Below are 142,217 nucleotides of genomic sequence, written 5' to 3'. Positions count from 1 at the left end.
GTTGAGGCTAAAAAGTCAAAAAGATTTGCTCTGTGATATGAAGTAGAGTTAAGCACTGCAGGGTTTATCGCAGGGCTACAGAGGTTTCCGCTGTAATGACTCCTCTTAATTTTTCATTGGGCTTATTAAACACCTTTTTTCTCTTCTGGACTGTCGCATGTGTGAGTGAGAGGGGAGACAGAAAGGGTCAACAGGCGACCCCAGGGCACTGCTGCACATCAGTTCTGGAAGGAGAAGGCACCTGGATATCTCCTCAGGTAAATCGCATCCACTGTTGGAGTTTGACTTGAGTTAGAGATTTTTCTTTTCAAACCAATTAGATCAATCTGACTCGGTAGAAGCAAATCAATAACAACGTGAAGAGAAGGAAGAAAACAAATATACCAATACCCCTGATGTTGGGCAATAAAGCCCATCTGCCTTCCAGTTCATCCCAATGGAGTTGGATGAGGTTGAGTTCAGGTCTGAGTTTGGTGTGGAACATCTTGACTGAACTGCTTCAGTCAAGATGTTCCACACCAAACTGGGCAAACAGTGGATCCCAACCTGGGGGAGATAAATCTGAGGGGTCACAAGGAGTTTAAAGGGATTTAAAACCTTCAAATGATCAATCCAAGAAGGAAAAAAACTGTCTTTGGTAGAACAGCTGTGAATTCATGTCCTTACCGAGGCCATAACTCGTTATTAGGGGTCATGAGTATGCAACACTTAATTTCATGGTGTCACAAGCCAAACAGTTGTACGCTGTAGCATTAACATTTTCTAAACAAGCCCCAACAATGACAATCAGCCCCCAGCCAAAAGAACTTGAAGTCAACATATGTTCAAGTAACTAGAGTAAGAAATCAAAGGACATCACATACAGTCTAACCATACTGTATAGAATATGATTTTAAATGCTCTGTCCACTGCTTCACACTCAGGGTTGAACAAATAACAGGAGCACCTGACACATGTGCATAAAGTAATCCAATCGCCCTGAAGTAAATGATTCCTGCACTCCCGGGGGGGGGGGAGAGGCTGCAATGAGAAGCACAAAGAGTAGATAATGAAGTGACGAGGATGGAGGTACTTCATATTCACACCTCATTCATTGCCAGACAGCGACAGTGTCCAATGGAAGTCTGAAGGTAAAGAAGACATCAGGAAAATAAAACTGATTGTTCTTCTGATGTGTTTTTCTTCGTACACCTGGGAAACTACTCTGAGTGGATCACCATCTGGTTCCTGGTGGATTCTGACCGGATCTGTCACCTCCTCTCAGTCTTTCTCATACATCCTGTACACACCATAAATTGTGTGTGTTTTTTTAGCACAGCCATGCAGGTGGCTGTCTTTAACGTCTGTCTGGAAGCCTACTAATATTCTTTCACGTCCATTACTCTGTTTCAAGGCTTACCTCCTCGCCTCCATGCAGACAGCAACTTGGACACTACAGCAACTAATTAGAGATCTCTCAGGAATAAAATGAAGGTTGAGATAAATGGAACATGTTCCTCAAAAATAATTGGACTGAGAGTAAGAAAAAAAACCCCTTCATGCCAGTTGGTCTTATATTTTATGATTTGTCAAGGATCCATCTTATTTGGTCACAAGAGAGAGATATAGTCGATGTAAAACTGCCTCCTATTCGAATTGTTAAGCATTACTTTCATTTCCCCAGCAGCAATATGGTTAGCTATATACTGTACTACAAAGGAAGAGAGCAGTATAGGAGCCGTACAATTGAGAACAAACTATGTAATTCCTTTATTTATGCCTTTAAGCCAATGATTTTATCACAAAAATCATTGCCATTGAACCTGAATACTGCTTTAACGTGCAGAAAATGTACTCTGCTTTGGCATAGTATGCAAAGGGATTGCAACATCCACTAACAAGATGTGTGTTCTTTCACATTTTTGTCCATTTGTTCGCATAAAAAACAACTTTATTATGATTTACAGCCTATAGTTTTTCACATTCAGCCTCTATGTCCCTCCCTCCAGCCACTTTCCGAAACTGAAGCTTCCAGCAAGCTTCCAGCAAGCTTCCAGCAAGCTTCCAGCAGGCTTCCAGCAGGCTTCCAGCAAGCTTCCAGCAGGCTTCCAGCAAGCTTCCAGCAAGCTTCCAGCAAGCTTCCAGCAAGCTTCCAGCAGGCTTCCAGCAAGCTTCCAGCAAGCTTCCAGCAGGCTTCCAGCAAGCTTCCAGCAAGCTTCCAGCAAGCTTCCAGCAAGCTTCCAGCAGGCTTCCAGCAGGCTTCCAGCAAGCTTCCAGCAAGCTTCCAGCAAGCTTCCAGCAGGCTTCCAGCAGGCTTCCAGCAAGCTTCCAGCAGACTTCCAGCAAGCTTCCAGCAGGCTTCCAGCAGGCTTCCAGCAGGCTTCCAGCAGGCTTCCAGCAAGCTTCCAGCAAGCTTCCAGCAAGCTTCCAGCAAGCTTCCAGCAGATCTGAACTGAACAAACTTCTACTTTATCAATGATCTGTCCTAACACAGTAATATTAACAACATAGATCATTTAGAGTACTTAAAAATACTATTCTCTATTCTCTTCTCAATGTGGTACAGTCTGAGCTACCTATAACTATATAGCTACTATAAAGCCCTCACTTCCTGTTTGGCTGCTTGGACACATGACCAACAGGTAACATGCACCAAACATGGATGATTGAAGTTGCATACAACCAAACAATGACTTTGAATGGGAAATATTAATTGGTGAATTTAGTTACTTTATATATAGCCTACTGAAATGACCAGGAATTAACATGCTCCCAACATGTGCTTACTATGCTAATATAACTTAGCCACAGAGGCCTCGGCTACACAAATTTAGCAACACAACCTACTGTAGGACTGATGATCTGTTGTGCCAACAGGATGAAATAGGCTAAATAAGAGGAGTGTAAAAATGTGAACATGTTTTGCAAGTGTGAAACCTACTCTATAGGCCTACTGTAGGGCATGGGCTAGCAGTGACAACATGGTTTTGGCTCCATTTTGTAGTTAAATGGTATAGATATAGATCATAATAAGATAGAAATGGCCAATCTTTTCGTTCACTTATGTAGGTAATATAGAGGCATCAGTTTCACATTGAGACAGGTTTCATAACCTGTCAAAAGTTCCTCATAGTAACTTTAACTATACGGTAAAGTAAGTTAGAGTCCAGCTCAATTTTTTACCAAATAAGTTGTTACTGTGTTTTGGCTTCAGGGCACTAGAGTGTGCACTTTTCCTTGATGCTGGAAGCAAAGACAGTTCTTCCTACACTCGAACACTCTGTGATCCTTTATTCTGCCGCCTGGAGAGCTGCCTTGTTGCATCATCGTGCGCACCCACAGCACAGAAGGTAACGCTCAGCTAACACCGTTGGCATTTTCCTTTTTTATTTTCAGCAGTTTCTTTTGTGACAAAAGCAGCAGGAGGACTCTGGGTAGAAGATGCATGCCCACACACATGCAGTGGGTCATTTAGTCCTTGATGGATCATCTCATAACAGCATCAAACTTCAATGTCAAAAAAGCTGTTTATATAAATATATAATTTAGGTAAAAGTGTTATTTTTCTTCCCTCTTTAGCTCTTTATTAACTCTGCAAAACCCTTTGAATAGCGGTTGATAATTCTGCTCCAAACATTGCACTAATTGTGAAATCACTTTAAAGCTCCCCAAAGAGGATTCTGCTTTTTGCTGTTGTTTGAATCAGTTATCCTCCATTAATTTTCTCAAGAGGTTGAAGAGGTTAATTAATTAATCTAAAGAGAGCAGGCAGGGAGTCTGCATGGGTGAAGGGGGTGGAGAGGAAAAAGTTGTTGTGCTGCAGTGTTTGAAAAAAGCAGATTTTGCACCCAGAAGCCCACTGTTGTTATCTTCCACTGTGAGTCATGTTGGTTCATGTTCAGTGTAAAATGTCTTTTTTTGATTCTAATTGCAGAAATGGGCTTTTTATTTCTTGAGGCAGGAATTCACTCTGTTGGGTGCAGAGATACATGTAATCTAAGATATCTGTTGTTGTTTACGGTTAATTATTATTTTAATCTAAAGATTTTTATGTACTGAATAATTCCAATTGTGAAGAGAAAGTTTCTGTTAATGACCACGTGAAATGGCTATGTCTTCTCCAGAGATGAGGAGATGATTCACTTAGTTGGTGAAGCTTTATTCATTCAGGAAGTATCGTATACGTCGAGCCCCTGTAGGAAGCTACCTATCTATTATTTGAGGTGTTAAGTAAAGAAGACACTTACACACTTTTGCTATTAGACGAGATGTTCTTTTCATGTAATTCAAACACAAAGCTGTGAACATTGTTCAAACAAGTTTAAAGATATTTTTGCTGCATGACACACAACACAATGTTTATTAGCAGGAGATATACGCTGAAATAACAAAGGAGATGTATAAATGAAAAATAAGCTCATTGTGAAATAGAGGAGGTGGAAACGGCCATCATTTCTGCCCACAGAGGCGAAGTGTTTTCTCGTGATGACAGTTGGCACAGTGTGACTAAAGATCAGACATTTTGCCCAAAGAAATGTCACAATCCTGACCAAATAGTAATATAATGTAAAAATGGCTCGACGGCTCAAAACAACTGGTCGTTGACTTGAACGGCTGTGTAAAAAGACCGGACTATCAGTACACACCCAAATCTATGCTGATTACATTACAGGTCATTTAGCAGATGCTCTTATCCAGAGCGACTTACATTGAACTAAGTACAGGGACAGTCTCCCAGGAGCAGCTCAGGGTGAAGTACCTTGCTCAGGGGCTCTGGCAGCCTGGTATTGAACTCCCGACCTTCTAGTGTTTTGTTTGGAAGGCATAACTCTAGACCACTAGGCAATCACCACCCTCACCTGATCACCTACATCACTACAAGAACGCCCTCTCCACTGCCAAATCCACCTACTACTCCAACCTCATCAGCACTGGCACCGGTAACACGAAAGCCCTTTTTTCAACAGTCAGCCACCTACTTCAGAACCCTCCCTCCTAATATCTCCCCTGAACGCTGCACTGACTTTCTGCAATTTTTCAGCTCCAAAGTAAGCAACATCCACCTACAGCTGGCCTCAACAGGCGCCCCCCTCGACGGACCCACTCTGGATGGCCACCACGGTCCACCCACCCACCAGCACCCTCTCCAACTTCACTCCAGCATCAGAAGCCACTATCTCCAAGATCTCCTCGACCTCACCGCTGCCTTCGACACAATCTCCCACCCACTACTCCTGGACCGCTTGGCTGACATTGGGATCACTGGTGTTGCACTCTCCTGGTTCTCCTCCTACCTTACCAACCGACAACAGTTTGTCCAGCTGGGGAACCACAGGTCAGGGTGTTCTCCTGTTTCACTGGGTGTCCCCCAGGGGTCAGTATTGGGCACAATCCTCTGTCACCATGGCATCCACTTTCACTGCTACGCTGACGACACGCTAAGTCTACATCTCAACCAATTCTCTGCCTCCACACATCAAACAGTCTGACTCCATTACGACTTTCAAATCCCACCTCAAAACCCAGCTGTTTAAACTGTCCTACTCACTCTAAAACACAACCAACTTGTTATCACAGATCCTCCATTCACTCCTCCACACTCTGTCTTGCCTGTTTTTTCTATGTCGGTTTGACTAATTTGTTTTCTGTCTTTTTCTAACTGTTTGATTGTGTTTCTTTTAAATGCACTGTAAGGCGACCTTGGGTGTCCTGAAAGGCGCCTCTAAATAAAATGTATTATTATTGTTATTTGTAACAAATATGAGTGTTCAGCCAAATCCAACCTGTAATTAATTCAGCACAACTGGGAAAGTCTGAGAAGCTGTCAGAGCACATCTGATGGGATGACTGACACATGTGTTTTATTGTACATCTGTTTGGACCGAGTGCACACTGTCAAATAATACTGCAGCAGCCTGGGGGATGTTAGTGTTGGACTGTTGAAATTATTATATCCACTCTTTTACTGCTCTTGTATTAGTGTTAGCTATATAAAAAAAAGACATTTTCACAGCTACAGCTGGTTTTATACATAATATACAATATATATAAATTGTATGGCCATTATTAAATCTGCTTGTATGTGTGTATTGTCTTCAAACTTGATGAGAGGTTGGAATCATCAAGTGAAAAATAATTGAGTTGCGGTTTTCCTCGATCATTCATGAAAATTAATTGGAAAAAGGCGGAAGAGGAAAAGACAAAGCAGCATAATATAGTAACATGCCATTTATCATTCACATTGAGAACGTGTCAATCAAAAGTCTCAGTGAAGATAGCAGAGCAGAGCAGAAATAATATTTTATTAGGCAAAATCCCATTAACCTCTTACATTGTGAGCGAATTTACCCGAAAATACCTACAAACGACATACCTAAAGTAAATTAAAAGCTGCTCTTCAACCATTTGCACCAGATGCATGGTTTTGGCATTTAAAAGATAACTCTCTCATTGTTCTTGCAAAACAGTGAAGAATCACTCCACAGTAATAGTGGTCTGAATATACTGAATGTGAAGAAAATACACTCCGCCTGAATTCTTTTGTTGAAAAAGATGTCTGAAGATGGGTACAGCTGGTAGTCCCGAGCTGAAATACACAATAGAAACATAGAACCAAGTGTTATCAAGTTCAGGTTACAATTTCAGATAAAAGGGACAAAAACTTAACATATTCAACAGGTTTTTCTAAGAGTAACACCAAGCGTTCACAAGCTGTGCATTTGGAGATATTATAATATTTATTAATAAAATATTATTTGTATTACTCATAAATAACTAGTATATACCCATGCGCAGCGCAGGGAAACACTGCACTTTATCGGTACTTTGACCTACACACTTATTTCACAATATAGAAACAACAGGTCTTATATGCTTTGGCCTAAATATAAATAAAACAATCATTTAAAAAAAAGAAATCTGTCAAAGCGAACCTGTTTTAGCCATTTGTGCATGGTGGGAAATATTAGAGTGTGACACATCAAGGCTCTCTGCTAGTGTGATGGAGAATAGCTAGTTTACAAGGACTAAATAAATGTTCACAGAGTGATAACAGTGATACTATGTGTTATAGAGGGGATATATATATATATGAACACAGGTGTGCCTTGAGATTTTGGCTTGGTCTTTGGTGTGCCTTGGCCACAGAAGGTTTGGGAACGCATGGAAGCTCCGATTGGCTCAAATGAGGTGTCAATCGAACGCCTAATGTTCGCGCTACATGTGGCAAGCAGACGTTCGGCTGTAGAGGCAGTGTGAGTAACGTTATTGCCGTGTATTAACAAAATACCTCACACATCGATCAGCTGATTTCAAAGATTGCAACAGCTGTTCATGGGCTTTTATGGACGTGACGATGTTGGTGATCAATATCTTTTAGCCAGAATGGCGCTCATTGTACTTGCTGTTGAGATTGTGGTCTCAAAATCTAATTATATGAGATACTAAGCTTTCTAAAAAGATGTGACATGGGTACCACATCCAGCATGATGGACTGTACACAACACACGGCAAAATAAAACTCCTGCTGGCCGTCCACACGGTAAGAGGTTTAGACATGTTCTACTGAATATTACATGAGAGTCTACAATATGAAGTTATCCATCTCAACAAGTCGAACAGAAGAACAAAGACAAAATGTAAAATAAACATAACAGAGAAGCTGAGTTTGTTCCAGGTTGAATCTAATGAGTGTTTTGAAGATTGTTTGTACGGTGCATTTAATATCTCTAATGGCACTAATTCTGATCTTTTATATCTTAAATCTGCAATCAGACAGGGTGTGTTTGATCTTCTCTTGTCTTTTTGATTCGGAGTCCTTCCTGTCTGCTGAATCTATTTGATGAGCTTCGCTTTGAACTATATCAGGCATCTCTCTTGACTGTGATGGGTTATGTTTTGTCCCGCATCAATTCCAGGCGAAAACTCCAGGATGATCAATCGCATCAATATTATCCTTCAATCTCTACCTATGCATGCTCTGTTCTGTCATTTTAATCCTGTTTACTGCCTTTCAATCAAGTCGAACATGCAGGCAGGCACCTCTTGGACAATTTGCATGGAAATAGAAACATAATTGCAAGATATTAGGAGTATAAAACACCATATCACCGTTGCTTTATGAACCTTGTGAGGGGAGAACTGTCTAAAATATTTGCCGCCTTGAAAGAAACAGTCACCCAATGTATGTAGCCTGTAGTCTTTTCTTAAATGTGATTAATCAGTTCACAAAGTTGGTGTTCATTTTATAGAGCTGGATGACCAGTTCTTTCCTGTTTCCTGAAGCAAGTTTAAAATGAAACTGCTGATCAAATGTCTGGTTATCAACTGTGTCACTGAGTTTCACTGATTTATTGAACTCTGGATGAGAAATCCAAACTTTCTGGGCCATTAACTCCAATGATAGCTTCTTACCCAGTGCACACAGCAAACACATTTTGACGCTTCCCTGTTTGCTCTCTGTTTGATGGACCTGTAATACATGGACATTCAGAGACTTCTTCAACTGCTGACACACACAAATGTTACTGAAAATAGTTGCTTTATTTAATTATTTAAAGAGTAATTTTACTTTAAAGTGGCACATGGTTGTTTTCAGCAAAACAACTTTGGACGGCTGTGGCTCAGAAGGTAGAGTGGTCGTCCACCAATCGGAGGGTTGGTGGGTCAATCCCCTGCGGTCAACATGCCCCAAATTGCTCATGAGAGCACTCACAGTGTGTGAATGTTTATCTCTCTTGATGAGCAGGTGGCACCTTGTATGGTAGCCTCTGACTGTGTGATTGGGGGGGATGCTGGCATGTGTTGTAAAGTGCTTTGAGTATGCAACCCATTTATTTTCTGTACACGCTTTGGTTAATTTGAAATAAGCCCATCATTTTCTTGGCTCCCATCAAAGGACGCAGGATTATATGATTAATTATCATCAAAGCATCATCTCTTTTACATCAATAAAGACAAATAAAGCTTCTAATGAACCTTTCAATCACTCCTGAGGTCTTATGGGATATAAGTTATTGGGTGGACCTCAGCTGGCTCACTAATAAGAGCAGTTACCTGGTCAGTTTAATATCTTTCTCTTTCCTCCTGCACTCCAGCAGCCATTTGTTTTGCTTTCCGCTGTGCGAGGGAAAGGGCAATTGGTCCAGAACACATAGGATGTCAGCTTCAATCACTTCCAAATGAGCTGATATGACATAACTGACAGCAGCTGACTGCATGGAGCCCAAGGGAGGGCAGGATAGAGATGATATAATTAAAACGGAGTGGAAGCCAGAACACAGTTTATTGATCTGATATAAACCATCTTCGCTGTTTGTGCTGTGGAACAAATGATTTTACTTTGCAAAGGGATTTCCCAGGTAGATTCTGGATGGTTGTCTGCTCGTTGTGTCCTGAAAGAGTAAGTACCCAGTGAAGATGTTGTTCCAGAGCACACACTGGCCTTCAGGGATATCATGGTTCAGCAGGAAGAGGTAAACTGTATGCTGGGATGCAGATAAAAGCACAGTGTAGAGGAAAAAGCAGTATTACAGTAAATCAGCATTGACTTTCTCCTCACAAATCAATAAATAATGCACTGTTGATTGAGATATGTGTCTAGTGAGTCCATTTACAATCAGTGAGCAAATCAGCCAGGCTTTGAATAATTCAGATTTCTGTATATTTGAATAATTAAGCTTTCCTGATTTTGCACTGGTCATACTTCAAAGACTGAAAATCCGTCTGACATTAATGGCTTGATTTGGGGTGCAGCCCTCTGAGGAAAACTCTGTAGCCTGCATAAGTTCAGTTTCACTGGTGGAATATTATACTTCTTTGAGAGTTTACGGTCTAGACACAGAGACACGTGCATTGTTTTTAAATATATTTTGACAACACAAATCTACAATTATCATCTGTATCTAAGCACTTGGACAATCATAGGAAGTGTTTTTACTGATTCACGCTATAATAAATGGAACCATGTTGCAAGACAGGGAATGAGCCATTACCCCAAGGGAAGGAGTTCAAGTACCTCGGGGTCTTGTTCGCGAGTGAGGGGACTGATGGAGTGAGAGATTGGCCGTAGAATCGGAGCAGCGGGGGCAGTACTGCAGTCGCTTTACCGCATCGTTGTGAGGAAGAGAGAGCTGAGCCAGAAGGCAAAGCTCTCAATCTACCGGTCGATCTTCGTTCCTACCCTCACCTATGGTCATGAAGGCTGGGTCATGACCGAAAGAACGAGATCACGGGTACAAGCGGCCGAAATGTGTTTTCTCAGACGGGTGGCGTCTCCCTTAGAGATAGGGTGAGAAGTTCAGCCACCCGTGAGAGACTCGGAGTAGAGCCGCTGCTCCTTTACGTTGAAAGGAGCCAGTTGAGGTGGTTCGGGCATCTAGTAAGGATGCCACCTGGCGCCTCCCTAGGGAGGTGTTCCATGCACGTCCAGCTGGGAGGAGACCCCGGGGAAGACCCAGGACTCGGTGGAGAGATTATATCTCCTCACTGGCCTGGGAACGCCTCGGGAGCCCCCAGTCAGAGCTGGAGGATGTGGCCCGGAGAAGGGAAGATTGGGGTTCCTTACTGGAGCTGCTGCCCCCGCGACCCGACCCCGGATAAGCGGTAGACGATGGATGGATGGATGTTGCAAGACAGAAACTTGTATATATGAATTGCTACTAAATATTGTTACCCAGTTACTATTCAATTCATTTCCATTAATAAAACAGCAAAGAAAGATCATTCTTTAGATTACGACCCGCAGCGTAATGCTTCCCAATCGACGGAAATAATATATATAATGTAAACTCTTCTTCCCTTGTACCTTTACTGTACTGGTGCACAGGTGGGACAGAAACTACACTGAATTACGTTGAAGGTTGCGGCTCCTCATTTGTTACCAAAAGAAATGTGGGATCACAAACCATCCAGCACAACCTGCAACCCAAAATCACTATCTTTCCAAAATGTGATGTCACGGCAACTTAAAAACACAATATTCTTCATTTCTCTTACATATCTTTAATGTGTGTGTGCATGGCGTCCCTCCACCCTACATTACATTAAGAGAACATGCACATAAACCTTTTAATACCACAATTTCCATGAGACAAATGAAACAATAAGAAAAGACAGTAACAGGAACCCAACTTGAGTTGGTACTCACAATGTATGACAGCTTTAACACTCAGCGTTTGACACTTTAGCTGCAGACTGTGGCATATTTGTTGGGTGACACATTAACGGCATTAGAGGAGGATAAAAACATGTAAATGCCTTTTAGCTGCCTCTCAAAAACTGAAATTGAGTTTACGCAACTGCCCCAGGGATTTAATATTTGCTTTGCACAGGTTATTGTACATGTTTATATTCTGAGGTCACTTGTTTTGCCCTCCACTGGATTACAGCATTATGTCTGAGCACAGAGCAGCCATCACACCACCACTTACAGTAGATGTTCTAGGTGGAGATAAATTAGAAACAAATCCTCCTCTGCACTGCAGGCAGACACCAGCGAAACCACCAATGAAAATTCAGGTGTTTTTGAGCAGCAGTCATTATTGCCGTGAAATGGGGCAGGCAGGAGCCACTGTGGAAATACATTTAGTGTTTTTATACCGTGTCAATTGTTTACATTGGACTGAATTTGTGTGTGTGTTCGAGCTGATCCAACAGGTTAATATAGATCAGGGAGATGCAGGCGCTTCAATCACACAGAGCTGGCTTCCTCTGATCCCAGAGGGGCTGCTCGCCGCCTGAAAATATATAATTGTGACTGACCCAGCTTTCTGAAACACATCAGCACAATAAAGTTTATTAAAGGAATCATGTTGCTGTCATGAACTTCTTTACCTTTTTGGCAATTAGATTAAAGGAGATGATCACTCGCGCTGATCTAAACCCTTATGTGACCATAATGTCCTGAGGCGCTGACATGTATTTCTGGCGGGTAAATGTTTCCCAGATACTTTGGATGAAATAACAGTCCTATAATTGCCTCAGGCGGGTAGTTCAGAGCATGTAACAGTCAGTCAGGTATCTTGGACGAGAGATACAGCGCCCATTAGCAGGCTGCCTCTATATATATATAGAGTTACCTCTATACGCCTAAAGAGCAGTCTGGGGTGCTTCTGGCCACAAAACGTCTTAAGCAATTTGGTTGATGCTGAATCATAGCTCTGAAATTATTCTTACCTTGAGCGACTGCATTGTATTTAAGAATCTCCATGAAAAAGTATTAAAATTATATTGCGAAACAATACAATAAACAACCGGTGGTGTGGGGATGCATTTATACATCCAATCGCTGAAGCATGCGTGAAAAAGAAGGATATAAGCATCATTAATGACGAGACAAGACGATCAGAGTCTGAAACTGATATTAACAAGTCAATATCTTTCAAAATGTCAGCCAGCCACATCATGAATGCTGCAGGTTTTCTTTGAGGATCATCCTTGATGCTCAATATAGTATAAAGAGGATTGGGATTACCACATAAATGTTTTTCTGTGCTTTTTTTATAACTCTTGGGCGATGAAATTTGCATAATTCACTTGTGTATGGACAAAGTTGTCCCAGTCTGCTCCAGTACTTTCCTACCTCAGCCCGGTGCTTTTCCACACCCCGCCTCCTTCTCACCTCACCAGCCAGCCACTCCCACCTCGTCACTTCACCGTGGGCTCAGGCTGCTGCCAATTAACAATCAAGCTCTTATTTAAGCCTCTCCCAGTCACTCACTCAGAGCCAGATTGTTCATATCATAATCATATGACTTCCTGGGTTTCGAACACATATAATAAAGGACATGCAGTCAATTGCTGATTATTACACATGGCCAAGTGACGAGTCTGCAGCGGAGGAGTCAGAGGAGGACAGCCCGGATGAAACTCTTCATACAGCCACCCACCCCTGGTCTGACATCACACTGCCTGACATGTTTTCTTTCATGGCTCTGATCATCTACGTGGGTGTGCTGAAGTGCTGTGGCTTCACAGATTACTGGCGAGAGGATGGTTGCCTCCAAAGCCCGTATTGGCTTGAAGCAATACATGAAGAACAAACCAGTGAAGTGGGGGTACAAGCTCTTTGTTTTGGCAGATTCAAAGAACGGCTACACATGGAACTTCTTTGTGTATGAGGGGAGGTCCCACGGAAACTCCGGCATGGGACTTCAGTTATGAGTCGGTGATGGAGCTTTGTTTTTTTTCTCCTGCCCATCCAGGTGCATGGGTGGAGTGGACCGATCAGATGCCCTGATATATTACAAGGTCCTCCACAAGACCCAGAAGTGGTGTAAGACCTTCTTCCACTTTATGGACATTGCTATTGTAAATGCCTTCCTCTTACAAAAAGCCATCGCCACTGGTAAAGGGGAGAGGCCAATGAGCCAGAAGGCTTTTAGGGAGACCCTTGCCGAGCAGCTGGCACAGGCGGGCTCTGCTTTCACAGCCAGACCCGTACCGCCTCCTCCACCCAGTCAACATCACAGGCTAGTGCACATCACTTGGAACAGCACGGCTGGATGGCTGAAGTGCAGGCTGTGTTTTGCAAAAACACCAGCGAAGTGCACCTCCTGTGATGTGGCTTTGTAGTGGGGCGGGACTGCTACAATGCCTGGCATGACAACCAATGAGGAGTGGTTGTCACACTACACACTACACACACTAGGAATGTTCACTTTGTAAATAGTTTTTGTTAATTATTCACATTTGCTGTGTTTTTATACTCAATAAAACACAAAATATTTGTTCATACTTCACTTTCTGTGTCATTACTACTTACAGTTAATATGGTAGGATAGCCCTGAGTGTCACCTTTCAGTAGAGCCCAAAATTATGCCTGTACGTTGAAGTGTTCAAAAGCTATGGACTTTTTATCCAAGGTATGTGACCGTGGTTACCAAAGGTCCTTTTTGGGTCTCCAAATAGTACAGTTTGGGAGAATTTGATAACTTTGTAAATATTTGTTTTCATTTTGTCTTGTCACTGTATTTTCTGTCTTATTCAACAAAGAAATGGTCCAAGGGTTTTAGGTTTTATATCGACTGCACCATATTAAATATTTTCCATCACAGAATGTGGGACAGTGTTATTTCCTCTGAATGGATTATGTCATCTTATTGAGACTATTTTTTTGTCCACCTTTTACGAAATACAAGTCACTTTTGAGCATTTGTAGTGTCATCATGTAAGAATCAACATGGAATGTTCCTGAACGCACCGTTCTAATGAACTTGAGTATAAAACCTTTAGAAAATTGCAGGTAACCATTCGAAATCAGCCGCCTTTCGCAGTTTTAGACAGTTTTGTTATCGGCTGATGGATGTGTGGTGTTTCCACTTTCAGTTATTAGTGAGCGTAATGCCTGCTGTCTGTGAGCAACCTCTGTCCTTCATCTAATCACGTGTTTCTGTGTGGGATGTGATGTTTGGGTTGGTTCGTCATAGTTAAGAATAGTGGCGAGCGTGTCACGCCTGCTGGTAGATGTGGGAACACCTCAGTGACATATCAGAGTAGCATCTTGGCTGAAGTACATGTTAAATTACAAGGAGACAACGGAAAGAAAATACAACTTTAGGCTTTATTTAATCTCAATAAATTGCATGCTAACTGCTGTACTTTGTCTTAACTGTAGAGCTAATTTGCAAATGTTAGCATGCAAACACCCTGAACTAACCTGTTGCTTATTAACCGAAAGACATAGGTAGCAATTTATTGGAATTAATTAATTGGAAGTAATAAAATGTACTTCACTCAAAACTAATTCAAGGCCAATGTTGACACTGTAAAGCCCAAGCAATAATTAACTTGGGAAGTCATGTGATTCCATTTTAAGTTTAAGATGTATTGCCAGTAAAGCTTTTTGACTGAAATCAACCTTTAAACCGGGAAATTGTGAACATTTGGTTTTTGGTATTTGGTTTGCACCTGTGGCTCTTTACACAACACAAACAAACTAATAACAAACCGATATTAAATCTGCGCTGTCAGTGCAACAGTTTAGTCGACTCTGTGGCCGCATTTGATGCTTTCAGGTGTGATTATGTCTTCCTGCCATCAGTGCTCCGGCTCCTCCACCAACAAATATACAAAGAGCTTGATTGACTCGGCATCCTCTTGGGCTGCACCTGGCACTCTGCTCAGTTTCCACTCACATTCCCATCTGAGTTAGTGAGAGCTTGCAGAGATGTGTTCTGAATGTGCTATGAAACATGTCTGCAATGCAATCCAGTGGTGTACAATATTCATAGCTCAATGTATGATTGATGATAGTGGCACTATCTGACATTCCACACTGTATATAGGTGCATGTTTTATATATCTCTCCTCCTCATGGCTGTAAGTGTCTCATTTTAAGCCCAGTGGAATAGATTCCACATGGAATTGATGAAATATGATTAATTTGAATGTTCTGCTTTTAATAAAATATTTGAAGACACATGTTTGGTTGTGTGCATATATACGTATATATATATTTTTTTCTTTTTTTCTTTATATTTATATTATATATATTTCTGTTATATATATTATTTATATATTATATACATATATATATTATTTATATAAATTGTATATATAATTTATATATATATATATATATATATATTATTTATATATATATCCATCCATCCGTCCATCGTCTACCACTTATCCGGGGTCGGGTCGCGGGGCAGCAGCTCCAGTAAGGAACCCCAATCTTCCCTTCTCCGGGACACATCCTCCAGCTCCGACTGGGGGATCCCGAGGCGTTCCCAGTCCTGGGTCTTCCCCGGGGTCTCCTCCCAGCTGGACGTGCCTGGAACACTTTCCTAGGGAGGCGCCCAGGTGGCATCCTTACTAGATGCCCGAACCACCTCAACTGGCTCCTTTCAACATAAAGGAGCAGCGGCTCTACTCCGAGTCTCTCACGGATGGCTGAGCTTCTAACCCTATCTCTAAGGGAGATGCCAGCCACCCGTCTGAGAAAACCCATTTCGGCCGCTTGTACCCGTGATCTCGTTCTTTCGGTCATGACCCAGCCTTCATGACCATAGGTGAGGGTAGGCTCCTCAGGCCACCGAACTGCAACCCCTCTCGTCCACGACTACGCCTCGATATCCTGTCCATGAAAATCACAAGCAGGATTGGTGATAAAGCGCAGCACTGGCGGAGGCCAACATTCACTGGGAACTGAGTCCGACTTACTGCCGAGTATCCGGACACAACTCTCGCTTTGGGTGTACAGGGATTGGATGGCCCTCAGAAGTGACCCCCCTCACCCCATACTCCCGCAGCACCTTCCACAGTATCACCCGGGGGACCCGGTCATACGCCTTCTCCAGATCCACAAAACACATGTAGACCGGATGGGCGAGAGTGAAGAGTTGTTCCACGACCAGGACGGAATCCACATTGTTCCTCTTCAATCAGAGGTTCGACTACCGGCCGAACCCTCCTTTCCAGTACCTTGGTGTAGACTTTACCACGGAGGCTGAGAAGTGTGATACCCCTGTAGTTGGCACACACTCTCTGGTCCCCCTTTTTAAAAAGGGGAACCACCACCCCGGTCTGCCACCCCCTAGGCACTGTCCCAGACTTCCGCGCAATGTTGACAAGACGTGTCAACCAAGACAGCCCCTCAACACCCAAAGCCTTCAGCATTTCTGGACAGATCTCATCAACCCCTGCGACTTTGCCACTGTGGAGTTGTTTGACTGCCTCAGTGACTTCCGTCAGGGAAATTGACGATGATCCCCCATCAGCTTCCAGCTCTGCCTCCACCGCCCGATAACCTTCTCAGTCAAAGTCAGCAGGGTCCCACCCTTGCTTTACACAGCTTGCATGGTTCCCGCTTCCCCCTCCTGAGGTGCTGGATGGTTTTCCAGAAGCACCTTGGTGTCGATCGAAAGTCCTTCTCCATAGCCTCAGATCAGATGATACGATTACAAAATCAATCATTGACCTTTGGCCTAGGGTGCTCTGGTACCACGTACACTTATGAGCATCCTTATGTTCGAACATGGTGTTTGTTATGGCCATTCCATGACTAGCACAGAAGTCCAATAACAAACGATCGTTCGGGTTTAGATCAGGGAAGCCAGCAAGTCTCCCAGCAAGTCTACGGAGTCCCCTACTGGAGCCCCCTGCAGGGAGGCGTAGGGAGGCGACCCTCTTGTCCACCGGGGTGAACTCCAACGTAGCGGCGCTTAGCCGTGGACTTGTGAGTCAGCCTCTGCTGCCCGGGTCTGGTCCGTCGAGGTCCCTGACCATCACTGCCACCCGTGTGACAGCGCACCCGACCCCAGCGGTTTTTCCCATGAGTGGTGGACCCACAAGATAGATGGATGTGAGGCACCACGTAGCCTCTTCGGGCTGTGCCCGATCGGGCTCCGTGGCAAATCCGGCCACCAGGCGCTCGCCCATCGGGTCCTCCCTCTGTGCCTGGCCCTCCCTCTGTGCCTGGCCCTCCCTCTGTGCCTGGCTCCAGACAGCGGCCCCGGGCTTTCTCCGGGCAGGGTCTCTCCTTTCCTTTCACTTTTTTTTTCATGAAGTCGTTTTGAACCATTCTTAGTCTGGCCCCTCACCTGAGGCTCCAGACAACACAGCTCTCAGGTTCATAGGGACACACAAACCTCTCCACCATGATAAGGTGATGGTTCCCAGAGAGAATTTTTTATACATATATATTATTTATATATTTATATTATTATTATTAATATTATTATAATTTTTATATATAGTATTTATATATATATATATATATATATATGTATGTATGTATGTATTATATATATATATATGTATGTATGTGTGTATGTATGATATATATATATATATATATATATATATATTTTTTTTTTTATATCTGAAATTTTATGTTTTTTACCTATAGTGACTTAACATAACTTCATAACATTCACTTAAGCAAATATGCACTATAGGCAGCAACGTACGAGAGATATAGAGATACATTTAGTCGACTCCTCACATATACAGAATCAGACCAACATCATCAATTGTATCTTAATGCATAAGTTTCCAATGTCCTTCATTAATTCACTGGATTCACACACATGCATTCAGTTTCTTTTGTCCACAGTGGCACGCCATGCTATCATTATTCTCCCAGAAGCACTCTCCGGTCATTTACAGCTCGCAGCACCACTGCAGATGAGAGCCAGGACTATTGGAACTAAACTCTTCACTGATCAGTAGCAGATGCAGCTGATGTGTTGAATCCATGTTTAGACGCAATTGTCAGAGCAGCTGGGTTTTTATGAAGGAACATTGTGCAGAATATTACACTTCAAAGCCTCCAAACAAGCTGCCATGCCAGGAAGTTTTATCTGTGGCAACAGAAGGAAATGACCCTTCGTCTGTTGGCTTTCAAAATCTGATTTACCACATCGTGACTGTCCATGATGACCCAATTTAATGTTTCCTGTCAGGAGCAAAAATATTAATCCCACTTGAAAACCAAGAGGACAATTACAGAATGAGCAGGATATCATGTGGGAAAAAAGGTCAGGGACTCGCCCTCACCCTCTCTGTATTCTCAGATAAAAGGTAAAATAAATGAATATGTAGGACTGTGTGGGGATTCCCGGCAGGCCTTTGCTTCATCCTTTTGTTGTCACATCAAAGAATATTGCACAGGGGAAGGATCTTTTCTTCTCCCCTGCTGAGATCAGTTCTTTGTGGGACTGCTGTGCGCTGCTTTTATTCTCTGGAGCAACCAGAAGCAGTCACATTGTTGCTGCTGCTGCTTTCTTAGATTAACATGGATTGTAGATAATGAGCGTGATTAGTTATAGTACATTGATAGATTACTTACTGATGGTTTAAATTACATGATGAACATACGGTATATTTTACATTTTGCAGTAGAAAGCTAGTAAATATAGATTAAAGTATTTCTACACATAAAATGAGTTTGGCTCTACTGAGCACAATATTAATAAAAATAAAACACAAACATTTAAAATACTCGTTCCTGTTCTCAAAGCTGTGGCGTTGTTTGAGAAAAAAAGATCCCAACTCAAGGTCCACTTACTCACTGATGTGAGTAGTGTTGAATATGTTTTGATGAAATGAAAATGAAATGAAATCTCGTCTATCTTCTTTGTAATGCATGAATTGAATATCCATGGCAGGTAAATATTGGATCTCTCCATTCGGACATATCCATCATTCTTTCCTTGTCAGATTGAGCATACATGTGCGGTATGCAGTACGTGGCAGGAATAATTTAACAGGACAACGCTGCTTTTGTTGTTGCTACAAGATGCAAGATTACCTCAAAACTATCATCTCCCATGAAATCCATTCAAAACAAAAACATTTCTATTCTATGCCCAATACCTGTTGTGTAATCTCATGCTGATTCAAATGCTTCCATCATCTAGCAGTTTGCTCACAACACACCTTCGACATCACATGCTGCACCACGCACAACAGAGGGAACAATGAAAATAGGGATATATATCTTTTTAGTACTGCTCAAAGGTTGGCAAATCTGGCTCAGCTGGACAGACGAACCGTGAAGCCGGGAGAGTCTCATTGTCGGTGTACATTTTCACAATATCTTCGACTTAGTATGTCCCGCTGTGGCTAAAGCAGGTCAGTCTTATTTATCACTGTCATATACAGGAGCTTGAATAGAGGATTATGAGGATGTAGGAGGGTTACAAATGACAGAAATGGGGGCTCAAATTGGGTTTTAGTCCGACAGCCCTGCGGGGATCGTTTTAAAGGACAGCAGGTTGTACAGCCCCGGTTCGAACCCTGCTGATGTGTCACATCCTATACCAAAGCTAATGAGCTAAGGAGAGATTTCCCTTCAGGGATCATTTGAGGGGGAAAAAGCCTCACTGTAAAAACATTTTTAGTTGTATTTATCGATTGATTACAGAAATCTAATACAAGCGGAACACACCAACACACTTACAGCGTTGTGCTTCGTTAAAAATGTTGACTGGAGAACATACGGACTGAAGCCCACGAGCCTGTAACTCCTGGTTGTTTTTTATTTTTACGTATTGTTCCTGCTGAGCAGCTGCGTACATGTATTGCAAGTGTGTTTAATGAGCCTTCCATTTGCAGCGCTTTGAGGATTGTGCAGGCTGTTTGTACTGCACCAATGTACTTCATTAAGCTGTAGCTGGAGGTACGAGCTCTCTTTGACTTAAACATTTCTGTTTGCTGTTACCAGTTTCAGATTTTCATACGCAATGCTCTATGTAGACCAAATATAGTGCACACTCTCAATCCATATGGCAATCAATGAACTATGAATCCATAGCTGCAGTCCAAACCACAGCTCTCTTTATATTCTGTGTATACAGCTGCTGCTGACCAGACTTAATAGAAATGCACTTGCCTTTAACATCCCTCTCTGGCTGATATGTGTATTAATATTTTCCCGACCAGTTTCCCAGAAGCAGCTAACTAATGAACTGAAGCCGCACTCGGAAACATCAGTGTCTGGAGAATGTATGTTTCTGGATTCAAACTTAAATGGTCTATATGAAAAGGATCATTAGGTTTGCTTCATTATGTGCTTTTAACTTGCAGCACTGATGGTAGAACATTTTATTTTGCATCTGAAAAACATCCTGTAGCTTTTTAGTACGGCCAGTGGTGGAAGAAGTAATCTTTTAGTAAAACACTCAAAAAAAGTACTCATTGTGGAGAATTATATTATTCAAATATCATTATTATTAATGTTAATTGATTTAAACTGCGGATTGCATTATCATTGTTTTTCAATGAGATCTTTAGCCTCTTCATGCCGTTAATTGCGTACATAACAACATTTATCATAGCACTAGTTCACTTCTCACCCAAAGTTTGTGTACCTTTTGGTATTTTCTAAATCTTTTTGTACTGATGATTTAACGAGGAGAGTTTCAGGTCCATCCAAGCCACAGGAGAACCCGAAACAGCTCTTCCCACTTTGCAATTGTATTGCACAGTTCAATATTATGCCTGTGACACTAAAATAAATGTCAGGTGATCACCGCAGTCATTAGGATTCATCCTCTGGGCACCATGGATATCTGTAACAAGTGTCCTGGCAATCTATCCAACAGCTGTTCAGACATTCAACAACAAATAAATGTAAACCTCATGGCAGTGACGTCCTGGGCCTTTAAGGATCATGAATGTCTGTAAATAGTCTGAGGACATTTGGGGACAAATATTATTCCTTTTCTCGCAGGTAACTAATGTAATGAGACAAGGCCATAACATCAGCTGCAGCACAATGTCACAGGCTCTTATTAATTATTCCTGATGATGCCCGCACAGCTTCAGTGCATAAGCAGGGGTGTTAATGAAACCATATAAATAATGTGGCAACACAAAAGCTTTTCAGGCTGATAGCTTATTCTCTTGGCCTAATGCACAGCAGCATTAGCCTCAGTGCCTTTATAATAAAATGTAAAGTCAAATCAGATTCACTGCAGCCAGTTTTTATTAAGTGCAGATTGAAAGAAAGAGCCTGCAGCCTCATAGTTTAGCATCAGGGGGATTTATCTCCTTAATTCGTCTGACGGGGGGGGGGATTCATTTTGTGACGAACTATACGAACCGCCGCCAACAAACACACGCTTACTCCTAAAGCATGTGTAATAAAGCATTAATCATTAAGCAGCCACATTATAAAGCAATGCTTATGTTGCAGCCATATTAAACCGTGCTAATCTCGTTTTCATATTTGAGTTTGTTTCTGATTTATGAGGCTTGTTTAGCTCAGAGACGCTGCTGCTGCTAGTGGATTATTATTTATTTGTATTTCATACTATCCTCATGAGCTCCCCAGAAAGATATTTTTAGTTAATCTAAGTATTATATAAATGTTTTCGAAAGGTCACCACTCATTCTGGTGTGACTGCTGCCTGTGGATGTCATGGAAACGGGGACACTAATGAGCAAGTGCTTTACTACACACCCAACAGACCACATACCTCCATCTGTCTGGTGTGTCAATGCTTGTTTGCAACCCTTCTGTAGACGAGGTAGGCAGCTGCTCTGATGCAAACGTGCATTCTAAAAATATAAAACTGAGCTGCATGCATGTCTGAGCTCTAAATGATGCGTCTGGGATCAGGCGAGGCGGCAAAGGTGTGCAGAAGTACGGAATTCAGTCTTTCCCCAAAGGTGTTTATGAAGTTGCACTTTGTCTGAAGAATGCTGATCCCTATTTATATAGAACAATATCACAAATTACACATTTGTCTCAGGGGGCTGCACAGACTCGGCGTACAACATCCTCTGTCCTTGGACAATTGCAGGGCACAAGGAAAAACTCTCCAAAGAAGGGAGGGAGAAAATGGAAGAAACGTCAGGGAGAGCAAAAGAGGAGGGATCCTCTCCCAGGACGGACAGACGTGCAATAGATGGAACAGAATAAACAACATAGACAGTATGCCAAAAATAAAAGTTAGGGACATAATATCTGCAGAGTGTCAGCGTGGATCTGCTGTGGTTCAACGCTTTGGAAAGCATACGGACAGTTCCTCCTCATCATTAAGAAAATACTAAAGTTTCAGTGTAGTTTTCAACCAACAACTGTACTTTAGAGTTATGATTAACCTGCAGAAATGTCGCCATTGTTTCATATTGTCCGCCCTTGCATGCATAAGTATGAGCATTAACTGTGCCAGGGCCAATAATAACAATGACCTCAACCTTATCAATATGTGGCTGCAGGATGCTCTGAATCTGGGCCTTCCAACATTTGAGGTCAAGGATGCAGTTGTTGAGCGTATTCATTTGATAAAAGTCAAAGATACAATTGAGTGTCATGAAGAGCAGCTACAATAAATGGTCGTCTTACTCACTATTTATTTATTTTACAATACATATCATAAAAGCCCATGCAGAGACTTGTTCTGTTGTTCTTTCCATTATTTCATTCAGTCATCTGAGCATCATCTTTATGTGGAACAAGTTTAATACAGAGGGCAGTATCGTGTCTTTTGAGGGAGTAATAAAACACATTTTAATGAAATGTTAAGATTGGATCTGTTTATACATAGAAATAAAATAGCTTATAATATAAGATTTGTTTTGCACATAAATTTAAAAAAGATGTGATATTGCGGGAAGGAGCCATCCATTCACTATATTAACTTGTAAATAAGAGAAGCACATTTGTTTTTATTATAATCATTTCATTTCCTCTAAGAGACAACACAATGGTGCAGAGCTATCCTTTTAGATTTATGTTTTTTTAATTAATAATTGTTTGTCCTTCAGATTGTCAAGTCTTATTGTGAGTATAGATGATGCGTGTTAATAAACCAAATAATAATACAAACAAAATATTTATTAAATCATTAAATTCAATGAAAATAAATACACGATAAACTTAAAAACAAATAAAAAATGTGAGTCTTAGCTGTGTCTTTGATTGTTACATGTGAGCAGGCCATTGCACAGGTTTATTCTATAACAAATGTCTGCCTCTTCATGCTTCTTTTTCTAAATGTACACAATAATAATAATAATAATAATAATAATAATAATAATAATAATAATAATAATAATAATAATAATAATAATAATAATAATAATAATTGTTGTATGAAAGGGGAAGCAGTCAGCTGAGGGTGCTAAACCATTGACAGCCTCATAAATAGGTAATAAAAAAAATCTACAAGTCACAGAGAACCTGTTGTAATTAGTGTCTTCATGCTTGGAGGAAAATGCTCCCCTGTATATGTCTGTGTCTGGAAATTGGAAATCATAATCATGTTCCGCTTTGTTTTAAAGAAACGGTTATTTCTCTGTAGTGTGGAGGAGGCATCGGTACATATAAGAGGTGACCGTTGTTTTAACCATCTGTTCCTATCCCTGACATCATCATCATCATCATCATCAAAGAGCAGATACACACAGACGTGTATATAGCGAGATGTCTATGTTGTCAACATATTCCCAACTACTCATCAGCTGTTCAAATAACATGCATACAAAGAAGAGTCTGTTGGGAACTGATGCTTACAACACGTAAGTTTCCACTTTTCCAGTGGGATACAGTGAATTAAATATTGTGAACAGATGTGAACAATGTAGCCATGTGACTTTTAGTGATATTTAAGTGTAGGTTCTATAAACTTTCGCACATAATACAGGTGAGACACAATTCAAATGTGATGATACATTCATTTATAGGGGAATGTGGTTTCATGACATTTCAAATGTCTTCATATTTACTCCTTTAATTATGGTGCTGCTGTTTATTTCTTTGGAGCCAGAAGTGACCATATTTGGCTTGATTGTGGAGCTGGAGAGGAGGGAGCATATAGTTAGCAGCTAACGATAGAGCTAACTAGCTAGCTTGGTTAGCAGATGCATCCTTAAAAGAACATGCAAAAAAACAAAACTACTTCCCCGAATAGAGGAACAGCCGACTTCTTAGTGTCTTTTAGTCCAAGCCCTGCTTTATCATCTATTGTATTCTAAATGATACCATACTTTACTAAATGAACATCATGTTGTATTGAAGAAGAACTGAAACTAACAACTCATTAATTCATGTTTACGATGTTTACTGAGGTCACAAATCAAGTGAGGAGTCAAGTAATTTTCTCATAGACTTCCATGCAATCCGATTTCTTTTTACAAACAGTGGAGTTGCCCCCTGCTGGCCATGCAGGTTTAGGGCATTTCTGTTACTACAGTACTGTAGGTAGTAAGTTAGTTAGCCAGATATGCTTAAGATTATACCTTAGGATATAGCAGATAAACTCACTGTTTACGCAAACATGAGTTTGCAAAAGCTAAAAAATATATACCACCTCGTCAAATCCAAATACAGGCCTGCTGTGCCAAGTAACAACTGCTAGGCTATGACTGTACAAAATAATTTCTTGAGGGAGGGGTTAGATCAAAGTGCGGTAAAGCAATATGTTGCGTTTTGAGTGCGACTCTCACTTTTGTGCCATATCTCGAACCTGCTGCAAGTGCAGGCACATTCTCTGAGGGATGTTGGACATCTTTGAAAGAATGGGATATCAATTAACGAAAAATGCATGTTGAAGTGCAACAATAACACCAAGTCTGCTGCTTCTATGAATGCATGTGTGCATTGGGGTGAGCACTGCATGGCTTTTAATCAAGGATGAAAATGCACTGCTGAGAAAAATGCCAATTGATCCTGTCTATTGACAGCTCTCACTTCTCATTAAGGTTCTGGCATCCATCAACAAATGTGCCAGTTCCCCTGCTGACTGTTGGTGGAAACTCACAGAGAGAAACTTTAATGTACCGTGGCCCACATGCAGAGGGGGGCACCAGGACACCTTGCACTGAAACACACTGTCCTCCCTGTAAAACAGATCAGGATAACACCTGAGAGAAGGCATAAAGATTGTGTGTGTGTGTGTGATTTATGAAACGCATAGTAAACATAGCTGTGTCTGCACTGCAGGGATCTTCCACACTGGCCGCTGATGCTAAACAAGTTTTAAGACCGAGGGGTAAATCATTCAGAACAGAGCACGTCCGACGCTGTGAGAAGGAAGATTTCCACAGTGTGTTGGTGTTTTCTCTGTAATATCAGGCTCCAGTGGGTTTGTGATCCGTTTCTTGATTTTCATTTTTTTTTTATATTGAGTTGTATTATATTGGCATGAAGACTGATTTACAACTTTAAGCAAACAAACGGACAAAATAGGATTTTTTTTCACAAGAAAGTAAAAAAATCTGGACTGCATGTTAACATGGGATATAATAGCATTTATAAATAATAAAATCTTTATTTATATTGTACCTTTCAACAAAGTTACAAAGAGCTTTCCAATAAAAACACAACACTTTTTTTCCAAAGTGATTTAAAAGCCCTGTAATGTTACACTATATAAAATGATACACTGAAATAGTGATGCTTTTCAGAAACTTTTATGCGATAAATAAAAAAGGAAACGATTAGTTCACAGTTTACATCTGGACACATAGATTATGAGTAATGACTTTTCTTTTTCTCTGTCTGTAAAAGTCTCTCGTCTTCACTTTCTTCATCATTTCTGGCCTTCTTCCACACTTTCCATCACTCCTGCCTCTTTCTTCAACTTTTCTCTACATCAACCTCTAAATTCTCCAACTTTCCCCTTCCTCTCTCTTTGATGTAGAGGACCCTCTGTGTGCGGTCCAATCACTCGGCCATTGATTCTAAATGTCCCGTCAGCACAGTCAGCATTTTTAGAGATGATCGGCTGCTCCTCCGGGTCGTAGATCAGCTCCGCTGGCTCCACACCTCAAGGTGCATCTCATATATAACTACAGTATGGATGTGCTTTGGGGGACTTTTGTTGAATTCATACCTGTATAGAGAAAATAATCTATAATATTATAACGTCACATCAATTATATTTATATAGTCCAATATCACAAATTTGCCCCAGGAGCTTTTTCACACTACTGATGTCTTGACAGTAAAAACTTCCACTGTCTTACGCTAAACGTATAAATCTTATTCTAATGTTTATATACAATATTAGAACCAATTTGTTCTTATTCTTCCTTTGACAGAGGCCACATTGATCATACCTGGCTGTGAGTGTCTAGTCTAGTCTAGCCACTTAGCGAAATACTGTCTGGTGATGCGTATTTATGTCTAGGGCTTTTATTGTGAAAGGTAAGAACGGACGATTCTGTTGTTTTTGTTTTTTGTTAGATTTTCTTTAGGCAGGTCAAACATTTCTTATCTTCTAAAATCGTGCCGTCAGGTAGGATTTTAGAAGATAAGAAATGTTTGACTGTGTTTGGAAATGGTAAAGCAAGTAAGAAGAAGGCATGTATTCAAATACTAAAACAAAAACAAGGTTGGGAGAAACGCATTACTTTTCAGCCCACTCAATAACACTTTGGTCACAGCCTCTGAATGAAGCTTGCAAGATACAATTTATAACACCAGGGTTCCTCCTCGGTGAGTTTATTTCAGTATTTCTTTCCCAATAACACAAAAATACTTTACTACCTGTTCCATGTTTGGAGGAACTAAAGAACAGCAGAACAACACGCTCAATTTCCCACATACATACTGTGTGAATCCTGCAGGGAAAACCTCCAGCCTGAAATAACTCTCCTCTGAACCTACACATTTTCCATCTCTGCCTCTCGTTATCAAGTGAAGCGTGGTAGATGCTTACTCATACCACCCAATACACACACGCACAAGTGATACCCATGGAGTTAAGAACAATGAGTCACATGCAATACATAACATCCACTTATTTCTTAATGTTTTAAGTTGTCCTGCTTTAAATAATAAGCAATATGTAGATTATGTTTATTAAAAAAGGCCGGGGGAAGTGTTTATTCAACCAAAATGAAGACGTTTGTGGCTGTTAGCGCACAGTAATTGCATATATCTTGCTTTTATTTCATTACATCCAAGATCCAAGATTCCTCTTTGACCCACTCGCATCTCTGCGTGGGCGGACAAAACACCAACATGTTATGGTATCCATCTGTCCTTTCATGCCTGAGAGTTCAGACAAAAGCTGTGAGAGATACTCCACCGGCCTCCTACACATATTCACAAAACCTGCGAATTACGAGCAAACTGTGAATGTCATCATCAGCGTTGCATGTAAGTAAGCAGCTAGCTCAATCATTCCTCCTGTCAGAACTTAATGTCATTTCACACAATGGAGGCTTTGTACTCAGGTTATAAATACCCAGAAGTTGAAGATGTCCTGCTGCAGAGTAGCTATTAGGGTAGAGAAGGCTGCACGTGTTTTTGGAGCTCTTCCTGGTGACTAACAGAACAGAGACGCTTCTCCTTGTCTCGCATGGAAAACCTTAAAAGCATTAATTAAAGGCAAAAGTAAATTAGAAAGCACTAGAAGGTTCTATTGCCAATCTTCACCCTTGAAATTGAACTAATCACTCGGCCGTTCTTTACAAGATTGAAGCACATTATTAATGTCCGTACATGTCGTCTGTTTATTCTCTTTATTGTAGAAACCAAAGTCACATGGGGATAGTTTAAACTACCAATAATACATGAGTGTGTTATAAACCGGATTCATTGAGCCATCATCATCTTTCCTGTTCATACCAAGCAACATGTGGAGATTGCACTCCATAGTACCAACACCAAAGGGTTCATTAAATTCTCTTCTTTTTTGTTTGCTGTCACCGACCATTTGTAAAAGGAGGAGCTACAAATCCCAGGTTGCTGTATTTGCTCTGAACATAGCACAAAGCATGGGTCACATCTGATGCTGTTTGTTGGTGATGGTGACGCAGACTATGAAAGTAATCTTCTGTAGATATTTAATCCCTCACTGTGAATATACAGTTGAAATACTTACACTGACAGAATTGTGTCTGCACAAGTTTTTTCCTTAAGCCCGACAGTATTAGTGTGTGTGGAGCAACAGGATGGGATTTAGTTAGAATACTAATGAGATGTTGTATTGATTCCTGAGTTGAAATTCTCTCTGCAGTGGGGGTCAGAGGTCAGGGGGGTGGTACAGATCCTGCAGGATGTTTGCTATCACAGAGCTTGAGCTGGATTTGTTTGGATGAATACAGCAGATGCAGGATGAAGAAAAGATGTAATTCTACAGCTACATTCTACACAAGATTTAAAATTCACATGTTTACCTGTTCAGCCGTCACCAATGCCATGAAATGATATTTAGCGATGCTAGTAGCGCGGCTCTAGGGACGGCAAATGTGTTGATCTATTGTTGATCTTGAAGGCCTCAGGGCCTGAACATCAGCTGAATAAAAAAGAAATGCATATGGAGCCATAGTGTGCAACACTTATATCCTACTTACATGAATACAACAGATGGACAATCACACGCACAGCTTACTAATTTACCACCAGACTGAATGTTATGTAATGACAGAAGCTGTTTTCCTCTGACTTCTTTGTCGTGTCTTCTTGCATTCCTTCAGTTTTTATACCATCTTATTTCTATTCAGGGCTGTAGGCTTTCCCCGCATGCACACGGTGAGAAGAAGATTTCCCAGATGAATTCTCCTCTCCTCAAAGGGACACTGGGGAATGTAACACTATACTTTGTTGGTGGGGATGCTTTCTCCTTTTTTCTTCAGAGCCCCAAGACAGTTCAGTCAGTGTCTGTGAACTTGAAGCAGTATTACAAAGCTAGCTGTCGGTGAACTTTCGACCAGTGGGGATATAAAATCAGCCAGTTATTGGATTAAAATCAAGCAATGACTTTGTGCAGCTCATTTTGAGCTGTCACACCAAAATGAAGTTGTCTAATGATCATTCAACACTTTCAAAGATCAGTTCTCAGTTTCTAGCTTTAGGAAGAAGAAACTTGCTGCGTGTTAAGTGGCTGAGTTTTGCCTCCACGCATGAAAAACTCAACACTCACAAGCTATACAAAAAATTAAATGTTCGTAAACTTAACAGTTACATTAAAGGTTGTAATGTTTCCTGGTCATCAAATAAAAAAAGACATTTCACAAAGTGTGGAAAGAAAATATATATTACATTTCCTTAATATAAATAACTCCAACTAACTGATCTTATTGCGGCACAGAGACATTTTCTGACTATGAAGAAATGTAATGGAAGAAGATACCCGGAGAGGAAATGAGCTCATTCATTACTTAGTTTGAGTCAGCAGTGAAACTGTTTAAATGATCATTTTCTTTCTGCAATAATGACTTTTGACTCTTCAGTGGTTTTTCTTCTAATATCCACCATAATTACTGAGAGAAGCTCACAGATCAAAAGAGCGCCTTGTGGATTCAGCAATGTTCAGACATTAGCTTCACTGTGGTAGATTGGTTACTTTGCCTGGCAATGACATGCTGAGGATGACTCACATTATAATCCACTGTTGCATAATATTTACATAAAGCATCTAATGCATCGAATGTGTACATTTCTTATTTTGAGTCTTATAACCCCTGCAGCCTTAACGTTTGATACAACTGAAGACAATTATCTAATGTAAATATAATATAGGCTTATAAAAGAGAACACATGAACAATCCTGAATTTCAGTGAATATTGATTAAAGTGATAGTAAACTATTTAACGCTTGTGTTTTGTTGACATTTGAGATACTTCCTCATTGTTTGGGTCCTAAGGACTCACTGCTGTATTTCTAAAATATATATATATATATTAAATTCTTCTGACCATAGCCCAGAGTATCTCTTCCTTTTGACACAAACTGGACTTGCACATGTGACAAAATAAAGAAATTACCATAAAACACATTCATGCATGAATAAATACATATTCATTTGTTTGTTTGCCAGAAAGTAATTTACACACATATAAATCTACAATGTGTTTATCATATAGAGTTCTTATCTACTTTCTTTGTTATTGTCTTTTACAGTATCTATTTGATTGTTTTTTTTAAATATTATTTTATTTCTCTTCAATAATGTGTAGTTATTAGGTGCATTAGGGCATCAGTTAGTTAGTTTGTGCATTCGTTGTTTAACTGTGTTATTTTAGCGTGTGAAAATCCTTCTATTTATTAAATATATGTATATCTGGAGCCTGTGAGACTCTAAGCAGATGTATGTTATTTTCTGTAGTGGACTTCAAGCTAATCAAACTGTATGTTTTTTTAGGTGTTATAGACACATTACCGTCAGACAGCTGCACCTCACACATTTGTGCAATCTTCCATCTCAACACTTCAGTGACTATCATAGTACTACCTACTAACACCCTGTGGTGCCAGTATTACAGGATACAGAAGAGCAGCCATACTGCAGGGGAGCCTTTAGAAAGGAGCTCAATAAATCAGCCTGCGGGGCTTCATAGTTTAAAGCAACATTGTTCATTAGGTACATAAAGCTTTATTTCTATGCACACTTGATCAAAACGTATATGTTGCTTGCATGTTTGAACATGGACACATTGTTAAAATAATACAATTAACTGTTTGCTATGTAAGAACCAAGAGACTTGATGTTGACAAAGCAGCAACATTCTGAGATATGTTTCAACTTCCTGTGTGCATGTTGGGTGGTTTGAGCTGAATACAAACATATTACTGTAATTTCTCCTGCACCCCCCCCCCCCCCCCCTCCTCCTGCAGCAGAAAAACACAAAACTTCAACATGACAACTGACTATATGTATGTATGTATGTATGTATGTATGTATGTATGTATGTATGTATGTATGTATGCTTGTATGTATGTATATATATGTATATGTGTATATGTGTATATGTATGTGTATATGTGTATATGTGTATATGTATGTGTATATGTATGTGTATATGTATAGATGTTGGGCATCATTAGAGGAAACATGCATAACAAATGCTATTTTACTGTCCGTTTTCCAATACGCAAATCAGGGAAGTCTTTGATATAAGATTGAAGGAGGCTTTGTGTGCCAGCCTGCAGGTTATTGTCATCTCTTATTTTGGGTGAAGGTTGGTTGTTGTGCACGTGTGCGTGTGTGCGTGTGTGTGTGTGTGTGTGTGTGTGTGTCTAGCCTTACTGCGTTCCGCCTCTCCATCAGTGCGTGTGCACGAGTGTCTGCAAAGCCGCTGCTGTTCCTCTCCAGGCGCGCAGTAGCATACCATCCACAAACTTTGATGAGCTGTAACCTTCACCGAGGAAACAAAACAACGCAGACTGAATACATTTTTGAAAGACATATTTTACAGCGTGCGTCCGCTAATACGGGACGATCAAGGTGAGTAACCTGCGAGCTTCAAATTACAGCGATGTGTTGACGTTTTTCCTGGAAGGCTGAGCGTCTGTGTGTTTATTTCCGACTATGTTTTGCATGATCTACAAGTAGCAGAAGTGAAGTTTGTAAGGCTGTCATGCTTTTGCATTAACGTGATGATTTGTTCCTTTTGAATCAGGATTTTAGTGGTTGTTTGTGTTTTTCTGGCTCAATCATATGCATTTTATTTGCCCACTATATTATTATGCACCATTTAAGCTTCTTCTATTTTTCATTCAAAGTCCTATTTTAAAGCATTTTTGTCGAACAGGTGACAAAATGGAAAGCACTCCTGTTGAAATCATCAAAGAAGACAATAAGTGCCTGTCCACGCTGCTGGACGATTGTCCAGTGAATTCTTCAGCCTGGGTGTCTGGATACTCTGAGAGCCGCAATGTGACCCACGATGATAGCTGGGAGCAGGAAGGCATGTCTCCCATCATCCCCATCATCACTGCAGTCTACTCCGTGGTGTTTGTGGTTGGCTTGTTGGGCAACTGCCTCGTCATGTATGTGATCATCAGGTAAGGTCATGTTAAACTAAAATACAAGATCCATACAATAAGTGTATGGGGTGATCACAATGCTATTTAGGATATTTTCAGGAACTTTATAAAATATATAATTAGAGTAATCTCTTTTGGAACATGCATGGAAGCCTAATTATGCCATGTGTTTATGAAAAAACACAGAAAACAGAGGTCCATGCAAAAGAATGTGTTCCTCCACAGTCTCTGTAAATGTTATTACTTGTGCAGAAGGCACTGGCACCAACCCTTGGGCTTTCACCGTGACCTCAAGGCCATCTGTTCTATGTCAAAGTACCTGGAGGTCCTCTGTTTAAAAAGCCCAGTTATACAGCTCATCCAGACAGCCAGCATGTAATGTGCATGTTAAATGACTTTATATATGATATATATATATATATATATAAATATATGAATCCTGTAGCTAGTGTGGCAAAGACAGGAGTTGCATTTTGTCAAAGAAAGGGTTAAGATTATTGCTGTCATCCTTCAAAGTGACCCATTTTATGAATCTAATAAGCTCCAAAATATAATAACAATATTCTGTACATTTCTCCCAGTCTGGTGGACATGATACTAATCATAGTTGAAACCAGTGGTGCTTTATCAACCCTGCTTGCACCTCTTTGGTCGTTATTTATGGCGTATGAGAGCCAACAAATCTCCTTCGATGTAATGTGAAATGCAGCAGTGGCATCCAGAATGCTCTGACGGTAGACAACAATTACCTCAAATCAGATTGATTGCGACGCCTGTCGGTTGAATCCAATTTCATCCCTTCAGTTACAGAAAAGACTGTACGTTTTACGGTTTAGTTGCTCCGTGGAGGACGATGAAGCTGCAGTAAATAGGTTTTATGTTGATTTAGTGTAAACAATATCTGAAATTACCATCATCCAAATACTACAAAGTCAACATAGGCCGAATGTTACGTAAACGTTGAGCTATAGTAGTAGTAGTAGTACTTTTTAAATGGTAACGTTAAAGCATCTAATCAATATTTTTACATTAACAATGAACCAAATGAGTAGTGTAAGTGTCGTGTTTTAACGTCTTTCAGCTCATTGTTTTGTTTTATGTTTTGATTCACTACCACGACTCTCATCAGTGTCGTTTTCAGTCGCTGGAGGCAGATATAGCTGAGATCAACAAAACAACAGTCGGACGGAGTTAACAAAGTTAGCTGCCAGATATTTCCCTCAGGAGATGGTGGAGACCAAAACAGAGCTAAAAGAGAGTGAATATTGGACATGCATGCATCAGGTGAACAGAAACACAACTTTAATTAAATGCTAATGATGCTCTGAGTTTGATGAATAGAGCTGGAACAGCATTGGAGGCCGGGTCCCGCTCGTTCCTATGAAAGTTGCTCAATGGCGCATTAAGCTAAAAAAGTTTGACTTCAGAGTTTAACACTACCTGGATCATCTGGTGATCTTCCGCATTAATGGACCCATAGAGCAAGCACACTAGCTGTTCCTCTAAACCCTTCTCACAGCTCTAGGGCTTATTCAAATTAACAGCGGAAGGACTCAAGAATTATATGGACGAAAGAGAAAAAATGTAGGTTTGATTTTGACTAATACATGCACATGTGATAATAAAAGATGCATCACTTCCTCTGAGCCATGGCAATGTTGCCTAGTCACCATGCATCAGAATACGCAATTGTGAAGGACCTTGTTTTAATCTCAATGATTCATTGCATCCTGTAGGCAACAAATTAAAGCTTTAAATTAAAACTTTGAATAAACCTTTTGCGAAAGTCACCCCATACTGCTTTAATGCTATCATAATTGAATGAAGTGAAGAAAAGTTGACTACGCATGACCTGCAATCAGCTGCATAATATGCATAACAATGTAGTGTGAGTCACAAAAATTACATTAGGGATTCAAGGAAGCATTATGGATTAATGGACAATGTTTAATTCATAATGAGCCAGGAAGGTAGGTCTTCCAAAGAGCCGGCCGAGCAATACATGGATGCTATGTCGGTCTGGATGGTTAGCTCTGGTCACCACAGGAGAACCTTGTGTTCTGCATGTTAAACAGGTACACAAAGATGAAGACAGCCACCAACATTTACATTTTCAACTTGGCACTCGCTGATGCCCTCGTCACCACCACAATGCCCTTCCAGAGCACGGACTACCTGTTGAACACCTGGCCCTTCGGTGAGGTGGTTTGCAAAGTCTTCATCTCTATCGACTACTACAACATGTTCACCAGTATCTTCACCCTCACCATGATGAGTGTGGATCGCTACGTGGCAGTGTGCCACCCGGTGAAAGCCCTGGACTTCCGCACTCCGATCAAAGCCAAGATGATCAACGTGTGCATCTGGATCCTGTCGTCCGCTGCGGGGATACCTGCTTTTATCCTAGGTGGCACCCAGACGAAAAGCGGTGAGGAAGTGCTTTCACCCTCCCTGAGTAAAGTTGAAAAGATGGGAGACTTACTTAAAGCATGCGTTGGTAATATTTTAAAAGCAGAAATATATTCTATCATCTGTCAGTGCAGAAGTTTCCATTAGCCACACATCATGCATCGCCCTTCCTGAAAAGAAAAAAAGCAGAGTTGAGAGCAAAATGTTCCCTTTTGAGTGAAGATTAGCATAACCGCTCGATAAATTGATAGCAGAAGGGCACAGAGGGAAATTTTATTTATGATTAAGCACAAGTGCACTTCATTGCCTAATTTATTTCTTCTCCTTTTGCTTCTGCAGACATAACCGAGTGTGCCTTACAGTTTCCAGAGCCGTACGTGTACTGGGACACACTGATGAAGATATGTGTGTTTGTCTTTGCCTTCGTCGTGCCTGTGCTCATCATCACCGTGTGCTACTCCCTCATGGTCCTGAGGCTGAAAAGCGTCCGAATGTTGTCCGGCTCGCGGGAAAAAGATCGTAACCTGCGGCGGATCACGCGGCTGGTGGTGGTCGTGGTGGCCGTGTTTGTGGTGTGCTGGACGCCCATTCACATTTTCATCCTGGTCAAGGCGCTCGTGGGTATACCTGAAACTACCGCCATCATGGCCGCCTACTTCTTCTGCGTGGCTCTGGGCTACACAAACAGCAGCCTGAACCCTGTCCTGTATGCCTTTCTGGATGAGAACTTTAAACGCTGCTTCAAAGACTTCTGCCTCTCGGCCAAATTGAAGGGGGAGAAGGTGTCAGGGAGCAAGAAGATGGCCAGCAGCGTGCAGGAGGCCGCTGTTCCCCTCGAGAACCCAGATGGGACTAGAAAGCCGTCATGACTAGCAGTGGAACTGTCTTCAATTTCCCACATTGGAAAAGAAGACTCGCATGACCTGGGCCTAACACATGTCACATCAGCAATGTAGTTTTGACTTTCATACAGATTATTTTTTTTCATTATCACTTTGGGTTTCAGATCAAATGAAAGTTCCACGTTATACATTTTAATCCACTTTGATTCATTTCTTTCCTCATGGCGGTCAACAGGATTTAGGTGGATGTGATTAACAAAACAAAAGTGATTAAAGTTTGTCTTTTAAAAGCATTTATTTTCAAACCATGCCCTATCTTGCTAGACAGTATAAGAAAGTAATAAAAAATATATGGACTACACATGTTCCTATGAGTGGGACATCCCAAAACCAAGTGGCACACCCCAAAGAAAATTGAATGCCAAACTTTCTCAGGAAAATTAATGATTATTTAATAGAAACAGATGAAAATTGTACAATGATTGGCCCCTTCACACAGTATACTTGTTACATTAGTGTTTTTATGCTCACATTTTGTTTATGTCCTTTCTCAAATTCTATTCCTGTTATTTCCTCCTATAATATTTCTATAGCCAAATGTGCCTTTAACAGTCCAGGATAACACATGTTTGTAGCAGCGGAAAACGATTTTAGTAATGATTACTAAACTGGGTCAAACAGAAACTGTTAAAAACAATAGAGTTAACATGTCAGTGGTAGTTGCATGAATCACTGACAGTCGATATGTGCCAGAATCCTTTTAACCTCTGTGAAGGGCTTGCATTGTGCTGAATGACCACAATGCAAGGGAACTGACTCATGTTGGACTGGGAGGTAAACAAAAACAAAACACTCTGCAGCATCAAAGCAAGTTTATCTCTGAGAAAAGTTCAAAATCCTGGACTTGAATGTGCTTTTAAAAATTTGACAGAGGGCTCTCTATCAGCTTTGACGCTGGAATTGTGTCCAGTTTGATAAGTTGTTCAATTTATGGTGTATTATTCAATCACATGTGCTTTGTGTGGCTTTTACCATGATGCACATAGTCCCATTGAAACACTCATGCTAGTATTGTAGGGAAATGTTCTCATCGTGGCAATCTGAAAACATGAATAGCTGTTTAAACATGTTTCTTCCGTCAACTGTACATAGTATGTATACATTATTTTGTATAAATAACAAAAAAGCTTTGCACAGGCACCATTGAAATATACAGAATTTGTAGCATGTGATCATTGCTACGATAGTATCGACGGCCTGTGCTTGATGGACTGTGCTGTTATTGTGAATGTACTGCAAATATACTCTGTATTATACAAACATGTGATTACTCTTTGTATAAAGTCATCAATCTCATTAGAGGTCAGAAAATATTTATGAAATTCAGTAATAAAATCCATTTTCATAAACATTCTGTTTCACTCTCATGTCACTAAACCAGAGCTTTGTGGGTTTGGGGGGAACTATGTATAATGTCAAATAGATAAAGCACAGAAGTTCTGTTACTGGACAACAAAATAAGAGACAACATTCTAAGAAACTACACTGTGACCAAGACATCATTTGTTTTCTTTTCAGTCTCCGTGCTCACTATTTAAATCTGCCGCTGCTGTATATTTGCTTTGTCCACTGTGAACCGAACTGCAGACACATTAATCAAAACATCCTGTGTGTGACGCGCTTAATATTAAAGCAAGTTTAACAAATCCAAATTGATTCTCTTCTCTTGTGACAAGCTCGTCTTGTTGTCAGTTTTCACCTGTAAGTTCTCTGTGGTGTGATACTCTCCTTAGATGCCAGAAACATCTTTTTATCTTTGCACTGCATCATTACATTTGAATACTTTATTCAAAAAGGAAACACTGTTCCTCACTGTTACTCATTTAACCCACTTGATAGATAAAGAGCATAGCGGACGTTTCAGTTGGGGTTTGAGGATCCACTGCAGGTGTAGATTTGCTATTTTATTGTATTCCAGCAGCTCCCCCCAGAGGACAGAACATGTAATTACTCAAATATATCCTACAATGATTGATAGTCGCATGCACAGAACTTGACATTAGCAGAAGGTCCACGACAAGCCATCTACATTAGCGCTTAAATTAGTTCGTAGCATGTGATCGGACTCAGGAGAACATCGACCGATTAACCTTCTGCTATTGACAAACCCTTCTCCCCCCTCTCTTTGCACGGTGTATATTATTCCTGGATCCAGGTTTGCTGTGTGGTGATTCATTAAAAACAAACACTTTAAGAAATATGTAAAATGAAAGCATTAGCTGAAATATTGAAGACACAGGGGCCTTCTATAAGACAGGGCCACAAGATCAGCATGAACCATCATAGGGCCTCGTACTGTATCATGTCAGTACTTTATCACCATACTGCCAAACTAAGTATAAATCTGGGGCAGTTCCCTTGGCCCGATTGGTAATCCAAATTTAAATGAAGATATTAATGTAACTCAATATTATAAAATAATTTAATATTGAATATCAATTGATAAAATAATCAGTAGGCCTATATTAATCTATTTGATGATTAAGATATCATAGCATATTATTATTATTTAAAATATTAATACACACTTTAACATGAGAGCTTATTCTGATTTTGATTAACTTTCTTTACTTTACTTGAGTTGTCACTTAATTTCTTTGTGTTTTTTCACTGTACTTTGTTTTAGCACTTCTGGTGCTGTGGTTGTTTCCTGTTTCCTGTTATGGTAATGGACATAAATAGAACATAATAATTGATCTAGGAAAAAAGATATGGACATTTAAGCCCCACCCCTAGTAGTGTCTTGTTTTTGATTTACTATCCTTGTTGAATGTTTAGATATGTTTAAATGTTATGTCCAGTTGTAAATGGCATGCTCTGTTGCTTATTGTTTGGACAGAATAGAAAAATATGCATTTTAAGGTACGGGAAATAAATACAAACACAACAAAGAAAACAGCTGTTTGTCGGGCGTGACTGTATTTTATACGTCTATGGACTCAGCGAGCACAGATCACGTGACTTCTCTGACGTCAGCTCACAGTCTCTTCCGGGTTTCTTCCTTCAGCTGGACGGCGGACGGTGACAGCGAGCTAACGAAGTGTAAAAGCCTTATTTTTGCCAAAATGAACCGAATATTTGGAATGGGTAAAGCCAAAGTACCACCACCTAACCTTACGGACTGCATAGGAGGCGTAAGTATAACCCCAAAATAACTTTTTTAACGCTGTCTCGAACAAAGTAAACAAAGATGGTTCCCTTCTCGGCTGGGTTAGCTAACTGTTAGCTATCTTTTATTAGCGGAAAACAGGCCAACGTTTACCCTATCTAACTGCCATGTTGTTATTATGAACTATATACTAATAGTTAATAGTTGTTGCATTATTGATGGCAGACAGGATTGTCCCATTGGTCGTTTTTACCTGACACAATATATTGATAGTATCGGTCGATAAACAAGGTATGTATTGTATTCACGGTATGAATCAGCATTATGTCATTTTCAGCAGGAATTTGAGCCACTTAACTGGCATACAACAGAAACAATGTCTCTCTCTTTCTCTCTATCTCTCTATCTCAGTGAAATGGCTGACATTAACCAGTTATACAGGTTGTTTGTCTGGACAGAGCTATCTTTAGCTAACAGGAGTGGATATGATATGTTTGGTGGTATTCAGTCAGCCTCAATCAAGCTTCTGTCTATGTTTACTTAAATGAATATATGCAATTCATCAGCGAGTTGGAATTGGCTATTGGCTTTTAAGAATTTCCTACTGTTAATGACCAAATGTGGATGTCCTTTTTTTCTAATTTATTACTTAAAGGTTGATTCTCGTACGGAGTCCACTGACAAGAAGATTGCCAAACTAGATGCTGAATTAGTGAAATACAAGGACCAGATGAAAAAGATGAGAGATGGGCCCTCAAAGGTGAGGATGCATTGTCCAGTGCTGCTGTGAAATAAAGAAGGGAATGCGTTATTCTCTTGAAACCCTTTTTTAGGGTGCTGCCAGCTCGGACCAAAATCAATTCACATATCAGTATAAAGCATTCACAAACCTTTTTCACACGTTACACACATATATGCTGGGAATGATATCCTTCAGTATCATGAAATATGATACTGTTTCCAATACCTTACTGCAAAAGACGTAAACATATTTTCTCCAGTCAGACTTCTCCAATGTTAAATGTGGCTGCATCCGTGTGTTTCCCCAACAATCAGTCTAAAATTCTGATCAAAGAATAAGTTGCAATACATACTCATACTTTTTTCTGGTTTTTCATGTTTTATGTTGATCATCAGTTGTCATCATTTAAGTATTCTCAATAATCTTTTCATTTACCAGAACATGGTCAAGCAAAAGGCTCTGAGGGTTCTGAAGCAGAAGCGAATGTAAGTGATTTTATTTCCAAAAGTCAGTGTTTTATAATATTAAACATGTCAAATTAACCTCATAATCTGCAAATGTTTTCCTTATGACCCAGTTATTCTCTATGTCAACAGTCTTACTTGATTTCCTCATTATATCTTCCAGGTATGAGGGTCAGAGAGATAACCTCATGCAGCAGTCGTTCAACATGGAACAAACCAACTACACAATCCAGACTCTTAAAGACACTAAAACCACAGTAAGAGTCAATTATCCACCAGATGTCATTTTCTTCCACCTAGAAAGTTAATAGTGGTAGAAAATAGGACCTTCTGCTAACATTTCCTTTTTCCTTTTAGGTTGACGCCATGAAAATCGGCCTCAAAGACATGAAGAAGGCATACAAACATGTGAAAATTGATCAGATTGAGGTATGTTTATTTTATTCACTTTAATATGAGGCCCATATAAGCCTCATATTGGCTATAATCAAGATAATTGATATCGGCAGATACGATGGTGTAACAGTAAAGTTATATAAACAGTATATATTTAAAGATAAGTTAACATTCCCTCCTAATGTGGCAATTTACACTAGAAATATCATCGTGGACTAGAAGTGTTGAGACAAAGGGTTCCACACATTGTTCGTAGTAGACAGAAGTAGAAGTCCGATGAATGAAATGCAAACATTTAAACTCTTTTTATTTCAACATTCAGGATCTTCAAGATGAGCTTGGGGACATGATGGAGGATGCCAATGACATCCAGGAGGCGCTGGGCAGAAGCTATGGTACACCTGATGATATTGATGAGGACGACTTGGAAGCAGGTTAGTAAAATAGTTCCAGGATGCTGGGAGTTTTCTTTGATTTCATTTTAAGTACATTACTAAAGTCACCGTTGGGGTACAGATTCACTGCTTATAAAGGTGATAAACCCCACACTAAAGGTCATCTTAGCTACTCAGCCGTATTGTTTCTATAGGACTTTCTTGTGTTGATTAAAGACCCAACATAACCCATATAACTAAATATGTTGTCGAGACGAGGTGATAGTGCCGACCATGGCTGCCATTTGCTGTAACTGTCGGTGTGTCCACAGAGTTGGATGCTTTGGGAGACGAGCTCCTGATGGATGAGGACAGCTCCTACCTGGATGAGGCTTCATCAGCTCCTTCCATCCCAGAAGGAATGCCCGGCGACAAGTCGATCAACAGGGTACATCACTGTCTAAGGATTTCAGTTGTCTTTGTTTTTTTTAGGAGGTTTCTCTTTCAGAGCTCTTTCATTACTGGGCATTCTTCTTTTTGTGTTTCAGGATGGTGTCCTGGTGGACGAGTTTGGCCTTCCTCAGATTCCTGCTCAATAAACGGAGCAATCGGAACACTTGTGCTAGTTTTACATGTATCATAGCCTTTTTCTATTTATCCAACACACTCCCAGCCTTCAGCCTCGCAGTGCATCATTGAAAACCAAAGCATCTGTCCAACGAATGCTTGAAACTATAATGTTAAATCAGGCATCTTTAATTAAGTCGTAATTCTATGAGTGAGCTCATATCATATGTATCTGAGGTGATAGTTTGAATTTTGATTCTCTTAACTTTGTACAGTTTCTGCAGCATTTGTTGCTAAGAACAAAATAAATTATATTTTTCAAAGACTACATTGACGTCATTATTTAAACAAGTCAATTTATTGTCAAATGTGTGAAAGTGCATAATCAATAACTTTAACACATTCATTGTTATTTACATTTGAAAAAATAAATGTATTTCTTTGTGCAAGAAACGGATCAACAGAAGCAATGACTCTTAATGTCACATCCACAGAAGACTAAACTATCACCAGTTCAGCCTGTAAGTGTGAGGGAAGAGTTTTTGGTGCAGATACTTCACAACACTGGTCTTGTTTTGCAGTTTTTCTAATTCATAGTAAGGAATCTAGAAAAAAGAAAGAAATCTGTATTCAGTCATTTTATCAAATATTTGTTCTAACATGAAAACCTAAATGAGTAAAACAGTGAGAAGGTAATGTGACACATGTTCTGTATGTACCATAAACAATTAGGAAGATGAACATCTGACAGAAAACACACAAACGCATAAAAAAGGTGAAGATTAGGGTCTAACCTGAACAACTTCATATCCCAGAAGCCTCAGATGTCGCTGCTTGATGGCCTCTTTTCCAAGTAGCTGCCTTGTGTTTGAAGCAAACCTCTTTTGTCCATCAATACAAAGAGCAATCCTGCAACACGCATCAAACAAGTCAGTGAAATGTATTTAAACCTGTCCAGTTCTAAAAGATGCACTTCAGAAAGATCAAAAATCTTAGGTGTATCAACTTTTAATACATAAAACCATTTACCTTTTGTATACTTCATCACTGTGACTGGCATGCAGAACATATCCCTCTTCATCAAGTTTGATCTCCACATCTACAAGAACAAAAAAGAGTTGTTGATGTTGAGCCCTTGGTAGGTAGACTACAGGAAACATAGGAGATACACAGCTGTTATTTTACCCAGTGTGTAGCAGTAGGGTGTCAGAACTTTGGATCCAAAGTATACACGGGCCCCGAGCAAATCCACCAGTCCATTTTTCACAGAGTGGTACAGATGTGCATCCACCGGCATCTCCAGAGAGCGTCCAGACATGAGGAAAGACTTGAGGTGGTACTTGGGGAGGAGCATAGGACCCTGAGGAGACGACAAAGTATGAAGGAACACAAATGGCATAAAAGCATGACATGGCTTTTGTCTTAATTCTTACTTCACAACTAAATCCACCTTACACCCTATTTTCTTTCTTTAAGTTGGAAGTACATTTTTCTAACGGAAGATCTGTCTTGAACTCATTAGAATAAAAGCACAAGGGCATTCGTACCAAACCATAGTAGATGCACTCGATCCAAAATGATGCTTCAAGACACGATGCCTTTTAATTATTGTTATACGTTTTATGTATAATGTACAAACTTGAGCAACGGAACCTGCAACTGGAGTGCACTGAAGCTTCCATACTGATGACATGTTAAGGAAGAGGGTGTGTATTCAGGTTTGTTGCGGTGCATTATTCCCTTGTCATTCTGTTGGGCTGGCTTTCTCTTTACCATATCTAACCGTTGATACCGTTTTACATATTTTACCTTGTAGAAAGGACACTCCAACTTCAAAGTCATGTTGAGCTGGGTCAGCTGTGCCAGGACGAGCCGATCCATTCCTGTGTCCTGCACTGGAACAGTCAATTTTAGTGTTTAGTTTAGTCCATTGTATCTATTTAGCACAATATCACAAAGTTTCCTCGAGAGGAAAAACTCTCAAATAGTAAATAACAGACCAACATAGTAAAATTAGGTGTTTGACAGGATGCTTTACCTTGCAGTTGCTGGAGGAAGTAACTGCTGAAGATTTTAGAGACAAAATTAACAGGGAACCTCTCCACCAGGGTGCATGAGTGGAGCAGGTTGAGCAGCACTCGGGGCTGAAACTGTGAAAAGCGTGTAGACAGGATGGTTTCAACTTTCCTGAATACCTCTCCAGCGTTTGGAGGAAGGTAGCCGAGCTTTCCGAGAGCCATGATCTGCCTGGTCACCTGGCTAGTGCTGTAGTCGTCTGCACGGTAGACGAAGCTCTCTGCAATGGCATCAAACACAGTCTGGGACAGGATGTTCCTCTGGCCAAAGAACTGAATCACCGTAGTAACGGTTTCTGGATGGGAGGTGAAGGCCATTGTGGGCACATACCTCTCCATCGCCTCCACAAAGTAACGATTGCTGTGACCGAAGTGCATTAGGGCCCCAAGCACAGCGGTGAGCTCCTCATCTTTAAAGTGAGGTACATGCTGTACAGCCTGCTTACATAGACTGATCACAAGAGCTATGACATGCTTCTGTTTCAGGGTCACGAGAGCATTGAGCAGCCCGCTGACAGCGGCAGCGTCCATGCGGGAGGTGACTGTCACCGCGTGGGTGTGCATGGCATTCAGCAGGTTCTGGTATTTTCCATCTTCATCGATGCCACCTTGCAGAAATCTATAGGCAGCAATGAGATCTGCAAGGCTCCACTGGGAAGGCTTCTGCTTCTGGATTTGCTTCATCACCTGCTCCAAAATCAAACAGCCAGAACCCTCCATAGCCAGCATTGCCTGGCCCAGGGTACACAGCTGCCCTACACTCATCTGCCCTCTGTCCAACCTCTCCTGGCTCTCAGACACGAAGCCGCACCATCAGCGTGCTGCAAGGATCCAAGAAGAGGCGAGTGCAAGCCAAGAGAGCGGATACAAGCCCAGCATCTGTCAGATGCCCAGATTCCTGCTCCAGCTGGAAGCACAGGCCTCTGATGGTGTCATTCTCCAGCACTGTAGGGTCCTTTAGAGAGTTACCTTCCTGCTCCAGGTCGGCCACTTGGTGAAGTGTTGCAGCAGCCATGGTGTCTGACAAGATCTCCACTGTGCGCAGCAGTTTGAACACCTGCCTAGACGAGGAGCAGTTCCCTAGACGCTGCTGGAAAGCCTGCTCCTCTGCTGATGTGGGTTGGTGCAGCTGAGTCAGACAGAACAGAGGACCTGGATCTCTGTGGAGTCCTGCAGAGCTGCTGGCGATGAAGGACGGCTCTTTAACGATGGTGGTCAGAGTTCTTATCCTGCAGTCTGACTGGAGCTTCTTGTAGCCATGTCTCCTGGATGCAGCCGCCGGCTGAGGTACACAGGCAGGCTGCACATAACGCCTGGCCTTCACTGCTTGTAATCCTTGAGGTGCAGACAGGTCCAACAAGAGGGTAAAGTTTAATCCCGAACTGCCCGAGCAGTGGAAATCTCCAGATCAGCTTCAGAGCCATTCCCCAGCACTCTTCAGACCCAGCTAAAACAAGAAAAAAGAAAAACAAGAAAATGTTTTAAAGAGTTGCTTAAGGACAATGCACACATTTACACTATCTTGGTAAATCAGAAAACAAAACTACAGCCGGTACTCAGCTCCCTCCTTTCGTTAACGTTACTCTTCTGTTAACTAACAATCAACCTTGAGGTCGCTGTTAGCTCACGATGCTAGCTTCCCAACTAGCTTAAATGAGTCGCACTGCTCAAATTAGCGTGTTTCAAGGCTGACACCTCCACTCAAGGTGATAAATAAACAACACATGACTAGATGAAACTGGCAAATGTCATACCTGGACATTCTTACGACGACACCGGCTTACAGAACCGGTAACAGCGTAGCTGCTGTCCTAACGTGGTTACATACACAGTCTATGGTGGTTCCGTAAGAACCGCGAGGCGTTCAGGGCACCTCGTTATTCGGTATTATAGGAGTACTATACACATACATAGCCTACTCTTACAGTAACATTAACCGCTCCTATGAGCTTCGTGCCTCAAATGTTACTTCCATATGAATAGGGATTCCACATTTCATACGGCTACCACCTTATTTTGTGAAGTCATTTTATTAATCTCTGATGGACGGTACTATTTATTTATTTATTTCCTATGTAATTTCTGTCTTTTCCGACGGTACAGGAAGGCAGCACCATTCTGCTTGAAACATTCCTTCAGGCACTAGACTAGATGAAATATAGTGTATTCATTCATTCATTCATTCAATGAATACTATATTTCGTCCTCTAGATATATATATAATATATACTATATATAAATATAGTATAGCAGCGGCTCACCCCCCTGAAATTCAAGGTGTTTAAAAAAATAAAATAAAAATTTCACAACTTACTTTTCACATTGACAGGTGCTCTTTTATTAAATAAACTAAACGCTTATGTTATTGATCTAATCTATGTGCACGTTTCAGTTTGTACTGTCTACTTTGCGCATTCACATTCGCACTTGACGCACACACACCTACAGAGCGGAGAGGATACGGGACTTAGTCTAACATTGTGCACAAACACAACATGTAAAGGAAGGGAAAGACTGAGGAGACTCAGGTCTTTTGGAGTGCAGGGAGCACTCCTAGGAATCTTTTGACTCTTGTGGTGGCATCATTCATCTTCTATTGTATGCTATCAATGTATACCTAGCATATTAATTGTACATTTAATATCAATATTGTGTGCAATATTAATACTCAAATAAAAACAATATTTCAGCCATTCAAAAAAAACAGTGTACTACATTTGGATTTTTTTATTTATAAATATAGTCTATTATGTTATTAAGTCACTAAAAATGTCATGCTGCTTAATAAATTGTAACCAGACACAATCTCCAATGGATTAACTTTAGCATTTTGTCTTTACAAAGTTAATTTTAAATCAGTCACAACAGTGCACCTAATCTTTCAGTGTAGGTTTTGTTGATTTGCCATTTTAAAGAAAGAATTCAGGTAATGCTCGTCGGCACACGTTGAATGAATTTAGAGAGGAGAAAGTCGACTTGTCAGGACTTGATCAGGCACCCAAGGAAGGAAAAATTGTGCATAAGCACTTTATGCCAAAGGAAAAATAAAGACAGAATAATGCAAAACTTATTTCAGTTGTCATTTATGGAAGGGAAACAGTCAGCAAAATAGAACTTGATAGAGGGCTTTATTTAAAAAGTGTATATTATAAAATGTAAAAATTCAGCTAAACCGGACCATATGAATTGCAAAGACTTATCCCTTAGAGCTTTCAAGGTGCTGTCACTTGACATCTTTACATGACAGGAAAAACAGTTTACAACCCATTAGATTTTTCTCTTCTCCTTAGAGATTTATACATTTGGCAATACTGGAAGTTTACAACAAACAGAGTGGATAGTTATTGCTTTGGTTTGTTAAATGGGGTTCGTACTGAAGAGTTGAGACATGCAGCACGGCGATCTAGCTGACGGAAGAGGTGAAAAGGGTGGAAAGGAATATGCCGGTATGGCTCTTTAATCGTCCTTATCCTTGGCACCGTGCTTTAGGATGCGTGTGAACTCCACGTAGTTGAAGTTGCTTTTCTTGTCAATGGGGGCCTCCCTGAAGAGCTCGTCCACCTCGTCCTCTGTAAATCGGTCACCCATTGTTGTGAGCAGCTCTCTGAGGTAATCTTCCTGGATGAAACCTGAGGGGAAAGCAGTCAAAATCAGATGAAGAGACAACTCCAATGATCGCATTACAGTCTTCAAGAAACCATTTGTCTTAACAAAAGGTGATTGTTTTACGCAAGGCAACTTTATTTGCAAGACACTTTTAAAACAAAGCTGGTATTTTAGAATATATATATAAAAATGTACGTCATCTTTGTATCAGTAAATCTTAACAGCTCAGAGGAAAATGGCCAGGCATTTTGCTACCGCAAACTAGGATTATTATATCCAAAAACAAAAGAAATTGCAACTGTCTGATTTACCTGTCCCCTCCTCATCGAAGCAAGCAAATGCATTTCTGATCACATCCTCAGGGTCTGTGCCATTGAGCTTCTCCCCAAACATAGTGAGGAACATGGTGAAGTTAATGGGTCCAGGAGCTTCCATCATCATGGCCTCCAGGTACTCATCAGTTGGATTTTTCCCTATATTAAAAAAGACACGGGTATGGTTCATTTAGTCTTAACGGTTTCAACACTTGCACGAGTACAGAACTGCTTACAGCTTTTTACAGATATGTTGGTTCAGTAAAAGTCAGACTCTCCTACTCACCCAGTGAGGCCAGCATGTCGTGAAGGTCCTCTTTGTCCACAAACCCATCACGGTTCTGGTCAATCATGTTGAAGGCCTCCTTGAACTCCTGAATCTGAGACTGGTCAAACATGGCGAAGACATTGGAAGTCGCGCGCTGAGGGCGCTTCTTCGTGGTCTTTCCCTTTGCTCTTTTGCTAGACATTTTGTTTGTTTTTTTACCTGTGGAAATATATTCATGTTAGATTATACATCTGGCATCCAGGCATTATGCCATATAGACAACAGTATGGACAGAGGAGAAAAACTAAATATAGCCCTGATAAGAGACAAAAAGATGACTCATATGAAGACACATCGGATCAAAGGTTTGGTGGATCATGCTGTTGCAACTTGATGGCAAAGTATTTTAATTCTCTGGCAGCAATTCCCCAGTGTGGTGTCCCTCACTGAGCTATAAATGGAAATGTTCCCTTATCTTTCAACGTTGATCAGCTCACTGCCTTCACTGAGGGCAGGAGAATTAGTGATGTGAGGACAAATGCCCTTATCAGGCAATGTCTTTGATGAAGACTTAACCTGTCTTACATTAACATCTTTGGTGTTGAGTGATGTTTTTGCTTCAGAGTGTTGACAGGAAATTGTTTCGACCATCTTGGGACAGCAAGTTCATGCTTTCTATAAGACATTGTCAATATGTTGACACAGCTAGATATTTTCTAGAAGACTGGTTTTAATTTAAAAAAAAGAAAATGCAATTTAAAATTAAAAAAAGAAAGATCATTCTAACATGAGAGCAAAAGTATAAAATAATAAAATACGCACGGAAGTGTTCCCCGAAAAACCTAGTTTACGTTAAGGTGACGTTTGCTTTTGTTTGAGCTGCGCACTTCGTAAACTGCACAAACAAAAAGTTGATTTCACACACAAACAACCAACTTATCCGGATTAATTTGTTGTTTTTTATGACCAGACAACTCCTGGCGCATTATTATTTTTAGGTGCATATGCAGTCTTAATGATTTGCGGCCTAGCTTGAGCCACATAAAATAACTACATTAGTCTACACACATCTGTGAACGACGGAAGTTGATTCACATGTCAGATTGTTAAACTAACAATTACCATACTAGTCTAAAATACGCATTCGGTATCATTACGTTCGCTATCGAGACAGTAACGTTAGCAGCGCAGCTAACAGCTAGCCGTGTTGTTAATGCATCAAACAGAACCCTCAAAATAGCACGTTATTCAGATATACGCTTTTAATATTGACACCAGCTGTGTGTTATCATCATGAGCGTGTATAATGTAACTACATGTGGTAAGATAAATAGTCAAATAAAGTTAAAACACAATCTTACCTGACAACAACCTTGAAACTTGTCAGCTAGCTCGATGCTGCTCTTTTTCTCAACCACCGCCCTCTTCACTTCCTGATAATGATGTTGGGTTCCGTACAGGACATTCGGAACAAACCAACTGAGAAAAATAGGGAGAATCCTCAAGTATGTAACTATTATTACTCTCTCCAAAAAAACTATTTATACTTTTTTTCGGTCTGAACATTATAATTGAATAGATCTTACTAAACTTTATTTGAAAACAGATGATAAAATTTTATTATTAGTGGTAATTAAATACCTAGTGCACCTTCACACCCTCGGTGGAGTAAATGTAACTTCCACTCCATTCCTCCGTTGACATTCCTGGATATGCCCTTTTAAGGGAAGACAGAATACATCGTCCATTGTGCAATTAAGGCAAGGGAAAACTTAAATGATCCCCATGGGGTAAAAAAAAAACAATGCCCGTTGTTATCAATAAAGAAAACATAAAAGTCTATTCATATCTAGTATGAATTTCAAATAACACATTTCTTTGTTATTTGATATGAGTCAGAAAATTATAATTAATTATTACCCATTGAGTTTATACTGTTTGTCAGGGATTATAATAGTCTAACATATTGTTTTTACTTTATTGGGGTATTTTAATCACTCAAATATCTGCATATGCATCTAAACTGTTATGCTCTTTTGTAGCATGTGGCAGTTGTCTTTGCCTTTTTGTTGTGTTTGTGAAGTATTTATTGTTTGTAAAGTATTTATTGCTGTGAAGTTTTAAGCTGCTGTCTCTGTTAGGTTCTTCTTACATAAAAAAAATATTTTAAACTCACTGATACTTTAACCTGATTTAAGTAATGTGAAAGAAAATGATAATAAAAGAAAGTTCATATGCTTAAACCAAAACAACAAAGAGAAAAATGTTGACAGGATGGATAATAATAGCTACTGACTGCCCAGTCTAGGTTTAACAACAGTTGGTATTCCCGGTCATTGCTGTCGAGGTAGGCTTAGTGCTGCAGGGCTTTAAAAGCAAGATGTTGAACTGTTGACTCACAGGTTAAAACAAGCCACGTCTGTCTTTTTTGTCCAGTTGTCATATCACTTTCTAAGTTGAACAAAATGATTGAACATGTGCCATGAGTCACTCTTAGTTATTCTACACAGTTTTGTAACCAAACAAGCCACTAGTCTAGAGCTGTATATGTGTTAAAAACGTTAAAGACTACTGGTAATGATGGTTACAATGGGAGTTGAATAGTGAAAAAATGACCTCACTGATGGTTGTCTGGTCTTTCAAATGAGCAAACTAAAAACCGCATACTGTATGTTGTAGTGTCACCACAAACCACTAGGGTGCGCTAGCTTCATAGAAAACCTTATCTTTGTTCACTGATATTATAGACAGTTTCTTGAGATCATTAGCAGTTTGCCTCAGCATGTTACCTAAACCTATATGAGAGCTCATGTCATTTGTTCATGTCTAGAACTGTTGTCATAAACATTCGAGTAGCTTCAATGTGTGGGAGCCATACTAAGCAGAGCATAAAAATACCCCTCATAGATCCCATGAGACATCCCTTGGAATTTCCTGGACAGCTGAACTAAGTAGCATGGTGCTAACATACATGTGATTCATTACAACCCTATTTACTTGGACAATCATACAAGTGGGAAATATTAGAAAATCCCTTTCAATAAAATGCCAATATAATATAACTTCACCACTATCTGCTGTATGGAGTCAAAGTGGCCAACACGATGAATCACCACATTTCTGAAATGCCAACGAAACCGAACATTATAAACCTTGCAGCTGCACAGTGACTGCTTTAGGTCATACATATGTACTCACTGTTATAAACCAAGCTAGTTATAAGGTAATAAAATTCACTTCTGATAACAAACAAGCGCTATCGCTAAAACAAAGTTATGTAAACTACTCTATGATAGGGCACAGGAAGTCATTAGGTGACTGTGTTATCACGCTCCTGGGAAGATATCCACTTGAGTTTTTCTATAAAACTGGAGAATTTCAACGATAGAATAAAAGAGCTGTGAGTGACAGTTGTTTGATAATTGGGGTTTATAGTCAGATTAGAGTAAAGCCCAGGATGTTTGTGATAAAACCTACAGAGAGACTGCATGCTTTTATTTGGCGTTCACTGTATCTATTCACTAATCCTGGAGATTACTGTACATTTAGGTGTCTGGCAGGGTACTAATACACATACTTTATAATATAAATATAGTCTAATTAACTGCCATGTGAATATTGTTGTTACACAGTATATTGTAACATGCTCAGTGTCACTTTCACTTGCTTTGGAAGATAGATACAGTTTGATACAGTATCATACACTTGTAGAATATATCCCATATGCATTAGACTGCATTTAATGTTGTGACCCTGCTTAATGTATTATATTGTTCTTCTCAGTGTTGATCTCTATCAATGGGGTTCCACTTCAGATGGCTGCCATAACATTTGAGGTATGTTGTCATCAGGTTGCCATGCTGCCTGCATTGTGTCATGTGGTACAGTGGTGGGTAAGGGCCAAAAAGGACGCGTGTTCAACACAAAAAGCCTCAGAGGTGTTCACTGACATGACATTATGCAATGGAAACCTACCAGGTATTGCAGTCAATTCCCAGAACAATGTCCAAACATCTGTGGCTGGCAGCCAAATTAAATGTGACTCTAATAAAGTTGATTCAAACAGAGAAGTACTGAATGAGTCAAACTTATTTTTATCAACAGTCTCTGCCTCTTTGATTAATTTACCATTTTCTTTTAGTATGTGTTCATGAGCAGAGGGGACATGAGGGGACACAAGGGGACATTTGTGCACTTCCACAGATGACAGTGAGTCTGAAAGCGAGAGTGACAAAGAGACTGTAACAATAGCATAGCTAAAGTTAGCAACGGTCACAGCTGAGACTGCTGTGGTAAAAAAGTCAAGACAAAAGCGGCTGGAGATTAAGCAGTGATGGCATACTGCGGGCTAAAAGCCAGCAAGATCTTCACAAAAAGTATCGATATTGAATTATATATAAGATTGTAAAACAAAACGGGAAACGTGAGAACTCTTGGGATCACTGAGCCTCGAGAAGAGTTGGATTGTGAGGTGCTTTTGTTCTGTGATATTAACTTAAAGAATGTAGGCGTTGTCATGTGAATGACTTTACTCCATGACTTTTATGTCCTTACTTCTGCATAACAAACAAACAAGCAAAAGTATGAACAGAAACCCATGTAAAATATGTACATTAACTCATACATACTATAGAGGCTCACTTTTCATACGCTTCATACTTGCAGAAACTGGTGAAAATATTAAAGAATCTGGATAAAAAGTGCAAAAGTACGTCTGTTTACCTGCATGTCAGGCAGTAATGCTCTTCGGCAGAGACCTGCAGCCATAAATGTGTTGTCCTGCGGGAGTTCACTGGCCCCCCACACTCTGCTCTCAGCTATATTTATCTCCACCCTCACCATAAAAGGTTGTGACTGCTGCTTGGACGCTCCAGCAAGGGCCAATATTATTTTTGTTGTGTGGACGGTAGCCCTGTACGCACCTACCTGTAGTTTTGCTGGGATATCAAACCTTGAGTGTGGAGTTGGACCATCTTTTCCTTTAACGCTTGGAGTTTGAGGCTTTTTGTCCAGGGTAGGTGGCAACGGTTGTGCAGGGATGAGATGTGATAAGCCAGGTTGTAGTTGTTGCATGTCTCTCTTAAGCATGCTGAGAAAGTGCCTGAATCTTGTATCGTGTCTTGCTAGCTGATGTTGAAGGTTTGAATTTACAATTTTATGATGGTTAAAAGTTTTGATCAAGAAAACATTATGCCCTTTTGGCCTTTTAATATACTTCTTGGCATCATGGGGATTGCGTAACTTCTCCATAATATTATTTAGTTTTAGTACAGCTCATTTTTCCATCTTGAGAGCTAGACTTACTATCCATGTTCAACTATAAAAAGTAATGTTGAAGTACATGAAGCACAGCAAGTACTGATTTCAACACAAGTCTGCATTGTTTAAAATGTAGTGAAAGTCATGATGAACCTTCGGTATATTACTAACTAACCGCACAGCCGAACAGCAAGAAACTTGGATACTCTGGGGCTCGTACCAGGAGCGGCCTGCAACATGTCTGGATCTATACCGTTCTACCAGAAGCACCATCGCCACTATGACCGTGACTACAGGAGCAAGGAGACGGTGTCTAAACTCAGCCAGTACCAGACCAGCAGCAGATATTCTGCTGGCAGCAGCGCCTCCGCCACCACCAGCAGGAGCAGGGGGTAAGGAAGAGGAAGAGGATCAATCCACTTCTTTGTCACAGGGAAGCTTCCTCTTAACATCATCAAACAACCCAATGTTCACCTTCATCACCCTTGTTGGATCACTTCCCTGTCACAGCTTTCAGATCATCTTTGTTGCCATATTGAAACCAAAGTAACCATCATTCCCTCCTCTGAGTTCTCTTTGATCAACTCTCACACACATCTGAGGATCTTTGCTCCCTAAATAAAAAAGAACAGCTTTGAATCCAGCACGACGCACTTTGCATGTAAGAGATGCCCTGTTTGCTTTAATGCATGCTGACCTGTAACAAGTCTGTGTCTAGTTTTTGCTCCTTTCTGTTTGTTAGATAAGCTTTAAGGAAATGTTATGTATATTATGTAATGGCTGAGTTATGGCATATGGCATAGACTGAAATAGAAGCTTGACCTGTGCATACCATGCTGGAGGGAAAGTAACAAGTGACAGTTTGTCAGTCTATCTTTAATACCTGATAACATTTGCATTTATTATCTTATTTTTTGGAAGCTTACTTGCTTCTCCTTATTTCCAATAGACACAAGGAGAGTTGTTCATTAGTGGTCGTTTAAGATTTGCGTAGTCCCAGCTGAATGCATTGGTCAGCTGTCCAGGGTTTCTAATAGAGAATATACATGGGTCTAATGAGGTTAATGTTTAAGTAATACATTAATAAAGAAACTATAATTTATCAAGGAAAGCGTAAAAGATTTGTAGTTTTATAGCTGTTTCACCTCTGTGATGATGTGGGCTCTCTGTCACTAGAAACGTGTCGTTTTCTTTATTAATTAAGGAATAAGAAGAAGCAAAACAGTTAATGGAGATCTTCTCTTTTACAGTGGCAGATCTGTAAATACACTGGCCTGGAGAGTGCGAACAGGCCAGAGGGCTTAGGTTTTACTCACACCATCTGATATTTGCCTCTACACCAGCCACCAAATCTGTGGTGAGGAGAGGAGGATTATGATGTGATGATGATTTAACAGTCTGTGTGGTTGCGTTAATGTTGTTATGGCAAAGATACTGCGTTTATGTAGACACGGCCATTGCATTTGTTATTTAAAAAACCTTTACTGGATTTCAGTAATGAAACCAAAGTGTCATAATCCATTTTAAGGGGAGTCGTTGCAGCCCTGATCCTTGAAAGTTGAGAGAGTGTAAATGGTCAGAGCTCGAGGGACAGTGGCCCAGATAGAAACAGGGAACATGAAGGCAGTTGCCCTGTCACCCTTCTTCCCATCGCCTCCTTATCAGGTTCTTGTTATCTCATACCCTGAGCTCCCAGCCACAACTCTCAGAGTGCTGCAGACAAACTGTGTGACGTCCGACCGAAAATCTAAAATATATTTTCTTCCATTGTTCCACTTGTCTCCACATGTATCTTAAGAAATCACTGACAGTGAGTTTAATAACGATTACATTATTGACAATTACATCAATGTTGTTTTTCGCACCTGATGTTGATTGTAAAAATTTAATTATTGTGGTCAAATAATCAAAACTAAACCACTTCACTACCCACTGAACTTTCACCTACAACTCACCTACCCTGATCTTGGCTTTATCCCCACATGTTGATGTCATGTTATTAGTTGCACTGTCTGGCCGGGTGCCAGGCTGATGGTTTTTCTATATGTCCCAGACTTAAAGTGTCCTCACATTCTGGGCTGGAGCTGAGCAGACTGAGCCCGGTACCCGAGAGAGCCAAGCCAACTTACTTGGCAGTGGATAAAGAGAACCAAATCATCGGCTACGTAGTGCCTATCTTCAGGGGCAGGTAATACACTCTTCACCGTATAAAACTGCAACTACAAGAACGTTTTACTTCAGTTATAATGATATGCCTTACTCCCCACATCCATCCCTCGCACTCCTAGTCAAGAGTTTGCCACAGGATTTTCTAATACAAAGGAAGCAAGGGTGAGGGACAGTGCTGCATACATGGCCCGCAGGGATTTGTTCAGCAGTGGCATGGAGATGGAGAGGTCAGAGCAGATCTCCAGGAGGGAGGCCATGCGAGAGACGGCCGAGCACATCTCTCTGAACAAAAGGGTCAGTGGGGAATTCTACATGTAGACTTTTTAAACAACATGGCTAACTGCTTATTATTTTATACATTACAGAACAGCGACATGATTATGTCATATCGGTGTCCAGCTTAGACATTAGGGTTTGTTCTGATGTGTATCCGCAAATCGTTCTCCTTCATGACATCACTGATTGGCTTTCTTACCCATGACATCACTGTAGACCATTTTCCATCGTGACGTCACAGACTGGCTTTTGCAGACAATCTCAGTCATGACATTACAGATTGGCTTCTACCTGCGACATCACTGCAGACCGTTCTCTGACAGATCAGTTTTTCGTTACATGAAACTGAACTTTCATGCCCATCGATATTTCAGACAAAGTCAGCAAACACTTCACAACTCGTGAACTCGTGAAGCTTTTAGAAGATTTCCACTTACAATGTTGTGAATACCACATACGGGGGAAGTTCATAAGGACTTTTCTCCATAGGCTCCTATTTAAAATGTTTTTTTATGGGGTCAAGGTTTTGTTTTCTGTATTAAATTGTATGCTACATAACACAATATATTATTTACATAGTCGCATTACCGAGCGTAATTAATTTCCGTATTACTTAGGAACTCCAAATGCCTGTTGCAAAGTGGTTGTTACTATCCCTTACATAAGGGAGTTAATAATGTCCCTGAGTGATTATGTGAAGTAGTAGAGCATCATTAAAAGCCACAGTGACTCTCTCACTGTATTTATCTGTCTCCACTTAGATACATTTACTACGAGGTGACACATTCCTCAGGAGATCGTGTTTCTTGAGACACAGGGAAGCAGTGTCCCAGTGGTGTTGTCACATTATGTGTTGAGTTGCAGGACGCACAACTAGACGAGGCCTCAAATCACCCTAGTTATTCACAGGACTTAAAGAACAACACACAAAGTGCAAACCTTTAGCATGCATAAAACACAAACAGATACATTGAGATCTTGCTCAATTTGTGTTTGTAGAAGCTTTGTTTTTGCTTCAACCGTGCATTGTGAATTCCTGTTGAAGTTTATGGTTTGCAAATGTCCTGAGTAATTGTTCTGTTTGTAGATCCATGAACACGGGGAACACTTTAAGCACATGAACGAAGACAGCCTGATGCATGCCCCGGAGTTTGTGATCAAACCACGCTCCCACACCGTGTGGGAGAAGCAGTGTGTGCGGCTGCATTGCACTGTCAGCGGCTGGCCCGACCCACGGGTCGTCTGGTAGGTCACAGACATACATCACCTATAACATAACCTCAAATCTGTCCTTTCTGTCACCTCAACATCCTGTTTCAGTGGCTTTATTATTTTCCTCTTGATTCTGTTTCATCCTTTTCACGTTCTTTCTGTTTCCTGTGGTCCGTCTTCTTTTCTGTGTTCTGCCTCCCACTACAAGGTACAAAAACAATGTGGCAATTGACCCTATTGGTAATGCCGGCAAGTATAAAGTTGAGAGCAGATACAGCGTGCACTCACTGGAGATTAACAGGTAGGTCTAACGTCTCCTATTCACAATTCTCAAAATAGATTCATCTGAAAAAGCCACTTAAACATCTTGTGCCAGAATTCAATATCCATAACATGTCACCATCGTAGTGGGGTTTTGTAAATCCAGAGGAAACATTGCGGAAAGTCCTGGAACTAGCTTGTGTAGACTATTTTTCTTACGCTAGCCTGACTAGCTAGCTATTAGCTCGCCTCTTAGTCTTTTTGTCACAGGCTTTAGGCAGAACAATTGCAACTCAGGATTCATGAGTGGCATGGTCATTGTTGATATATGCCTTTGTCCCTGCCTAATTTGCCCAAACAGACTGACAATGTCAGACTGTGAGCTGGATAAAAGCCTCACTATTTCCCAGGCTGATAACAGATAACAAAGAGCAAAAGCAAGTTTAAACATAGCTTAGACCATTTCAATAAACAGCCAAAACTCATAACGAATGAGCTTATTCTTATCCCATTTTAGTAGAATATTTCGGCTGTAGATACTTTCATGTGAGACCCACACCAGCTGGTGCGCATGACATCACACCAGTGGTGTCTATTTATAACCAAAGTATTCCTGGCCAGGAGTTATGGAACCCGTACAGTCAGAGCTCACATACTTGGTATTATTTACATGGTTGAGAAGGCTGAGGTTGAGGTGGGGGAAGGGCACTGTACATGTTAATCCTTAGGAGAGAGAATCTGCGTATCGTGGACATTGATCACCTGATGTTCTCCTCTTTCAGATGTGATTTCGATGACACGGCGCAGTATCGCGTCTCTGCTATGAACTCCAACGGAGAGCTGTCTGCATATGCCTCTGTCGTTGTTAAGAGTACGTTTCACCACATCTCCACAAAACCATCACACGCCAGATCACTCGATCAAGCTCTCAAAACTGTTTAGTCGTGATCACAAAATTATTTTAAGTCACAAAAAATAAGCAGTTATTAGGCCTATAGCTCACCATAAATCAGTAAATTGATAAAGTTTTAAAATGTAAAGGCTTTTTTTGCTAATACCTTCTCATTAACTGTAATATAGGTGCCAAAAGTAAGAACTAAATATACTTACAAGTCTCATAATGATGAGAGTCCCACTATGTGAAATGTCCTGTCATGTGATTTCTCATATGATTTTGATCTTGTCAGTATAACACTGTTAACACTGTGTGTGTGCTGAATGCATTAATATTAACTGCTGCTGTTCTCCATAGGGTTCAAAGGTGAAATGGATGAGTCAATGCCATCACCCAGACGTAAGTGTGAATTTACTGTATATTTGTTATTAATTTTTATTGTATGCTTTATTGTGGAATTAAAGCTGCGGTCATTCTTTCTGGCCACTAGGGGCAGCGACACAGCATCGACATATTTATCGTCTTGTTAAGTTGTTTCGAACGTGTTAGCATATGTTGCTTATTTACGCACCCAGCAGACGCTGAGCTACATTCATTTGGACTTATTTTTCCAGCCACCTTTTTTCCATTAAGCTCTGTTTTGGTCTCTAAGTTGCTAACTTTGTCCGTCTGCGGTGTGGTGCTGTGCATGAACGTACAGCTGCTTCATTAGAGATTATTTGCTGAAAACATCTACTCACTGCTGCTGGAAGTAAAGTTAATGAGAGTGAACAGCAAATTGTCTGGCTGTAAAAAAAACAACAACAACGACAAAGAGCTAAAAAGCTCCACAAAGCAAAACAATTGTATGATAATGAAAATAAGTTACATGTAGTCAATGTTAATATAATGCTGCTTAATGTTATGTGTATGCATTTATTGGTCATTCTAAAAAAAAAAACCGTGTTTTGATATTATTAACATTAACATATTATTAACTAACTGCTCATACATGACTGACCTGCAGTAAAGAATGGGATGTGGTGGGTTGGGGGCTGTGGAGACGCTTGGGTGCTACTGCACTAACAACTTTTCTGTTTCCTCAATGCTGCGGCGAAAATGCAGGGGCCAGTACTGAAGGTAACGGGGTCACTGCAATCTTTCACTGTTTGAACACGTTTTGGTCTCTGACTATGTGTCCGTGCATGACCACTCTTGTCTGTGTACATTGTTTTTGGAGTTCACAGTATTCTATTTAAGAAGTTTGAAGTATGCAACCTTGCAAAGCGTATGTTCTCGTTAGGTAGAAGGAATGTGCTGCTGTGAGAAGATGCATCTGCATTAAATGAGAGTACATTTTGTTGCCATGAATTAAGAGAGCCTTGGAAGAAGTAGATTTCTTATTTATAGGTCATAATTTAATCGTACTTTACATATATTGTAAATATTATAGTATTTTCAACTGAAAAAACTGAATATTTAGTGTTTTTTTTATTTGAACCAAGACTTTCACAAGTGTGTTGTGCTTACTGTTTAATGCATGATTACACATTATCCTGTTGTTTCAGAGTCACTCTTTTGGCCTGTATTTGTTTGTTGTCCTGTATTCTCTTTTTATTCAAAAGTTTTGTTCCAGTTTATTGGTTTTTCCGCGGATATGATTATTAATGCGACAATGTTCTGTCTCTTTCACAGTAAATGTTTTGTTCTTCCTCTTGATTTGAACACACAAATTATCCACCGCTTATGCGTGTGGCACGTTGCACAAATAATGCCAGTTCAAGCTCTGACTCCAGCTGCTGTATCATGCTTTGTTTGTAGATGGCCTGGTGTCTGAGTATGGCATCAACTTCAAGATTCACTTTGTTGATCAATTTGGTGTATCGTTTGGAAGAGAGGGCGAGACCATGAGTCTGGGATGTACAGTCATCATTTCTCCTGCCCTGCACCGCTACCAGCCAGAGATCCAGTGGTACAGAGACGGTAAGCAGATGGCTGTGGATTATTCCATAGTAAACTCCAAACCTAATGTCTGTATGAATATCACTGGGATGAGAGTTCAGTAGTGGAGGAAAAAGTACTTTATACTTCACTCGTAGTCGTAGTAGTAGTAGTGAAGAAGGATGATATTTATATTGAATGTTATGTCTCCATCTTTTTTCCCTAGATGTCTTGCTGTCTGCTTCTAAATGGAACCACATGCACTGGAGTGGAGATCGAGCCACACTGACTCTCACGCACCTCAACAAAGAGGACGAGGGGCTCTACACCCTGCGCATCACCACCAAGTCTGGATATGAAACCTACTCATCCTACGTCTTCGTCAGAGGTGGGTACACCCTCCCTAACGTCTCCAGCTGCTCACTAGATGATGTGTAAAGATGGCTTCTGCTGTATGTAAAATATCTCATTTGGGAGATTGGAGTCATTATGTTGTGTACTGTATATTTTCGTACACCCTACATTACACACACATCCTAACACAAATGTTTCACTTATTTTAACCGAATGCATTCATTTCCACTACAATCCTTGTCAACCAAAGCTAAATGCAACCTGATGTATGCAGCTTTGTTTCTGTCCACTATGTCATCAGATCAAGGTCGAAGTCGCAAACAGCGCGTCCTCTGGTACCTGATGACAACACAACATTTAATAGTCAGAGTATTTGAATGTGACTGGTTTTAAATAGCATATCTTAATAGAGACAACACAGAGTGGCAACTCTTTGGCATCTGTTTGAATACAGTGGAAAATGGTCTGTGAAGCTTATCTTTGCTGCCTTCAGAGACAATCTGACCTTTAAAGCTTCAGCTTCTACACGTTGAATATGAACGTGCTAGAAAATAGACCCTGTTGTTGACTGAGAGCCCATTAAAGAGGAGGCCAGGTACAGTCTCCATAACAAAACGCTATATGAGCCTGGCTGCTCTCAGGCTATTCCCAGAGAGCTCAGCTTTGGAATGAGTCTGGCTGTGAGTGCAGATAGATACTGTGAATATCTGCTCCAAGGAGAAACAATAGACTGCCCAGTTTCTCTGTGTGGCTCTCTATGTGACTGAACACACTCTCTGGTTTCCGTATCTCTAATCATGCTGTTCAATTAAGCCGATCATGATTAAATTGCTGTATTAAGAAAATTAAGTTATTTTTGTTGATGGTTTATGGATGTATAATACACATGTACCCAGTTAACACATGCTCTTACTTAATGATGCAACTCTCAGGTGGCCTGGCTTTACCCCACATGTTTCTTTAAGAGTCATCTCTTTTATCCCCTCTCACCGCCGGGCGGGCTACAGCTAATTCTGTCCTCCCGCCGCTGATTGCTCTCGGCTTGTGTTTGACGTGAGGACCAGAAACATTCCTGGCACACCGCTCAGCACAGGGCACACAGCTCACATTACAACCACCTGTAGAATTAATTCATTATAGTCTTTCAGTCAAAGGTAAATAAATATGAAAAAACAAGAGTGTGTAAAAAGAGAGCGCGTGCATACCGACAATCCTTATGGTGTTGTTTGTGTTAGATGCTGATGCTGAGGTTGAAAGAGCTCCTGGTGCCCCTCTGGATGTGCGCTGCCTGGATGCCAACAAGGATTACATTATTGTCACCTGGAAGCAGCCAGCTGTCGATGGAGGCGACTCCATCTTGGGCTACTTTGTGGACAGGTATGTCAAAATGTTGCTAAAAATGTCAGTCAATCAGCTCACAGCAGTGGTAATCTGGATTAAACCCCTCAAAATGTTAAGAGAACGACAGAGTTTTAAAGTAACACTCAGTAGTACGTACACATTTCCAATAAATAATCCTCAGCACATACAGTATGAAGCAGCTACAATACAGCTACACGTAATCCTCTGCACACATTCTCCCACAATGGTAATCAGAATAAATAAAAAACCTAAATATAATAACACATATTGTAATATGTGTACAGATGTGAGGTTGGAACCACCCACTGGATCCAGTGCAATGACACTCCGGTTAAGTTTGCCCGTTTCCCCGTGACTGGCCTGGTGGAGGGCCGTTCCTATATGTTCCGTGTTCGTGCCGTCAATCAGAGTGGCATGAGCCGCCCTTCCAGAGTCTCTGAGCCGGTGGCCGCCATGGACCCAGCTGACCGCGCCCGCATGAGAGGTACAGCCCACCAGTCTCCTATCCATATTTTTCACGAGCTTTATTAACTCACAAAAGTAAAATAGTACAATAAGAGTGAGACACATTGATATTGGCCGCCATAAAACAGTGGTGACATTTTTTTTTTTTATTGAATTGTTTAGGTTAAGGCTTTGCCACCTAGGATCAGTCAGTATATGATTTAAACATGGACCAATTACATGTTTTTTAAATATATGTTAAATGTTTCAATACAAATTCATAACTTTTCATGATCATTTACTTGCCCTCAGGTACTTCTGCTCCGTGGACCGGCCAAATCATTGTCACAGAGGAGGAACCTGCAGGTAGGACATTTTTACGACCCAGTGACAACGAAGGTCACGTTTGCTCATTTTTCTGCTGCACCTGCTGTTGCGTTCAGGGACCTCATTCTTTATCTCTTGACCATCAGAGGGCGTTGTTCCTGGCAGACCTCTTGAGCTGCAGGTGACAGAGGCAACCAAGAACTATGTGGTGCTGAGCTGGAAGCCACCTGGAGACAAAGGCCTTGAAGGTGTCATGTACTATGTGGAAAAGGTAAATGATTTAACATTTTCTCACGTTACCTGTTAAAGGAAAAATCCACACTAACTCCTCGTATCGTTGTTTGACAGTGTGTCTCGGACACAGACAGCTGGCAGAGGGTGAACACAGAGATCCCAGTCAAGTCTCCTCGCTTTGCGCTGTTTGATCTCGCCGAGGGGAAATCCTACAGCTTCCGCGTCCGCTGCTGCAACTCTGCCGGTGTGGGCGAGCCATCTGACCCAACGGAGGCCACCACCGTTGGCGACAAGCTTGGTCAGGAAAGCACACATGCATGTATGCATCATAAAAGCAGCAATGTCACATTCACAGTTAATGACCCCAAAATATTCTGGTCCACAGATATCCCATCTGCCCCAAGCAAAGTTGTCCCTACCAGAAACACTGACACATCAGTCGTTGTGTCTTGGCAAGCATCCAGTGGTGCCAAAGAGTTGGTGGGATATTACATTGAGGGGAGCATTGTGGGCAGCAATGTGTGGGAACCATGCAACAACAAGCCCGTAAATGTTACTAGGTACTGTATGACTCCTTTCTTTTTAACCAAAGTTTATATAGTCCAGTTGTTTTATATACATGCATTGACACTATCACATTTGATCCAACACATTTGCAGGTTCATCTGCCATGGTCTGATTACGGGAGAGAAATACGTGTTCAGGGTGAGGGCAGTGAACGCAGCAGGGCTCAGCCAGTTCTCCCCGGAGTCTGAGCCGGTGGAGGTGAAGGCTGCTATTGGTGAGTAACTCTTACAGCTCAATAGATGAAACTAATGCAGGAGTCAGAGGGTACTGAGAATTATAGATCACATAATTCATCCTGTTGTTTGTATATCCAGATGTGTGGTTTAAAGGAAAAATCCACCGTAATTCAAAATTCATTTTGTAATATATTTTATATCTACCATGGTTTATAACAGAAACACATGTTGGGATATATGTAATGTTAGGACATTTCTATGATATTTCATTTCTTAAGAAATATTTACGCTCTCTGTGTAAAGGTTGTTTTACTGGAAATTGAATTCTATACTAGTTTACACTAACTTTTAAAATCAGTGAGAAATCATCATAGCAGATGCAACAGATACTTAAAAGGCCAGTTTTAGAAATAGCTAAATTACAAAAATGTAATCTCTTCATTTTATTGTTTATATAAAAAACAGCTATGCTCAAAAGGTATTCTGGGAAATGTAGGAAACCAGAGTCTGAAACCTGAAGTAGAGGTAGGTGAGGCAGGTTTACGTGGAGGTGAGCTCACTAGAATTTCACAACGAGCTGAAGTCTGAAATGCCCTGAACACCAAAGAATGATGGTTGGTTCAAATATTGGACCTGAGTGTGGAATTTTCCTTTAAAGTATGTCTACATTTTTGGTAAGTTATTAAAGACATGCAAGAATTGGAATTTTTACATGATGTTGTCTTTTAAGACATGTCTTCAGTTTTTTTTATCATCAGCATCTACACTCCCACACTTTCCCCACCATGGTTCCACCCTGTCACCCTGTCACGTTACTCTGCACTGTTATGTGCCCCACCTACCCACCACCATGTCCAGCCACATCCACCCTCCTCCCTCCTCCTCCTCCTCCTCCTCCCTGCACAGTCTGAGGCGGGGTCAGGACTTGTAGACTTCCTCTAATTTGGGTCAGTGCGATCCAACTCAGTGGTTGTTACAAAAACCAGCCCAATGTCACACACCATCACCATCCTCCATTTCCCTCACCTTTCCTGGGCACAAGGCGTGTCAGCAACCCCACATGGTGCTAAAGGTACCGACACACACACCTCTCCCACCCCACCAGTACCACTTAACTGCACTGAGTTGCTCTGTTTTAACCTCTCTCATAGCAGCTAACCTGGCAGTTGAATTGTTCTGTTCAATTATAAATTATCTATGAAATCTGACTTAACTGTAAAGCAATAACTCCGTATCTTACCATTATCAAGATACGATTCTACTGAAAGTCAATAAATAATAATAATAATAATAATGAATTGGAGCACAAACTGTGCAATACAAACCAATCCTGCTGCTTTCTGATCTCCTGCATGTGCTCCCTAAAGTCTCTCTGCATTATAGCCAGCATAACTTTCAACCTTTGGATGTCACTCATTTACTGGCCAGCTTTGCTCTGATGCTCTGTTTCCCCTCATGAAACACACACACACTTCGTACACAATTAGTAACAATGCCAGTGTATTTCTCTCCAGGCAGACATAATGGTAATGTTCTCATGCTGGAGAAGCTCAACCGCACCAATCTTCCAAGTGGAAATTTAGGATTTGATGAAATAAATTGGCATTATTGCTAAAGTACAGTGTTTTTTCATAGAGGAGCCTGCACACCCGCAGTCATTGCCTGCTCGACTTCACACGCTTGCATGCTCTCATAATCCCAAATAAAGTCCACTCACCTCCTCACACGGATGTCACTTGTTTGCCATCTTGTCTTCATTTTTCCCTCCAAGTCAGATGAAGACATCTCACTGTATTTGATAGACTGTTGTACTGTTTCTGATCGTCTTCTCTTTGTTCTCTTCTCTGGAGAGCTGTGACTTGTGAACGAATCTTTTGCCTGTTTTTTTTTTAAAAGCCTCTTTTGCTTTTTTTTCTGATAACTCCTGTAGGGGGCGGCATCCCTCACGGTGTGTTGCCGGAGATGGGTCCGGGGGGTAGCGCAGGCCAACTAACCGAGCACAGGCCACGCTGGACGGGCACGCATGAAACTGTCCAGCCCCCCCCTGACACTATGCAAAAGCGCAATAAAGCTCAGACTGACACTGAAGCCAGGCAGGGGGCCGGGGCAGCTAGCACGGCCCTCGCACGGCCCAACCCCGTGGAGAGTAAACACAAGGGTGGCAAGAGAGGCAATGTGTCCTGGGCCCCTGACCTGGCAAAAGACGTGGTCTCAGAGTCTGTGTCAGACTCAGTTTCTGACTCACTAACTGCACACTTAGACCCAGTCACTGATGAGGCTCAGGATCAGGCTGTAGTGACAGTCAATGAGCCTGAGGCCCAGCAGGCACGTAAGTTCCCTGTAGATGCTACTGCTAACCGGGAGACAGCGAGGCCCAGGAGAGAGTCTGCAGGTGAGCAACGGTTACAGATGGAAATCTTTCAATCAACTTCAAAACAAACCACAAAAAAATTATTTACCCCCCACAAAATATTCTACCCTGACTTTACCAAAAACATAAATGAAAGATTTCCCCTTGTTAAATCAGTTCTGCAAGGTTCTACTTTTATATTCACATCTTTATTTTGACATATAATAATCACTACACAGTTGGTGAAGCTCTCCACTGGTATTCTTCTCTTTAAGGTAAGTCACTAAGGCACCAAACCTTCACTCAACACTGTCACGCTTGTCAATATTCTTTCTGGCCCCCACTTTCCCACAACCTCCTCACTTGGTGGCTTGACATCAGTCACCTGGCACCTCAGGACCTGCCATCACATTGAGTACCCAGAACACTTTAACACACACACACACACACACACACACACACACACACACACACACACACACACACACACACACACACACACACACAAGTATGTCATGGCAGGAGCCAGCTAATCACACCCTGTACTTGAAAAGTGGGTCATCCAACCAACACAAGAGCAGGACACTTGTGACCTAAGACCTTTTTGGTAGCGCACTGCGTACTTCATCAGATGTCCACCTCTCGGACACTTTGACCAATTTCTCCTTCCTAAATAGGTGAGAGTATCAAGTTCACGTAACTATTTGTGTACGACAGGCACGCCGTGTCACATGATCCAGTTTTTGGAGAGATCTTTTTGCCAAGAGTTGGATGAGAAGATTGATATCACGCTTGTTTATCCGTGAAATAAGAAGCTACACATGGTTAGCTTATCTTAGCATAACTACTGGAAACAGGGGTTATTTTGGACATAACCAGGCTTAATGTTTTCTCTTTTCCAGTCTTGATGCTAACCGTCTCCTGGCTGTAGCTTCATATTCAGCATGCAGACGTGACATTGCTATCAATCTTTTGTTCTAACTCTCAGCAAGAAAGCGAAGACGCGTATTTCCCAAACAATCTTAAACAGTTCCTTAAGCATATCATTATGCAAAAGCCTCACATAAAAGGTTAAAGGTGCAATTGTGTTGTGGGATTGACGATACTCTGTTACAGCAGGTATTTGCCTACTACTGTTTTTAAACGTATACACAATGACTTCAGTAACGTTTCAGCCGTGGAAGAAAGTGAGTTGTAATACAGCCAATACCTGCTGTAAACCCAAAAAAGATTCAGTAGTGGGACACTGAAGCTCGGCATCAACAGAGCTGCAATAAACTCATCAAATGCATTTTTACAAGAACTTTAAAGATGAAAGAATATTAATGAATTCGAGCAGCTGGTAAAAATAAGTTTGGGAATTAAAAGTATCACCTCATTGCAGTGCTTCAGTTTCTCATTACATCACCCTGTTTCCTCTACTCAGACATTATGGTGTTAATCGGTGCTTTCTGTCATCTCAGCCTCCCCTACTCCACCCTTTGGCATCACTGTCCTGGAGTGTGTATGCGACTCCATGGTGCTGGCCTGGAAACAGCCAAGCTGCATCGGCGGTGCTGACATCACTGGCTACTTCGTGGATTACCGTGAGGTCATCGATGGCGTGCTAGGGAAGTGGCACGAGGCCAACATCAAGTCTATCTGCGAGAGGGCCTACAGGGTGAGTTATTCCTCCACCCAAATACATGGTTCAGTTGATAGAGATTATAAAGGACACTTCAATAAGTCAGGTTTTATCTCCATGTCCCTTTTTCTCCAGGTGTCTGACCTGAAGGAGAAGAGGAAGTACCAGTTCCAGGTGCGGGCAGCCAACATGGCAGGTGTTGGCATCCCTTCACTGCCCAGTGACACCTTCCTGTGTGAGGAGTGGACCATCGCTGTGCCAGGTCGGTCCTCTCTCTAAGCCTCTGAGTGTTTTCATGAACAGGCACACTGTTTTCTTTTTGCTACAGATATATCTATATAGTTTTTTTTAGCCTGGCCATGTTTCTCACTGTCGGTTTTGGACCACAGGCCCTCCTCATGACCTGCAGATAAGAGAGGTGCGAAACGACTCTCTGGTGTTGCTATGGAAACCACCTGTGTACCAGGGCCGTGATCCGGTCAACGGGTTCTACATCGACATCAAGGAAGCAGACGCACCTGAGGAGGCGTGGAGAGGAGTCAACACTAAGGCTACGGAGAAGGCGTACATCAAGGTCGCCATCGTTCCGGCTCAACACTTTTCCTCTTTTACGTGTGTGGCTGCAGCTGGTGTTACATCTGATTTTCTTTCATTTTGCAGATTAAGAATCTGAAGGAAGGAGAGACGTTTGTGTTTCGTGTGCGCGCTCAGAATAAAGCCGGAGTTGGACAAACCTCAGACGTGACAGAGCCGGTCGTAGCTCTCACCAAACCAGGTAGAAGAAAGGTTTGATGTTGATGAACTGCTGGTGACGAGCTCATCGTTTCAAACTAACTGCACGTCTCTGGGTTTCAGGCACCACGGAGATCGTAGTGGATGTTAATGATGACGGTGTCATCTCCCTGAACTTTGAATGCTGTGACATAACCCCCGACTCCAAATTTGTGTGGTCCAAGAATTACGAGGAAATCTCAGACTCGTCCCGCCTGACATTAGACACCAAGGGAAACAAGTGCGGTGACTTATTTAAGCTGAGACTCTTTGATCGACGCACCATCACTCAGTACTTATTATTTCTCTGCTGCGTTTTCCCTGCAGATCCAAAGCTGTTTTCAACACTCCCGGGGAGGAGGACATTGGCATTTACTCATGTATTGTCACCCACACTGATGGAGCTTCATCCAGCTACACTCTCTCTGAAGAAGGTGGGCTACATAGTCACACGTTTCAAAAATAAAACAGACTATATGAAATAGTTTTCTGCTTTTTGTCATCTATTTATAAATCTCTTTTTCATATCTTTGTCAGAGCTGAAGAGGCTGCTGGAGGTCAGTCATGACCATAAATTCCCCAGTAAGTGCATCAGCATGTAGTCACAGCTGTTTCTGACGTATGTCATGGACTGGACTGTTTTTATTTGAGCTTCTTCTCACTCTTTCTTCAAAACTAGTTATTCCCCTGAAGTCAGAGTTGGCGGTGGAGCTGCTGGAGAAGGGCAAAGTTCGCTTTTGGCTGCAGGCGGACAACATGTCAGCTAACGGCAAAGTTGATTACATCTTCAATGACAACATTCTCTCTCAGGGGGAGGTCAGCGCACCGTTTGTATTCATGATATAGGCTGTCTAGGAATTATGCTTTTTGTGTGATTTCTTTTTTTTTATTTAAGGTGTGAAAGGTTGCTGTCTTTGTTTTGTAGAAATACAAGCTGAACTTTGACAAGAACACCGGCATCATAGAGATGATCATGGATTGTCTGACTCCGGCTGATGAGGGCACCTTCACCTTTAAGTTGCAGGACGGGAAAGCTACCAACCAGTCCAGCTTGGTACTTATAGGAGACGGTACGTTCAGTCAAACAATAAAATCCTGACGATGATCTTAATCACAAATGGTCTTTTATGACGATTGTATCGGTTCTAGGCTTTGAACACTGATCACCCAAGCACATTCATGTTTTCACATAACGTAACAGCTACCACAAAGGAATCACACGGTTACATATCATGGTTAGATTAAGTGTTGATTTGAGCGCTAAAATGTTAACGTTGTAAACTCTTTATATCTGCAGTGTTCAAGGAGCTACAGAAGGAATCAGAGTTCCAGATGAAAGAATGGGTCAGAAAGCAAGGTATGAAACATTCACTAATGATGATAATCTCTACATCTGCATCAAAACTCTTAACTAGTACAAAGTGTGCATTCTTCAACATGTTCAGATAAGAAGCCTTGCACAGGTCTGAAAAGGGGAGTGCACAGCAGTAACATTTCCAATCATGCACTGCTCCTCCTTTTGTTGGGATGTTCCTGATTGGTCAATAATCAAAACCCAGAAGTCCCTGATTGGTTATGGATTAAAAAAGGGATCATGTGTTCTCACCATTTCACTGATGGAGGTGCTATTACACAAGGAAACTTTGAAACAACACACACTCACTGTAGCCGACGACACGGCTCCCATGCTTTCACCCAAGGTCATTTCCTATCTTCTCTCATTCCTCGCCTGCAAACTTTTACACACACACACATACACACACACACACACACACACACACACACACACACACACACACACACACACACACACACACACACACACACACACACCTCTTTGTTATAATAGGCTCTTGTGTATTCAGTTTCACCTCGTTGCTCATGTGCGCTGGTGTCCACAGGTCAAGGTAATCGTTCTACCTTCCTTTGTAAACTTACTTTCTGCTCATCTCTGCTTCATATTCTCTTTATGGCTCAAATAAACAGGTAATGCAAGTAATACAATGATTTAAATAAACTTATGTTATGCACTGAACCCAGTTTCCTTCAACTTTGGAAGCAGTTTGGTCATTTAGCTTAAAAGTTGACTAAAATGATTAACCGATTGTTAAAACAGTTGCAGATTAATTTCCGATCTACAGGACTCACTGTTGATCTACGTTTGCATTACAAGTTACCCATTTGTGTAACTGTGCTGTTTGTTCCAGGTCCTCACTTTATCGAGTATTTGGGTTATGAGGTGACACCAGAGTGCTGCGTTGTACTGAAATGCAAGGTGAGACGCAACTTTAAAGGTTTTTCGTGCTGCGCTCTTTTAAAGAAACACCGTCAGTGTTAATTTGACGCATTCTTCCGTTGTGATGCATTTCAGGTTGGCAACATGAAGAAGGAGACGTCTGCGCTGTGGTCCAAAGACGGACACGAGATCAAAGCAGACGAGAATCTCGGCTTCACAGAGGGAGTGCTGAAACTGGAAATTGCTCAGGTAGAGAATATGAGAAAAATAAGTGTGAATATATGTATATATATATATATATATATATATATATATATATGTATATTTCTGTACTGTATTATTGTCACTGAATTAATTTGCATATATGAATGTTATCGCTGGAATCCTTGCAAAGCTCTGTTTATGTCTATACTCCAAATATATATGGATCCTTCACATTATTTGGGCATCTTTCACCTCAATGTTGGTCCACAAGAAGCAGGTCTTTGAGTAAGTTTGAAATAAGTTGTGTACTAATTACACTAAAATGTTTTGTTATAAATAACCAGCATCACCTGTCTTTAAAATCAACTTGACACATCATATTTTAATGACTTTTCTTCTTCTCTGTTTTAATTTATCTCAAATTTCTTTTAACCCTCATTTCCATCCCACCACTGTATCGTCCCTAAACGTCTGTCCGAGCGTCATCATCTTATCAGGTGGTCTGACATATAAACGGGATGTCACATTGTGTCCCATTTCAGCGCGACTCCCCTGCAGACTATGGCGACGACATAATCTGGAGAAGACTAAAAGTTGGGAACAGTTATCTATTGTCGTCACGGCCGTTGGGCTTGAGAATAATATTTATTCATGTTTGTTTGTTTGTCTGTTGGCTTTTTTGCTTTTGCGTCATATATTTGTTTTCTGCAGCACCCACAGCAGAAGAGAAAAGCTTGCCTTTTCAGATGAATACAAATCATATTCTTTGTTCAGTGTAGTTTTTACCACTGAATTTGACATTCCAGCTCTTTCTGTCAGATTTCCAAGAAGGACTCTGGCGTGTATCAGGTTGTTCTGAAGGACGACAGAGGAAAGGACACTTCCACGTTGAATTTGACCGATCACGGTAACCTTTCAGAGTCGCACACTGAGATAATGTACTGTAAGTAGCAGACGTATCACTGAGGATGATCTTGTTCTCTTCAAAGGTTTCAAAGACTTGATGAATGAAGTTTTCAGTTTCATCGGTAAGAAGATAAACATTCTCTTTAATGTACATACGTTAAACATTTTGGTGCCTGATTAATTCTGTATTTTAATTGAATTATATTTGAATTGCAGCCAATTCCTCCACCCCGCTGAAGATCACAAGCACAGAGAAGGGCATCCGACTCTACACCTTTGTCAGTTACTATAACGATTTACTCCAAGTGACATGGCACTACAAGTACGTTGTGTGTCTACAGTACAATTTGTGCAAGCATGTGTACATCTGTTATTAAAAACAATTAGCTACAGCCACTCTCAGGAATGCAATTAGGCAGATTAATTTAAAAATCTGTGTATTTTCATTTACACCTGAGAGTAACTCGGCTAGTTCTCAGTATTTTCTATAGTTTTGCTCCCTTTTTAATACAGCAAAAGATGTCAGTGCTTTATCCACCTCATGTTTCTGTGTTTCCACGCCTGTACTGTGTCTCTGACAGGGATTCGGCCATCTCCTTCTCTGACCGTATAAAGAGTGGTGTGGTGGGAGAGCAGTTGTGGCTGCAGATCACAGAGCCCACAGAGAAAGACACGGGCAAGTATGCCATTGAGTTCAACGATGGAAAAGGAGGCCTGAGGAGGACCGTTGAGCTGTCTGGTCAAGGTGAGACCACCAGCATATTTGAAACTTCTCTCTTAGCTACAATGATTATATGTGCAGTTTATTGTTGATGACCTCGAGACTTCTTGTACTTCTTTTTATAATTCTTGTTTTGCATTTAGTGTGTCTTTCACAAGTACTCATATTCCTACAATGTTTCTTTTTGTTTTGCAGCATTTGATGACGCTTTTGCAGAATTTCAGAGACTCAAGTAAGTACCTTTCTCCTCAATAACTATCATATTATTAGCTTTATGCAAATGACAAAAACATTTTGTACTTTTATGCAAGAATGCATGCAGTTTAAGCCTTTCACTTCACTTCTGATTCTCACCACCTTTCCTCTAATGTGTTGTTCCCTCTTTCTTTGTTTCCACCTCATCAGAGCTGCTGCTATTGCAGAGAGAAGTAAGTGTGTTGTGTTGAAAGTGGCTTTGTGTGCGTCTGTTTTTAGAAGACCTGTCCTTCATATATAGGTTAGAAAACTGTAATGTGAGTTTTGAAGGCTGCAACTTGGGATTTTCTATTATTTCTATCTAATACTTAATAAAATACATTTTAAGACTCCACTGATTACATTTAAGGTAATATCCAGACTCTATTTTTGTATAAATATTCACATTTATCTAATGTCCCACAGAAATAAAACATATTTATTGTAATTATTGAAGGTGACTTTGTTTCTTTCAGGTCGTGCTCGAGTAGCAGGAGGCCTGCCTGATGTGGTTACTATACAGGAGGGCAAGGTAAACTGATTCAGCTGATATTATGTGACAGTTAGACTGACTCTATGTGCTTGAACTTTGTTGTTATTACTGAATAATTGTATGTGAGTGTGTTGCATGTTGTCCTCTCACCAGGCTCTCAATCTAACCTGCAACATTTCGGGTGACCCGGTGCCAAAGGTCACTTGGCTGAAGAACGAAAGGGAGATCACGTCCGACGATCACTGCATCCTCAAGTTTGAGTCAGGCAAGTTTGCCAGCTTCACCATCACCGGCGTGAACACGTCGGACTCCGGCAAGTACAGCATCCTGGTGAAGAACAAGTACGGCACAGAGAGCGCGGAGTTCACCGTAAGTGTCTTCATCCCTGAAGAGGCGGGCGGCAAGAAAAAATAAAAGCGGTCCAAATCTTGTCGTAAATATGTATAAATGAAAAACACTGGAAACAGTTAACGGAGAAAAACAGGCTTCACGATGTGTTAGATGTTTTTGTGTAGAATATACAATTAAATCAAGAGGTGCTGAATTTGAAATGTCAAGAATAGTTCAGAGAGAAATCCAGAGTAGCAGAGTAACTTAAAATCCTAAAAACATATACTCATCTGGTCCAATAATAACGAATATAACATCAAGTCCTCTCAAAAATGTTATTGGTGCCATTTTAGTTTTTGTTTGTGTAAAGTTGTGGCATGCAGAGAGGCGAATGTTTGCATTCGTTTTACGCATGAAACATTACTTGACAAAAGAAAGCCAAAGTTTAGAGTTTGAGACATGTTGTGTTGATAGGATGCAACGCAAAGCCAAAGAAAAGAAATCATGATGTTAGTGTGGAATGTCTATTAAAAAGCCAAATGTTTTTGACATGTTTTATCCCATTTGCTACACATTATGCATACTTTACTACCAACAGTTTCAATAGCTAGTCTTCCAGGAAGCAATATATTATATTATTATTTAATTAATATTATTAAAATGTGGAAAGCATTTCGCAGAGACGTGAAACATGCTTGAGATACAGAAGGTCATGATTACCAGTAAAAGGTCATCTTCCCTTTTCTGCTAAGTCGTTGTTGCATTATAGTAAGTCTTCAGGTTGGTGCATTCAAGTGCTGGTGGGAATCTAGAACATCAGTGTTTAGATTTTACCGTCAAGCTTTCTGCTTTTAATAATGCTGGGAGAAGTAGAAAGTCATTTTTGAAATATTGGTTCCTATATTTCAAGATTATATCAACTGTGGCTTGTTAGCTAATTAAGCTAACGTTAGCTCTATGAGTTGTTTAAAATCTCCGATTGACTTTTTATAAAAAAGTTTGCACACTGGAGTTTCTAGGTGTGAACAGGAAGTTCTTCAAGCATAACCTGACCCCCAACTATCTACAGTAGTTATGATACCCAATGCTGGGTAATGCATAGGTAATGCTGGGCTACATAACTGTAAGCTAGTTAGCCGGACATGCTAATGATTGCGGTTTACAGTGAGAGCAGACAAACACAATGTTTAATCCATGGTATGCTTGGTAAAATAAGACAAAAAAGTAAACACAATTTGTTGTGAATGGGCTAAAACATTAATTTTGTTATTATTCACGTTCATTTGAATGTTGTGATCCTGACATCACTTCCATTGTCTTCCTGTCTGTAGTGAATACTATACGACCATGTTTGCCCACTGTCATTACTTTTATTTATGTGATTCACTGTTGTTTTGAGATCCCCTTCACAGTACTTCATTAATAATTACGATGCCTCCTTTGTTGTGATGATAACGATGCCACTTTAATGAAGACTGTTAGATCACTGTTCATTAACATTGGTTATTGCATCATTTCTCCTTTCTGGATTAGACTAATAAAAACGAGCATGTACTTCCCCACTTCCTCCTCCTCCTCTTCCTCTTTGAGTTGTCTCACTTTGGTTTGAACCCTCCACCCTTCACTGTTCACTCTCTCTCGTTTCAGTTGACTCTTCCCTTTTTCACTTCCAGTCACGATTTCTGTAGACTTGGACTGCCTGAAGATCAGCCACCAGCATGGAGACAACCCCTCTCTCGACTGTAATCATTGTGTGTTTGATTAATGATTTTCTGGAGAGGAAACCCTAAAACAAAAAACCTTCAGATAGGCACAAACAAAGCAGGCAAAATCAAGCTTACCTGACTGTACTCGTGAGAAAACTAATGCTATTTCCCCCTTGTTGTCTGGTCACCAGCATCCAACAGTACTATCATACAGTAGAAATACATCCACACATTAGATACAGTCCTCAGGTTCATCAAATGAGCACAAAACACATATACAACTAGGTTTTTTTAAATGGATTAAACCACCAAGTTATGACAGAATAATTAATGATCTTTAGAGGTGTTGGCAGGCAGATTTCTTTATCTTTGGAAAAAGCCAGGCTAGCAGCAAAGCTTCTAGTGCCATCTCCTGACTGGAGGTTATGCACATAAGAGTGGTATCAATCTAACTCTCAGCAAGAAAGCGTATATATATATATGTGTGTGTGTATATATATATATATATATATATATATATATATATATGTGTGTATATATATATATGTGTGTGTGTATATATATATATATATATATGTGTGTGTATATATATATATATGTGTGTGTGTATATATATATACATACACATGCAAAGTATGTTTACTTTTCTAATTTGGGAATCACTGATTTAAAACTGGTTTAAGAATCTGATTGTAATAACTTAATCTGAAGCATTATCCTTCCCTGTGTTTCAGATAGGGAACCTTTTGAAATGATTTGATATGAGGCAACCCAATACTGGGTTATAAAATGTAAAGTATCAGGTGAATACAGATTTGGATAGATTATAAAAGATATGTAAGTGTATCTGGATTAGTGAGGCAGTCAGTGATGTTTCTGACCTCATTGAACCTCCATGGTAAGTAAAGGACTTCATTCTTTGACTGCTGTGATGGTTGATTCTGGTTAGAGCCAGGCTTTTTATACGTGGTGACATTCAACTCCAGTTGTTCTCCTCTCAGCTGGAGATCTCAGAGGGAACACCTGACTTGGGGGTGACTTCATACTGCACTGATGAAGAGGGAAATGTGATGTTTGGCCCAAACACCCCAAAGGAAAAGATGAAAGCCACAGTCACTGGAACCAAAACGCAGAAGCGGAAGGGTGAGAAGGGCTGAAATTAAATATGTGATATCTGAAACATTACAGTGTGGCGTAATTCTGTCACGATGAAATGTGTACTGATGACTGTTCTCTTGCAGAATCTGTAACTAGGGCTTTTCCCATGGAGAAGGTTGAAGACAAAGAAGAGGAGAAGGTTGAACCCAAAGCTTCAGATTCAGAACGAACAGAAGATACGAAAGAAGAAGTTTCTGGCCAGGCTTTGACTGCTGACCAATCAGAAGCCCCGGAGCAGCCTGCAGACACAGTGGAGGAGCCTGGACCAGTATCTGAAACACACTGAATGAATGTAGTGGAGAAAAGTATTGATTATACTCTCATATACGTATATACTCTACAGGTTTGATGTGGGCTTTAGAGCCTGATTGATGTGTTTCCAGTTATTGTAACTTAGACATTGCATTAGCACTTATCAAATAATATTCCACATTTGTGTAATAACAAAGTACCTAATGGAACATTACGTTTTCTTTTATATGACGCACCCATCATAACACTTTACGGACCACTTCTATTCTGTCTATAGTTTTTATGGTTTGCCTGCATTAGATTTGGATATTTTGTCTACTGTACCTTTTTCATTATCTTTGCTTAAATAAAGGGTCTGTCGGCATATTTATTATTATAAATCATCTCCCTGTTCAGTATATAATGCCAGAAGATCTTTAAATAAACAGAGTAGAGGCTTACAGAGGTGAGGCACTCACTAGTTGGAGGGAAGAACAAAGCAAACATGAGAAATTCTTGGGGTGAAACAGGGCAGAATTAATTCAAATCAACAAGTGTAAAAGTTGGTCCATTGAAGACAATAGTGCAGCAAAGGGAACTGGCCATCGCTCTTTATATACAACATTTTTATATTCATTCAAAATGTTCATCATTTCTTTATGGAAATACTACAAAATGTTATTTTCTGAGTTATTATTGAGCTTAGAAAATAGCAGATAACAGTAATACTTACATACTGTTAACTGACAGATTTCACAAACATAGCAAAAGTATACGCAAAAACACAACTTTATAGGTGCTTCATGCACTGTAATGCATGTGTACATCTGTTATGCATATGCATAACCTGTGTTTTTATATACAACTACGTAAACTCTTATGAAATTAAGGAAATCTGTGCGTAAACATCCAGTTGTCTCACTCAGCAGGCGTTCTATGGGGAACTGAAACTTTCTACTTCCCCTCCACAGCTGGTGGATGGTACTTCATTTGCTCCTCCTTACTTTCCATAATAAGACAGCTGGCGGCACACTGCCCTTTCTATGGCTGAGGATCCCATTGATTTTTTGCACTTCATTTGTGTAGTGTAGTGTAGAAACAATGGGTCAATTGTACTGCTTCCACATCAACTTGCATCAATTGAAAAGCTTTAAAATATTATTGTGGAATTATGGTACAACAATAATAATAATTATGTTTTAAATTGAACAATTTTGTTGTGGTTTTTTGGAGACATGCAACAATCAGGATTTATGTTTTTGTTTTCGTGAATTAAGTAAATGCAGTGGCTGAAGATAAATCACTGTATTTAAATGATATGCACATGTTGCACAGTAAACACACATTAAATAAAAGGATGAAGACAGCCTTCAATGTTTTTGCAAGAAGTTATTGTGAAACTTGAGATATAAGTAAATGAAAAAAAATCATAGAGCAGCAACTAGAAATAGTACATTTGAAAATGTGTTACTGAATTGCATCATTTTCATGAAAATAATAAAATAATCTGCTTTTATTTTAAGAATTATAGAATTTTTCATCTTTTTTTTCTGTGGGAATTTACCTCCATATTTTAGAGATGGACAGTGCAGGAAAACTTCCGGGCATTCCTCCCAAATCTCTAATAATTAACCTTAGTAATTAACCTCATCATACGTCCTCCTGCGTCGTTATCACGTGCCGTCTGAATATCAGGGTCACGTGCTGTGGTCGGCTTCATCACAGCAGCAGAGACTCAAACAAACCGGTGGAGGAACTGACTGAAGGTTCGAGTCCCTGCGGGTGAGCATCTACTCCAGCAGCAGGTAGGATGATTTAATCAGCTATATTCCTCATTTAACAGCTCTAAAATAATAAAACGACACGAAAAGTGTGTTAATGTTGCAGCGGAGTCCTTGAAACTGACTTTAGGAGTCATTCAGTGTGTAAGTCGTGAGGACGTTGTGATACTGAGTATCGCCTTTAAAGTGTTGTGATAGCGGATGTTCACGATACACACGGACAGGCTTACCATCTGTGCCTTCTCATGCAGATACACCGAGCATTTACTACTGTGCGACATGCCTGTTATAAAAAAAATAGTCAATGTCAAATGAACCCCCCCCCCCCACAGCTGTGTCCCTAAACGTCTCGTATGTTTAAAGTATTTGGCTATAGTCCTACCTAAATAATGAACATCTTCAATGTACAGGTGTACACATGGGACTACGCATTTGGAAAGATCGAGAACATTATGAGGTCGATGGATATGTTTTTTACATGAATCATATTCTTTACACCCAACAGCTGACGGTATGCAGGATTTATCATTTGATTGTTTTACACAGCTACTCTCGAATAGAGATAAGGATCCTAATGTGTGAGATTTATCTCAGTTGTGATGCAAGAGTCAGTACTACCTGAGATTTAGGATATTGTAACAGGTCCTTCTTAAAGTGTGCAATACACCAGTAAAGGTAACCAAATTAATTATTTCCCCCTAGAGACCATACACCCACACACAGCCTACTCCATGTTCTACAGCACCAAAATAAGTTTGCATTTAGTGCTAAATTATACGTTGATGAAACACTTAAATTGACATATTCTGGTAAAAATAACTGTAAAATGCAGCCCTATTTTCACAATCAACATACAGTTAGCTGAGTCAAAACATCGTGGTGTTTGATTTGTGTGGTTAAAATAAACACCTGCAGTGAAACAACACTGGCTGTCGCAGAATAACGTTGGACACATGGGACGTAGTGAGCCGGACAAACGTGCTGTGACAGGGGAATCTAGATTTGTCCTAATCTTGTAAACTGGATTAACACCTCTTACGGTTCCCTCAGTGTGTTGTGGATGAGACCTGGTTGTGCTGGTTGTGTATCATCAAGTACTGGGCTTTTTGTAATGTAGCACAAAGCTCTTGGAGTTTGGTCAGCCTTATTCTAATTGTACTAGATTATTGTCTTAGTATGAAACTGTGGAGATTTAAACTATTAAGTCATTACAATTTGAAGAAGCACAGCCACAAAATGGAAGTGCAACACCTTCAGATGGTCTTTGCTTAGTTATCCTAGAATTAGAATGAAATAAATGCATAAATTCTCAACATATTTGATCATTTTTACTGGTTTACTGGTACGATTAATGGATAAATACATTATTGTGAGAAACTATTCGTTGGTTGCAGCCCAACTGGGAACTGTATGTTCAAACTTTCCATTCTCAGCATTTTTAAGGATTCCATTTCAAACTTTAAAAGTTGAATTCGACAGTTCAAACACCACGTTTTGTATTGTTCCTTAATGTGAACTCTATGATCAGGGAACAAGCTCTAATTTCATCCCCGCAGACAAAATGGCACTCGTCTACATCTTTATTCAGGCGTGAAGTGCTGCAGCTCAGGGGTCTATATGAAGTGCGGTGGGAGTTGGGGCTTTTACTAAATTTGGTGCTGTGTTCAGACCATGCAGACAGTGTGTAGTCAGCTCACTAGAGAGATCGGTTGTGCAGCGTTGCGATCACGGTTGATGACTCTCATCTAGACTCTTCTGCTTTGTCTATTAAATGAGCACTTTCACTCTACAATGTGCTGCGGTTCGCTGAGGTGAAAGCCCGAGCAGGAACACAGTGTACAGTGTGACACTATCAACTCGTGGAATAATACACTGGATGCTTGCTTTGGTTGTATTATCATTTGGTTACAGCTTCATCACTAAACGATCATTCTTAATCATGCTAGCTGCGTGATCGTAGGGATGAACATTTAAATCTGTTCGTCTACTTCTTTGGTTCAAGACTGAAATATCTGAACAACTGTTGGATGGATTCTCAGACATTCAAGGTCTCCAGAAGATGAAGCCTACTGACTCTGGTGGTCTCATGACCTTTCCTCTAGCAGTTTTCCCATACTGTATCCAACATCTATGCTATTGTACTCTGTGTTAGAATGCTAACATTTGTTAATTAGCACTAACATGCTAAACTAAGATGGTGAACATGTTATTTGCTAAACATCATCATGTTACCATTTGGAGCTATGTGCTATAAGTACAGCCTCAGAGCCTCAGAGCCTCAGAGCCAGTAGCATGGCTGCAGACTCTTGTCATTCACGATCCACAGAGGATGAATCCGAGTGACTTTTCATAAAGCTTCACCAACTGCTGACTGATTTCCTGTCATCTGAGATTAAGGCTAACAAAACACTAGCATGCTTTAATGCATTAGCAGGCCAATATGGTCTGGCATACACTACCATGCTAAATGGAACTTTTGATGGGCCTTCGTAATTGCTTTCACATCGATTGGTCAAACAAATAGATTAAAATGTTCCCTCAAGCTGTTTTGAGGTCTTTGTAGAGACTTTTCGAGCTTGAGATGACTGCGCTGGTGCCAAGAGTTATGTAAGAGTTTTAGGACTCAGGCTGGGGATAATTTTCCTTCAGAGAGTTTATGCTCAGACAAAGGGGTTAGAAAAGGTCGGCGGAGCTGCGTTGTATGGAACAGACCAGGAGTAGGTTGGCTGAGGAGGACAGAGGAGGTGACATGGAGCTCTCAGGGAAGTTCACTCTAGAGCAGCGGGACCGGAAGTCCTCTTGGACTCTGGTGAGTTGGGTCGCTGGTCAGACTTCCATTTGAGTATACAGCGTGAGGGATGTTTTACCTGGATGTTGACCTCTAACAATTGGGTGTCAAAATGATTTTGTGAGTCTCTCTACTAAACCTAACCCTGACTACATCCTAACCTCAGCACCAAACGTTTAATCCTGAGTCTATTTAATACCTTTCTATGTGGGATGCCGATTAATAAAATAATATAATCACGTGGATAAATCAGTGTATGTGTCTTATTTTTGTACATTAACGCTATAAATAATCCCTTTCAAATTAAGAATACTCTATTAAACTGATCTAATAATCCCATAAAGCATTGATGAAAATTTAAATGAAGCCTTATTATAAACAAAATAACGTACATTTGATTTTGTCTGCTGCACAAATCTCAATCATTTCATGGTATTTATCTCCATATTGCCTAATCCTACTTTGTATTATCTCCTTATAGTCAGCGGAGTTTTAGTGACACTGTCACCTGATAGTGAGGTCCACTATGAGGCATCATCTCATGATGTGCTCCTTTTTGTTGCATGTATACATCATAGCTCTTTTATTTGTTCTCAGCAGTGGAGTATTTGCAGAGTATATTTCCATCTAGCATCCGTTAAGTGCACTAGAGTTTAGTTGGTGCAGTAGCTGCCAGTCTAAGAGACTGAATGGTTTCAAAGTCCATCCCGCTGGTATGCAGCTCTGATTTAGTCGGTGTAAACCATTGTCCTAAAAACTGAAACGCGCTGCAGCAGTCTCATTGTTCAGGCAACGCACACAGAGTTGCGAACATGTATCTGAAAAATATTTTGAGCTAACATACAAACACAGTGACACTCGTGTGAGTAGCGCCAACGTTGTCCTACAGGGATGATCACCATAAACCATGTGCATTAAAAACAGGGAAACACTGAGCAGGGAAGCGCCTCAAGAGCTAGATTAAGGCCCTGTCACACAGGCCGTCATCATGCCGATGATTCATGATTAAGTCTCCATCAGCTCAGGACTCTTTTGAGGAAAATGGGACAGAGCCGCTGTGCTGAGGGACCGGCTTGCATTTCCTTTGCAGACTATTCTGAACAAGACTCCTTCTTACCAGGGACACTGACCTAGTAAGACGCAAAAATAAAGTAGCATGTGGTTTCATGCTGCCTGTAATTTGAGTGTGTTAAACTTGTTTCACAAGGTAATAAATGCAGAGTTATTAATGATGGGTATTGTTCTGACAGGTGGACACCATGAACTACGTGGGGCAGCTGGCGGGCCAGGTGCTGGTGACGGTAAAGGAGCTGTATAAGGGGATCAATCAGGCCACCCTGTCGGGCTGCATCGACGTGGTCGTGGTCCGACAGCCTGATGGGACGTTCCAGTGCTCCCCTTTCCATGTTCGCTTTGGAAAACTTGGGGTGCTGCGCTCCAGGGAGAAAGTAGTGAGTGCCCAAATATTGATATAGTGATCACAATTTTTTTTCGACAGCGGTTGTCCGCACATCCACACGTCTGTCTGTACATACCATTCTAGTGAAGCTCATATCTCAGGAACGACCTTGAGGGAATTTCTTAAAATGTGCCACCATAGTCCACTTGTACTCAAGGAAGACCTGATTTAGATTGTGGGGGTCAAAGGTCACTGAGTTCACAAAATTAGCTTTTGGCCATAATTGGCAGTAATTGTTTTATTTGAGCAATATTTGAACTGACATTTGCATGTTCTGAGGCAAACATTTCCTGTATTATGTTGATTTAAAGAAGATTAACTGGTGATGAAAAATAATGCACGACAAATTGAGCAACTTATCTTATCTTAAATCTGCCATCTCCTCCTGCAATCAAAAGCCTGGCCTTGACATTATAGTACACTTTACATTACATGTCATTTAGCAGACGCTCTTATCCAGAGCGACTTACATTGACTGGTGTTTTGTTTGGAAGGCGTACCACTAGACCACTAAGCCATCACCACCACTTTCAATTACACTCGAGGCCCTCGGCGCCTCTCCTTCCCTCTGAAGCTCTCTGAACATTAACATCCAATCCACTCTGCTCCTCACAACGGCAGATTGTCCTTTCTCTCTATTTATAGACACGGTGTAGTTGTCAGCTAAAGACTAAGGTGGGTTAGACGGACTAAAGCTCAATTGAGCCTCTTGTTCCCAACATGTAAAGATTCATCCCATTCAAGAGCCTTTTCCTTCATAAGCTGCAGGAGAGGCAGACCGAGCAGGAAGTAGTCTGTTGTCGACAGAAGACTTAAAAAGGAGCAGGAAAGAAACTGAATAAAAAGTTTAATCTTGACCTTGTACCAAATGGCAGCATGTTGCAGACACTTGGAGCACTTACAGTAGATTTTTATTAATTTCTTCACATTTTTGATCATTCAAAGATGGGTTAGGGTTAGGTGATGCTGTGCACACAACCTAAATACTGTATGTTGTACAACCTAATTCCACCCCAGGCAGCCCAGGTCTGTTTATTACATGGATAGAAACTTGTATCCATTTGCAGAAAATAGCAAGCCTTCCTGCAAGCTGTTCTGTTCTGTATTTTTCCTCTGGCTTAACTGTTAATCCTTCAGGTACATCTGTGGCACGGTTTGTTTTTCATCCATAAACTGTGTTTTTGCATGTGTATGATGCTGTGAACATACCTCCATTCATGTCTGAGGCCAGCTGAGAATGTGGTGAACTCCACAGTAGCTTTGTACATTCTTACAAAAATGTGTTTGACTCTGCAGATTGATATAGAAATCAATGGGGAACCTGTGGAGCTGCACATGAAGCTGGGAGACAATGGAGAGTCCTTTTTTGTCCGGGAGACGGAGCAGCACAACGTGAGCTTTGGAAAAGTTTCAAATGAAAAGATTTGTCAAATTTCAGCTAAACTGATGACTCTAAGTCTTGTTTATCTTTTTTTTACCTGAACGCAGGAGATTGTTCCAGCTCACCTGGTGACCTCGCCCATCCCAACAGAAGAGGCTCTGTTCAGGAGCAGAGAGCCCAGGTGTGGGGGACCAGCGGCGGAGAACAGTCAGCCTCTGGGTCCAGAAGACTCTGCCTCTGGAAACCTCCAACCCTGCTCCAACACAGCCGGCAAGAAGAAGAGGAGACGCAGGAGGAAGCACAAGGCTGAGCCACGCAAGGAGGAGCAAACCACACCTGCAGGCGGGGAGGTGGAGCTGTGTGAGCTCAGTTCAGATGAGGAGCACACAAACGCGCCCAATGGACGGTAAGCGGACACTTTAATATCTGGAGTTTTATGTGTTGTAAACCTTTTTGTTAATGTTATTGTCTTCTGTCTTAAGGGCACTCTCTGTGATGAAGGATCATATGGACCACAGGCAACATTCTTCCCTTACCGCCCTCGAATGGGACAGCTACCCTTTCTCAGATGGAGACTGGTCCCCTTGCACTACGTACGACCCCCCCCCCCCCCCCCAAATATTTACACTGTTCATACACGCATAGAGAAACAATGAGACCGTCCACTTTATCAAAACATGCAGGGCTGAGTAAAAACAAATCACTCCCACGGTGTAATTATAGCTGACTCAGTGGAAATGTGGTGTTTGCTTACAGCAGGGAGATGTCGGAGTCCATGTCGCCCAAGAGTGACTCTGAGCTGATGTTGAAGCCGGCACAGAGCATGCTCAGGGCCGAGTCCCACATGCAGTGGACCTGGGGAGAGTTCCCAGAATCCACCAGGGTAAGGCTCAAGATCCAGATTTGTAGGATTCGGTCTAAACTTTGTGAATCAAGGGAGTTTCGTGGGGTTGAATTGCAAGTCTAGTTCATATCCTCATTTATACACATTAAGAGACTTGGGGAGAGGTTTTGGAAATGCATGCATGTATATTTAAGCTTTATCTTGTGGTGGTCTTTCTTTCATCCAGGTCAACAAAAAGGACAAATCGGAGCCAAAGATGTTGTCCATCACTCCCTCTGAGAACACACATTTCAGGGTTATCTTGAGCACAGAAGCCATGGAGGAAAGGGAAGGAGAGAGAACCACAGATGCTTTTTGCAGTATTGTGAAGCCAGAGCCTCGGACCATCAAACTTGACCAGTGCAGCTGCAAACCACAGCTCCCAGAAGCTTCGTCACACAATACAAACATCACCGAGCACAAGCCAGACCTTTCAGACTTAACGTCCAGCAGTTTTACCTCGGAGCCGTGTGCCTCCAACGCTGACCTCCGCTCAAAAAGCACACGCGAGACCAGGTGGACGTCTTCCCCACCGAGCCGCAGAGACCGTGACATGGCTGGAGAGTCGGCAGCAGATTGTCCCGATTCAAGATCTAAACCCGACGACTCCCCCGCCAAGAGGAGAGGTAACACGACCTCCTTTCTAACTAGGATCCTGTTCATTCATAATTGAAGGGAATTCCATTATAGTTTCATGCCTTTCATGCAGTCCTCATACAATTTAGGTGACTTCACAATAGGCTACGATAACATACAGTGTAAGTGAATGTTAACAGGAAGGAAGTGGTTTCCATTTGGGTAGAGGCTGAGTTTATCTTGTGTGTCTGGGCCTGCTCTGCACACACATGCAGAAGTTAAAAGTGAAGGAAGTGAAAAGAAAGTCAGCGATTTCCTGAGTAAGCATCTCTTGTCTTGCTTTTATAAAAAGGTGTGAGGAAGAGGAGCCAACATCAGGGCCCTGAAGATATTTACCTGGATGACCTGAATGCACTTGAGCCCGACGTTGTTGCCCGGTACTTCCCAAAAAGGTACAAACCTGGGAATCCTTCCAGCGTGGCGAGAATTAGAATACTTCTCGGCATAAAAATGCAACTATTTATACAACTGTATAAACCGCTGTGAGTAATAGTCCGTGTGTGTTTGCAGTGAGTCTGAGCAGGTTCCTAAGCACTGGGTCGAGATGGGGCGGCACTCTGAATCCCAGTCTCCCCAGTCTGTAGGCAGCGCAGCGGCAGACAGCGGCACCGAGTGTCTGTCGGACTCTGCTGGTGACCTCCCTGACGTCACGCTGTCGCTGTGTGGAGGTGTCGGGGAGAACTCTGAGATCCCTAACGGTGCCTATTTCTCTCTATTAGCAGAAATGATTAATTGCAGCAACACTGATAAAACCTTTTCTTCTTACATCTGTATCACAATTCCAGTGGGCACAGTAGTTTGTTCTAAAAACAGAATACAGGAAGCAGCAGCTGGTTATAGTGCAGGATGCTAACACTTCTGCACTGCCCTCACAGTGCATAGTTGTCTTTGTGACAAATGTACAATATAATATTTTACCTAATATTTATACATTTCTATCTTGAATTTGTATACTTTTACTTTTTCTTATTAGTTTTATAGCGCATTAGTAGCCCACCACTAATTATTAATTATCTATGTTACAAATAAACCTTTGAATCCTTATTTCTAAGGATTTAATAAACATGATTCATTACATATTTTGACTGTCCTGCTTAACAGCTCCTGCATACTGATGATGGTGTTATGAATGTAGAATTGTGGGCAATCACCATCATTTATAATCAGGCTTTTATGTTGACTTTATTCCAGAGAAATTCATGGAGCACATCATCACCTACAATGAATTTGCAGAGAACCCAGCTATAATAGACAACCCCAATTTGGTGGTTAAAATTGCAAACAGGTGAGCTTTCCTTTTCTCTAATTCATACTGGACTCACAGTTTAATTAATGATTCATTAACATCTCAATCACATGTGCACATTACAGCTAAATAACCTTTCTTCCCCAAGGTATTACAACTGGACACTGGCGGCACCGCTGATACTTAGCATGCAGGCTTTTCAGAAGAACTTGCCAAAGGTATCCTCTTAGTCCAATGTGTTTATAGTGTACCCTATGATCTTATATGGTATCTGCACATTGTACATATATTTACACATGAATCGTTTTCCTTGAATGGCAGGCGACAGAGGAGGCATGGGTGAAGGAGAAAATGCCAAAGAAGTCTGGACGCTGGTGGTTCTGGAGAAAGAGCAGCGTGAAGCAGGTACTGAATGTGGTCGTTAGCTTGTTTGACAACATTTGGATTATTCTATTCAAATGAGGAACAGTAACCATTACATCCCTGTGTTTCGTTATGTATAAAATGACTGTCTCCTCTTTCTTCAGCTGTCAGACACCAAGTTAGAGACACAAGAGTCTCTGAGCGGAGAGAGCTCTGGCCTTCACCCGGCCCCAGAAACGCAGTGAGTCAGCATTAAAGCTCCCTCTCAACATTACAGTCACACACCAACACAGGAAGTGTTGAGTAAACACGGCCCACAGAGGCTGGATTAGCATGTGAGTCATTGTATGACTCATAGACTCATCTTTAAGAAATTGAGGAGACTTTAAGTACAGTTTGAATCAGGCAGCTGGTGATTCTGGTGTTCACTTTGTTTTTAGAGATTAATAAGGAAGCATGCAGGTTTTGTGTAAAATAAGAACAAAAACATTCTGCATAATTAGTTTACAACAAGAGTTACAGGCAGGTGAGCTCTACTGCCCTCTGGTGACTCTAAATGATACTGCAGGGTGTTGTTGGGCTTATCTCGACACGTTTGTCTGAAACTCGGCCGCTGTGGCAAATTGGTTTATTTTCCCTGCTCTAGTCTGGATATTGTTTGCTGCTCTCTCTTCAGACAGTCTTCTCTTCTGCAGGCAGAAAGCAGCAGAGTGGTCCAGCGACGATGAGACTAAAGAGCTGAACGCTGCGGCGCCTGCTCCGATGCCTACTGAGCATGTGCAGACAGAAGGCCCGGCACCGTGTCACTCCTACAGGAAGTCCCTCCGCCTGTCGTCTGACCAGATAGTAAGACAAGTGATCACTGATGCTGGTAGTGAAACCAGGCAAAGGCAGAAACTTCTTTTCTGGTTTATGTATATTAAAGCCCAGTGAAAAGTCGGCCGAAGAGGAGATCTTTTTTATTTTGTATAATTAGTGTAGAAAACGGCAGTATCATTCCAAACAAATCTTATCCACATGATACGTTGCTTAAAACGGTGGGAAGTAATCTTTTAAACTTTCTCTTGCAGGCCAGCCTGAAGCTAAGAGAGGGCCCTAATGATGTCACCTTCAGCATAACCACTCAGTACCAGGGGACATGTCGCTGCGAGGGCACCATCTACCTGTGGAACTGGGACGACAAGGTCATAATCTCCGACATCGATGGCACCATCACAAAGTACGAGAAAGTCCCAAACAGCTTCAGAATTATATTGACTTCCTGTCCCGTTCACAATATTTTGAGTATTTACTGCCCCCCGATCCTCTTCTCCCCACAGATCCGATGTGTTTGGTCAGATTCTTCCTCAGCTCGGGAAAGACTGGACTCATCAAGGCATCGCTAAGCTCTACCACTCAGTGCACGAGTAAGATACAGATCCATTACTAGTGTCCGTTTTATAACGTTATATAGACGTGGCTCCAATAAACCCATCAATAAACATCTGACTGCTACAGGAATGGCTACAAGTTCCTGTACTGTTCGGCCCGAGCAATCGGCATGGCTGACATGACCCGAGGATATCTGCACTGGGTGAACGACAGAGGGACTCTCCTGCCTCAAGGACCCCTCATGCTCTCACCCAGCAGCCTCTTCTCCGCCTTCCACAGGTAAATGTTTTACTAAGTATTTATTCTCAGTCGACATGGTCAAGACACTGAACTATTCTGTGTTTGAAACACCAAATATCTCAGTGCAAATACATAAAACACTGCATAGACTTGATTGGTAACCTCATGTTGGATACTCGTTGGATTTATAAATGAGTTGTGCTCATTTAAAGCAACCAGCGAAAGGTCAGAGGTTAAAGTGTACTCCTTTCTTTGTCCGTCTGTTTTTAGGGAGATCATAGAAAAAAAGCCTGAAAAGTTCAAGATCGAATGTCTCACAGACATCAAGAACCTGTTCTTCCCAAACGCACATCCTTTCTACGCAGCCTTTGGAAACAGAGAAAGCGTAAGTGTAACAACTTGTATCGTTTTAAGTTTCATCCTCACTTCTTCATCACAATATTTACTGATGAAAAAGGCGATATGTTAGTTTTTAGTTGGATACAATGACTCTTATTGTCTCTTCCCCCCCCTGTGCGTTTTAAGGACGTGTTTGCTTACAAGCAAGTGGGCGTGCCCGTGTGTCGGATATTCACAGTGAATCCCAAAGGGGAGTTAATCCTCGAGCAAGCCAAAGGCAATAAAACATCGTAAGTATTGCAGCATCGCTGGAGTCATTGTCTGTCAGCGGTTCCTCTCAGACGGATGCTTATTGTTCCCATTGCTGCTTTTTTATTCGACAGATACAGCCGGCTGAGTGAGCTGGTGGAGCATGTTTTTCCTTTACGTAGTTCGCAACACAACGCCACCTTCAGCTGCCCCGAGTTCAGCGCCTTCTGTTACTGGAGACAGCCCATCGCTGAGGTGTGTTTTGAGGAGCTGCTTTAACTTTAACAATGAATGACTTGAAACCGAAGCAGTAATGGCGGTATGCACTGGCTTATAATATTGATCAGGTTTTGTAGACTACTGGAATCGATTTGACACATTCCACTTTAGTGAACAAGTTTGGGATATTAATGTATTCATCTCGGGGCTTATTTGAGTCATGCGAGTTATGGATCTTTATACACAGAGGGCTTTTCCCCCCAAAATGTATGAGAAGATATTCCCTTTGGACTTATTTAGGCAGTGGAGGTGTTTTAAACTGGCTGCTGACTGCATTACTCTGTCATAAAACATAACATTTAGAGCATCTATGTTTTCCTCCCTTTTAAGGTCTTATTCCCTGTCTTACATCTTTGCACAATGTTGTAAAGAGAACTTTTAGAGACTGCTGCTATTTGGTATGAAGAAGTTTGAACTTTGCTGATGTTTTTGCCAGGCTTGTGATGTTGCCATTGTAAAAACGACCGTATATTAATGTTCTGCCTCTTTTTTGTTCTTGTGCTTTTCACGCTCAGTAACAGCTGTAAGTAAAATTTAATGTATTCTTTCTATGAAAGTGACGTTTGTGTGAAGAGAACAGTGTTTTCCTGGTTCTGTGGAGTCATATTTCACTTCATTGTTGTGGCAGTCCAGTTTACATGATGATGATGTAAGTACAAAGTATGTTTGGATGACTGTTTTAAAAAAGAAACATTCTTTTTGATCTGCTTTGACAGAGACTTCAGAAAAACATGAGTAATTTATAGTGTAAAGCTTGAACTCTGTATACATATATTTACTGTAATAATAAACTGTTAAATCAAATGTTGCATGATGCTTTAATAAAAGCACAAACTGTATTTGAAAGAACAATCAAAAGGCACCACAATAAACAATTTCCTACGTAAGAAATTAACAAATTGGATCAACTAACAATTCATTTACATCAGCAATGACTAGATGGTCGAGGTACAAGACACGGTTTTTAAATATTAAAGACAAACTGCAGTGGATGACAATTAAGATGTCATAAACAACTTTACAATAAAAATAATTGCAATGTAAATGCACTATATATTAGTACTGACAGAAATAATCTCATTAAAGACTCTTTGTTCCCTGCTGGTCGCTCCTCTGATAATATAATATCACCATTAGACTTAATGTCCCCAGTAATGTCCAGCAAAGGGCGGGGCTACCGTTGTGCTGGGCTGCTGGGGTAAAGAAGCACAGCGCTGAACGATGACAGGATCTCAGAGGAGGCTGAGAGGGCGAGTTTTCCTGCAGTCATGACGAGTCCCGCTCGATCTCCTCTCCTCAGCGACAGAACCAGGCTCAGCGACGTTGAGCTGCTACAGTTGCACTGATCGTGCGACAGCGATGGTGCCCCCAACAGGAAGCCCGTCGAGTCCAACCTCTGCACGCTGCGGTTGGACACTGACAGGACGGCCTCGACCTTCTCACCTCGCTGGGCTGCGAGCACAGCCGTCACCAGGTAGCGGCCGTCTGTGGGAGCTGTGAAGATCCCTGAGAACACAATGATTTATAAATCAACACTTTCGTCCAGATTAAAATATTTTAACAACTGTTTGGATTCCTATGAGAGGATTATTCCTACTGATCTTCTGACTTTTCCTCTAGCGCCACCATGAGGCTGACATCTGTTTTCAGAAAAATGTCTACCTATTCTCTGAATTGCCATGAAATGGTACACGCATTACTTTTCACTTAGTGCCATCAACAGGTCAAATTTCTATTTTATCTCATATTTTTGCGTGCCTAAAATAATCACATTCCCATCAGCCTCAGCTGTACTTTCAGTTAATGCACGCTGACGCGCTGCACTGAGATGGTGACAGCCAGGTTAGTTATGATGGAAGCATTAGCACCACTGGCATCAAAAGGTTTTCGTATCTTATAAGCATCTATAGTACGAGAAAGTAGTCCCAAAGAACGGGTGTAGTAACTTTATGCTTCATTGTTACCTGTATGAGCGTCATAGTGCTCTCCGTCATTGACCAGCACCTTGTTGAATCGGATGATTCCAATCTCTCCCTGGAACGGTGGAAGAGTCAGACCAGCAGAGAACGACACCTTCTCACCTGCACACAGGGAAGGAAACATTACCAACAAGCATTATACTAACAGAGGCAGGAACCTGTATCATGAATACGTTCTGACCTGATGCGGCGTCAGGTTTCTGTGGTGACACCCTGTGGGGCGTGTTCACATCTGGTGATCAAAAGAAACAATGTCATCCACTCCTGAGAGGCTCAGTTATAATGCAGCACAAAACATAAATAAAAGTATTAACCTGAGATGAGTGGCGTGCTGGGCTTTAACGTGTCGGTGGATTTGACAGGGGTGGCTATGAAATAAAACAAAAAGATGACGCATGGAATATTCCTGAGAAACATGAAGAGCAGAGTGCGTCAACATGTGCGTCTCACCTGGAGCTCCAGCGAAACCCTGAACAGGCATCGTGCTGCCGTCTGTCCCCTTGGGCAACTTGGACGAGGTCATCTTGCCGGGAGGTCCCGCCTCTCCGGCCTCCATCACAGGGGGCTGTGGGAGGGAGGCGTCCGGGGGGGCGACCGGCCCTGTGAGACTCTTACCTGAACCCTGGGGATGTCCTGCGTCTTCCACAGGAACACCTGAAACAGACAGAAATGGAGTGAGCGATGGGGCCGAGGCTGCAGATCAGAGAGACAGACGCAGGGCCAGATGTTGGAGACCATTAACAATGTCAAAAAAAATTGAATTATGAGCAGAAGAGGCACATGGCCGTCAAAGTTTTCTTTTTTTAAGCCTGGCGACAGATACACAAGTATGAGCTGACCTTTGGGCCGACTACAGTTATCCTCCCCTTACAGCACCATATACTGTAATATGTTTCCTTGTCCATGCTGACTCACTGGAGCGACTTACTCACATGTTGAAATGTAAAACTAACCCTCCAAATATGGGTGGATAAAAACTTTTAAACGTCATTCTACAGTATATTGATATACATGCTGATATAACTGCAAACTATGGTCTAACATGTATAACACATAAATCAAATTGAGACCTCTCTGCCACATAAACTAGAAAGTATGGGTTCCATAATAGTAGCATTTACTGAGTGACGCTGTCAGACACTCCTGGTATGTGTTCCTCCTGAATATTACATAAAGCTGGTCCACAGTGCAAATTCCCAAATTGTGTGTATTTTTAATGGTAGGGCTACCGTCGACTCATTAGCAGCCAAAGAGTGCGCGATCATCCGAGCCTGTTATTACGGACATAAACGGTGAAAATGACAGAGCGCCGCCCCACCTCCCATCATCTGGTGATCACCTCTGAACTACATGCACCGCCGCATTCCTGAGAACAGCAGCTGAGACGAAGCCTGGAGTTTATCAACACATCAACCCTCCTGGCTGGGGGCACAAACTCTGGTGCTAACCACAAGAGAACAGGCCCCAACTCTGCTGCTCCAATAAAAAAAAAGGCATACCAAGACACGGCCACATGTTCAATCACCACACAGCCTGGACCCTCACCCCAGGGAGAAGGGTCATTTAGTTTAGAAGTCTGCCTGTTTAACACAACATGTGGAGAAGGACCGGTGTGTAGCCATAAAACAGCACAGGGAAGGTAAGTCTGCGTATACGCACACGTACGTGTTTCACTGGTCTGCGTTTCTTAGTCGTGTCGCTCCTCATATAAAGCGAGGTATGCGAGCGGTGTTTGATGGGAAGGATTCAAAGCTGATTTCAGACCAAGTGCCACGGGGATAAGAGAGGCGCACACCGGATGCACGTACGGACGCGAGAGGGTTTGTGATGATGGAAGAGGTGAGCTGTAAACAAATGCAGCTGGGTACTGCCGTCGACCACAATTGTTCATCCTTACAGCAAAGCAGCATGGGAAACCATTCACTCTTAGCCACTCAACCCCCCCCCCCCCCCCCCCCAACAGTTCCAGCTGCAACACGAGCAGACACCGAAAGCTGAAGGCTTTGTTTTTTTAACTTCTTGAGGGCTTTCTGTCAGGTCCCATCTTGTTTTTGGTTCGTGGGGTTATCATGTTTGAATGCTGATGACCAGAAGGCCGTATAAATTACCATATCTCTCTCCCTCTCAGGTCATTGACCTTCCAGCTTAACCGCTGAGCATCGTCACAAGCGGGAAAGCGTCTTATCTCAGAAAGTGCCCATAATAGAGCTCTGCGATGCTGTAGGTGGGAAGAGCCGCCTTGTCAAACACAAAGAGAGGGAGTGCTTCATTCTTTATAAAAAGGTTTATACGCTGTAACAAATGGTTTTACTCACAGTTAAAAAAAACATTTACTATTTGTACATTAATTATAAACAATTAATTAAAATATTTTTGGGTTGCCAGATCATCCCTTTGTTTATCCTCCTCCAGCACGACACTTGATTTATCTTTTTAAACAGCTCTTCAGATCACATGGACACTCTAATGGACCACTTAGCTTTTGGGAAAAACATGGAGAATATATAAAAAAAAGAAAAGAAAAGATAGTTTACAACCTGGCAACGCAAATGTTGCTTTAATTAATGTGTTATAACTGATGTAATGTAACGCTGTGTCAACGAGCCATAATAAATTAAAGCAAAAACGTCATGATTGGCGCTGAAAGCAACAAAATCTTTTTTTAAGATTTACATATTGCGTCTGTCTCAGACCCCTTCCTGACCCTCTCATTTGGGGTTAACAACCCGTATGTTCCAGTTCACCATGACGTCATGGTGAACTGGGACGGTGGTGGAAAGGGAGTGATATAAATGTGGATCCAGTAGCACCTAATCTCCACACTCTGAAGGTCTCGGCTCTGATATAAAGACTCCCTGTGATAAGCTGTGCGGCGGTCTCTCTATAATGGACTCCACCAAGCAGCTTTTTCCACTCTCTTCAGATAAGCAGGGGGGGGCAATAGGATGAGGCAGCTGGCAGGACACAGACAAACAAGGAGACACAGTTTTTACAGAGCCAGTGGCCATTAACGGCCCCAGTGACATCGCCGTGTGCGAGTGGAAATCATGAATAATTTCGCTCCCACTTGCAAAAACCTCCCAATGACAGAATGATGAATTAAATGCCATATGATGACAACAACCATGGAGTGGAGCGGCAATCATCACAGAAGACTGGCACAAAACATATATGTTGACGCTGATCCTCTGGTGTGACTCGGCCTGGAAGCAGAACAAGAACCAGGACTACTTTATTCCAGCTCACCTCCCATGAGGTCCTGGACTGGATCATGTGCTGCATCTCCTGCGCCATAAAGCAGCGACTGAAAACTAGCTGGTCCCAGAGGAAGGAGAGAGTTGGCTCGTAAATATTATAGGCGTGCTTATTGTTCACATTTACAACTGTGAGAGTCCGAGGAGTCCAGCTCGGGTCTCATAGGCGCCATTAATGAGCCGAGTCACACAACAAATATGCAACATATGAAAATATGTACTCTCACATATGCTTACAGCTCCATAAGTCTGACAATAATATCCAGCATTAATGATAAACTAATAGATACACATGATATGAAACGAGGTGAACAAGATCACCCCGATGTTCTCACACACAATTAATGGACACATAAATGAACACTTGAAAGCACAAATAAGCCGAGCGAGCAGTGCTTCTTTATGCCAAGGCATTGCTCAACACAAGTGGGTTCCATTAAATCACCCATGTGTCTTCAATCAACCCTGCCTCCTTTGACTGAGAACATGGTTTAATGAAAATCCAACTTCCTCTCACACACTGAAACACACTCCAATAAATGGACTAAACAAATTGACTCCAGTCCAAGCAATGATCTAAAAGGACGGGAAATATTACAGCTATTTGATTGATCTCAAGATTCTACTATTTAAACTTATGTGGATAATTTAAACCGATATAAAGCTGGGAAAAAATGGTTTAACGCAAGATCAATAACCACGACTGTGACCACAAGTGGCGTTTACAGGATAATGGAAAATACAGTAGCACAAGCAGATAAAAGTCAGTTAACTCAGTCAGTAGTAATGTCCGTTATACTGAAACAACATAAGCTAACATTAGCCATCACATGCTCGTAGTCATAACGGACCAATCAGACTGTAGTCGCAAAAGCCTCGAGTGTATGAACTTGAGGAAGAGTGTATGGACTTGAGGAAGAGTGCGTTTCATTGCTGATGGATTCAACTTTTCATTTGAAAGAAGAAAAATGTATTCATGTAATCATTCACACCTCAAGGTTATAAAAGTTGAAGTTTGCAAAGCAGCTTACTTGTTTTCCCAGGATTGCTGTTCGTTAGCAGCTGGAGGTCTCCGGCTACATTAGCGACATGGTCCTCCAGTCCTCCAATATCTCGGGCATGAGCGCTAACCGTAGCATTGAGCTGTTTGACACAAGTCCACAACCCAGTGACGTGTTTATTCAGACCCTCTTTGATCCTCTGGAGGCTACCGGAGATGGGATCCAGCTTGCTGCATAAACCCTCCACGCTAACAACGCGGCTGTCCATGTGTGCGATCTCCTTCCCGACATCTTCTGTTTGTCCCTTGCAGTGGTCGGCCTCGGCTTTCACTTCCCTGCGCAGCTCTTCCAGCCGGTTTCTCAGCTCCTGATGCTGAGTCCTGTGGTGCTCCAGAAGGTCCTTGGTCTCCTGCTCAGCCCCTGTTTTAACTTGACCCCAAGTGGAGTTGAGGATCAGAGACGCCTGAGACTGCTGGTGGACTACATCTGATAGGGAGTCCTCCAACTTGCCCACACGCCCTTTCAGATAGCCCAACTCGCCGTGAACATTCTCAATGCTGCTGCTGTAGTTGAGGAGTTGCCCCTCCATGGCTCCAACGCCTTTTATGTGGACTTTTAGACTCGTCTCCATAGCATCTACAGCAGTTCTGCAGCTCTGGAAGTCTTGTTGAACAGTCAAAAGACCACCAGATGAGTTTGTGCTTGTATCTACCAACATGGCAGTGAGTCTGTCTTCCATAGACGCCAGCTTGTCCTCCAGAGTCTCCCTCAGGTCTTTGATGGCCTCTGCCCGTTCTTTCTTCAGCTTCTCCTCCACAGAGAGGCACTGGGCTGCTACAGTCTTCTCAGAGGAGTTCAGATGGATCTCAAGGTTCTCCACAAGACCGGTGTCTTCCTTTCCTGGATTAACCAGTTTATTGTTAAGATCCTCGATCTCCTTGCGGAGGTCAGCTTCCTTTGAGTCCATGAGCTCGGCCAGGCTGAGGTAGTTGGTTTCTTGTCCCTCACACTGCTCCTGAACTGACATAATTTTATAGTCGCACGAGTTCTTCATGTCTGCCATTTTGATGTCCATGCCCTCCATTAACTCGTCTCTCAGAGCGCGGATCTTCTCGTCCATATAGGTGCGCAGGTCTGCACCACCGGTCGGGGGAGCAGGAGGGGTTGTGGACAGCTGGTTCTGTGCAGCCTCCATTAACAGATGAATTTGTCCGTCATGGTGGTTGACACGGCCCAGCAAGTCATCCAGGGTATTGCTCTTTGACTCCAGATCGTCTGTGACCTGGCTGATCTTGTTCATGACCTCGTCCATCTGCGTTGTCTCGCTCCCGAAAGAGAAGTCCTGCACCTGAATGGTGTGGCTCGATGCGCCTCTTGCACTGGCAGGCTGTCTGACGTCATTCAGAAGCGTAACCAGCATTTTACTGGCGTCCTCTTGGAAAGCCAGTCTCAGATTGGAGGACATGTCCGTCATTCTTGCCTGCATGTCGAGGACCATCTGGGATAGCCGCTGCACCTCCTCCTCCAGGTGTTGTTCACTTTGAGATCCTCCATGACCCCACTGTGGCCTTTGACCCGTTTGACCTCCGAACTGGCCCTCCCCTCCCCAGGGATGGTTCCTCAGGTTCTCTGTCCGCTGTTCTGGAGCTAAAGGGAGAAATAACAGAGAGAGTGATGGGAAACAGGAAAATGCTCTTATTCTGACATTTTTCCAGCAGTGACTTGTTTAATTTAGTTTCACATATTGTCATGCTACATTTCCAAACCTTGTGGAGCTGGAATATGTCCAGAGGCAGAGGGAGCATGAGGTAAACGCTCTACTTGGAGCAGCTTAATGTCTTTCACCTCCAGGCAGTCGTGACCCTGGTAGCCCGGGCAGCACCTCCACTCCAGCTCCGTCACAGTCTTGTATGCAATCTTATACATAGGCCTAAACTGTGTCCGATATCTGAAAACATTTAACACATTCGAAAAAATGTACAATGGTATGTTTTATAATATAATAGACATAATAAATCTGCTCATTAGATGCTCAATGTAAGACTTTGCGCAACTCTGCTCCGAGTACAATACTTGGAATCACAGCACAATAAAGTTGTTTGTTGACAATTAAGACGAGATAAACATTAGTCTCACCAGCAGCTCAGACTTTCCACCACTTCCAGTCATGAGGACACTGTTGGCCCACATGGCCCTGCCACTCAATGATTTACTGCATCTCTCAACTGCGTTTGTTTTTGCTTCAGTGTTCTTTGAGCAACAAAGTCAGAGTAATGTCTGCCTATGTTTGCCATTCATGAAGATTCAACACAGATGACTCAATTATCTTTTTAAGATTCTTCCAAGAATGGATCTCATTTATATTAGAAAGCCATTAATTACTTGTACATTACTTAAGATTTCCATTGTATGCTACTTTATACTTCTACTCCACTACATTTGTTTAGTTTCATTGCACATTTAGATTATAAATACAACATTGAATCAACTTAAATTATGATATATCTTTATCCACCTTTACCAGCTGCACCATTAGAGATGCTTATACATTAATGCATCACTCATTATTATCCAGTAATATATATTTCTCTATTTTGCATGAGTACTTTTACTTTAAGTATATTTAGATGTGAATACCTTTGCACTTTCACAATAATAGAAACAGTATTGCCTCACATTGTTAAAATACTAACAATAGGCAAAGAATATTCCCTCTCCACCCTGTGCACTTCTGGGAACTTACATCACTTGTTGCGCACAGTTTGGCAGCTCCGGTGGACACGGGAAAAACTCTGGCTGCACGAAACTCTCCGTGCCTCCCACGACGGCACAGCTCACGTTCTTGTGCACAACGTATGCGCACCAGTTTCTGCAGAAATTCATCGCATTGCTTACTTTTCCACACGTGACTGAATTTCTTAAATAAGTCAAATCAATGCGTAGTTCATTGACATGCAATTATGATATAAACAATTAATATCCATTACTCACTTATTTCTCTGGCGTGATCCGGTGCCAGAATATGAGTTACCCTGGAACATGCTATTTTTGAAAGGTGTTCCACTGATGAGAGGAAAGGTTATTAAAAAGTGAAGAAGTCCGCCGAGTCCGCGCTTCATTGTTACACTATTTTAAAGTCCTGCAGTATGCTTTGAGATTGTAAATAGTGAAGCTCTGTGATCCAGTGAACAGTGAAGGCACCGCGGGCTGTTCCCTCTCTGTGGAGCGCAGATTTAAACAAGCTCCTTCCAGCGTCCTTGATGTGACGTTACGGGACCCCCTCCCATACTGACAGAAAACCTTTTCCGTTTCTCAGACTACACACCCACCTCTCTTTCGGCATCCAAAAACACAATGTCATCGTCCTACATAATTTCCGGAGGACTGAATTTAGATAATGATTGTCTTTCTTTCGGAAAGGCACCGTAATTATCACGTGCGTAAAATGCGCGTGCGTCTCAGTTTTTGTCTGCCCAGATCACTTAAACTAAGATTTTATTTTATAAAATGTTGTATTTCACTGAAGTTATGATTGAGTAGAAATAATGACACAAAGTCAAAGAGAGATCTTATCAAATATGTATTTCTTACAGAAACAATCCAGACAGAGATCATGCATGCAGCATTTTTTCAATATAACAAAAGTGTAAAAATAAAATAAAAAACATACACAAAACAAATCTGTACAAACTATTCAATTAAAACAACTTAATTAACTCAAAGAACAATTATTATGCTGTAATAAAATGAGCAAAGAGGTTTGTTGTTGTCGAGTTATCCACCTCTTACGTGGATCTCTGCTTTGCTCTCTTTGGTATGACGCTGGACGGCTCACCAGCATTCTCAAGACCCCGCTTCACTGGTCTTAATTGGGTTGACACTGGAAGTAGATAACAAACAAATTAGAAATGAACAACACTTAAAATAAAAAGATAGAGATGTTATACATGTATTCTCTGCCCTTACTCCCAGGTCAACAAACCCACCGAGTTGTCTCTCAATGTCCTCCAGCTGTTTCTTCTTCTCAATCATTTCTTGTTGCTTTTTCAGCATTTCAGGAGACTTCATGGTTTTTAGGTGATTGTCACGCTCCTTTGCTGTCTGATCCTTCTTCTCCAGAGCCGAGCGGTGTTGGCTGAGCAGGTCTGTCGAACACATTGAGGAATTAAAGCACAATCTCACTGAACAGGAGCACAATATTTATTTTTAAATACGACTTTGAGAGACGTTACCTATGTGTTCCTTGAGAATAAAGTAATGTTGTGGGAGGGGGACTCCAAACACTTTTATTCTGTTAATTGGTGGGGCTTTGTTCTGGTTGCCTCCAAACTTGCCCTTGGCACTGATCCTGTCCCCCTGCCTGGTCAGGATGGTGGCACACGGCATCTTACACTGCACCACCTGTAAGCAACGGCGCAGTTAATAGGGAGATAATGACCACTGGCCAGTACATTTACGGCACAGCTACATCAGAAAGCATCACTCACCGCCTTTCTGTAGCTATTTGCAGAGTCCAGATCATCGATCAGAATTGTGTCTCCGAGGATGTTTTTAAAAGCTGCAAAGGAAACGAAAGCAGGAAACAGCTGTTGAGACAAATCTAAAAACATTCATGACTTTTTTTTTTACTGCTTATACTTGTGAAGAACTTTCACAATCATACAAAGGAGAATGAAGAGCCTATGTGAGATGGCTACTGGTGCATTTACAAACAATGTCAATCTGTTCCATAAATATCCTCCATCTGAATAAATAGAAGGAACTCCAAAACTGCAGAAAATCCCTAAAATCGTTTTAATGTGGCAAAAGAGGCCCAATTTCTGCTCCAGTGACGCGGCCCCCGGTGAGGAAACACCTCCACCCCTGTGAGGTTGGATCCCAGGTGGAACCATTTACCCAGCAGGAGTAGCGGGGGGGCATGAAGGAAATACCCCCAACAACAGCAAACACAAAGAGACCTGGAAAGCCTCCAGGAAACCACAGAAACCTCTTGTATTATAAATCTACAATGAAAAAACAACAACTAGACAGAGTTACACTGAGCAGGGGAAATCCATTTAAGGCAGCTCACCAATGGTACAGTTCTCCTGGTCGTTGCAGTAACGCAGGAGCTCTCTGGCGAGGACTGGGTTCCCAGGGGGATCAAAGAGCGGCATGCCATTTCTCATGTGCGGCATCGGTCTGTAAGCAATTCAAATCTTAGCAGAGGGACTGCAGAGAAGTCCTGAAAGGACCATACTAGTGATTTCCTCCTTAGCAAAAAAGAATTACATTATAGAAAAGACGGACATCACAGTTTCCAGAGCCCAAGGTGACGTCTAAATGTCTTATTTTGTCCAACCAAGAGTGTAAAACTCAAAGATATTCAGTTTACTATGATATTAAACTAACTTGGAGGAGCGGGAACTAGCACTTTGCTCCTCTGAAATGAATCTAATCTGAAGGATGGAAGCACTTCACTTCATATATGTTTACAATCTATCTGTAAAGTTGTCATCCTGATTGAGCATACTGTAACTGTACTTGTTTGGTACATGTGTCCGTCCTGGGAGAGGGATCCCTTATTGCTTAGTTGTTCAACAGTCTTTTCAAAGAGGAGGTAGGTGCCGCAAGATCTTTAAATGACTGTTGTTGGAAGTTTGGGGTAGGAGAAAGCTTAACAATTAAAGACTATAATCAGGGACGCATAAGGAATGTCATCAGGAAACTCAGGTGCCCAACAGCAGCACTCAAAAGAATGATGGTGTGTGGGCACAAACGCAGCTTTAAAAACGTGCAGGAACCAGGATGTTTACCTGTTGCCTGCCTGCACATAAACACTGTCAAGGGCCATGACCTGCTGCCTGCCTTGGGTGTCGGCATAGATCTGCCGCGCTGCTGCGGTTGTTTTCGTGATGACACAATCCATGTCCCCCTGGATATGCCAGGAGATCACCCTCGCAGCGTCATCATCCTGCACTAAAGCGAGGTGGCCAACCTGCATTAAAAAACAAAAAAGGGTGAAACACACAGTTCTGGAAAATGCAATCTGTGAGAATACTTTCTTTAGGTCGGGCAACGCTCCTCTCAAAGTCGCACGTGTAGCACAAACATTGACATAACACTGGGTTTTTAAAGCGCCATGCCAACAGAATAGTTCTTCTTTCCTACGACATTACCATTCCCAAAACATCCTGCTTCCCCCTGAAGTGATCGGGGATGGTGCAATGTCTTCTGGGTGTTTTCATCATGTGGTCGATTTCAGCATTCTTCTTTTTTATGAGACTTTCAACATCTAGGATCTACAAAAAAAAAAAAAAAGTAAATATGTAAATGTGACCTGTATACAGATTAGATCATAACTTCTACATATACAAACGATAAGTGCGAGTTAAAATCTTTCACATACAGTTTGTGCCATTTCCATTTTCCTTCTGAGAAGCTCATTTCTAAGCTCCGCCTCTTTGTTGCTTGCATCCAGGTGATGACCTACGACGGAAGAAGTGCTTCAGATTAGGGACAATTTCAAACACATATTGTCAGACACAAAAGTAAAGCACGGAGACAAAAGGGAAATAATACAAAAGTAAGAGGATGAAATCTTACTGGTCAGTAATCCAAGGAGTTCTCTATATGTAGTGAAATTTTCTTTATATTTATCGATGGCAATAGTGAGCTCATCTTTCTTCCTGGACAGCTCGGACATTTTCCGTTGGTTCTCTGAATCTTTAAACAGAAAGAGAGAAAGAGACAGCCTTTTAGTTCAAGTTTAGTCTTATTTACTCAAACGTCAGTTGCACATCACTCTCAAACCCCTAAGCATGTAATAATGTGTGAAATACGAGTCATATCTTTTATTCATGCAGCTTTTTAATAACATACCATTGTAAAAATGGAAGGGGAGCTCAAAGGGATCGAGGGGCGCGGCACCCGTCGACACTTCAGGCGTGAAGAGGAGGATGTAAGCGCTTCCATTCTCACCGGGGCTGTTCTTCATGATAGCCAGCCTCTGCGCACAATAAATTACACAATCATCTGATGTGCGTGTCATATAATAAAAGGTGGATGTGTGTCAAATGGTGACTCACGGTGATGTGGGCCTTTCCATCTACCAAGCTCATTTCCAAACTGTTGCTTTTGCCTTCAAACAGAGGGAGACTTTTGTTGCCGCCTCCACTGATATTCTTTATGGAAACGACCACCTTCCCGTCCACGTCTTCCCCTCCTGGATTCCCAAATGAATCCTGGAATCAGTCAATAAAAATCACTTCAAATGTGTCCGCTCTTTTGCAGTAATACATTAATGTCTTTCCGGGGATATAAACTCACCATTATTCTCAGAGTCATGTTCTCCACCAAGGTTCGGTTGGCAATGTCTTCACTGTAGGAAACAACTGGGGTCAGTGGCTGAGCGTCGGGTCCCAGTTTGACAGGTTGATTGGTCACCACGTTTATAGTAATCTAGGAGACAGGAAACAGTTAGTCAGGATTAAACCTAAAGCCCTGCAACACCTCGAGTAACACTTTCTTGCTGAACAGATATGAGAGACAATCTCCATGTGCCTTGTGCTTTTAAGTCAGTTGTTGTGTGTGTGTGTGTGTGTGGAAGACTGGCTCAAACCAACCTGTTTACTGAACAGGACGTTCATTTTGTCTATTCGTAGAGAAAACTGGATGATGTGCTTTCCAACTTGTGCTGGGATCTCTTTGTCTCTGCAGTGAAGGAAAACAAACACAAGAGTTACACTTCAAGGTATACTGTTGGACAGAGTCAGGCAAGCTGTTCTTCATGCTAAGCTAAGCTAAATGGCTGCTTGCAGTAACTCCGTGCAAATGTGAGAGTGCTATCAATCTTATCATCTAACTCTGTATTCGCTTAAACATCCTGCGACAACTCGGACAAAACAGAAAGGACGTAAAAGCATTTTACCTGAAGTGAAAAAGGTCGTTGTTGTCGTTCTCCATGGGTTTACTACACTTCAGCTCAGTGGCCTGGACGAGAGAAGTAGAAGAACACAACTCCTATGACTCACCAAATAAGATATTAGCTAAAAAAGTAAAGCAAATGTAATATCAGTGGCGGTCCCTACTATTAGTCACACTCACCGTTTGTGGAGGGGGATTTTCTGATGGCACTCCCTTCCACACGAACATGGATGCAGCAGCGGGATTAAAAGTCGTAATCGGGCCTCCTTCATCAGACACCACAGTCACAGAGAAGACTGAACAGACACACAGCTGCTTAGTTTGCTAGGAGACACTAAAGCGCGTACATATAGTGAAACAAGACAGAGATCAAATAAGAAGCAATAGGAGATGCAAACCTGGGAAGACGCCTCCTGCAGGAAACCTGGCTTTGGTGTTATACGCCACCGACAGGCTGGCAGGTTTATTGGGATCAGGGATGACAGTGAGATTCACTGAAGGACCAGGGATGGGTTTCAGGTTGAGGTAACCTTTAAAAACCAGCTGATAGTACCCCCTAGTGGAACAACAGGGGAACAACACTTCCACTAGTAAATGGTGGGACATAATGTCACGTATAAAAGCACTGGAGATGTGGATTTATTATGATGATTAAAGAAAAAGAACGACTCACTTTGGTCCGCTCACACTATTAACAGTGAAAGACGCTTTCCCTTCTGCGTTCACGGGTTGTGAAGTAACAGGCGTCTTCACCTGAAGCAACAACATCGTCTCATTACATTTCTCCACTCATTGAGTACAACTCAGAAGTTCCTGTCCCTTGATCACGTTATGAAAAGGGAGCGGGGGTAAATAGTGTGCGTTTGCTGACCTTCAGTGTCTGTGGCGAAGGCTTCAACTCAACCACGACCCTCTGGTCTGTAGAGGGGTTTCCCCACTCGTCACACAGCTGGACGAGGAACGGTGTGGCGATGCCTTCGTCATTAAACACCCGCAAAGGCTTATAGATACCAAAAAAGAAATAAAGTTAGTTTAGTTTGCTGAATACTGGAAATATATCACAATAAAACAGCATTTTAATCCCCAAGCCTCCCCAGTAAAGATCCTTTCTTACCTGCACTGGCCCACTGACTAGTTTGAGTTGTGCAGGGACTCCAGCGGTCACTTTAACTATGACGGACTCCACAAAGCTCCTGTAGGTGAAGCACAACTCTCTGGGGCCAGGCGTCCCAGACTGGAACTGCACCCCCGTTACCAGAACAGAACCGCTGCTCTCCTGAAGTCAACACACAGAGTGACGGTCAATTCATCAGAATCATCAGTACATTTACAGTCATGGAAGAAGTTTACCGTCACTCTCAACTGATGGCAGTTTACAACAACGCCCTTGCATTGCCTGACAAATAAAGGATGGAAATGTCCTGGCGATAAGTCAAAGATCTTTCAGTTCTTAGCACAACAAAAAACATTCCAATCAATCAATCAGGAATTCTTCTGATGTCGCCCACGCAGAGAAGGAAGTACTTTCTATTTAGAGAGCTTATGCTTTTCAGTGCCATTCAAGCTTTATAACCTTGCTTGCTCATGCATATATCCTCTGCTTGGCATGTATTTTTTAAAGGGTTTGGGGGTTGGAGAGGGAGAGGTGAGCTCCTGGGGGGGAGGAAGAGATATGAAAATACAAAAGAACATTTGGAATACTTTTCATGAGCCATTTAGAAGAAATGTTGATTGTAATTTAAAAAAATAAAATAAAGATGACCTCAAAAGGTTTGGGGGGGGGGGGGGGGGGGGGGGGAGAAAGCTGAGAGAGTGAATTCTAGTCTGAACAATTTCTTTCTCTCTCACAGAAAGTTTGTGCGTCTCTTTTCCCACCTGCCATGTAAAGGTGATAGCCGATTTGTCCAGACCGTCAGCTTCCACAGTCATGTGGTTCTGAGAGGTGGACGTAAGCGCCTTGGTTACATTATCATACTGGTCCAGAAGCTCCAAGCCTGTAAAAAGGAAAAAGATGTTTCTAGTGTGCAACCATATCCTCAGAAATCTGATTTGTGTGTGATCATGTTCACACTCACTGATGTTTCCAGGTAGAATTTCCCGGAGCTTCACTGTGTTTTGGAGTAGAGTTGCCTTCAGCCGTGCTGGTTCATCCGGACGAGGCCTACGAACAAAACAAATATGAAGCTGAAGGCTGGTTCGCTTAGCTTAGCATAAGGATATTTGATATTGCTAGTTTGGCTCCGTCTGAACCACAACATGTTGTTTTTGGACACATTAAAACAAAACAAATATGCGTTACACAGACGAGATTATCCATCTTCTCATACAACTCTTGGCAACAAAGCGAATTTCCCAAAAGAAACACGCTCGCAAACACTGTATCGCAGCTTCGAGTCGGGTACGCGTCTTACTTTATGTTGAAGGAGACTGAAGCACTCTGGTGGTCTTGGTAGGACACCTGGTAGAAGCGCGCTTCCTGCACCTGAGAGGGCACCTGTAGGTCAGGCAGCTTCCCCTCGATCAAATCTTCCAGATTTACATTTCCTGTCCAGTTAACCTTAAACACAGTCAGAGGGAAGAATAACACGACAGCAATAATCTGGGGAGTGTTCAAATACAACGACTGATTCATTGCATCACCACACCTGCATGAAAGGAGAGTACAGTATACAGGAAGACAATTCATTATATATGCCGGACACACCTTGATCCTGGAGGCTATTTCAGCTGTAGGAGGCACCTCTCTACCAGCCTCATCATACAGTTTGTACATCAAGTTCTCCAGCACGCCTCCAGCCGGCCATTCTATCTTGTCGTCGTTCCTCAGCACCAAATTCTCATCTACCTCGCTGAAGAGCTCCATGCGGGAGACTCTTGAGCTGGGCAGCACCTTCAGCTCCCTCACGACCGACGCCATCTTCTTCTGACTCTTGTGGGAAGACAAAGACGGGGATTCACCATCAAAATTCTAAAAATCAGGGTTTTGTTCGACGAAGCACAAAAGCTTTTGGGTTTCTTTTTACTTACAGGCATCTCGAATTGAACGGTGAGTGTTTGTGGTTGTCCCTCGATTATTTTCAGTTCTATGGGCTTTGTCACAAACTGTCCAGCTCCTGTGCTGCAGTCAGTTGCCACCTTTGGACACCCCTGAACCTGAGTCCCAAATACAAGGATGAGGAAAGTCGAACAGCGCAATCTATTTATGTACGTTGCAAGTGTGTTATAGAAACAAGGACAAAGTGTCTTCAGTCAGCAAATCCAACATACCCAGTGGAAAGATGAATTACGGTCCGATTAATCAGAAGGCTGAGTTTTCATACGGACACCTGATGGTTTCCTGGCAACGCACTCTTACCTGGCAGAGGACGATCTGTTTGTTGTGAGCGGTGAGGTTTCCAGCCTCATCGTGAATTTCAATGTTAAACTTGACAGGGTTTCCATTCTGCACTGCGATTGGGTCGTCTTCTGGCGTCACGTGGAGGGAATGTGGATTACCTGAAAAACATGCAGCAGAGAAATTAGTTTTTTCTGTAAGGATGCTTATTTTATTAACACATAGAAAGATAAAGATGCTAAAGATGGTTGGTGGCTTATCTTTAATATTAATATTACGACCAAAAATAAAATAAGTGGCCCGTTTTCTGTAAAACAAATAACTTTTTACTCGATTATAATAATAATAATTCAAAAATAAAGATTGTCCAACCAACAATTAAAAAAACTCAAATATATTAAATTTAAAATGATATAAAAACGAAGGTAAATCCTTACACTTGAGAAGTTTAACATTATTTGTTCCTGAGACCCTCAATTCATTTGATCATTCGAGTAATCGTTTCAGCAAACGACAAATAAAATAAATCAAAGTCACTATTTTATCTAAATGGAAACATAAATGCAGTCTTAAAAGAATAAATAAATAAATGCAGTGTTACCAGGCAGAAGACTGATCTTGATCGTCTCTGTGTGTTTCTTCAGGCCAGGAAGTGTCACTTGCAGGTCATATGTCTGCAAAGTAAAATACAGGATGTGAATAACCAACAGAGGATAAGCAGTCGTCTCTTCTCTTGTGTCACATGTTGTAATCTTGTCTACAGAGCTGTTGTAGTACATTTCTTCCAGTAAGTACTCTGCTTTGTAACATATAAATAATGTAAAACAAAAATAATAGTGGGACATCAATGTATTCAATGTCTATGTAGTGTTAGAAGACCGTGTGCCTGCAGCCAGGCTTGTAACGCATGTTTTGAAAAGATGCGTCATGGACCGTCAAATGCCAGAGATACATGTAAGGAAGACTGCATCAGTGAATTTTGAACCGGTTATATTTTTAAATCTACAAAGAGTGTACATCGTTGGCGAGGAGGTCCTGACTCTACATGTGGCCCAGAAGGGGACTTCTCTCCTGCGACGTAAGTTTGTATGTAATTTACCTGAACTGCGCTAAATCAACCACAGCGTTACCTTTTGCATCAACCTTTCTAATAAATAGGCAAACAAAGGCACATTTTCTAACCTTGGATTGTTGGTAATTCTGGACTTTTCCTCTTGTTTTGACGCTTCTGATCGTGACCGTCGACCCACGGTTGTCCACTGACTCATAACTGAAAGCCAGTCCACTAAATAAGAATAAGAATAAGAATAATAAGAATGTTAATGGGGCCAGAACTCTCACATCTGCTAAATTAAAAACATGATGACATTCATAATAAAACTTAAATATACAAATAACATATAGAAAATCAGTTAAATAAACGTGTTGTTGGATAATAAATACTCATGCAATAAGAAAAGAAGGGTCTTCTCACTAAGCTGTTCACTGAAAACACAAAACATTGGTTTTAAACAACGACAAAATAAAGTGGAGTGACGCACCTGCATTTGAGAACCGGTTTGAGATCAGGAGGAGGCGTCGTTGAGTGGCCATAACCGTCTTTTATCAGCAGTGGAATGTCGAATGGCACTCCCACGCGAAGGCTGGTGCTCACTGTGCCGATAACAAAACTCTCGGCACTGCCCTCTGAGAAGGATAAAAAAACGTGCTTCATCAACGTGCATTCAGAAAGGATAATAAATATTGGCTGAAGTTGTTCCTTACCTTGGATGGTGAACTTGAATTTGTAGCTTGGAAGCTCTCTGCCTCCAAACACGGTAGCGTTACTGTCACTGATCATCGTGTTCAGGAACAGAGAATACTTCCCCAGGCAGGTCAGTTTATCTGCCAAAGGATGACATGTTTGAATTGATACATGAAACTTTCAGCACACACGTAAAAAATCCAGGCATCCAAAAAGCAACTAATAATGCCAAGGTCGACAAATAGAAAATAAAAAACGTACCAGTTCTTTTGAACCAGAAACCATTCTTTGTTAAATGTTTGGCAACACAAGAGATAACCTCTTGATCTCCTTTAGGACCTGCAAATGAAAAGGTAAATATAGTTTACTACAACATTCAGAGGAAACAAACTGTGTGCCAAGAAGCAGCTCAACAAAGAAGAAGGACTCAAACAAAGTAGAGCTGAAAGATCTAGTAGAAAGACAATTAAGAGGCAACAACTTTCTTTAGTCATTTAACAAGCAAAGTTCCAAATGTTCAAATGTGAGGATATTTTTAGGTTGTAGATTGTTGGTCAATACCTCACCTTGAGCTCGTGGGAAAATATAAAAAGGTATTTTTCACTCATTAAATCAAGGGTGGGTAACCGTGTACGGCCCCCGAGACCATTTGATCCGGCCCTCGAGGTAATTCGTAAAACGCAAAAAACTAGACGCCAATATTTTAAATGGCCCACTGACTATTTTTTCTGGCCAAGGTCAGGGTCCTTGAACACAACACGAGCGGAACGTGTCATCACGTGGTCACGTCATGTCAAAAAGCTTCAATTTTAAACGAGACTGTCGTTGACATCAGTGAACGCAGCGTGGCGAGTGTAAAACAGAGAAAGTTGGATGTGGAATGTCGCACTTTCCAGGAGAAATAACCTCGAGCGTCATTACTGCACGAAACATGCCGAACTGCACGAGCTGAAAGGACGAGTACGTTTGGATAAAGTTAACGCTCTTCGGCGGAGTTTGGCCCAACAAGCAGCTCTCTGCAGAGCGTAACATACAAACATGGACAGATAGAGAGGTAGACCACCACACCAAGAACAGACTGTTCCACCACTGCTGTGCACTTATCACTGCCATTTACAATACTCACTTTATTTTCTATCAACCACCTGGTACTTATTTTATTGTTTATTCTATTTAATTATTGTGTACTGCTTTTTTACTTCATATGTTCTTTTGCTGTGACAAGATACATTTCCCCGTTGTGGAACTAATAAAGGATTTCTGATAAGACAGAAAGATACATGGATAAAAAAGTTGCTTTTTTGCATTTAGCATGAAAGAAAAGTGAAATGAATTTCCCGAGGTTATGAGTTCAATAATTAGTACAGCCCTCGAAAAAAAACAAAATGGCCCTTGATAGGAAAAAGGTTCCCCACCCCTGCATTAAATGATTAATCAAGAATATAAAATACATATATTTATTGTTAGTATATGTTGCAGCAGCTCTGTAACAAAGCAAGTCTGTGAAAATGGAACAAAGGTGAACAGGTAAATATGTTGCACATTTAAATACGTATGAAAGTTATGAAAGTTATGAAATCAATCTACGTCATGGATTTGCATGAACGCCTTCCAATGGTAGTATATGATGAATTTACCTTTTTCTCAGCTAATAAGTTGGCATACTGTATTACGGATTTTAAGTTTTATCTCTAAACATCAAACCATCAGATTTCACTTTTCAGAGGTTTAGAGGAGAGCCTTTCTTTTTTCTTACCATGCTGGATGATTTTGAGCTCAACGATCAGTTTATTCCCTGCCCCCTGGCCCACTGCTGGCATCTTGGATATGCACTCTTTCTTCTTGTTGAGAATTTCGACTTTGATTGGCCCTAACATGATGCGGCAGTGGAAACACAACATTAGTGGTCCATGAAAACAATTATACTCCTCAACAGCGATACATGAACCGGTGCGGTGGGCAAACATGGTAGCAGTTTACCTAACGGAGTCCCAGCTGGACGAACAGCATTGTGTGGCCAGGGGTTACCCTCTGGCCAGTTCACTTGCAGAATATCCGGAAGCCTAGCACAAACAAATCCAATTTACACCGAGCTGATAATACAACTAGTCGGGACAAGGAGATAAGATTGGAGGGGAATAAAACATAGTAACAGAAATAACTTCCAATTGATAAACACATTCATTACTTCTCAATCACATCTAAAACAATGGGATTCTGGAGAGGATTGCACTGTGCAAAGGGTGGATGTGGCGTTCTAGCTTTGCATTGCAAACCAGATCAGACGCTGGCAGTATGAGGGCATTTTCCCCTCATAGTAACGGCTTACTCACCTTTCTGCGTCATTGTCGATGTATTTCTTGATGGCTTCACAAGTGGCGGTCTTGTCAATCTTTGAAATGGGTATGGTCCTGATCTTGTCGTGAAATGCTTTGGGTTCCTAGGGAACAGATTTGTCTGTCAATATCAGTCTCAATACAAGTGAACAAAACAAATCCTGACGTGAGGAGATTCTTTCCACTCCTAGCTACCTCGGCCTTGTTTAAGTTTGTGGAGTGAGCGGTTTCTTGATGACTGATGCAAGATTTCTATGCAATAAATCTTTTACGCTTTTTCCCCCCCAGCTTTTCCTTTATTGAATAGCAAGAAGAGACAGAAAGGATTGACAAACATGATTTCCTTCTTACCAGAGCCATTTCAACCTGTCCCTCTTCGGCAAAGATGTTTCCGTCATGTTTTCCATACAGCAAAAAACGAATCACTCTACCGTACAGAATGGGCTGCGTTTTGTGAGACTTGACCTGTAAGAAAAGGTGTGTGGGCATTAATACAGAATAATCACAAAATACTCAGAAAAAAACAAAACAAACAGATGCTTACAAGTTGGCCTTCTTTGTATATTTTCCCATCCCATTCGATAGAGGTGAACGTCGTCCAGGGATACTGCATTTTCTTGGGCACATCGGTTCGTGTTATGATCTCCTTATAGTTGAGGAACTGCACTTGCTTGTCCCACTTCTCGTGACAGTTTTTTAGCCACTGCGTAAACTCCTTCTGCATGTTACCCCTTTGTTTCTGTGGACATGGAAATATAGCAGTTCAACACTTGGTGGTTCTTAATTAAAAACAAATGGACTAAAGCTGTATTCAAATGAGGATTTTCATACCACTTGCTTATTAAATCTCTATGGCTAACTTGTCACCAAAAGATTGCCTAATTACCAGCCTCAACGGTGACGTAGGGTGTCGTTTTCAACATCTGGGAGGGGTTTTAGCTTGCTAGGTTCAATAGCAGGAAGGGTAGCCTCGGTTTCTCTTAAATGTTGGCAATGTTGTGTATGGGGAGGCTGATGAGAGCTGTGAGACTCAACCATACTGTCTGTGTATGTTCTCTCAACTTGTTTACGCACCTTGTTTGGGGAAGGAGGTAGCAGCAGACTCTTTGGCTGATCTTTTCTCCTCGTTACACTCTTGCTCACTAGGTGAATATGGCATGCAAAGAACATCACTGATAGGCTTACTCATGGACTCTATAGTGCAGTGGTTCCCAAACTTTCCGTGGCCAAGGCACACCAAAGACCAAGCCAACATCTCAAGGCACACCCGTGTTCATACCCGTGCAAAATACCCTCTCTAACACATAGTATCACTACTACTTCCCTGCGCCGTTGCACGGACCTCATCCAGCCCAAGCAGCATGTGGGGAAGCAATTTGTTCTATTAAATAAAATAAAAAGTGAAGTTCTATTTGACCACCTGTCCATTAACAACACGTGTGAAGAAAGTGTCCTTGTGCTTCAGTTTCATCTCCAGTTCCATGAAGGTGAGCTTGTTAGTGCTGACTGGGAATTTGTCGTCGGTGAAAAGCACCCCTGAAATCCGATTGTAACACTCTGCAAGCTCCTTTGCTCCTTTACTCGGAGCACACCAGTCAAACCTGTTGACAAATGGACGGAAAGAATGTAAGCAGACAAACATACTGAGCTTAATAATTTAACTTGTTTTCATTGTTGTCATTAGCCTAGCTTAGCATAAAGACCGAAAAGCAGGGGGGAAACAGTTTACTCTGCTCTGTCCAAGGTTTTAACTAACACTAGATCAAGACAGTCTATAGCTATGCTAGCAGCTACTAATGTCAGCATGCTAACAAGCTCATGTGGGAGAAAATCCATGAAGCCAGATATCCTCAGAATCCTTCACTATAACAACACTGCGTATTGCTTTCAAAAAGTTCAACATAAACAGAGTTTAGTGAAGAATCAACACAGTGCAGCAAACACGAGTCGGTCCGTGGAAGGACTGACTTTACAAAGCTCAAACTTCTTCCTTTATACATTTTCTTTATCTTTTTGTTACGCCTTCTTTGTGTGGGAGAGTCTCAGACCCTCCTGTCGACCATGACTTTTTCTTTTATCCTTAACCACTAGACACCATTAGTTATTTCACCCTTCAAAAGCACCCTATCTTTCCCAACCATCAACCTGAAAGCTGATGCAATCCACACTTGCTTCCCACATTTTGCTGACCTTTATAAATAAATATGTGTTTCCCTATCGTCCTGATAACAGATGCGACCCACACTACTTTTCACATTCTGCTGACATTTGATCTATACTTGCTTAACTAAAGGCCCTGTCAAACATATCCGTATGACAGAAACGTATGCTGGCTAGCATACAAAATATCGGCAATACGTTGATATAAATTAAGGGTAAATTGTGATCGTTTGAAGGACGCAGACGATACGTCGAACACGCCAGACACACGGCCCTGTCACACAGCTCCGTACGGCAGAAACATGCCGGCGTATATGAAAATTAGCTCAACATTTGTCAGAGTCCAAATACGTCCAACCTTTCCACAGCGGTGTTGTAGCTGACGTATACATAACAAATTATTATACGCATGTCAAACATTGATAGCGTATCACTTACTTATTTAAAGCGTATCAGAGCGTCTGGCCAACGGAGCTGGAAAAGTGCCATCTGGTTCACGTCATGCAGATGCTGGAGAACGGCTAAAATGCTGAACGCTAGCTGTACTGTAGAAACGCGTTTAATAAGTTACTCCGTCGTCAGGTTTGAGTTTAAGGCCTCCATTGCACAAGACGGTGGCGCAGTGGAAGGGGCCATTCGGTATCATCCCTTCCATGTGGTAGGAATAGGTTATCCACTCGTTATCAATAAATTGGCTGTAGGGTTCACTGTCAGCCGACGTAGCCGATATCTAACGTAGGTATTTACGTACTATATTTACGTAGGTAAGTATTCACGTATGTCTAACGTAACGTCTACATATCTTATGAAGCACACGTCGGGTACGTCCGGTCATTTTGAACATGCTCAAAACATCAGCGTTCAACAACGCACCCCAGCGTAACACAGTGAGCTCTTAACGAATACTACTTATACCTTACCTTATATCAACGTACACCAGCGTATTGCTGATATTTTGTATACGCCATTTTTTGTATAAGTTATGCATTCGTTGGATATTCGTCTGATACATTTTGTATAAGTAAGTGATGCGCTATCAATAGGTTAGAAGTGCGTATCTGTATACGTTCACTTTTCCGATCCGATGAAAAGTTGGACGTATTTGGACTCTGACAAATTTTCGTATGCGCCAGCATACGTTTCTGCCATACGGAGATGTGTGACAGGGCCTTTAGTGGTGTATCTAATGTTATTCTTTTAGCTGGGAACATTTACTTTGCATGATCTTAAAGGGAGACCAGGCCTGTGCTTCATGTTCCAGTCGTGGTCCATTTGTGGTTTTAAACAGAGTTGCGTGCTGTAACTCCTCCTTGGCCCAGCCAGTGACTTCCCAGAGTCTCCGCCAGTTGTTCCACTGCGAGGATCATTTCCCCCTGCCTCTATTCTTTGTGCTAAGCTAAGCAAAGCAATTGCTGGATCAGGCATTATATTTAGCGTACATACATGTGAGTGTTTTCAATAAGCTGATTTCACAAAATGTTCCAATCTTCTAACGCTTACATAACGGGAAGCTAAAATCAACTATGAAAAAAACACTTACTCAGACACTGTGGTGTACGGTATGAGCCGTCCATTCCAGAAGCAGTCAAATATTGGCCTGTTCCCTCTTGCCTGATGCAGGACTCGAGACTCATTATCATCATCGTCCTCATCAACGGCTGGGAAACAAAGGACCCAAATTAAAAATCCACAATTTTAATCTGAAGCTGTCATTGGTCAAAAAGTATATTCAATATTTTAGAGTTTGAATACCGTGCACAACATCGGGGTCTTCGGGATAAGTCTCCTTGTCATAGAGGAAGGGATGATACCGAATGGCCCCTTCCACTGCGCCACCGTCTTGTGCAATGGAGGCCTTAAACTCAAACGTGTCGACAGCAGAATTTATGTACAGAGTCTGCATGTCGGTTTCAACTTCTCGAAGATTCACGTAACGGGGACATCTGGGAGGCTTCTCGGCCAGATTGATCTGTTCAAAAAGGAGTCATATGATAATATTAGCCGGGATAGTGATAGAGATAATAGAAGTCACTCGTTAGAACCTTAGAAGACAAGCAGCCTCACCAGGATTTCAATTTCAGGGGGATCCGAGATCGTAGAGCTGCTACTCATGTCCTTTCCATTGACTCCATGTATGTAATAGTGATATATGTGACTGAAACATGGACAAAACTATTTTTTTAAATATGAAAAAGGAATCAAAGCAACTTGGGAGCTGGTAAGACTTAGTGAGTACATATCTGATGGTGTGGATGAACGAACTTACGTAAGCCGTCTGGTCAACACATTGAAATCTTCTTTGATGAAAGCGATATGCTTAGGAAAGATTCCCGTAATAACCACGGCCGTGAAGCTTTCCTTGCCCGATTCCTCTTCGATAAGGCGGTGGAGGAAGCGCTCATCGTTTTTTTTCACATGTGAATAATCACAGGGCTGCAGGAGGAGGATGAAACGTCACACACACACACACACACACACACACACACCTTTTTGAATGAAGCGTGATGAACTTGTTTTTGAAATTACAAGCGATTTACTTCATCTGAACAGGAGATTTTTTTTTTTTTTTAATTACCATCCTGTTTTTAATGACCCCGGTGTAAATGTCCTCTTTGTTGTCCGTTTTCCTCTCAAAGTCCTCCTTGGACAGAATCAGCTCATGAACATCTGGGCAGCCCGCTGCTTTACTGATCATCTAATACACAAAAGGAATCCAAATCTAGAGTTAGGTTCTTCAAATACATGCAAGCACACATTCCTGCTAGATTACTTTGTAACTTGAACGCCGTATTAATTTTTTATTTTTTTTATTGTTTATTTAGCAGGAACTAGATAGATAGATAGATACTTTATTAATCCCGAGGGAAATGTAGGCATCCAGTATCTTAAAAGACATGACGTACAACATTACCCATCTGCCGCCACTACAAATGAATCTGAACTATGTACAAAATTAATATAGTACCATCTGTAGGCCATGGGTGGAGGTCACTAGTGATCATTTTCCAGAGTTGTAAAAGATTTATAAACCAAAAAGTACATAACAAATAAGATTTCATGCACTACTTTAGTATTCCTCTTTATGGTAGAGTTTATTAAAACTATTTTCACTGACGACTCACCCTGGTTGAGTCTCCGATGTAGAAAACTGCCTGTTTTCCTCCGACTCCGAAGAAGGATATATCACTGTTGAGACTGCGAGGGACAGGATCAGGCCGGACATACCTCTCTTGATCACTGTCGTGAAGAAAACATAATGTGTAAATCAAATTCTGGCCAGTTTAAACAAGATACAACATTGGAAGCATATCTTGGACGATAAATCTAATCTGAAGTAAAGAAGGTTAAGCACACAAACCTGTCTTTCCTCATAAATTTAGAGAGTCTGTACACTGCCCAGTTTTGGAGCATTTGAGACGTCATCCCGTGCCCGTTATCTAAGACAATCAATGCCGGTTTCCCAAGACTTTCATCAAAAATCTGTAAAAACAAAAATAGAAAACGTAAGTCACTGCACCAGGTATAACTAAACTAAGGCACAGACTGTTTCAATTATCTTTGGACATGATGCACGGTGATTCCAAAATGAGTCACCTTGCGGTAAGAAATGAACTAATGTAGAAGTTAGAGCTTTGTTGTTATTTAATGAAGAGTCAAAAGTGTTTAACGGAATTAAATCAATTTCAGCTGAAAGGACAGATGACCTATACACAAAGTCATTTATACAGTAGAATTGCATGGGCAGGATCAGGTAATACACATTAAGGCACAGAGACATCACACACGTTAATTACAACCGTTAACACACGTCTGCTAAATGCCTGATAATGGTCAAAGTGGCGCCTTAATGTCTGTCAAATCCTAGCAGACAGTGACAGACATGTGTGTGACAACTGTGAGGAAACACAGGGTTAGTGACTGTTAGGCCAAACCACTTTATAGAGATAACATATGAAGGAGACTACATGAGAAATATCCACGACCGTCAATGGTATGTGTCAAATGTTCCAAAGGTGAAGGTGAACTATTTGGTTATAAAATGATATGCAACGGCAGAACCAACCATCCGTATCTCTATCGTCCTCACTCCTGTGTTTTTAGCCGTGGCCGAAAGAGAGTTGTCGATCAGCTCAGCGAGCGCAAATGCTGGAAAGAAAAGTAACAAGTTATGAGTTATGATGTGCAGCTCTCCGTCCATCTCATTTATACTTCTCAGAGAAGTACTTACGCAATGAATTCTGTCCTTCGCTAGCGTAGTACTCATTCATGCCACTCCGGATCAACGTGTCATAATGAGGCAGAAATTTGAAGCGCTCCTCCGTCGCCACCACCAGAGGTTGGTCCTCATGTTGCAACAAGTGGATGGTGCTGTCATCCTGAAGCTCCTCTACAACGAAATAAAAAGAAAGATCTGTCTCGTTTAAACCGATATAAGCACCAACTTCTAACATGAACTGACAGTCGAGATTGTAGATGCGTTTGTCTCAGCAGTTTCCCACCGTAGCAGTCGGGTACATTCCTCTGTGTTATCAGGAGATCTTTTAAGTGTCTCACCACTCTCTTCTGGCGGTAGGATTAAGCTACCGTAAATCAGTGTGAGATATGTTCCCAACCACATGTAGCCAACCACATGTGCTGATAAGCTTTACGACTCTTCCAACCTTCCCCTTTCTTTGTCTTTAAAATGTGTCAACACAGCTACACATGTTGTTTTTTCTGGCCCAGACTGCTTGCACTCTGTATGACGATGTAAAGAGCTCAATTTATTTCCTCAGGTATCTTTATTTCATTATAATAGATTTACTTCTCAGCACCTTTGTTTAGTTTGGATGGGTTGAATTCCATGACAACAATGTGGTGGTGATTATTCCGGTAAGAAATGAAATAATATTGAAGTTGGCTTTGTTGTTATTCAATGAAGAGTCAAAAGTGTTTAACAGAATTAAATCAATTTCAGCTGAAAGGACAGATAACCTGTAGCCACGTGTGCTACAAGTATCTGACCCCAAGTATACAGAAACACAAAATGATGCGTATGACAGCTGTGAGAAAACACAGGATCAGTGACAACTTTATAGAGATAAAATAAAAGAAGACTATATGATCCATTTCCAACAGCATTCGAACATTTAAAACAGACATAATCGCAACAAATGCAGAACATCTTGGGTTACAGGTGATAACATTTACAGTACAAATAATCATAATAATAGAAATATACTAATAACAAGAACTGATTTACTCACCAAAATTGTCAAACTTCAGGACTGTTCTGTCCGTCGTGGCCAACACAAATGTTTCATGTGACTTGATTGCAAATGTCTGCAACAAAATTTCAAAAGTGAGTGTTAATTTTCTTTGTGTCAGTTTTTTTATTAGAGCTAAAACAATCAGTTCACAGTCACTTAATTGACTAGTCAATCAACAGACTATTGGAGTTGCAACTATTTTGATTATTCATCGTTTCAGTTGTCAAGCAAATATGCGAACCATTCTAAGATTCTGGTGAGGATTTGCTGCTTTTTATCATTGTTCATAGAATTTCTTTGGGGTTTGGATTCTTGGTCGCACAAGACATTTGATGACGTCTAAAAAAAAATCCATCCATGCTCAAACCTTCTATGTATCAGGGGTAAATCTTACACTCAGCCATGCTGAGCTATATGATGTTTTTAGTGTGAACAGACCATAGCACATTCTTTGTTACAAACTGACATTGGCTGTCACATGCTGGGGTCCAAGCTAGAATTTATGACCCCCCTTTTCTGTTAATGCAAGACTTCCTAGAGCAGGGGTCTGCAACCCGTGGCTCAGGAGCCACATGCGGCTAATCATAGGGGACCTAAAGTGGGTGAATGCCTTGAACATTTTTTCATCAATAGATTTGATCAGTCAGGCGCCCCTTCCCCGGCTCATTCCCCCGTGCTGCAACCTCCATTGTTCTTATCACCGTTAAACGACCCTGCCATCTCCACCCTTCCCCCTCCCTCAACCCCCCCACTGTCAGCTACTTCACACATCCTCTCTGTCTCCTGTTTCTCTACTCACACACCCCTCCACCCACTACCTGCACTTTATCCCTCACAACCAACCAGGTGAGGAGTGAACTCAAAAGGTGTAAGGCAAGAAAGGCTGCGGGTCCAGATGGCATCAGCTCAAGGCTCCTCAAATCCTGAGCCGACCAACTGTGCGGGATTGTGGAGCTATTATTCAACCTGAGCCTGAAGCAAGGGAGGGTACCACAACTGTGGAAAACATCTTTTGTGGTACCCGTGCCAAAGACCCCCCACCCCAAGGACTTCAACAGCTACAGACCAGTGGCGCTGACATCGCAGCTGATGAAGACCCTGGAGAGGCTGGTCCTTGGCTATCTTCGACCCCTTGTGAGACCATCCATGGACCCACTTCATTTCGCCTACCAACCTGGCATCAGGGTGGATGAAGCTGTCATCTACCTGATGCAGAGATTCCTCTGTCACCTGGAGAAGACTGGGGGCAATGTGAGAATCATGTTCTTTGATTTCTCCAGTGCCTTCAACACCATTCAACCCAGGCTTCTGGGGGACAAGCTGGAATGCTCGGGGGTGGATCACCACCTCACCAGCTGGATCCTGGACTACCTCACCAACCGTCCACAGTACGTGAGGACCCGGGAGTGTCACTCGGACACAATTGTCTGTAGCACAGGGCCCCCCAAGGAACGGTTCTGGCACAGTTTCTCTTCACCCTCTACACTGCAGACTTCACCCACAATACAGCAAAGTGTCACCTGCAGAAGTTCTGACGACTCATTGTCGGCCTCATCTCTGATGGGGATGACAAGGAGTACAGAGATCTGACACAGGACTTTGCCCTCTGGTGCCAGAGGAACCACCTCCTGCTCAACACAGGGAAGACCAGGGAGCTGGTGGTGGACTTCAGGAGGCGCCATCATTCCTCCCAACACCAGAGAACGTCCTGGGTACGGACATTGAGAATGTAAAATCTTACAAGTACCTGGGCGTTCACCTGAACAATAAACTGAACTGGTCAGATAACTCTGCTGCTCTGTTCAAGAAGGGACAGAGCAGGGCAATATCTGCTAAGGAGACTGAGGTATTTTGGAGTGCAAGGGGCACTCCTTAAGACCTTATTTGACTCTGTGGTGGCATCTGCTATTTTTTATGGAGTGGTCTGCTGGGGCAGCAGCATCTCGGCTGCTGACAGGAAGAGACTGAACAAACTGGTTAAGAAGGCAAGCTCTGTCCTGGGGAGCCCGCTGGACACTGTGGAGGTGGTGGGAGACAGGAGAATGACAGCCAAGCTGTCATCTCTATTGGGCAACATGTCCCACCCCCTCCAGGACACTTTGTCCGCACTGTGCAGCTCCTTCAGTGACAGGCTGATTCACCCGCGGTGTCTCACGGAGAGATACCGTAGGTCCTTTCTTCCTGCAGCGGTCAGACTGTACAATCACCACGGCCCCTGGTAGACCACCACACCAACAAAAGTCTATTCCGACAGTGTGTAATTACCAATGCCTTGTGCAATATTCACTTTTTATAACTTTTGCAATTACACTATCATGTGCAATATTCACTCTTACACTTTTTTTCTCTCCAATGACTGTACTTATATTACTTATGTTGCTTTTACTGTATTTTTATTCTATTTGATTGTTACTTGTCACTTTACTCTTCGCTGTAACAACGTAAATTTCCCCGTCGTGGGACAAATAAAGGATTTCTGATTCTGATTAAAAAAATATGGAAATATATAACATTTATTTTAATGTATTTTTTGTTGCACAGTGGGCAATCTTTCAAAGGAAACACCTCTTATCTTAGAGCAGGGGTCGGGAACCTATGGCTCGCGAGCCATATATGGCTCTTTCGATGACGCGATATGGCTCGCAGACAATTTTGAGCTGACATTTTTTAACATGATTAACAAGTAATAAATAATTATATTGTGTCATTTTAAAGTAAAACATTTAGCAGCGGATTTGTTTTTAGTTCTCCCCTCTCCTTTCCTCCGCTCTGTCTCAGACTGCACAGCGCACACACTTACACACGTGTGTGTGTGTGTGTATAGGTGTGTGTGTGTGTGTGTGTATAGGTGTGTGTGTATAGGTGTGTGTGTGTATAGGTGTGTGTGTATAGGTGTGTGTGTATAGGTGTGTGTGTGTATAGGTGTGTGTGTGTATAGGTGTGTGTGTGTATAGGTGTGGGTGTATAGGTGTGGGTGTAGGGGGTGGAGCCCCGCCCGTCGCGAAACCGAGCAGAGGAGAAACTGCGCAAAGCAAGCAGTAGACCGGGGGGGTCAAACTCATTCACAGAGGGCCAACATTAAAAACTGGGACTACGTCGAGGGCCAAACACGGTCCACATTTATTGAACAGGATAAACATAAAGTGCAAAAAGATATGGAACATATTTAAGTCAACTGCAGTCGGATTGCTGAGCAGTTCAGTTTTCATTTCTGAGCTGCAAAGTCGGCAAATGGTCTCAGTTGATCAGCAGAATGCTGTCGGGAACACAGAGGTGGAGATGTTTGTCAGTGTTTGGAAACACGTAGTGACCAAAGTTTCCTTCTGCATCCGAGTCTCCCACAGGCAGCTCGGCATCATACATGTCTGTGATCACACGGCCCTGAAGCTGCAGGTTTAACAGTGAGATGCTTCGTTATGTCGTACAAACAGTCCAGCTCACATCTTCCCAGAGATCTGTGGTGTGTTTCCCTTTGCTTTCATTTCATTTACATATTTAGATACTTCCTCAAATGTATTTCCCCGTGGTTGTGCCATGCATTGATTTAATTACCAAAACCGGCGGGCCAGTTATGACAGACATATGATATTTTCTCGCTGGTCGGATATAATTGCCTTGAGTTTGACACCCGTGCAGTAAACACTGAAACGTGCTCATATATGAGATAAATAACGTAAGCGTTTAGTTTATTTAATAAAAGAGCACCTGTTCAATGAAACACTGATACCTCTATTAGTACTCGGAGACGTGTTATATTAAAAAATGCACACGTAAAGTTGCATTCAAATTTATATGGCTCTCAAGGAAATACATAAAAAAAATATTTGGCTTTTATGGCTCTCCCAGCCAAAAAGGTTCCCGACCCCTGTCTTAGAGTTTGAGGTCATAATGTGACACTAAAATATAAGAATTTGTTTTTACATTTCGTCCACTAAAATATGCATCACATTCTCCTGCGTCTACGTGCGCGCCGCCTTTCCCTGCAGGTGGCTAATGTTGAATTCTTCAACGTATTTTGACTCTCTGGAGTCCTCTGCAAAGGCAAGATTCAGAGAAAAAGTCCAAATTTGCCTTGACCCGTATTATATTATAATTATATTGAGGATTTAGATTCATTACCGTCGATTGAATATCCTGATATTGTGAACTATCTTGTGCTACAAACGTTGTGGGAAACCAACGCACAAATGAAGGCATACAAGAGCTTAGATGCTTATAATTTCTTTGTTTCTGGCTGGGTTGGTAGTCTTCTTACCAAACCACTGAAAGATGACAAGGTGCTCGTCCATGCCCGTGTAAATCACTCTCAAAGATCTCGAGATACACCGCTCAAGCCGTGGTTTGTGAGTGAGAAGAGCGGCGATGTTATCCTCGCTAACGTAAACAGCTTTAGCTTTAGCTTTAGCATGAACTCTTACTAGATATAAAGTGGTCGCCACACACGCACACACACACACACGGGTGACCACTATTATACACTGCGCACAAGGTTGGCATTTTCTTTCAATCTTAGACGTTTAAATACAATGAAAATTACGAAGCGTTGCAGCAACTCACACGTGAACGGCCGCCGTCTTGGTTGTATATACCATCCAACATGGCTGAATTCCGGGTTGGGAAATAAGCGTGACGTCACATGCACATGTGTAATAGCAATTTAAATGTCTACTGTTTTAATTATATATAAGTTTCCTATGTTAAACAAGCCAACTGCCATTTGATGCTAACATAGGAGTGTTGGTTGGATCAAACCAGGGCCAACTGCCATTTCATGTTAATACAAGACAGACTCATCCTGATTAGACTGATTAACTAACAAAAGACAGGACACAGCCAAATCCTGATCAAACTAATTAACTCACTGAGAGAGAATAGTGAGTGTATCACCCAATATTCTGTTTACATAACTATTACCTTACAAGCATCAAAGGGCAGTTTGGCCCGGTCCCCTGTGGTTTTTCATCACCTCGTCTCAAAACCAAATTGTATAAATTGCCTATGTGTCTTCTTCCAACCTGTGCCCTTCCATAGACTACACTGTATTCTGTGAAACTGGTGCTATTTGAGGCCTCAAATAAATGCACAAAGACAACTGTCTCTATCACCATTTATTTGATTTTATATACATCTCTCCAGAGTAAAGCAGGAAAAATTCCACAACAACTTGGTGTCAGAAGTGGGATCATCGCAAGTTTCATCTGGAACAGCAGGACGCTGGTGGTCGCGCCAGAATTCTTGAAATTCTCCTCTACCTCGACATCAAAATTAAGGGAAGAGAGGATCAGCGCCTGACTGGAACTGACCGAACTACGCATGATCCAACGAACTCAAACTCCTCCATAAAACTCGGTGAGATGTTATATTTCCATTTTTAATATGTTATATTTCTATTTTTAAAAACTAAAGTAAGCAAACCTTATGACATTTTGTGAAAGACTATAAAGAGAAGTAAGGAGAGTTTTAGAATCTCCCAAGAAGTAAGGAGTTTAGAATCTCCCGAGAGTTTAGTATGGGTGCTAAACAGTGTAGGGAGGTAGAGACTCCTGAGGGTCCGATCGTAAATGTTATGAGGAAGAAATATGGTGAAGACAGTTTGTCAAATGTATCAATTTGGACGGAAATGTTCGGTTTTCCGAAGGGAGGTTCTTTAAGCAAATTAAAAATAAGGGACTTAAAAGAGAAGTTGCAAGAAGGAGAAGATGGTATTAGAAAGAAAAAGAAAATTAAAGTTAAGGATTTAGAAATGATAGAATGTCACAGAAAGTGTTTGAAGTACTAGGTGGATGAAGCAGAGTGTAGGGAAAGACGGCATTTAGCTGCTGCTTTAAAGAAAATAAATGTAGAAGATAAGAAAGAGAAGAAAGACAAAAAAAGTCAGATGTTTGATCATGTGTCATACCCTACCTTTGCGCTTCCCCCAACATATGTCCCTCTCAGTCCCAATCCACATAACCCATTTAACACACACATTGTCACTGTTTCTTTGTATCCCTGTCAAAGGCCGGCGTGATTCCCTCTTGGATAGCTGTCAGTTCCCACCTCTCCCTCCTGCGCAACCTGCACAAACAGATCCTCTACTAGGACCACAGACTGCCGCTACAGCAAGACTACACCACAAGAAGCAGAAGGAGGACATCGTATCCCGCCGCCACCAGAGAACAGTAATGAAGAAAAGGCTCCCACAGAATTATGGTGCCTGTTTCACCTGCAACAAACAAGGTCACTGGAGCAGAGACTGTCCAGAAATTCGCAACCGAACAACAGGAATTCAGTCATGACTACACAGCTGGAAACTGACGTCAAACAGACATTGGAGAGGTCAGTGAACACAGCCTGACAGGAGGAGAACACGCGCCGCCCGAAGCTACAGAACAGGGAAGTGACACACACACATACACACAAATTGTCAGTGCTATTGAACAGCTGCAGGAAGAAGTTATGAAACCAGTGGGCACATATGTAAAATACAATGCTAAGAATTCGTATGAAAAGTTCCCCACTCTGTCTTTGGACATCCTAGGTAAAAAGATTGTATTTTTGTATACCTGCACAGCCTCCAGCCCGGAGACACGGTGCTGATCAAGGTTTTCCGCAGCAAGAGCTGGAAAACCAGTCGTTGGCAGGGTCCATACCTCATCCTCCTCGTCACGCAGACGGCAATAAAGGTTGCAGAAAGAGCTACTTGGGTCCATGCAAGCCACTGCAAAGCCGTAACAACTCATCAGGAAAAGAACAAAGAAACAGACGACGACAAGTAGTGTGCCAAACTACCATCAGCACCACACCACACACTTCGCTACTGTTTATAATTTATTTTAGTTCACCCCTCTCCTTTCCTCCACTATGGCTGTCTCAATGCGGTCTTCTTTTTGCCAGATTTGCAGGATCCATCTGATGTATCCTACACGGCCTCAGTAATCCCAAGATTCATTGCGCGCCCAGATGATTGCAGATGATGTGGTCCTGATGGCGTCATCTGTCTGTGACCTTCAGCAGTCACTGGATCGGTTCGCAGCCGAGTGTGAAGCGGTTGGGATGAGGATCAGCACCTCAAAATCTGAGGCCATGGATCTCAGCAGGAAACCGGTGGATTGCCTACTCCGGGTAGGGAATGAGCCCTTACCCCAAGTGAAGGAGTTCAAGTACCTCGGGGTCTTGTTCGCGAGTGAGGGCACGATGGAGCGAGAGATTGGCCGGAGGATCGGAGCAGTGGGGGCGATATTACATTCGCTTTACCACACCGTTGTGACGAAAGAGCTGAGCCAGAAGGCAAAGCTCTCGATTTTCCGGGCGAATCTTCGTTCCTACCCTTATCTATGGTCATGAAGACTGGGTCATGACCGAAAGAACGAGATCACGGGTACAAGCGGCCGAAATGGGTTTTCCCAGACGGGTGGCTGGCGTCTCCCTTAGAGATAGGGCGAGCAACTCAGCCATCCGTGAGAGACTCGGCGTAGAGCCGCTGCGCCTTTGCGTTGAAAGGAGTTGAGGTGGTTCGGGCATCTAGTAAGGATGCCACCTGGCCGCCTCCCTAGGGAGGTGTTCCAGGCACGTCCAGCTGGGAAGAGACCCTGGGAAAGACCCAGGACTCGGTGGAGAGATTATATCTCCTTACTGGCCTGGGAACGCCTCGGGATCCCCCAGTTGGCGCTGGCGGATGTGGCCCGGAGAAGGGAAGTTTGGGGTTCCTTACTGGAGCTGCTGCCCCCGCGACCCGACCCCGGATAAGCAGTAGACGATGGATGGATGGTTTAGCGGTTCAGGAAACTCAGACTAATTGCATGAGAGTTAAGCCATCCCACGTGATGCTACTCAAACCTGTGCATTCCAGCTAATGAAAACCCAAAAATCAGTATCTCAGAAAATGAGAATATTACATAAGACCAATAAAAAAAAAAAAGGATTTTTAATACAGAAATGTTGGCCTTCTGAAAAGTATGTTCATGTGTCTGCACTCAGTACTTGGTTGGGCCTCCTTTTGCATGAATTACAATGCGGTGTGGCATGGAGGCGATCAGCCCGTGGCACTGCTGAGGGGTTATGGAAGCCCAGGTTGCTTCGATAGCGGCCTTTAGCTCGTCTGCATTGTTGGGTCTCGTGTCTCTCATCTTCCTCTTGACATTACCCCCAGAGATTCTCTATAGCAGTGGTCTTCACTATTTTTTACGTGAGAGCCACATTGATAGGACAAAGTCAATAGGGCCACTTTTACCGCAAAGTATGAAAAGCTACATCCAGTCATAAAAAGCATGTCTGCTTATTAATCTGTCATCCCACCCAGAACATACAATATGCAATGCAGCCAACCAATACATTCATTGTTTTCCAGAAAGAGAAGAAAGCTGCTCTATTTTTTTAATACTAATTTCTCTTCCAGGTGCGTAAATTACGTTGAATTTTGGATGAGTCGTTTAGAAATGCGGCTCCAAATGACTTCGCTTGAAACCAGAGCGGGTTTGTTTGCACATTAAGCACGAAGGGTTCGACTCGTGGAGGACAAATACAAATTCCTCTGTCCTTGCATTTGTCTTGAAATTTCCTATGCTCGTTTTGTACGGCTCATAGCCTACCTTTCTTTTTTTAACGGGAGCAGTTGTTGTCTGTCCACAAATCACATCTCCAGCATCTTCCTCTCGATTCCGCTGTGGTTTGATGCTCCAAAGCCAAATCTTAATTTTCCTCGTTTGTCACGCTTTGTTTCTGTCCAACTGGTGTGCAACTATTTTTTAAATAAGAAATCAATCCATTTTACGTCCGTAGAAACACACGCGAACTAGCGTGTAATGGTGAAAACAAGTCAACCGGAGCCAAGCTAACGAGAGTATGAAGTGCCAGGTTGGTCGTAGTATCCTCCAATTTAAATGTTCAAATTTAGCGATATACATTTTTTTTTTAGCAAATGTCCATATTCATAAGCATGCTTATGTTAACATATTTTTAATGAGCTTAAGTTTATTTATTTATATACTAGCCCACCATGTATCTACCCGTCCAAGAGCACATTCACCATTGTAGTGCTGATAGACCGCCAGAACTGGCAACTCCGCAGTGAGTCAGTGTCCGCTGAGCAAGTTTAAATATCTTGTTTCGAGTCTATATTTGCATCTTTTATCAATTATTATTATCACTTATTTGTAGGCTAATAGAGCAGACCATTTCAGTGTGTTAAAAGGTTAAATGTAATAGCCCTGCTTGTTTTTAGTGTTTTTATGAAATAGCTGTATTGACTCCATAATCATATCGATCACCCCTTTATTTAGCCCACTACCACCCGAGCCACCAATTGAGGCTTGCGAGCCGCGCAATGAGTAACACTGCTCTATAGGGTTCAGGTCAGGCGAGTTTGCAAGCCAATCAAGCACATTGATTCCATGGTCATTAAACCAGGCATTAGTATTTTTGGCAGTGTGGGCAGGTGCAAGGTCCTGCTGGAAAATGAAATCAGCATCTCCAAAAAGCTTCTCAGAAGGAGGAAGCATGAAGTGCTCTAAAAGTTCCTGGTAGACGGCTGCGTTCATTTTGGACTTGAGATAACACAGTGGACCAACACCAGCCGATGACATGGCTCCCCAAATCATTACTGACTGTGGAAACTTCACACTACACTTCAAGCAACTTGGATTCTGTGCCTCTCCACTCTTCCTCCAGACTCTGGGACCTTGATTTCCAAATGAAATGCAAAATCTACTTTCATCTGAAAAGAGGACTTTGGACCATTGAGCAATAGACCGGTTCTTCTTCTCCTTAGCCCAGGTAAGACGCTTCTGACGTTGTCTCTGGTTCAGGAGTGGCTTGACATGAGGAATGCGACAGTTGTAGCCCATGTCCTGTATACGTCTGCGCGCGGTAGCTCTTCACTGACTCCAGCCTCAGTCCTTGTGAAGCTCCCCCAAATTTTTTAATGGCCTCTTCCTGACGATCCTCTCAAGGCTGCGGTTATCCCTGTTGCTTGTGCACTTTTTCCTTCCATTCAACTTTCTATGGATATGTTTGGATACAGCACTCTGAACGGCCAGCTTCTTTAGCAATGACCTTTTGAGGCTTTCCCTCCTTGTGGAGAGTGTCAATGACTGTCTTCTGGACAACTGTCAAGTCAGCAGTCTTCCCCATGATTGTGAAGCCTGCTGAAACAAGAGACCATTTAAAGCAGGGGCGGGGAACCTCCGGCCTCCGGCCCGCGAGACCATTTGATCCGGCCCTCGAGGTAATTCAGAAACTAAAAAAACAAATAAAATAAAAAAACTGACTGTTTTTCCTGGCAAAGTTCAGGGTCCTTGAACACAACATGAGCGGAACGTGTCATCACGTGGTCATGTCACGCAAAAAACTTCAATATTAAACGAGACGGTCATTGACATCAGTGAACGCAGCATGGCGAGTGTAAAACAGAGAAAGCTGGATGCGGAATGTCGCACTTTCCAGGAGAAATTGTGTAAGTAGTAGTGTGCCTAGTTTGTGCGGACGCGCTTGCGGTGATGAAATAATAATATAATAATAATAATAATAATTAATATTCGAGCGTCATTACTGCACGAAACATGCCGAACTGCACGAGCTGAAAGGACGAGTGTTTGGATAAAGTTAACGCTCTTCGGCGGAGTTTGGCCCAACAAGCAGCTCTCTGCAGAGCGTAACATACAACCATGGACAGATAGAGAGGTAGACCACCACACCAAGAACAGACTGTTCCACCACTGCTGTGCACTTATCACTGCCATGTGCAATACTCACTTCATTTTATATCAACCACCTGGTACTTATTTTATTTTTTTATTCTATTTAATTGTTGTGTACTGCCTTTTTACTTCATATGTTCTTTTGCTGTGACAAGATACATTTCCCCGTTGTGGGACTAATAAAAGATTTCTGATAAATTCAATAATTAGTATGGCCCTCAAAGGATGTTGTAAAAAAAAAAAAAAAGGTTCCCCACCAGCATTAAAGGCTCAGGAAACCTTTCCAGGTGTTTTGAGTTAATTATCCGATTAGAATGTGACACCTGAGTGTACAATATTCAACTTTCTCACAATATTCTAATTTTCTGAGATACTGATCTTTGGGTTTTCTTTTTCTGTAAGCCGTAATCATCAAGATTAAAACAAATAAACGGACTTTTCCACGATATTCTAATTTATTGAGATGCACCTGTGTATATATATATATATTTCAATGTTAAGTGACAATAAATATTGTCAATGTTTTTAAATTGCACTTCCTTTATTAGATTTGACAGTCAGTTGTTGATGACGTGTAGATAGATGTGGAGAGAGAGAGAGAGAGAGATAGAGAGATAGATAGATAGATAGATAGAGAGAGAGAGAGAGAGAGATAGAGAGATAGAGAGATAGAGAGAGAGAGAGAGAGAGAGAGAGAGAGAGAGAGAGAGAGATAGATAGATAGATAGATAGATAGATAGATAGATAGATAGATAGATAGATAGATAGATAGATAGATAGATAGATAGATAGATAGATAGATAGATAGATAGATAGATAGATAGATAGATAGATAGATAGATGGATGGATGATGATGGATGGATGGATGGATGGATAGATAACACTAATTCATAACGCAAGTTAGACATTATGATGCTCCGGAACTTTGCTTGTGGAAACTCTCTAACTGGACCTCTTCACATTTTAGTTGAATACCCCTGACCTATGGTATAAACTATTACCCAATGATGTGTTACAACTATTGTTCACAATTCCTTTTGGAAGTTATGGCCATTAGAGCTCACACTGTGTGCGTGTGTTCTTCTGCTCCATTACCCCATGTATGTGTGCGTGTTTTGTCTACAAACTCTGGTCTCCATGGTGGGAAAAATTATCTAACGTTACCTTTCGTAGAAGCCGAAGGAAGCCATTGTAGTCCAAACCACTTGTTTCCAGCAATTTATCCTTGTTTGTTTTTTGGGAGCGGCAGTCGTAAACGTGGATCCTCCTGAAGACATTTCCTTCCGCCATGGAGGCTGCAGAGAAAAAAACACCTTCTCAACTTCAGTTCATTCGTTTTCTAAAGTTAACCAGCTAGCTATGTTGTGTACTGTCTTTAAATACGCCTTTAGGTTGTTTCAGGTCTGCTTGGTTGGTTCACACACGCCTTTTTGTTAATATGGAAGCTCGTTAGGGACATACCACACCACCACATCATCTACTTCCGCGTTATGTACCCAGGAACACCCCGCTGAGTTGTATGCGGTCTTTCGGTATCATTTCCAGGGAAATAGTTTTTGTTGGGTCAGGGTGAGGCGTGTCTGCTACACCGGAAACAGTTAGCGTAAACATTAAATCGCTTTAACAATGTCCGTGGTGGTTGTGAACACGCAGGGCTGGGTTTTGGACGCACACTCACTCATTGATAAGGGTTATTCGCGTTGCATCCGACTGAGAGATAATAATAATCAAAAGTCACATGTGGAGTTCTGTTTTAAAAGCCGGTGTTTTCAGATTTTAAAAAGCCATTTGAGTGAGAATGCCAGTGCTGCTACGGATGGAGGAAACGCGGATACGTTGCAGAAAACAGACAAACCCTCAAAGGTAAATCAGGGCCTCAAACATGTACAGCTGTCTGTAATGGCATGGGAAGTACACCTATTTAATGCAACATCACTTATCTTTTTGTTATCTAAGCAAAAACGTACATGGCTAAATGTAATGCAGTTTAATGCAACTAACTTATGATACCTGAATATTTGAATTAAACTATTCCCTGAGTCTATAAGGTGTCTTCCGAGATGGCACCACCTATAAAACTCGTTTTAAGTGGAGACACATTTTTGTACAAATTGGTTAATTGAAACAATTACAACAATAACATATTATTCATTCAGCAAATATCAATTTGACTTTCAGAAAAGGAAACGCAGTGAACTCAACCAGGGGGAAATTGAGTCACGGGCCTTCCATGAGAAGGTAGGTTGAATCTAATTGTATAACTTTAAGTCTTAGAGAACTTGTATAACTATACTTGTCTTTCCACCAGTAATGAGCATTAAAAGTGTCATGTCATGCATTTCAAATACAGTCTCTGCCAGCACAAATCTCATTAACAATAATGTATATTCACACAATGTGCTGACGCAGATCAGGTCTGCCATCCTGAAGGGAACCAAGTCTTTGGTGGACTCTGCCCGATCCCTCGGATATCTAAACAGTGCGACAGACGCAGTGAAAGAGCCTCTTCCCTCCTCTCGGGAGTGCAGGCTTGCGGCTCTTTGTGAAATGGCAAAAGAACTTCCTCTAGTGGACGATGAGCAGCAGGAGGAGTGTACTCAGTTGCTTGTTGCTGAAGATGGCTGTACGTCACACGTCGACTTGTTCTCTCGGGTAACAGAGAACAGAGCCGACAGCGCTACAGTGGTCACACTGATGGGAGAGGAATATGTAATCCCACCACACACAGCCTTCCTGGTTTCTGATTTCACAAGAATACAGCCCCTAGTCCACTGTGAGTACAATGTTGGGAAAAACTGCAAAATGTGTGAATATTTGTCCGGGCATCTGGAACAGTTTTGACAAAATGTCTTGCAGTTGTATTCACTGCACGCCTGTGGTAACTTCTTCTTTTTGAAGATTAAAGCGATTGTTTACTAAAGCTGCTCGTTTCTCACACAGATGGGAAAAGGTTTGACTTAATAGTTATGGATCCGCCGTGGGTAAACAAGTCTGTGAAAAGGAGTGGCAGGTAATTTGGCATTTTTCGAGTGTGGAAAGAGGAAAGGGACACAAGATGAGACTTTATTTGTTTCCACGGATTACATTTACATTTCAAAATAAACAGGCTAAAAGGCTGGAGGAGATAACCGATAAATGAACTGATTAGAATAAGATGAGACATTAAGTTCAACAGCTAAATACACTGTATACATTACAACCAGTAGATCCCAACCTTATTGGCTTATACCCCCTTCAAATGAAGCAATATTTACTGGAGGTCCCTGATATTGATTCATTTAATAAAAGATATATATATATATACAGTATATTATTAAATTATAGCACTTCTATAAGACAGGAGAGACCTTTCTAAGAGTCAAGCTCAAGTAGAGAAGTGTATATATTGGTTGCATTTACACATCATAACTTTTTTAACCTATTTCCGCAATGCAGATACAGTTCTCTGCCCTCAACCCAGCTCAGACGGCTGCCTATACCCCTACTGGCCTCCCCGAACTGTTTAGTAGTCACCTGGGTGACAAACCGGCCCAGCCACCTGCGCTTTGTCCGTGATGAGCTGTATCCACACTGGGGGGTAGAAGTTTTGGCCGAATGGATGTGGGTCAAGGTACAGAATCTTCCAGCTCTCTCAGTCATACACATCGAACCTTGTGTGATTCCAAATGTTTGAATCGTTTGCTTTCCCCCCCCCCCCCTCAAGGTGACCACATCTGGACAGTTTGTGTTTCCTCTGGATTCACATCATAAGAAGCCGTATGAAGTGCTGGTGCTGGGCCGATATCGTCCCTCTGAAGATAACGCCACAAGGTGAAAGATGTTTGACTTCTGCATCAGTTTCCATACTGTGTTTATGATGTAACAATGAAATGAGAATACATACTTTCAGCTCTTCAGAGACGTGCGAGGTTCCCGTGGAGGCTCAGCGTTTGATTGTCAGCGTCCCGTCAGCTCTCCACTCCCAGAAGCCTTCACTCTCAGGTAAATAGTCTAACAGTTTTCTGAGTGCTTGGTATATCCAGTACTGTTATGTGTCTTACAATGCCACCAGAGGGCAATGCTGCAACATCAGAGATTTTTATCTCGCTACACGGCTTCAATGATTAGATATGAATCCCATCACAGTCCGCTGTAACCTGCGCATAAAACAACGGCACTAAATCTGACTCAGTTCTTTAGGTTTGCAAGGCTGAAATTTTAGCCAACTGATTTTATTCCATGTTAGAACATGACCAGAGTTACGACACGCACAATGATGACTACAGTGTGCTGTTGGATGAGAAAGGAACACACTAAAGTAATGTATTATTCATTATTGTCATTATATAAAGTAGAAATATCACACTTTTAAATGTATAACTTGCTTTTCTACCACAGAAAGTTGCCAATTTCTTTTAGAGAATTATGTTGGAGGAGAGATAACCTCTCAAAACACAACATGCAGGGTCTCTATTGATTTAAATCCTCAACACGTTACAGGTCAGATTTGTCAGAGTGGGGACTTGTGTGATTTAACCAAAGTGTCCTATCTGCACGGATTGTGGCGTTGCAAGACTTGACTTCCAACATGGACTCTGGTACTTGGCATCAATGTAGAACCTTGACAATGAATATGCAGGGTGTGTGAATAAGAGGCTTGACGTCATGTCCCTCCCTCTCAGGGGAATGCAATTTATTGTGCAGGATGGAAAGCAAAAACACTGCCCGTGTTCGCCGGCGCCCTTTTAGAAGCTCAGGAAAAAGCCTCCACCTCCATGGAAGTGGCTGGATATTGTTAAAAAATGAGATTTAAAACATGAATGTGGAGCGGTGATACCGTAGAGATGAAGTAGATTAGCACACCGATTGTGTGATTCTTTGACGCTCAGCAGTTTTAATCACAACTGGTTTAATAAGAAGCTTTATTTGTTGTTGTGGAGGTTTTTTTCTTTCTTCATTTAGATGTGCACGGCTGCAGAAGATGTAGAGACTTAATTGCACGAATAATTAAAAGACAAAAAACATTTTTTAATGAATGTGTGTACTACTAAATGGTCAGCATCTGTAGCTGTGTACCTCAGGTGCATTGTTTAACCTCTGTTACTGTGCCCCTTTCTTTAGGTTTTCTAAAAGCTCTGTTTGTAGTGGGTGTGGCTCAAAGCCGTGAGTGTAATAATTGTAAATTGCAGGTTGTCATGAAATATTCTAACTCTTACAGAGCTGCCAATAAAAGCAGAACCGTTTGTTTATTCAACAAGATCATTTAACACCGCGGGGCTTGAGTTTTCTTTTGTATACTCCTGTAATGGATTATGCAACTGCTAGAAAGTTCAAATATGTCCCGAGACCTTTTGGCATTAATCAGCCCGAGCTTTCTTCCTCTCCTCTCGAGCTACCATCCCTGTGATTCTGCTGCACCTTGAGCACGGCAGGTCTGCCGGAGCCAGTGGGCAGCCTCGGTGGTGTGAAGACACAACCCTCAAGTGTGCAGCGGTGAAAAGCCCTGACCCACTTCTCCTCCCCTCTCCGATGGCGCTCCTATCGCTGACATTCTTTGGTTGCTATGGAGATATAAGGAACACCATTACTGATATAACACATCCTTGCCAGATGGTCAAGCTGCAGGGGTGGGGGGGGGGCAACATTTTCTCTTGATCCTCTGAGGAAGATGTACCATTGGTGAAGTTTTTGCTTTAAATTAGCATTAATATCATATTTAAAAAATAATAATATTGGTGGACCTTGTGCTCATCTGTAAGCAGATAAAATATCTGTTAAGCAACAAGAAGCACAAGAAAGCGAAACATTCATTGTCCTTTTTGGGTGTTACAGCCACATACGAGTGAGTGTGGCATCAGCGCAATAGTGGAAAATGTTTGGTTAAAATCTGTCCATTTAGAAATGTATAAATGAAGATGGGGCCAAAAACAAGACCCTGTGGGACTCCACTTGTGTAGAGAGAATCACATTCCTTATATGATATCTTGGAAAAGTAAATATATGGCATCTTCTACTTCATCCATCTATGGTTGTAATGTATTAATATATAGATACCATTAATACAGGGGTACACAAATTAGATGAGCAGTGTATCAAGTAGTATAATAGAAGCCATGGCATTAGCGACGGTACTGTAATGAAGTATTGGAACAGTCCTGTGCAACACGAGGAGCCTGCCAGGCAGAATATCTAATATGTTACTAGTCCAGAGTAAGTAACCCCTTCCTTTGCATCAGGCCTCTCGGCAGAAGTTTCATATGTTGTTCCCTTTCAGAATTAAGACAATTAGACCTTTTTATTCTCTGTTCAACTTTGAGAGCTGAGTCACCGCTTGAGGTTGAATTAGTCTGAGAGCTGCATGTTTGGCCTTTCCTCTCTGTGACTCTGTCTCTGTGACGTGCAAAGGAAGAGAAAATGGGAGGCAGGACACCACATTGTGCAGGTTGGATCGGTTTGGGGGGGGGGTGGGGATCAGGCTTTCGAGCTCATTAACTCCCTGAGTGTTGGCGGAGGCGAGTGTCGGGATGGTTTGAGCATGCACACGAGCAGACAGAGCAGCACCAGGGCAGAGGAAGTGAAAAGTATCTGTCAGGCCTGCCTCTCCTGGAATATCATCCGTTATAGACTCAAGGTCACTGCCAGTCTCCACATAGAAAAGTGTGTGCTGTGGTGTGAAGGAGCTGGGCAGCTGCCAGTGCTGTCCTCTGTCTATTACAGAGCAAAGTGTCTCCATAAGAAATGGATGCAGTGCAGAAATCTTACAACCTGAATTTTTCATCTCTCGAGCAACTGCATCGTGGCCCTGAAAGCCACAATGTTCACTCCTACTCCATTTCATTTGGAGTAAATTCATTAATTGCTCATGTGTTTACAGGCGGGGCAGGTTTGTGAGCACTGTGTCAGAAGAACGGCTTTCATTACATGGTGCATTTTCTTAATGAAAACTGTGTCTTTTTTTATTTTATTTAAAGAGTAACTTTGCATTAGGTTTTGGAAAGAGGAAGAATAAACTTTAAAAAGCACATTCGTGGACTCCAGGGTGTGTCAGTGCACCGTGACATCACTGTTTTAGGCGTGGTTACAGGTGCAACAGACATGAAGCCTTTTCCCACAGAGGGCAGTAAAATGCTGCTTTTCAGCCTTGACTCAGAAAACCTAAAGGGAGGGGTTTTTTGGGTCTAGAGGTGAAATATACTGTTGCCATGTGAAGTTTGCAATTTAAATTTTAAGGTGATAGGACACGCACAGCTTTGGGATTAAACGAGCCACATTAATTCCTCTTCCTCATTCCTTTCTTTCCATAGAGGTGTTGAAGCCCTACATTGGAGCTGAAGCAGAGTGCTTGGAGCTTTTTGCCCGAAGTCTTCAACCTGGATGGACCAGCTGGGGCAACGAAGTGATCAAATTTCAGCACACAAGCTATTTCTCCTTGATGCCTGCCGATAACGGAGCAGACGACAGACCCACAGCCACACCAGTGTTAAGCTCATCTGGAGAATCCTCTCACTGTCCCACCACTGTGGACCAATGACTGACCTTCAACACGTGTCACATCAGTATTTGAGTGTGTTTTTTTTAAAATAAAGATCCAACACCAGAATACTTCTTTACCAGTTGCTTTTGATCTGTACTTATCATGCATGTCGGACCTTTGATTCCTTTATTTTTTTAAGGACGGGGTCTACATTTTAAGGTAGTGAACCACAGGGCTGATGGTGCATCTGGAGAGATGAAAGTGCATTTCTGTGCAGCTATGTTTTTAACATCCCACACTGCATTGACACTCTAGGTTTATTTATTTCTTTTGAGTAATCTTTGGCACAATATGTGTCTTAAGGATGATCAAAGCATTTCTATTTTTAGTCATTTTATGCTGTTTTGAACTGAATAAAACATTTTTTCCACCTAAGAAAAATATCCAATGCACTTGGTATGTAGCCGTCCTTTGACAGAACTTCAGTTGAAAGTTTTCACTTGAACAACACAGTGCTGTATCCTGTCAAGGACGCCCAGCTGCACTTTACATAATACCGCCGTGAATATTCCGCGTTTCTCGTACTCCAGATGTGTCACACTTCTAACCGCCAGCATGGACATTAAATCTACCTTTTCCTATAGGGTGGGGGGTGGGGGGGGGCATCTCTAATAAGTCTGGTCTCCAGAGAGATGGTAGGTGGTGTTGTGGGAACGAGCAGAGGATGAGTTACTGTACGGACACTGCAGCAGTTTCCAGCAGGATGATTTACACATTAGCTCGCACAACCAAGATGCATCTATTTCTCCTCATCTGAAATCGAAGTTATTAATAGATTTCCAAATAAAAAACAAAAGGGACTTTAAGCAAAAAGTTAAAATGGATTTCACAATAAAATATTGGGTGATTGAAGATGGATGGGATATTAACTGCTGTCATGTTTGATTAGTTTTAAATACAGCCACATTTTTATGATGCTCTAAATCCTAACATGCTGTTTTCAAGGACAGAAAGAAATTGCAGAGGAAATTGCAAATGAATTCTCTTTCAATAGAAAGAAGTCCATAAATACACACGTGTGGTTAAAGGTTACTACGCACATTTCAGAAACAAAAGAAGAATTAGATGTCGTGATGAACAGTGTTTTGCGGTGGAGACGAAAGGTACTCAACATTGCCAATCAGGTCGCCAAGGATTTCTCGTTATTGTCTGCGTTCCCACGGAAACGAAAGGTAAATAAAAAAAAAACTCATCACTCATCCTTGAACATTTCTCAGAAACAGTTTCCTTTATGAAACACGCCACCTATTAATAATTGATATGGGCATTTGACGCATGAAAAAAGTATTCTGCATGACGCATTTTGTTTCCATTGATGTTTTCCCTCCTGCTCTTTTAAACCTTATCCATCATCCGTCAAGCTCCTTGGTGAAGGTCTACAAACTGCAACACTTCATCTGCTAACATCACAGACTTCATTCTGACAGTTACCATATATGGTGAAGAAATATGAAGGGCTGCTTTCCTCTTCTGAGACATTTATTGAGATAAATGACAAAAAAGATGTAATGAAATCCAAACACAACTCTACCTCAACACACCGTGCCAAATATCTGACACTTTCCTGGCCTATTTTTTTATCAATAGTCATCTCTAGACTACGCAATCATTGCCTAAAAGCCTACAACGTATTACAGAGTGATGTCACCGCGCCCGGTCATCATCTCTCTTCCAGGCGCCAGCGGATGGCGCGTCCTGTCGAACAAAGAAGCTCCATGAGTGAAGACCCTAGGCATCCCCTTTTCTTCCAGCTTCCTTTCCTACTCTGCTGAATGTGGTTGTTCACCAGGAGCAGGAGCCGCACCTCAAATGAGCACTGATTGCTGTTGGTTTTGTGGGGATGAGATGGAGGACTAAGAGCATTCACATGTCAGATTTCCCTCAAACCTACCGCAGATCACCTCGTGTGCTGTACAAATATGTCACATGCCAAAAAAGTTGTATTTTTATGTCAAATCCTAATCTTGATTTGAAAAAGTGTGTTTGAAGTAATGAATGATTCTGCGCCGTCCCAAGGGACTGTCCCGTACGGCCAATAGTAAACCAACAGACATATTTCGCCATGTAATCTTGTGTATGAGAGTGTTGGAGAAAATGTTGCTGTAAACACTCACACGCTTTGTCAACAACTCCGCTCACGGAGGGACAAACAAAGCCTTTGGTTTGGAGACAGCCGTGCAGCAAACTGCCAGCCATCACGGCTAGATCTCCCACAGGAGGCTGCGGGGGGGAAGAGAGATAATTATTTCCTAAGAGGTGCTGCTTCTCTTCATCTGTCTCCATCCCTCGGCCCTCTCCTCTGCGATGCCTTTGCTAGACAGGCGCAGCTACGCAACAACTACAATGAAGGAACATTTAGTAGTTTCATCATGCAGCATCATCAGAGAGAATGTGAAATCTGAAGTTGGGTGTGCTGACGTACAAAACGATTCCCGAGGTATACATTTATTACCACCAACTCTGATGTTTATGGTAGCAGATCTAGTATATTCTTTTTAAATTTCTAATGAAAAAAGAAGAAGAAACACCGCCAGTGGATCTTTCTAACTGAGGGCTCTCTTATTACTTTCCCTTCTACATGCAGCAAAAATAAAGTTCTGATCTCTTCACACATATTGTTACACACAATATCACGGACGCTTCTTTTTCTCTGACTCGGACTTCTCCTGATATTATTAAATATTAGTTCCTTAAACAGGCAGCGTGTGGGTGGGCTTTGATTTCCTTTCTGATACACATTCAAATGATAATTTCATCTCCTCAAAGAATTCATTTACCTCCAAGTTGGAGATGAGAGGAATCAAAGCAAATTCTTTACAGAATATCTTCAATGTATTCATGAAGATGTAGACTCTGGCAACATAATCTGATTTAACGTAGTGCCGTGTACTATGAAATGTTTCAAAGTCACCCAAGGGACACGATATATCTGGCTGTCATTAAATATACATATGAAGAGAGGAGAGAGAGCACGTTTCAGAGCTAAATCCAGACACGCTGTGTAGAGCAAGAGCACACCGCAGCTCACACTTCTTTTCTGAACAGGAGTCACTTCTGAAAAGGCACAGTATCCGGACTTATGTGTAACTGTGAATGGACAGTAAAGTAAAATACAACTTGGATCAAAGTTGTATTAAGTTTCTTCATTAAAGGGATTAGTTCAGATGTTTGGATGGCGGTCGGCACACCTCCAGTTTGGAGAAGCAGACAGGAGTTACCGCTTCTACTTCTGTCGACGAGGACGCGAATGGTATTTCAGCCACCTTAAAGAAAACTTTAAGCGTAGGCTACCTTGAGTCAGACCTTTCCAACGAGGGAACTGAAGCTGTTATCTATGCTCTCGCTAAAGCCGCCAGACTCCCTTTAAAAAAACAGTAATTTTACCTCGCAGAACACAAAGTCACACGATAACACTGTCACAGTTCTGTTCCTTTAAGTCTTGCTTACCCAGTAGTGTGGCACTCACTCACCTGCTAGCCATGCCCCCTCTTGCAGCTCACCTGATTCTCTGAGGTAGTATTTAAGCCTCCTCTGGCCGCCACTTCACTGCCAGATTGTACTCTGCATCATGCAAGTCTTTCCAGCGCTCTTCCCTAAACAGATCTATCGTTGCCGACCCTGCCTGCCCCTGACCTGAATTTGTTCATGCACAAACGTTTTTACATGAAGTCACATGTCCAAAGAATGTTTAAAGAGCCCGTGCTAATGACAAGTAGGAAGTCCTGCTGCAAGCCACTGACAGCCGAGAGCTAACAAGCTGAGAATTAAACCAAAAAGAAACCCTGCGCCAGATAGAACTGCAGAAACACACACATGTTGCTCAGTAGTTTTCTGCCATTTTATTCCACGGGTGCTGTACTTTTTACATGTTCTGTTTTAATTTGATTTACATTAATTAGTCCTCCCTGTCACTGTGTGGGTTTGGCTTGATGCCGCTCTCCTCCCGCCACACATCCAAAGACTTGCATGTCAGGTGGAATAGAGACTCCTAATTGCCCACTGGTCTATTTTACTCCCCTATGCCCAGTGCATGATGGGATAGACTCTATATTTTTCAGTAGAAATATATAGAAATGCTTATTTCTGTATCGCAGGGCTGAACCGGTCCTCTTTCTCTTCAGCTGTTCATTTTGACAGTCGCTCTCCGCATATTGACAGAAAGTTTAAAGACAATATTTCAAATGTCGCACCTCCCAAGGAGTATAAATGTGACTGAAACTATTCCTTGACTGCTTTCCCCCCGGGGCTTCCTGGAAAGTATTAGAACGTCCATTCGCAACAAGCTCATTTTCAGATTCTTTCAAGCTTTTCTCGCTGCTTCCCGTCAACATTCAGTGTCAGCGAGGCCTAATGGCAGATGGACAGATGGACAGATGGACTGCTCCATCCATATTCATTCACAGGATACCTCGTGTCTCTCATGTTAAGATCTGTCTGTCAGCAAGCAGCATGTGTCAGTGAGTCAATGAAAAGGTGTCAAAGAGAAAGAAAAAGGACTGTTTGAACATCTAAACATGAGCAGCCAGTCCAAAATAGTCACTGAAGGAGATAAACTGAGGGATATTAGTAGCTAAGGTGTCAAAACGGCTGACAGGTGGATGGCAGCAGGCAGGAAATCACTCTGCGCAAGATTTACAAATCTTTTGGTTTTGTTAGATTCAGCTCTTTTTTTCGATCTATGTAAAAAGAAATATTATTATTTTTCAAACATACAACACAGTACAGGAGTAGGTAGGCTTACATTTGTTAATGGGCTACTTTAAAAAGTAAAAACACTGTTATTCCTTAGTCAATACCTCTTTTTGCTCCAGCAGTGGAGACGCCTCATTAGTTTGCTCAGAAAGCTTTTGTAAAAAATGTTTTATTTGTGAGTCAGTGATGGGTCATGTTGCATCACAGTGGATGCGTTGCCGAAGGGTACGGCACTGTCAGAGGAGTAAAGAAAATCATGGAAGTTTTTAATTCTGTTGAAGGAAAATTCATTTATGCTAATGAACAAAAAGCCAAAGGCTGCTGTTTAATACAGACTGCAGCCAAGAATCCTTTTGTAAAATGACATTTGAGCGATTAAAACTAAGAGGATAAAATTGTATTCATGTGTGATTGGCACATTTCTTTGTGTATTATTTTGATCATTTATCTACTATAATTTATTTGAGCCCACAATATAGTTTGTGTTCTTCTTTGATCTAATCTATTTTGATATTTAAATGATCAAATGGTTCATTTGAGTGAGCTAGCGGTTTCAATAATTGTTGATAATTATACATATTGTTCTCTACTTGGTGTTCGGACACCCAAACCTGGCAACGCCTTTGACCTCCCATTTTCTAAGTTTCTTAAATCGCCACTGTATCCATCACCTTTTACGATGAACTAGAACACCGACAGAGTTATCCCTGCAGAACAGCTTAACAAATCTAAGCCTAAATATTGACGGTCAGCTATTTGTGCCATGACGTATTAACAGGATATCAGAGCAATGGCTGTCACTGTGGCACTGGGAGTATGTGAAAGAGTCTGTGAGTGTAGGATGTGGGTTTGTCTCGATGAGGCTGCAGAACTGGCAGATCGCTGCCAGCTACCCAGTTATTCAGAGGGGTTTCCATCAATCACAGTCCCAGTGGTGTGTCTAGGACCGCCTAAACTCCCACCTCTGCAGTACAGCAACAATAACCTCAATTTTCTTTTTTACCTTGACCTTTAAAGAATACATATACTCACAGAAGCAGAGGTTTGGTAAATTAGGTACGTTTGTAGTTGTATGATAATAAAATCTTCACAAATGTACAAACACATATCATTTATAACCTCCAAAACATGGGGAGCTATCACTGTCAGCCTTTGTACCAAAACCAGAGGGAATACATTGTAGAGTAATAAAAATAGCTTGAATTCAATATATCCCTGCGTAAACAAAGCCAGCAGTAGGGCGACTGTTTAAACAGGCTGCTCATACACAAGTATGGATCGGTGCTTTATGGGAAGAATCCGATGGATAACCTTTGTTTAGTATTGACTCAGACTCTCTTAGTATTCTGATTGTTTGTATTGAGCTGAATGCAGAAGTGATAAAGTGGAAGTAATATAGAGCTCTGTGAATGTTATGTGTTCAAAGGTTTTTTTTTAAGCATTGTACAAAAAATCTATTGCAAACAAACCATAAAGTCATTTTCTGGTAAAGACGACTTGAACAAAGCGGTGCATCGACGTACCTTTGTGCATTTTTTTTAACTTTAGTTATGGTACAG

At 41.6% G+C, this 142,217-nt stretch overlaps 10 protein-coding genes across 16 annotated transcripts; 6 read left to right on the top strand and 4 right to left on the bottom strand.

Annotated features, from left to right (window-relative positions):
- The first annotated feature begins 31,451 nt into the window (after positions 1-31,451).
- On the top strand, positions 31,452-37,106 carry LOC115025645 (delta-type opioid receptor-like). Its single transcript, XM_029458053.1, has 4 exons — positions 31,452-31,611; positions 31,919-32,171; positions 34,229-34,581; positions 34,902-37,106. The coding sequence occupies exons 2-4, from the start codon at positions 31,927-31,929 to the stop codon at positions 35,429-35,431; spliced, it is 1,128 nt and encodes a 375-aa protein (XP_029313913.1). The 5' UTR covers positions 31,452-31,611; positions 31,919-31,926; the 3' UTR covers positions 35,432-37,106.
- Positions 37,107-38,427: 1,321 nt separating this feature from the next.
- On the top strand, positions 38,428-41,444 carry chmp5b (charged multivesicular body protein 5b). The gene is made up of 8 exons (XM_029458054.1): positions 38,428-38,598; positions 39,229-39,333; positions 39,754-39,800; positions 39,943-40,036; positions 40,137-40,208; positions 40,498-40,609; positions 40,882-40,997; positions 41,098-41,444. Exons 1-8 carry the CDS (start codon positions 38,530-38,532, stop codon positions 41,146-41,148), a joined length of 666 nt encoding a protein of 221 aa, XP_029313914.1. The 5' UTR covers positions 38,428-38,529; the 3' UTR covers positions 41,149-41,444.
- A 14-nt stretch (positions 41,445-41,458) lies between these two features.
- fastkd3 (FAST kinase domains 3) lies at positions 41,459-45,092 on the bottom strand. Its single transcript, XM_029458052.1, is given in 9 exon segments — positions 41,459-41,721; positions 41,911-42,025; positions 42,146-42,215; positions 42,302-42,476; positions 42,926-43,011; positions 43,155-43,992; positions 43,994-44,455; positions 44,457-44,638; positions 44,946-45,092. Coding segments are annotated over 8 exon segments (2,004 nt in total). The 5' UTR covers positions 44,616-44,638; positions 44,946-45,092; the 3' UTR covers positions 41,459-41,622.
- A 1,166-nt stretch (positions 45,093-46,258) lies between these two features.
- Positions 46,259-52,126, bottom strand: myl12.1 (myosin, light chain 12, genome duplicate 1). 2 transcript variants are annotated; one of them, XM_029458056.1, is made up of 4 exons: positions 52,102-52,126; positions 47,398-47,598; positions 47,109-47,270; positions 46,259-46,820 (listed from the first exon to the last, which is right to left on the bottom strand). In XM_029458056.1, the coding sequence occupies exons 2-4, from the start codon at positions 47,579-47,581 to the stop codon at positions 46,648-46,650; spliced, it is 519 nt and encodes a 172-aa protein (XP_029313916.1). In that variant the 5' UTR covers positions 47,582-47,598; positions 52,102-52,126; the 3' UTR covers positions 46,259-46,647. The 2 variants fall into 2 exon arrangements, with proteins under 2 accessions (XP_029313916.1, XP_029313915.1); XM_029458055.1 differs by lacking the exon at positions 52,102-52,126 and adding an exon at positions 48,741-48,858.
- A 114-nt stretch (positions 52,127-52,240) lies between these two features.
- On the top strand, positions 52,241-74,266 carry myom1b (myomesin 1b). 5 transcript variants are annotated; one of them, XM_029457495.1, is made up of 37 exons: positions 52,288-52,393; positions 53,889-53,995; positions 54,692-54,826; positions 54,927-55,101; positions 56,171-56,328; positions 56,504-56,596; positions 57,339-57,427; positions 57,809-57,850; positions 59,252-59,413; positions 59,598-59,759; positions 60,961-61,102; positions 61,372-61,571; positions 61,844-61,897; positions 62,005-62,129; positions 62,207-62,390; positions 62,478-62,652; positions 62,752-62,873; positions 66,649-66,845; positions 66,945-67,071; positions 67,199-67,383; positions 67,470-67,584; positions 67,665-67,821; positions 67,908-68,014; positions 68,118-68,162; positions 68,260-68,396; positions 68,506-68,650; positions 68,878-68,937; positions 69,788-69,855; positions 69,952-70,065; positions 70,840-70,927; positions 71,010-71,048; positions 71,143-71,248; positions 71,508-71,671; positions 71,843-71,879; positions 72,053-72,075; positions 72,358-72,413; positions 72,528-74,266. In XM_029457495.1, exons 4-37 carry the CDS (start codon positions 54,991-54,993, stop codon positions 72,786-72,788), a joined length of 4,050 nt encoding a protein of 1,349 aa, XP_029313355.1. In that variant the 5' UTR covers positions 52,288-52,393; positions 53,889-53,995; positions 54,692-54,826; positions 54,927-54,990; the 3' UTR covers positions 72,789-74,266. The 5 variants fall into 5 exon arrangements, with proteins under 5 accessions (XP_029313354.1, XP_029313356.1, XP_029313357.1 ...); XM_029457494.1 differs by lacking the exon at positions 53,889-53,995 and having other exon boundaries at positions 52,241-52,393; XM_029457493.1 differs by lacking the exons at positions 52,288-52,393; positions 53,889-53,995 and adding an exon at positions 52,861-53,030.
- Positions 63,771-66,642, top strand: LOC115025341 (uncharacterized). The gene is made up of 2 exons (XM_029457498.1): positions 63,771-63,907; positions 64,766-66,642. Exons 1-2 carry the CDS (start codon positions 63,826-63,828, stop codon positions 65,401-65,403), a joined length of 720 nt encoding a protein of 239 aa, XP_029313358.1. The 5' UTR covers positions 63,771-63,825; the 3' UTR covers positions 65,404-66,642.
- Positions 74,267-77,481: 3,215 nt separating the features above from the next.
- LOC115025457 (phosphatidate phosphatase LPIN2-like) lies at positions 77,482-89,618 on the top strand. Of its 2 annotated transcripts, none has more exons than XM_029457734.1 (20): positions 77,482-77,604; positions 81,619-81,819; positions 83,124-83,219; positions 83,316-83,614; positions 83,691-83,801; positions 83,968-84,091; positions 84,279-84,717; positions 85,020-85,119; positions 85,238-85,425; positions 85,919-86,012; positions 86,122-86,191; positions 86,295-86,378; positions 86,501-86,577; positions 87,032-87,182; positions 87,407-87,555; positions 87,656-87,742; positions 87,834-87,986; positions 88,218-88,332; positions 88,473-88,576; positions 88,670-89,618. In XM_029457734.1, exons 2-20 carry the CDS (start codon positions 81,628-81,630, stop codon positions 88,812-88,814), a joined length of 2,778 nt encoding a protein of 925 aa, XP_029313594.1. In that variant the 5' UTR covers positions 77,482-77,604; positions 81,619-81,627; the 3' UTR covers positions 88,815-89,618. The 2 variants fall into 2 exon arrangements, with proteins under 2 accessions (XP_029313594.1, XP_029313593.1); XM_029457733.1 differs by having other exon boundaries at positions 83,965-84,091.
- A 299-nt stretch (positions 89,619-89,917) lies between these two features.
- emilin2b (elastin microfibril interfacer 2b) lies at positions 89,918-98,104 on the bottom strand. Its single transcript, XM_029457735.1, has 9 exons — positions 98,040-98,104; positions 97,792-97,917; positions 96,815-96,996; positions 95,079-96,695; positions 91,244-91,447; positions 91,108-91,161; positions 90,975-91,025; positions 90,779-90,895; positions 89,918-90,320 (listed from the first exon to the last, which is right to left on the bottom strand). Exons 1-9 carry the CDS (start codon positions 98,087-98,089, stop codon positions 89,989-89,991), a joined length of 2,733 nt encoding a protein of 910 aa, XP_029313595.1. The 5' UTR covers positions 98,090-98,104; the 3' UTR covers positions 89,918-89,988.
- A 507-nt stretch (positions 98,105-98,611) lies between these two features.
- Positions 98,612-129,880, bottom strand: smchd1 (structural maintenance of chromosomes flexible hinge domain containing 1). The gene is made up of 47 exons (XM_029457616.1): positions 129,618-129,880; positions 117,774-117,849; positions 116,756-116,914; positions 116,591-116,673; positions 115,886-116,007; positions 115,650-115,764; positions 115,103-115,222; positions 114,794-114,960; positions 114,592-114,682; positions 114,280-114,496; positions 114,068-114,185; positions 111,788-111,968; positions 110,912-111,106; positions 110,719-110,832; positions 110,365-110,471; positions 110,012-110,094; positions 109,788-109,901; positions 108,293-108,370; positions 108,052-108,171; positions 107,829-107,973; positions 107,470-107,572; positions 106,889-106,961; positions 106,309-106,448; positions 105,981-106,106; positions 105,658-105,882; positions 105,365-105,510; positions 105,029-105,114; positions 104,829-104,947; positions 104,068-104,229; positions 103,825-103,953; positions 103,627-103,706; positions 103,352-103,509; positions 103,134-103,249; positions 102,958-103,019; positions 102,653-102,740; positions 102,357-102,488; positions 102,116-102,271; positions 101,910-102,036; positions 101,634-101,753; positions 101,437-101,516; positions 101,207-101,329; positions 100,844-101,025; positions 100,120-100,229; positions 99,536-99,606; positions 99,281-99,449; positions 99,035-99,193; positions 98,612-98,928 (listed from the first exon to the last, which is right to left on the bottom strand). The coding sequence occupies exons 1-47, from the start codon at positions 129,741-129,743 to the stop codon at positions 98,834-98,836; spliced, it is 5,868 nt and encodes a 1,955-aa protein (XP_029313476.1). The 5' UTR covers positions 129,744-129,880; the 3' UTR covers positions 98,612-98,833.
- A 60-nt stretch (positions 129,881-129,940) lies between these two features.
- On the top strand, positions 129,941-136,034 carry mettl4 (methyltransferase 4, N6-adenosine). The gene is made up of 8 exons (XM_029457617.1): positions 129,941-130,316; positions 130,632-130,691; positions 130,863-131,226; positions 131,394-131,463; positions 131,889-132,063; positions 132,157-132,263; positions 132,343-132,434; positions 135,737-136,034. Exons 1-8 carry the CDS (start codon positions 130,080-130,082, stop codon positions 135,961-135,963), a joined length of 1,332 nt encoding a protein of 443 aa, XP_029313477.1. The 5' UTR covers positions 129,941-130,079; the 3' UTR covers positions 135,964-136,034.
- The last annotated feature ends 6,183 nt before the right edge of the window (positions 136,035-142,217 follow it).

This window comes from Cottoperca gobio, chromosome 20, assembly GCF_900634415.1.
Source record: "Cottoperca gobio chromosome 20, fCotGob3.1, whole genome shotgun sequence".
NCBI classification, from domain to species: Eukaryota; Metazoa; Chordata; class Actinopteri; order Perciformes; family Bovichtidae; genus Cottoperca; species Cottoperca gobio.
Note: the sequence above shows the minus strand (reverse complement) of the source record. Positions and strands in the feature narration are given on the sequence as shown.

Bases quoted from the DNA above. Each gene is read 5' to 3' on its own strand.
- LOC115025341 (XM_029457498.1), top strand. From the start codon at position 63,826: ATGTCACACACCATCACCATCCTCCATTTCCCTCACCTTTCCTGGGCA. The intron at 63,908-64,765 runs GTACCGACACAC...TAACTCCTGTAG, and splicing joins AACCCCACATGGTGCTAAAG to GGGGCGGCATCCCTCACGGT.
- LOC115025645 (XM_029458053.1), top strand. From the start codon at position 31,927: ATGGAAAGCACTCCTGTTGAAATCATCAAAGAAGACAATAAGTGCCTG. The intron at 32,172-34,228 runs GTAAGGTCATGT...CATGTTAAACAG, and splicing joins GTCATGTATGTGATCATCAG to GTACACAAAGATGAAGACAG. The intron at 34,582-34,901 runs GTGAGGAAGTGC...TTGCTTCTGCAG, and splicing joins TGGCACCCAGACGAAAAGCG to ACATAACCGAGTGTGCCTTA.
- chmp5b (XM_029458054.1), top strand. From the start codon at position 38,530: ATGAACCGAATATTTGGAATGGGTAAAGCCAAAGTACCACCACCTAAC. The intron at 38,599-39,228 runs GTAAGTATAACC...TATTACTTAAAG, and splicing joins TTACGGACTGCATAGGAGGC to GTTGATTCTCGTACGGAGTC. The intron at 39,801-39,942 runs GTAAGTGATTTT...TATATCTTCCAG, and splicing joins GTTCTGAAGCAGAAGCGAAT to GTATGAGGGTCAGAGAGATA.
- emilin2b (XM_029457735.1), bottom strand. From the start codon at position 98,089: ATGTTCCAGGGTAACTCATATTCTGGCACCGGATCACGCCAGAGAAAT. The intron at 97,918-98,039 runs GTGAGTAATGGA...GAATTTCTGCAG, and splicing joins GGATCACGCCAGAGAAATAA to AAACTGGTGCGCATACGTTG. The intron at 91,026-91,107 runs GTTAATACTTTT...TTTGATCACCAG, and splicing joins CAGCACGCCACTCATCTCAG to ATGTGAACACGCCCCACAGG.
- mettl4 (XM_029457617.1), top strand. From the start codon at position 130,080: ATGTCCGTGGTGGTTGTGAACACGCAGGGCTGGGTTTTGGACGCACAC. The intron at 131,464-131,888 runs GTAATTTGGCAT...TCCGCAATGCAG, and splicing joins TCTGTGAAAAGGAGTGGCAG to ATACAGTTCTCTGCCCTCAA. The intron at 132,264-132,342 runs GTGAAAGATGTT...ACATACTTTCAG, and splicing joins TCTGAAGATAACGCCACAAG to CTCTTCAGAGACGTGCGAGG.
- LOC115025457 (XM_029457733.1), top strand. From the start codon at position 81,628: ATGAACTACGTGGGGCAGCTGGCGGGCCAGGTGCTGGTGACGGTAAAG. The intron at 83,615-83,690 runs GTAAGCGGACAC...TTCTGTCTTAAG, and splicing joins ACAAACGCGCCCAATGGACG to GGCACTCTCTGTGATGAAGG. The intron at 86,192-86,294 runs GTATCCTCTTAG...CTTGAATGGCAG, and splicing joins TTCAGAAGAACTTGCCAAAG to GCGACAGAGGAGGCATGGGT.
- smchd1 (XM_029457616.1), bottom strand. From the start codon at position 129,743: ATGGCGGAAGGAAATGTCTTCAGGAGGATCCACGTTTACGACTGCCGC. The intron at 110,833-110,911 runs GTAAGCATCTGT...CTTTTCTTACAG, and splicing joins TATACAAAGAAGGCCAACTT to GTCAAGTCTCACAAAACGCA. The intron at 107,573-107,828 runs GTGCGTCACTCC...ATTCTTATTTAG, and splicing joins AAACCGGTTCTCAAATGCAG to TGGACTGGCTTTCAGTTATG.
- myl12.1 (XM_029458056.1), bottom strand. From the start codon at position 47,581: ATGTCTAGCAAAAGAGCAAAGGGAAAGACCACGAAGAAGCGCCCTCAG. The intron at 47,271-47,397 runs GTGAGTAGGAGA...TTTTTAATATAG, and splicing joins CGACATGCTGGCCTCACTGG to GGAAAAATCCAACTGATGAG. The intron at 46,821-47,108 runs GTAAATCAGACA...CTTTCCCCTCAG, and splicing joins CTTCGATGAGGAGGGGACAG to GTTTCATCCAGGAAGATTAC.
- myom1b (XM_029457493.1), top strand. From the start codon at position 52,876: ATGTCTGGATCTATACCGTTCTACCAGAAGCACCATCGCCACTATGAC. The intron at 59,760-60,960 runs GTGGGTACACCC...TGTTTGTGTTAG, and splicing joins ATCCTACGTCTTCGTCAGAG to ATGCTGATGCTGAGGTTGAA. The intron at 62,653-62,751 runs GTACTGTATGAC...ACACATTTGCAG, and splicing joins AAGCCCGTAAATGTTACTAG to GTTCATCTGCCATGGTCTGA.